Source organism: Papio anubis, chromosome X (genome assembly GCF_008728515.1).
Source record: "Papio anubis isolate 15944 chromosome X, Panubis1.0, whole genome shotgun sequence".
In the NCBI taxonomy this organism is placed as follows: domain Eukaryota; kingdom Metazoa; phylum Chordata; class Mammalia; order Primates; family Cercopithecidae; genus Papio; species Papio anubis.
In genome coordinates, this window is record NC_044996.1 from 89,144,865 (window position 1) to 89,285,084 (window position 140,220).

The following is a 140,220-nucleotide window of genomic DNA, read 5'->3' on the forward strand; positions in this document are numbered from 1 at the left end:
AATGGTAAATCTACTTTTAGGTCTTTAAGGAATCTCCACACTGTTTTCCATAGTGGTTGTACTAGTTTACATTCCCACCAGCAGTGTAGAAGTGTTTCTTTTTCAATGCATCCATGCCAACATCTATTTTTTTTAAAAAAATTTTGTATTATAGCCATTCTTGCAGGAGTAAGGTGGTATTGCATTGTGGCTTTGATTTGCATTTCCCTGATTATAAGTGATATTGAGCATTTTTTCATATATTTGTTGGCCATTTGTATATCTGCTTTTGATAATTATCTATTCATGTCCTTACCCCATTTGTTGATGGCATTGTTTTCTTCTTGCTAATTTGTTTGAGTTCTTTCTAGATTTGGGGTATTAGTCCTTTGGCAGATGTATAGATTGTGGAGCTTTTCTCCTGCCCTGTGGGTTGTCTGTTTACTCTGCTGACTGTTTCTTTTGCCATGCAAAAGCTCTTTAGTTTAATTAAGTCTCACCTCTTTATCTTTGTTTTTATTGCATTTGCTTTTGGGTTATTGGTTATGAAATCATTGCCTCAGCCAATGTCTAAAAGGGTCTTTCCGATATTATCTTCTAGAATTTTCATAGTATCAGGTCTTAGATTTAAATAGGTGATCCATCTTGAGTTGATATTTGTATAAGATGAGAGATGAGGATCCAGTTTCATTATCCTAGATGTGGCTAGCCAATTATTCCAGCACTATTTGTTGAATAGAGTGTCCTTTTCCCACTTTAGGTTTTCGTTTGCTTTGTTGAAGATCAGTTAGCTGTAAATATTTGGATTTATTTGTGGGTTCTCTATTCTGTTTCATTGGTATACGTGCCCATTTTTAAAGCAGTATCATGTTGTTTTGGTGACTATGGCCTTTTAGTATAGTTTGAAATTAAGTGATGTGTTGTCTCCAGGTTTATTATTTTTGCTTAGCTTTGCTTTGGCTATGCAGACAGTTTTTTGGTTCCACATAAATTTTACGATTTTTTTTTCTAGTTCTGTGAAGAATGATTGTGGTATTTTGATGGGGATTGCATTGTATTTGTAGATTGCTTTTGGCAGTATGGCCATTTTCACAATATTGATTCTATCCATCCATCAGGATGGGATGTGTTTCCATTTGTTTGTTTCATCTATGATTTCTTTCAGCAGTATTTTGTAGTTTTCCTTGTAGAAATCTTTCACATCCCTGGTTGAGTACATTCCTAAGTATTTTATTTATTTTGCAGCTATTTTAAAAGGGGTTGAGTTCTTGATTTGATTCTCAGCTTGGTAGCTATTGGTGTATAGCAGAGCTACTGATTTGTGTACATTAATTTTGTATCCTGAAACTTTTCTGAACTCATTTGTCAGTTCTAGGAGCTTTTTGCAGGAGTTTTTAGGGTTTTCCAGGTATACAATCATATCTTCAGCAAACAGTGACAATTTGACTTCCTCTTTACCGATTTGGATGCCCTTTATTTCCTCCTTTTGTCTGATTGCTGTGGCTAGGACTTCCAGTACTATGTTGAATAGAGCGGGTGAGAGTGGGCATCCTTGTCTTTTTCCAGTTTTCAGAGGTAATGCTTTCTACTTTTCCCCATTCAGTATTATGTTGGCTGTGGGTTTCCCATAGATGACGTTTATTACACTGAGGTATGTCCCTTGTATGCTGATTTTGCTGAGGGTTTTAATCATGAAAGGAGGCTGAATTTTGTCAAATGTTTTTCTGCGTCTATTGAGAAGATCATGTGATTTTTATTTTTAATTCTGTTTATGTGGTGTATTACATTAATGACACAAGTCATTAACCTGTTTCTATTAAATGATCCTTGCATCCCTGGTATGAAACCCACTTGTTTACGGTAGATTATGTTTTTGATATGCTGTTGGATTCAGTTATCTAGTATTTAGTTGTGGATTTTTGCATCCATATTCATCAAGGATATTGGTCTGTAGTTGTTTTTTTGTTGTTGTTATGTCCTTTCTGGTTTTGGTATTAGGTGACACTGGCTTCCTAAAATGATTTAGAGAGGATTCCTTCTTTCGCTATTTTGTGGAATAGCATCAATGGGATTGATATCAATTCTTTGAATTTCTGGTATAATTCAGCTGTGAATCCATCTGGTATTGCACTTTTTTTTTGGTAATTTTTTTTTATTACCATTTCAATCTCTTTCCTTGTTATTAGTCTGTTTAGGGTTTCTAATTCTTCCTCATTTAAGCTGGGGGAGTTGTATCTTTTCAGGAACTTTTCCATCTCCTCTATGTTTTCCAGTTTATGCTAATAAAGGTGTTCATACTAGCCTTGTGTGATCTTTTGTCTTTCTCTGGGGTTGGTTGTAATGTCTCTTGTTTCATTTCTAATTGAGCTCCTTTGGATCTTCTCTCTTCTTTTCTTGGGTAATCTTGCAACTTGTTGTAATAGCATAGAAAATGGTTTGGAAGAATTACTATCTTTTTATATATCTCTTGGCCATTTGGATTTCTGTTTGCAGAAAGCCTTGATAAAATATTTGGCCCTTTTTTATTGGGTAGTTTGTTTTATCATTCGTTAATGCTTTGTTTGTCCTATTTAAGAAACATTTGCCCATCCAAAGCCATAAAGATATTCTCTTATTTTTTTAAAGATGCTTTATTCATTTTCCTTTGGCACTTAGGTTTTCAATCTATTAGATACATGTTTTTGTGTATTGTATGAATTAAGATTGAAAGTTACTATTTTTCTATGTGTATATTGAGTTGTGTCAAAAGTTTATGTGGTAAAGGTTATACTTTTCCAACTGCATTGCAGTGTCATCTTTATTTTAATTCAGGTAACAGCAACAAGAGCAAGTGGGCTGGATATTATTCTGTTTCATTATCTTAATCCTTGTGTCTATATCTACTATAACTGTAGTATAACTACAGGCTGTACTATATCTGTACAATCTGTAATAGTATCCCTTTTTCATTCCTGATACTGATCATTTTTGTATTTTTCTCTTTTTGTCTTGATAAGTGTTGTTACGTGTTCATTGATATTATTAATCTTCTCCACAAATAATCGTTTAAATATGTGCAGAACATGCAGGTTTGTTACATAGGTATATACGTGCCATTTGTTGCACCCATCAACCAGTAACCTACATTAGATATTTCTCCTAATGCTATCCCTCCGCTAGCCCTTCACCCCCTGACAGGCCCCGGAGTGTGATGTTCCACTCCCTGTGCCAATATGTTCTCATTGTTCAACTCCCACTTATGAGTGAGAACATGTGGTGTTTGGTTTTCTGTTCTTGTGATAGCTCACTGAGAATTATGGTTTCCAGCTTCATCCATGTCCCTACAAAGGACATGGATGTCACATTTTCTTCATCATTGATAGAGAAAATCATCACATCTTTCTATATATCATTGATGGGCATTTCGGTTGGTTCCAAGTCTTTGCTATTGTGAATAGTGCTGCAATTAACATATGTGTGCATGTGTCTTTATAGTAGAATGATTTATAATCCTTTGGGTATATAACCAGTAATAAGATTGCTGGGTCAAATGGTATTTCTGGTTCTAGATCCTTGAGGAATCACCACACTGTCTTCTGCAATGGTTGAACTAATTTACACTCCAACCAACAATGTAAAAGCGTTTTTATTTCTGCACATCCTCTCCAGCATCTGTTGTTTCCTGACTTTTTAATGATTGCCATTCTAACTGGCGTGAGATGGTATCTCATTGTGGATTTGATTTGCATTTCTCTAATGACCAGTGATGATGAGCTTTTTTTTTTCATATGTTTGTTGGCTACATAAATGTCTTCTTGTAAGAAGTGTCTGTTCATATCCTTCGCCCACTTTTTGATGTTTTTGTTTTCTTGTAAATTTGTTTAAGTTTCTTGTGGATTCTGGATACCAGATTTTTGTCAGGTGAATAGATTGCAAAAATGTCCTCCTATTCTGTAGGTTGCCTGTTCAATCTGATGATAGTTTCTTTTGCTGTGCAGACACTCTTTTTTTTTTTTTTTTTTTTTTTTTTTGAGACGGAGTCTCGCTCTGTCACCCAGGCTGGAGTGTGGTGGCTGGATCTCTGCTCACTGCAAGCTCCGCCTCCCGGAGTAGCTGGGACTACAGGCGCTCGCCACCTCGCCCGGCTAGTTTTTTGTACTTTTTAGTAGAGACGGGGTTTCACTGTGTTAGCCAGGATGGTCTCGATCTCCTGACCTCGTGATCCGCCTGTCTCAGCCTCCGAAAGTGCTGGGATTACAGGCTTGAGCCACCGCGCCCGGCCGACACTCTTTAATTAGATCCCATTTGTCAATTTTGGCTTTTGTTGCCATTACTTTTGGTGTTTTAGTCATGAAGTCTTTGCACATGCCTATGTCCTGAATGGTATTGCCCAGGTTTTCTTCTAGGATTTTTATTGTTTTAGGTCTTACATTTAAGTCCTTAATCCATATTGATTTAATTTTTCTATAAAGTGTAGGAGGTGATCCACTTTCAGTTTTCCACATATGGCTAGCCAGTTTTCCCAGCACCATTTATTAAATAGGGAATCCTTTTTCCATTGCCTGTTTTTGTCGGGTTTGTCAAAGACTAGATTGTAGTAGATGTGTGGCATTATATCTGAGGCCTCTGTTCTGCTCCATTGGTCTATATATCTATTTTGGTACCAGTACCATGCTGTTTTGGTTACTGTAGCCTTGTAATATTGTTTGAAGTCAGGTAGCATGATGCCTCCAGCTTGTTCTTTTTGCTTAGGATTGTCTTGGCTAAATGGGCTCTTTTTCTTCCATATGAAATTTAAAGTAGTTTTTTCTAATTCTGTGAAGAAAGTCAATGGTACCTTGATAGGGATAGCATTGAATCTATAAATTACTTTGGGTAGTATGGCCATTTTTACAATTTGATTCTTGTTATCCATGAGCATGAAATGTTTTTCCATTTGTTTGTGTCCTCTCTTATTTCCTTGAGTAGTGGTTTGTACGTCAAGAGGTCCTTCACATCCCATGTAAGTTGTATTCCTGATATTTTATTTTCATTTTAGCAATTGTGAATGAGAGCTCATTCATGATTTGGATCTTTATTATTGGTATATAGGAATGCTTGTGATTTTTGCACAGTAGTTTTGTATCCTGAGACTTTGCTAAAGTTGCTTATCAGCTTAAGAAGATTTTGGGCTGAGAGATTGTAGGTGATCAAGAAAGGACTTATAGTTTCACTTAAGTCTTGAAATCTGGTTATCCATCTAGCATATTAAATTGTGAAATATATTATAGGCAGTGGAAATGGCATAAACAAAGTTATAAATGAGCATTAAAATAGCCTGTTCTTTGTGGAAAATTGCAAACAATTTGTTATGGCTTCTGTTTAGGTATCAGGTTGCAGAGAGCTTTGTATACAAGTTAAAGGAATGTTGACTTTATCCTCTAGGCCAGTAGATTTGTTAATCTGTATTCTAACTCATCCTCATCCATATAGGCTCTACAGGCTGTTAGAACCATCGCAGAAAGAGATAATAGTCTAATAAGTAGGGACCATTTCTCCATCAGAGTAGCTCTGGTTTGGCTGTTTTATAATGAAGTTCTTCATTGTACTCTATTTGGAAAAAAAAATTCACTGCTTTTAAGAAAGCTAATAAAATTGTAAAACTACCACAATGAGATATAAGAAGACCTGAAAAGTTTTAACCAGGAGAAAAAATATTTAAGATAAACACCATAATGAAATACAACATGCAGAGATCATGTCTTATTTTGGGCAGCTAACCTGAGTGTCTAACCTTTCAGGTGTGGTTCCCAACAAAGGTCAGTTTCCCATGGCTGTGGGAGGCCAGGAGTTGTTTCAGTGCACTGGTCCGATGTGCCGCTATGCTGAAGACCTGGCCCCCATGTTGAAGGTCATGGCAGGACCTGGGATCAAAAGGTATGTTCATTTATTTTTATTTCCTCAGACTCTTATCCTGACATTCATTCTCTCTTTATTTATTAATGTTATAGAGGTAGACTTTCAGTCCTCAAGCAAATAATTATTGCAGATATTTATGAGAGAGCCTTTATATACTTAATAAGTGGATACCATGATTCACAAATTGGGAAGATGCCGTGTAAAAGTATTTTACTGAGAAAATACAAAGAGAGGCCTTATTTTGGGATGGAAATGGTGAATCTTTTTGTTGTTCATTTGTGAATTTGAGTATAAGGACTATGTGCACTTCAAGTTCAGCCTTTCTGATTCTTCTGCCATCTGTCACCATATACATACTTTCCAATCTCACCTAGGCATCAATGCTGCTTGGAAATCGGTTTCCATAGACAGCATTTTTTTTTTTTTTTTTTTTTTTACATTTTCTATAGCAGTGATTTCAAATTATTTCCATTTCCAGCAAACCTGTGATCTTCTCCTTTCCTTTACCCTCAAGTAAATACTCCCACATTTTATCTCATCAAAAAAAAAAAAATGCAATCTATATGTAACTTACTTCAGTTTCTTACCATCACATTTTTCTAGGTCTCCAACGTTCATTCTTTTCTCCTTTTAGAGTGGAGAAAATATCTTTCCATTTTGCTTTAGCATATAAGTAGTTTCAGTTATGCTCTTGATCTTATGTTCTCTTATTCTCTCAAGTCTTTGTTCCACTACTTATCTCACCTTAGTATGACTTTAACCTCTCTCTGTCTCTCTCTGTCTCTCTCTCTCTCTGTCTCTCTCTCTCTCTCTCTCTCTCTCACACACACACACACACACTTATGCACCCTTGTCATTATAATTAAACATCCTAAGTATCTCTCATCTTAAAATGAGACAAAATTTTTTTAGCCACTTATTCCCCTTAAGCCACTACTCTATGCTGCTTTTTGCCCCATTGCCAGAGCCTTTGTGTGAATTATTTATACTCATTGACTCTAAATTCTCACATTGCCATCTCATAAATGAATTCACTACAAACTGGTTTTTACCACCAAAATTATTCTTGCCAAGGTCCCTGATTTTTTTTTTTTTTTTGCATTTTTGCTAAGAATAATGACTGCTTCTCAATACTTACCATTCATTACCTCATTATAACTGGTGGCAGTATTGATATTACTCCATCATTATTGAAACAAACTCTGCCCTTGGCTCCTGTGATACAATCTTTTTTAAAATTATTGCTAATTTTTGTGGGTACATAGCAGGTATATATATTTATGGGCTACATGAGATATTTTGAAGCAGTCATGTAATGCATAATAATTGCTTCATGGAAAATGGGGTAGGTATTCATCCCCTTAAGCATTTATGCTTTGTGTTATGGACAGTCCACCCTTTTGATATTGCTCCTTTTCCTTTCATCTGCCTTACTGGCTTTTCCTTCCTTTGTTCATCTCTTATATATTGGTATTCTAGAAGGACCTGGTTTACTTCTCTGTCTTCTTTCTACTTACCCTCTCAGAATGACTCCATCTATCCTTGCCACTTCAACCATTTTCCATACACAGATGATGCTGAAATCTACCTCTTCAGCTCACTCTTTTCACTTAAGCTAGAGGACTGTCTATTTACTACTACAGGAAGACTGTCCATTTCAGATAACTGAAACTCAATATATCTAAAACTGATATTATTTTTCTTCCAACCTCCAGAAACCTGATCCACTACTTCAATTCTTGCCCAATCCCAGTGATTGGATGACCAAAATCAACCCAGTTGCTAAAGCCTCATATCCAATTTTTCTCAGTCATTACATCTAAGCAATGCTGAGTCATATTGAAACTACCTACTAATGATTTCTTACATCTTTATATATCTCTCCATCATCATGGTTACAGTTCTAGTTCAGGCTACAATCATTTCTACCATTAACTGCTACCAAAGCATTTTGATTTGTCACTATGTCTACAATTTTGATGCATTTCAAACCATTCTCTCCCCTGCAGCTCAAGTACATTTCTTAAATGCAAATCTAAATTCTAAAGGTATAACACTGTTTCTGGCACACAGTGCTCAGGGAAAAATACTTCATTAGAGCTGAAGCTCAGATGTCAGGATTGAACTAGTAAGGATATCTAAATAATTTGTTGACGTCAGTTTCCTTTTAATGCTCCACAGGTTAAAACTAGACACAAAGGTACATTTAAAAGACTTAAAATTTTACTGGATGGAACATGATGGAGGCTCATTTTTAATGTCCAAAGTGGAACAAGATCTCATTTTGGCTCAAAAAAAGGTAATTTTAAATAAAATTTGTTTAAGAATTATTTTTAGTCAAGGAGATGCTATTCTGAACCCTTTACTTCACTTTCTGCCAAATATTTCTGTGTTAGCATACGGAATTAAGGTTTTCAGAACTTATACTAAGCAATTTTGGGTGTAATTTTTCATGGTTATTTTAGATATTTTATTTTTTAGTAATGAAATGAGTACTTTGAAAATAAAGTATGATAAATCAAATAAATAAATTGCTCAGAGGTAACCGTTATTAATAATTTGGTATGTATCTATCCAGTGATTCTTCTATGCTCATGTGTAGATGTACATTTTAGGTAATTGAGACAACATTATATATGCAATCATTTTAGCCTGAGCTTTATTTTAAAATGCTTTTATAATCAGATGAAATAATAAAACAAATTTGTCTTTTTTTTTAAATTTATTTATTATTAGTATACTACTTTAAGTTGTAGGGTACATGTGCATAACATGCAGGTTTATTACATATATGTATACTTGTACCATGTTGGTCTGCTGCCCATCCAGCTCGTCATTTTACACATCAGGTATAACTCCCAATGCAATCCCTCCCCCTCCCCTCCCATGATAGGCCCGATTGTGCTTGATGTTCCCCTTCCTGAGTCAAGTGATCTCATTGTTCAGTTCCCACCTATGGTGAGAACATGCAGTGTTTGGTTTCTGTTCTTGTGATAGTTTGCTAAGAATGATGGTTTCCAGCTGCATCCATGTCCTACAAAGGGCCTTAAACTCATCCTTTTTATGGCTGCATAGTATTCCATGGTGTATATGTGCCACATTTTTCTTTTTTTTTTTTTTTTAATATATTTTTTTATTCATTTATTTATTTTATTTTTTATTTATTTTTTATTTTTTTGGGGGCAGTCTTTGCTCTGTTGCCAGGCTGGGTGCACTGGCACAATCTCGACTCATGCAACCCTCTACTTCCACCCGGGTTCAGCCGATTCTCCTGCCTCAGCCTCCTGAGTGGCTGAGTTCTAACAGTCTGAAAAGCCATGCCCAGCCCAATTTTGTGTTTTTTAGTGGGATGGGGTTTCTTTTCCATGATGGTGGGATGGATCTGGAATCTCTTGACCATGTGGAATCTGCCTCGGTATCTAGGCTACTTTGGGATTATAGGCATGAGGGATTGTATTTTATTTTATTTTATTTTATTTTTTTTTTTTTTTTTATTTTTTATTTTTTTTAAGTTGTTTGTTATTCATCACTTCAGTTCTTGATTACGTATTGCATAGCATTGCAGTTTTCCGATTCCACATCCATGTATGCGCCCGAAATTGCCATGTTGGTCTTGCTTTCCGCGCCCATCAGCTCGTCGTTTACATCGGGTATAACTCCCATTGCAATCCCTCCCCTCCCCCTCCCCATGATGGGCCCGATTGTGTGATCTTCCCCTTCCTGGAGTCAAGTGATCTCATTGTTCAGTTCCCACCTGTAATTTGAGAACATGCGATTGTTTGGTTTTCTGTTCTTGGGATGGTTTGCTAAGAATGATGGTTTCCAGCTGCATCCATGTCCCTACAAGGACGCAAACTCATCCTTTTATGGCTGCATAAAGTGATGCATGGTGTATATGTGCCACATTTTTCTTAATCCAATCTGTCACTGATGGACATTTGGGTTGATTCAAGTCTTTGCTATTGTGAATAGTGCTGCAATAAACGTCACGTGTGCATGTGTCTTTATAGCAGCATAATTTATAATCCTTTGGGTATATCCCCAGTAATGGGATGGCTAGGTCATATGTTTTTACATCTAGTTCTAGATCCTTGAGGAATCCACCATACTGTTTTTCCATAATGGTTGAACTAGTTTACAATCCCACCAACAGTGTAAAAGTGTTCCTATTTCTCCACATCCTCTCAGCACCTGTTGTTTTCCTGACTTTTGAATGATGTATTCTAACTGAATTTATTGAGATGGTATCTCATTGTGGTTTTGATTTGCATTTCTCTGATGGTGGTAGGTAATTGAGCATTTCCTTATGTCTGTTGTGTGAATGTCTTCTTTTGAGAAATGTCATTCATATCCTTTGCCCACTTTTGGATGGGGTTGTTTGTTTTTTTTTCTTATAAATTTGTTTGAGGTTCTTTGGCAGTTGCGGATATTAGCCCTTTGTCAGATGGTAGATTGCAAAAATTGTCTCTCCCCATTCTGCGGGTTGCTTATATTCACTCTGATGGTAGTTTCTTGCTTTTGCTGTGCAGAAGCTCTTTAGTTTAATTAGATCCCATTTCTCAATTTGCTTTGCTGCCGTTGCTTTTGGTGTTTTAGACATGAAGTCCTTGCCCATGCCTATGTCCTGAATGGTACTACCTAGGTTTCCCCTAGGATTTTTATGGTATTAGGTCTAACATTTAAGTCTCTAATCCATCTTGAATTAATTCATTATAAAGAGTAGCGAAAGGATCAGTTTCAGCTTTCTACTTATGGCTGTGAATTTTCCCAGCACCATTTTATTAAATGGGAATCCTTTTCCCCATTTCTTGTTTTCTCAGGTTTATCCAAGATCAGATGGCTTAGTGTGTGGTATTATTTCTGAGGACTCTCTTCTATTCCATTGGTCTATATCTCTGTTTGCATTTTCCAATTACCATGTTTTGGTTACTGTAGCCTTGTAGTATAGTTTGAAGTCAGGTGGCGTGATGCCTCAGCTTTGTTCTTTTGACTTAGGGTTTGTCTTGGAGATGCGGGCTCTTTTTGGTTCCATATGAACTTAAACGGTTTCCAATTCTGAAGAAACTCATTGGTAGCTTGATGGGGATGGCATTGAATCTATAAAATTACCTTGGGCAGTATGGCCATTTCGATATTGATTCTTCCTATCCATAGGCATGGTATGTTCTTCCATTTGTTTGTGTCCTCTTTTTATTTCACTGAGCAGTGGTTTGTAAGTTCTGTGAAGGTTCCTTTACATCCCTTGTAGAAGTTGGATTCTAGGTATTTTCCTCTTTGAAGCAATTGTGAATGGAAGTTCATTCATGATTTGGCTCTGTGTTTGTCTGTTATTGGTGTATAGAATGCTTTGTGATTTTGTGTACATTAATTTTGTATCCTGAGACTTTGCTGAAGTTGTAGCACATCAGCTAAGGAGATTTGGGGCTGAGACAATGCATGGGGTTTCTAAATATACAATCATGTCATCTACAAGAGAGGGACAGTTGACTTCTTCTTTCCTAACTGAATACCCCTGATTTCTTTCTCTTGCCTAATTACGCCTAGCCAGAACTTCCAACACTGGTGAATAGCAGTGGTGAGAGAGGGGCATCCCTGTCTTGTTGGGGTTTCAAAGGGAATTTTCCAGTTTTGCCCATTCAGTATGATGGCTGTGGGTTTGTCATAAATGGCTCTTATTATTTTGAGGTACGTTCCATCAATGCCATTTTATTGAGCGTTTTTAGCATGAAGGGCTGTTGAATTTTATCAAAAGCCTTTTTCTGCATCTATTGAGATAATCATGGTTCTTGTCTTTGGTTCTGTTTTATATGCTGGATTATGTTTTTTTTTGAGGCCAGAGGTCTCTCTCTGTCGCCCAGGCTGGGGGTGCGGTGGCGGATCTCAGCCGCTGCAAGCTCCGCCTCCTGGGTTGCGCCATTCTCCGGCCTCAGCCTCCCGGTAGCTGGGACTACAGAGCCCGCCACCTCGCCCGGCTACTTTTTGTATTTCTTAAGTAGAGGCGGGGTTTCGCGTGTTAGCCAGGATAGTCTCGATCTCTCCTGACCTCGTGATCCGCCCGTCTCGGCCTCCCAAGTGCTGGGATTACGGGCGAGCCGCAGCGCCCGAGCCTGGATTATGTTTATTGATTTCGCGAATGTTAGACCAGCCTTGCATCCCAGGGATGAAGCCCCACTTGATCATGGTGGATAAGCTTTTTGATGTGTTGTTGAATCCGGTTTGCCAGTATTTTATTGAGGATTTTTGCATCGATGTTCATCAGGGATATTGGTCTAAAATTCTCTTTTTGTTATGTCTCTGCCAGGCTTTGGTATCAGGATGATGTTGGCCTCATAAGGCGGAGTTAGGGAGGATTCCTCTTCTATTGATTGGAATAGTTTCAGAAGGAATGGTACCAACTCCTCCTTATACCTCTGAGGTAGAATTCAGCTGTGAATCCATCTGGTCTGGACTTTTTTTTTGGTTGTTAGGCTATTAGTGTGCCTCAATTTCCAGAGCCTACTATTGGTCTATTCAGGATTTCGCTTCTTCCTGGTTTAGTCTTGGAAGAGTGTAAGTGTCAGGAAATTATCCATTTCTTCCTGGTTTTCCAGTTTATTTCGCGTAGAGGTGTTTATAGTATTCTCTGATGGTGGTTGTATTTCTGTGGGGTCGGTGGTGATATTCCTTTATCATTTTTAATTCGTCGATTTGATTCTTCTCTCTTTTCTTCTTTATTAGTCTTGCTAGTGGTCTGTAATTTTGTTGATCTTTTTCAAAAATAGCTCCTGGATTCATTGATTTTTGGAGGGTTTTGTGTCTCTATCTCCTTCAGTTCTGCTCTGATCTTAGTTATCTCTTGCCTTCACACTGGGTTTTGGATAATGTTTGCTCTTGCTTCTCTAGTTCTTTTTAATTCTTGATGTTAGAGTGTCAATTTTTGATCTTTCCTGCTTTCTCTTGTGGGCATTTAGTGCTATAAATTTCCCTCTACACACTGCTTTAAACTGTCCCAGAGATTCTGGTATGTTGTATCTTTGTTCTCATTGGTTTCAAGAACATCTTTATTTCTGCCTTCATTTTGTTATGTACCCAGTAGTCATTCAGGGCAGGTTCAGTTTCCATGTAGTTGAGCGGTTTTGATTGGAGTTCCTTAGTCCTGAGTTCTAGTTTGAGTTGCACTGTGGTCTGAGGAGACAGTTTGTTATAATTTCTGTTCTTGTACATTTTGCTGAGGGTGCTTTACTTCCAATTATATGGTCAATTTTGGAGTAGAGGTACGATGTGGTGCTTTAAAGGAAAAGAATGTATATTCCTGTTGATTTGGGGTGGAGAGTTCTATATAGATGTCTAGTAGTCTGCTTGCTGCAGAGATGGAGTTCAATTCCTGGATATCCTTGTTAACTTTCTGTCTTGTTGATCTGTCTAATGTTGACAGTGGGTGTTGAGTCTCCCATTATTATTGTATGGGAGTCTAAGTCTCTTTGTAAGTCTCTAAGGACTTGCTTTATGAATCTAGGTTGCTCACTGTAGGTGCATATATATTATTTAGGATAGTTAAGCTCTTCCCTGTTGAATTGATCCCTTTACCATTATGTAATATGGCCTTCTTTGTCTCTTTTGATCTTTTGATGGTTTTAAAGTCTGTTTATCAGAGGACTAGTGAAATTTACCCAGCCCCTGCTTTTTTGATTCTCCATTTGGCGGTAAAGTCGCTCTCCATCCCTTTATTTTGAGGCCTATGTATGTCTCTGCGTGTGAGATGGGTCTCCCTGAATACAGCAGACAGTGGAGTCTTGACTCTTTATCAGTTTGCCAGTCTGTGTCTTTTTAATTGGAGCATTTGATCCATTTACCCAAGGTTAAGATTGTTATGTGTGAACTTGATCCTGCCATTATGAAGTATTAACTGGTTATTTTTGCTCGTTAGTTGATGCAGTTTCTTCCTAGCCTCGATGGTCTTTACATTTTTGGCATGTTTTGCGTGGCTGGTACCGGTTGTTCCTTTCCATGTTGAGTGCTTCCTTCAGGGTCTCTTGTAAGGCAGGCCTAGTGGTGACAAAATCTCTAAGCATTTGCTTATCTGTAAAGGATTTTATTTCTCCTTCACTTATGAAACTTAGTTTGGCTGGATATGAAATTCTGGGTTTTAAAATTCTTTTCTTTAAGAATGTTGAATATTGGCCCCCCACTCTCTTCTGGCTTGGAGGTTTCTGCCGAGATCTGCTGTGAGTCTGATGGGCTTCCCTTTGTGGGTAACCCGACCTTTCTCTCTGGCTGCCTTAAGATTTTTCCTTCATTTTCAACTTTTGGTGAATCTGGCAGTTATGTGTCTTGGAGTTGCTCTTCTCGAGGAGTATCTTTGTAGCGTTCTCTATATTTCCTGGATTTGAATGTTGGCCTGCCCTACTAGGTTGGGGAAGTTCTCCTGGATGATATCCTGAAGAGTGTTTTCCAACTTGGTTCCATTTTCCCCTCACTTTCAGGCACCCCAATCAGACGTAGATTTGGTCTTTTTACATAATCCATACTTCTTGCAGGCTTTGTTCATTTCTTTTTCTTCTTTTTTTCTTTGGGTTTCTCTTCTGCGGCTTCATTTCATTCATTTTGATCCTCAATGCAGCTGATACTCTTTCTTCCAGTTGATCGAGTCGGTTACTGAAGCGTGCATTTGTCCGTATTTCCACCGTGTCGCCGGAACTTTCATCTCTTTCATTTCGTTTATGACCTTCTCTGCATTATTTACTCCTAGCCGTCAGATTCTTCCACTTTTTTCCAAGATTTTTAGTTTCTTTGCGCTGGGTACGTAATTCCTCCTTTAGCTCTGAAATTTGATGGACTGAAGCCTTCTTCTCTCATCTAGAGTCAAAGTCATTCTCCGTCCAGCTTTGATCCGTTGCTGGCGATAGGCTGCGCTCCTTTGCCGGTGTGCTCTTATTTTTTGTGAATTTCCAGCTTTTGCCCTGCTTTTTCCCCACATCTTTGTGGTTTTATCTGCCTCTGTGGTCTTTGATGATGAGTGATGTACTGATGGGGTTTTTGGTGTAGAGTGTCCTTCCTGTTTGATAGTTTTCCTTCTAACAGTCCAGGACCCTCAGCTGTAGGTCTGTTGGAGATTGCTTGAGGTCCACTCCTGACCCTGTTTGCCTGGGTATCCAGCAGCAGAGGCTGCAAGAGAGATAGAATATTTCTGAACAGTGAGTGTACCTGTCTGATTCTTGCTTTGGGAGCTTCCTCTCAGGGGTGTACTCCCACCCTGTGAGGGTGTGGGGTGTCAGGCCTGCCCTAGTGGGGGATGTGTCTCTCCCAGTTAGGCTACTCGGTCAGGGACCCGCCAGGCGAGCAGTCTGTCCCTTCTCCAGATCTCAACCTCCCGTGTTGGGAGATCCACTGCTCCTCTTCAAAGCTGTCAGACAGGAGTCGTTTGTCTGCAGAGGTTTCTACTGCTTTGTTGTTGGTGTTATTTGTTGTTGTTGTTGGCTGTGCCCTGTCCCCAGAGGTGGAGCCTACAGAGACAGGCAGGTTTCCAGCAGGCTGCTGTGAGCTCCACCCAGTTGGAGCTTCCAGCAGCTTTGTTTACCTACTTAAGCCTCAGCAATGGTGGAAGCCCCTCCCCAGCCTGCGCTGCTGCCTTGCGGTAGATCACAGACTGCTGTGCTAGCAATGAGGGAGGCTCCGTGGGCGTGGGACCCTCCCGGCCAGGTGTGGGATATGATCTCCTGGTGTGCCTGTTTGCTTAAAGAAAGCGCAATATTGGGGTGGGAGTTACCCGATTTTCCGGGTGTTGTGTGTGTCTCAGTTCCCCTGTGGCTGGGAAAGGGTTTACGCTTCCCCTTAGGCTCCCGGGTGGTGATGCCTCTCCTGCTTCAGCTCTCGCTGGTCGGGCTGCAGCAGCTGACCAGCACCGATCGTCCCGCACTCCCCAGTGAGATGAACCCAGTACCTCAGTTGAAAATGCAGAAATCACCGGTCTTCTGTGTCGCTGGCGCTGGGAGTTGGAGACTGGAGCTGCTCCTATTCGGCCATCTTGCTCCGCCCTCCCAAATTTGTCTTTTTGAAAACAAAGGTTCATTTGGGAAAGAAGAATAATAAGGGGAACAGCTCTATCAAATTTTAAAAGTAATTTTTAAACTACCACTTAATAATAATACAGATTATTACTTGGAAGCAATGGAATTGTATATCTCAATCCTCAAGGGAATCAGTATAACAACTCACAGTAAGAATTAGGAAAGTGTTCTAGTGAAAGTCGAATAATCTCTAAATTAGAATCATCTAAATAGACCAAAAACCACTAGTCAATATTGTTTTGCAATACTTATGAATTATGAAACATATGTGTAAAAACTAGAAGAAACTTAAGTGTGGTGGAAGATGGCTTTTATATTCTGTCTTTGTTTTGTGCCACCATGAAAAAATGTCTGTGACTCGATAACTTACAAAGAACGAAAATTTATTTCTCACACATCTGAAGACAGGAAAGTCCAAGATCAAGGTGCTGGCAGGTTCAGTGTCTGGTGAGGGCCATCTTGCTGCATTCTCCAGAAGGGAGAAACATGGCAGAAGGGTGGAAGAGACAGCTGCTAAGGCTGCATGAAGCCTTTTAAGAAATGGCTGTAATTGCATTAACTAGGGGCAGCCCTCATGGCCTAATCACCTCTTAAGGGCCCCACCTCTTAATACTAACGCATTGGCAACACCTGAATTTTGGAGGCGATGCATTCAAACCATAGGTCAGGAGATCGAAGCCATCCTGACTAACACGGTGAAACCCCGTCTTTACTAAACAAAATACAAAATACCCTGGTGGCGGGTGCCTGTAGTCCCAGCTACTTGGGAGGCTGAGGCAGGAGAATGGTGTGAACCCAGGAGGCGGAGGTTGCAATGAGCTGAGATCGTGCCACTGTACTCCAGCCTGGGAGACAGAGCGAGACTCTGCAAAAAAAAAAAAAAAAAAGAAAAGAAACAAACAAACAAAAACAACAACAAAAAAAAAACAAAATGTAAACACAGCATATGTGAATACATTACTGTGTTACTAGATTTGAAAATCATGTTATAAAATTATGCATTTTTAAAAATCTATAGGTACAATGTAATTCATATAAAAACTCAGTGGATTTTTAAATTTCTTTTTGTAATGCTATAGTTTTTGATATTTTCATCATATATCTTATTTTAAGTTGAACTCATTTATTCTGTGAGTTTTTAAATAGCACTCTTTGCATTAGTATTAAAAGAGGAAAAGAGAAAAGTGAGATCTTCATAGGTTATAAACCCAGAAACAGAATTTCTTCCTATATTAACTTTTTACATGTATTAAGATAGCTTCACATATGGGAAATAATAATATCTAAAAGAGAGAAATCATAGAAAATACTGTCAATAAAAATGATAGAGGATTATTAACCTTATACAGGCTATAACCCATTATAAGAGAAATACCACCAGGGACACAGGAAAAGGAGAAAGGTAAATTATAAAAGAAGATATGTAAGTGAATAGTAAAAACACAAGAAATGTTAAGACTTACAAGTAATTAAAGGAGGAACTATAGAAAAATTAAGATACTATTCCTCGGTTGCTTGGGTTGATAAACCATAGAATGCTAGTGGCAAAGCAAATTGGTACTTTTCTGGGGAGCTGGAGGATAAATGCAAAATTATGAAGCCAGGTGCAGAAGGACAAAAGTAAGTGAATGGAAGTAAATTACTCGCATTGAACTTTTAGTCCATATAAGTTGCTCTCACAGTAGAATTACCTCACTTCCTGTTCTGTAACTTAAGCAAAAATGTTAATAACTTAATGTACAGACTCTTCATTACCAAATTCTCTAGCCAATTTAATATTCTGACCCCAAACCCTTCCCTTTACAATATTAAAATGATATTTTTGCTGGCCTGAAATTCATGTGTATGAAAAGCCAATTTTCCTAAATGGGGTTTTCACTTGTGATACTAACCAAGAGTGTCACTGTTACTGAAACTTTCTCTGCAGTCTCAGAAGTGACAATGTTGCAGACCTCATCACCTGTTGGCATCAAGTAGCAGGGAGAGCTATCATAGAATAGTTTAGTTTGAAATAATACTTTAAAATAGTCGCCTGCTAAAAAAAAGAGACAGATTGAAATACATGTGAATTCATTTAAGAGTTTCATTTCATATTGGATAATTTTAGAACAGGCTCTAGTGAAGGTTGGTGTATGGAATACAAGGATCTATAATACTGTTGTATGCTTTACCAGTTGATTCAATAAGATAAATTTTATAACCTCAATATTTTTCCAGAAACCATTTTATAAAATTCAGATGTCTATTTCTGATTAAAAATTAATTTTTGCCATACTATGTTCTTTTTTATATTATCTACATGAAATCCAGGGCAATCTCTTTAAAATATAAAATAAAGTAAGCATGCTAACCATCACCATTATTATTTATAGAAAGTATGCCAAAGAGAAATTAGAAATAAGAGGTGTGACTATGAAAAAAAGACAAATCAATAATTATTTATAGAATAAGATGTGAGTATATTCTTGTTAAATGCAAAGAGTGCTATTTAAAAACTCATAGAATAAATGAGTTCAACCTAAATTAGGATGTACAATGAAAATATCAAAAACCATAGCTAACATATCTATCAGCAATAACCAGATAAAAAGTAGAATGAGGAAAACAGAGAAGGCAAATAGAAAATCCTACAAAATGCCTACAGACTCTAAAAATAAGGATGTACAACCTACCAGAGAAAAATTACAGAACTTTACTAGGAGTCCTTAAATGAGTTTTGAATAAAAAGAGAAACTTAGTTTTATAGCTTGAGTTGTTGGTGGATAGATCCCATAGCCTATATAATCCGTGTCACTGGGATTACAATTATCATTCCTTTTTATAATGTTCCTAGTCACACTACAAAATTCCATCACAGCGATAAAGGCATTTCTGAAACACCAACAGGCCTGCTGTTCTGTAATCTGTCATTGAATAAATTAGTTTATGTCTCTTTGTTTCTGTATATTTTCTGAAAAGGAGGAAGTGGAGGAACATGAGAATGAGTGATGTGTGTATCTGAGGAGGGAGGAGATAAATAGAGAAAGACATTGTTACATCATTGGAGGTGGGGTAAGTATGTGTGCCACCTCCACCATTCCCAAGCTATTGTCAGAAAAACACCATGTTTTAGGACAGGATGGCTATATTTTATAGCAACTAAAATCAAATTAGCAATATTTATTATGGAAGTTGAGAAAATGATGTTAAGCTTCTTCCATCAGAATAAATAGCCAAGAAGAAACGAAAATTTTGATTCAGGAGAATAAAAATATTAAGGATTTAGTATTCCAGAATTTTAATATGGCATAATATATTTAAATATTTCTCTAAAGTTAGTAACTTTATATAGCAATTTGAACTTTGTCCAGTTTCAGGTTCAATATAAAGAGCGAGCTTTTTTGATTTTGTAGCAGAAACTCAATAGTTGTTAACTGATGTTGGTCTGTAATTATTTCTAAATCAGACTAAAAGGAAAGGAGTTATGGCATCACACTTTGTTGAGGATATTTTATAATCCAGGTCTTTTTATCATTTCTATATTTCCTAGCAACACCTTACTTTTACCTATTTTGTAGAAAAAGATACCAAGGCCTTGTGTGCTGTTGAATTTTTTTATTAGCAGATTTTATTTTTAGAACAGTTATATATTTACCAAAAGATTGAGCAGATAGTACAGAGAGTCCATGGGTAGCCCCTCTTTCTTTCACTAGTAGTGTACATATTTCATGACTGATGAAACAGTATTGATATATTATTGACTAAAGTCCACAGTTTACATTAGTGTTTCTATAGTACAGTTTTACAGCATTTGACAAATGCATAATGGCATGTAACTATCATTACAATATCATACAGATTTTTTTTTACCACTCAAAAAACTTCTGTGCATCACTTATTTATTCATACATTCTCCCCACTCCTACTGGAAACCACAGATTTTTTACTATATTTATGCTTTTGCCTTTCACCTAATATCATATATTTAGAATCTAAATTATGTAACCTTTTTATACTTGCTTCTTTCACATTGAAATATGCATTTAAGTTTCCTCCATGTCTTTTTGTGGCTTGCTAACTAATTTCTTTTTATCTCTGAATAATATTTCATTGTAAGGATGTACCACCATTTTTTACCCATTTACCTACTAAAGGACATCTTGGTTGTTTCAAAATATTGTAATCTTTGAACAAAAACTGTTATAATCATTTATGTGCACCTTTTCCATAGACATAAGTTTTCTATTCAATTAGGTAGTACCAAGGAACACAATATACTTTGCTTTGTGTTAGAAACCTTGAGATTGTCTTCCAAAGTGGCTTTATTATGGTACTTCAGAAAAGGAGAAGGAATTTCTTCTGCTTCTCTGGAGTACCCTAATATTAGTACCCTTACACACACACACACACACACACACACACACATATATATACACACACACACACATAATATATAATGACAAATATAAAGGAAAGTTTGTACCCTCTGACCAACATAGCTTTATTTCATCCCCTCACACCACCCCAATTCCTGGCAACTATCGTCCTACTCTCTACTTCTAAGAATTTGACTTTTTTAGATTACATAAATAAATGATATTATAAAACATTTGTTTTTCTGTATCTGGTTTATTTTGTTAACATAATGCCCTTCAGGTCCATCTATATTGTTGAAAATTGCAAAATTTTCTACATTTTTAAGGCTGAATAATATTTCTTTCTTTTTTGATATTTTATGGATTATTATTATTATTATTATTATACTTTAAGTTCTAGGGTACATGTGCATATCGTGCAGGTTCGTTACATATGTATACTTGTGCCATATTGGTGTGCTGCAACCATCAACTCGTCAGCACCCATCAACTCATCATTTACATCAGGTATAACTCCCAATGCAACCTCCCCCCTCCCCATGATAGACCCCGGTGTATGATGTTCCCCTTCCCGAGTCCAAGTGATCTCATTGTTCAGTTCCCACCTATGAGTGAGAACATGCAGTGTTTGGTTTTCTGTTCTTGCGATAGTTTGCTGAGAATCATGATTTCCAGCTGCATCCATGTCCCTACAAAGGACACAAACTCATCCTTTTTTATGGCTGCATAGTATTCCATGGTGTATATGTGCCACATTTTCTTAATCCAGTCTGTCACTGATGGACATTTGGGTTGATTCCAAGTCTTTGCTATTGTGAATAGTGCCGCAATAAACATACATGTGCATGTGTCTTTATAGCAGCAGGTCATGTATATAAAACATTTTCTTTATCTATCCATCAATGCACACTTAGGATGTTTTCATATCTTAGCAATTATAAATAATGATGCCGCAGAGAACATGGGATTGCAGATACTTCTTAGAGATACTGATTTGAATTACTTATATATTACTAGAAGTAGCACTGCTGGGTCATATGGTACTTCTATTTTTAATGTTTTGAATGGCTGTACAAATTTACATTTCTACCACAGTGTACAAAGGTTCCCTTTTCTCCCTGTCCTCACCAACACTTACCTTTAAAAAAAATAATAGCTATGCTATTGGGTGGGAGGTGACATCTCATCTTGGCTTTGATATGCATTCACCTGATGATTAGCATTGTTGATTTTTTTTTCATATACCTAGAGGCCAGTTGTATGTCTCTTTTGAAGAAATGTCTATTCAGGTTGTTTGCCAAGTTTTCAATTGAGTTATTTGTTTCTGATGAGTTCTATGAATTCCTTGTATATTTTAAACATCAATCCTATGTCAAATATATGTTTTATAAATATTTTATCCCATTCAGTAGGTTGCTTTTTTATTTTATATTCTTTTCTTTGTGTGAAAATGCTTTTTAGTTTGCTATAAACCAATTTGTTTATTTTTGCTTTGTTAGCCTGTGCTTTCAGACATATATGCAAAAACTCATTGCCAAGACTAATGTTACAGAGCTTTTTCTCTCTATTTTCCTCTAGGAATTTCACAGTCAAGTCTTACATTTATTGTACTTTATTTTTTATTATTTTAGATTGAAAGGGTACTTGTGCATGTTGTTAAATGGATATATTGTGTAATGGTGAAGTTTGGGCTTCTAGTGTACCCATTATGCAAACAGTGAACATTTTATCCCATAGGTAATTTTTCAGCCCTCATCTACCTCCCACCCTTCTATAGTTTTGAGTTGCCAGTGTCAATTATTTCTGCCTACTTGTCCATGTGTTTCCATTGTTTAGTTTCCACTTATAAGTGAGAAACAGACTTTCTGTTTCTGAGTTATTTAACTTAGGATAATGACCTCAAGCTAAATTCACGTGGCTGCAAATGTCATGCTTTCATTTTTTATGACTGTATAGTATTCTGTGGTGTTTATATATCACATTTCTTTATCCAGTCAACCATTGATAAAAATTTAGGTTTATTTGATGACTGCTATTGTAAATAGTGTTGCAATAAACACAACACACAAGTTTAGTTGTCTTTTTGATATAATGATTTCTTTTCTTTTGATTAGTCAGGGGTGGAAATACTATGCTGAATGATAGTTTTATTTTGGTTCTTTGCGAAACCTCCATACTGTTTTCCATAGAAATTTTACTACTTTACAATATGCCAACAGTGTGTAAGCATTCTTTTTTCTCTGCATTCTCACCAACAACTGTTATTTTTTACCTTAAAAAATAGCCATTCCAACTGGTGTAAGATGGTATCTCATTGTGGTTTTAATTTAAATTTCTCTGATGACTAGTGATGTTGAGCACCTTTTCATAAGTTTTTTTGTAGCCAATTGCATGTCTTTTAAGAAATGTCTGTTCATGTTTTTTGCTCACTTTTTAATTTTTTTTTCTTGTTGATTTGTTTTTTTTTTTTTCTTGTAGACTGTGGATATTAGACCATTTTCAGAGGCATAATTTGCAAATATTTCCTTCTCATCTGTAGTTTGTCTTTTTGCTCTGTTGATTATTTCCTTTGCTGTACAGAAGCTTTTTTGTTTATGTTCCATTTGTGTACTTTTGTTTTTGTTGCATTTGCTTTTGAAGTCTTAGTCATAAATTCTTTCCCTCAATGTCAGAAGAGTTTTTTGTATAGTTTTTGTTAGGATTTTTCTTGTTTGACGTCTTACATTTAAGTCATAAATAAAACTTGAGATCATTTTTGTATATGGTGAGAGAGAGGGGTCCAGTTTCATTATTCTGAATATGGCTAGCCAATTTTGCCAGAACTCTTTATTGCTACTCAATAAAGCAATATTTCATGTCCTTTCTTCACTGTTTATTTTTGTCAACTTTGTCAAAGTTCAGTTTTTTACAGGTATGTGGCTTTATTTCTTGGTTCTCTGTTTGGTTCCATTCCATGTCTCCATTTTTTTTTTAACCATTACCATACTGTTTTCATTACTATAGCTTTTTAGTATATTTTGAAGTCAGATAATGTGGGTCTCTTACTTTTTGCTTTTTATGCAAAATTTATTTGGCTCTTCAGGCTCTTTTTTTGTTATATATGTATTCTGGAATTTTTTTCTAACCCTGTGAAAAATTATGTTTGTAATGATAGGAATTATGTTTAGTCTTTAGATTGCTCTTGGTAATATGGTCATTTTAACTAGTGATACTTCCAGTCCATGAGCATAAGATCTTTTTCTGTTTCTGTCATCTATGATTTATTCTATCAATGTTTTGTATTTCTCCTTATAGTTATCTTTAACCTCCTTGGTTAAACATATTCCTAGTATTTTATTTTTGTAAATGGCTAGTGTAAATGGGATGGAATATTTATTTGTTTCTTAGCTTTAATGTTATTGGTGTATCGAAATGCTATTGACTTTATTTACATTGATTCGATATCCTGAAACTTTACTAAAATTGTTTATCAAGTATATGAATTTTATGTAACGTCTAGGTTTTCTAGATATGTCATCAGCAAGCAGAGATAACATGACTCCTTCTTTTTAAATTTGGATCCCTTTCCTCTGGGTAAAACTGCCAGTAATATGTTGAATAGGACTGGTCAGAGTGGAGATCTTTGTCTTTGTTCAGTCCTTTATTTATTTATTTTTTTGGCAAAACTATTTCCTTTTATTCTGTGGAACATCACTAAAGTAAATAGACATGTGCATGATTTATGTTATTTGTACATGATGAGAATTAAGGCTGAAAATGACATCTGGGGAACCTCCTACTATTAGTTTCTTATCTTCTGGGCAGGGACTGACTCTTGGCTCCCTTATACTTCCTAATTCCCAGTGGGCCTGAATAGACACTGGCCAAACTTTCAAAGTAGCTTCTTGAAGATGGATGATGATCGGTTTAGAATAATCCATTCACCTGTTCTGTTTCAGGGTCCAAATCAGTACAATAAAAACAGGGCCGAGTGGGGAGTCCATTGTGCTCACTGCTTCTACTAAAGGGTACAGAAAACCAGCCCCGATGCTGGCATTGATGTCGCAAATGGGCAGAACAAATCCTGTAGGAATACCTTTTTGCTCTGGGTTGTGAGACAAGGACGAATGTGTTTTGGCTATGCAGATGGTGAGATTCCCAAACCCCTGCTTTGTGTAGACTTCAGCTTTGTGTTGAGCTTTGGGGAGTAATTCAATGTCGTCTACTCCATCGATCTTCTGTGCAGTGATTCTGATTTTATCCTCAACTGGGAGTTTGAGGTCATAAAGGAGTTGGAAACTGCTGGGTGCTTGTGCTGCTCTCTAGATGGCCTGAGCCAGGGCTAAGGCACCTTTGCCCCCTTCTGCCCAGTGAGTGCACTTCACGGCATCAAAAGCCCCATGTTCTCTGGAAAGGTGGCTGAGGAGGTCTAGCTCAGTCTCTGTATCCATCTTGAATGCATTCACGGCCACTACTACTGGAATTCCAAACATTCTGCCATTTTCAATTTGTTTCTTCAAGTTACTGAAGCCTTTTTCAACCAGCTCTAGGTTCTCCTCTATGTAAGCCTTGGGAAGAGGCATTTCAGCAGTGACCACAGGGCCGCCCCCTGCATCTTGAGAGCACTGACAGTGTCAACAAGCACCACCACGTGAGGGTGGAGGCCGGAATACTGGGATTTGATGTTAAAAAATTTTTCCATTCCAATGTCTGCTCCAAATCCCACTTCCGTCACTGCAAACCCTTCTGGGCCAACAAGCTTGAGTGCGATCGGTCTGCAATGATCGGGGAATTGCCATGTGCGATGTTGGCAAATGGGCCGGCATGGACAAACGGCACTGGAGTGCCCTCCAATGTCTGCATGAGATTGGGCTTGATTGCGTCCTTCATAAGCACTATCAATGCACCACCCACCCCCAGATCTTCAGCGCGGATGGGCTCTCCTTTCTTACTGGATGCCACCACCATTTTGCCCAGTCTCTCTCTCATATCTTCTAGAGAAGTGGTGAGAGCCAGGACAGCCATAATTTCACTGGCCACAGAGATATCAAACTGGGCCGTCCTTATGTGACCTTTCTTTGTTGGAGCCTGTCCAATCATGATCTTCCTCAGGAATCTATCATTGGTATCCAACACTCTTTGCCAAGTTTTGATTTCTGGATCAATGTCCAATCTTACAAATCTGTTTATCTCTTCATCTGTCAGTGTGGTAGGGTCAGTCTTTTCAATGCCTAGTCTATTTAACCTTCGGATGTGGATATCAGAGAACTTTCTCACTCCATTTACTGATAGCACCAAACGATTAAAGAGAGCCTTGTCTGTCTGGGGCAGTTCATGAAATATCTGAGCATCAATGGCCGCAGCAATGAGGTTATTAGCTACAGTGATGGCATGGATGTCACCTGTGAGGTGGAGATTAAACTCTTCCATAGGAATGATCTGGGAGTAGCCACCTCCTGCGGCACCACCTTTTAATCCAAAGATGGGGCCCTGAGAAGGCTGTCGCACACACAAAAATGTTCTGGTAGATATGGGCAAAAAGGGCTTGCAGCAGCCCGATTGTAGTCGTGCTTTTCCCTTCTCCCGGAGTGTTGGGGTTATTCCAGTCACCACCCGGTATTTCCCATCAGGCTGGTGCTTCAGGTGTTCTAGTGCTGACAGCAGAACTTTGGCCTTTGTTTCACCATATAATTCTACCTCTTCAGACAGCAGACCAATTTCTTGAGCCAGCTTACCAATGGGCTGCAGTTTACAAGATCGTGATATATCAATATCACTTGGAACAGGTGTCTTGAAGTTAAGGTTGTTATACTGATTCATCCACTTTCCTGGCTTAAATTTCTCCAGGAAACACTTGGTACTCTCTACTGTGCTCTGTATGAGCATTGCAACCATCATGGGCCTTAAGCTACCAGGAACAGGCTCCGTCGTATGCCACATCAACCACAACTTTTCTCCCATTTGTTTTTTTTTTTTTTTTATCATGTGGGACATAGTTGATTCTACAGTGGATGACTATTGCCCCAGGTTTGATCCATTCTCCTTTAACCATTTCAGGCCAACCAGTTGCAACCACCAGTATGTCACCTTTATTTACTTCCTCATCCAGATTGGCAGTCTTGGGGCGGCAGGTGGTCACTGTGGCATTGTTCCACAGAAGCAAGTCATTCATCGGGGCCCCGACTATTTTACTGTGCCCAATCACCACAGCATGCCTTCTGGCAATCTGCACCCCTGCCTCTTTGATGAGTTCCAAGCATCCTTTAGGCATACAAGGCAAACAGTCATTTAGGTCACCTCTAGCAAGTTTCCCAGCACTGATGCTAGTCAATCCATCCACATCCATTTCAGGTGCAATAGCATTGATCAGTCTTTTCAGTGTTAATGGAATTCTCTGAATCTAGAGGTAGCTGCACTATGAACCCGTGTATAGTAGTCTTCATTCAAAGATATAATATACTTGATCACCTCAGATTCTGTGGTTGTTCTTGGTAACTTAATGTCGGTGGCTTTCATCCCAATCTCTTCAGCAGCCTTCAGCTTCACATTATGTAAAGATTGGAATCATCTCTGTTGCCAACCTGTAATATTGCCAGGTCTGGTGTGAAACCAGGTACTTGCTCCTTCAACTGAATGACTTGATTCTTCAGTCTTGCCCTTATTTGCGCGGAGACCTCCTTCCCGTTCAGGATTTCTGCTGGCGCCATGGCCTTTCTTAGCTTGCCCATGATGGACACCACCAATATCCTGTTCAGTTCTTAGGAGGAATGCTTTAACCTTATCCTCATTCAGTATGATGTTGGCTATGGATTTGTCATAGATGGCTTTTATTAATTTGAGGTATGTATTTTCAATGCCCAGTTGGTTGTGAAGAAATGTTGGATTTTATCAAGTCGTTTTTCTTCATCAATTGAGATGATCATATAGTGTTTGTTTTTAATTCTGTTTATGTGGTTAATTACATTATTGATTTGCATATGTTGAGCCATCCTTGAATCTCTTGGATCAAACCCACATGGCTTGATGTACTGTTTGTTTTAATTTGCTAGTATTTTATTGTGGATTTATGCAGCAATATGCACCAGGTATATTAGCTTGTAGGGTTTTTTAAAAAAATTATTTCCTTGTGTAATATTTGTATCAGGTGATACTGCTTTCATAGAATGAGTTAGAGAAGAATAGTTCTTCCTTGATTTTTTTGGCATAGTTTAAGCAAGATTGGAACAAGTTCTTCTTTGTATGTCTGGTAAAATCCAGCTGTGAATCAATTTGGTCCTGGGCCATTTTTGTTGGATATTTTATATTACGGATTCAAATTCATTACTTGTTATTGGTCTGTTTAGGCTTTCCATTTCTTTCTGGTTCAGTCTTGGGAGGCTGTATGTTTCCAGGAAGTATCCATGTTTTCTAGGTTGTGTTCATTATAGTCTCTGATGATTTTTTGTGTTTGTGATATTGATTGTAACGTCAACTCTATCATTTCTGATTGTGTTTATTTGAGTCAGCTGTCTTCTCAGTTAATCTAGCTGGTAGTCTATCAATTTTGTCTATCCTTTCAAAGAACAAACTTTTAATTTTAGTGATAGTATAATTATTTTAATCTTAATTTCATTTAGTGCTGCTCTGGTGTTTATTTCTTTTATTCTGCTAGCTTTAGGTTTAGTTTTGTTTTTTTTTTTTCTTGTTATTCTAGTTCCTTGAAGTGAAACATTAGGTTGTAGGTTTGAGATTTTTCTCTCTTTTTGATGAAGGCATTTAATGCCATGATTTTTCCTCTTAATACTGCTATTGTTGCATCCCAGGAGTTTTGGTATGTTATGTCTCTATTTTTATTTGTTTCAAAAATATTATTTTATTTCTGCCTTAATTTCATTGTTTACCCAAAAGTCATTCAGGAGCAAGTTGTTTCGTTCCCATGTATTTGTGTTGTTTTGAGAGTTCCTCTTCATATCGATTTCTACATTTATCCCACTATGGTCCAATTAGGTACTTGATATAATTATTATTTTTTCAAGTGTATTGAGCCTTGCTATATGGCCAAGCATGTGGTTAATTTGGGAGAATGTTCTATATGGAGATAAGAAAAATGTATATTCTGTCATTTATATAACATTGTCAAATGTTATGTAAATATCTATGTGGTTCATTTGATCTGGGTTCAAGTTAAGTCCAGAGTTTATTGATTTCCTGCCTTCGTGATCTGTCTAGTATTGTCAGTGAGTTATTTGTGTTTCCCACTATTTTCATATTGCTTTCTATTTTCTTAGGTGTAGTCGTATTTTTTTTTGTATGAATTTGGTCTTCCAGTGTAGCATGCATATATATTTAGGATAGTTACATTTCTCATTATATAATGCCCTTCTTTGTTTTTTGTTTACTTCTGTTCGTTTAAAGAATAGCTCAATTTTCTGTTCCGTGTGTGATACATCTTCTTCCCCCTTTTGCTTTTTGTCTGTAGCCAGTAGGTGGGTGTCTTAGGCAGCAGTTAGTTGGGTCTTGCTTTTCCATCGAATATGCCAGCCTGTATCTTTTAAGTGAAGTATTTAGGCCATTTACATTCAATGTTAGTACTGATATATGAGGTTCTGTTTCTGTCACATTGATGTTAACTATGTGCTTTGTAGTCTCAGTCATGTAATTGCCATATAAGATCTGTAAGTTTTGCTCATGTGCACATGTGACATGTGCTTTTATGATGTCAGTGTCAGTTTTTTGTTTCCATATTTAGTACTCCTTTGAGCATTTCTTGTAGGGCTAGTTCAGTGGTGATGAATTCCCTTACCATTTGCTTATATGGGAAATACTTTACTTCTTTTTCATTTATAAAGCTTAATTGGTGGGATATAAAATTCTTTACCGAGATTTTTTCTTTTTCTTTTTCTTCACAGAGGCTGAAAACAGGCTCTCAATCTCTACTGGCTTGTTAAGTTTCTGCTGAGAAGTCCACTGTTAGACCAGTGGGATTTCAATCATAGGTGATTTGATGATTCTCTGTAGCTGCTTTTTTTTTTTTCTTTGTTTTTATTATTATAGTTTAAGTTCTAGGGTACATGTGCACAGCATGCAAGTTTGTTACGTACATATACGTGTGCCATGTTGGGGTGTTGCACCCATTAACTCGTCATTTACATTATGTATATCTCCTAATGCTATCCCTCCCCTCTTCCCCCACCCCACGACAGTCCCCGGTGTGTGATGTTCCGCTTCCTGTGTCCAAGTGTTCTCATTGTTCAATTCCCACCTGTGAGTGAGAGCATACGGTGTTTGGTTTCCTGTCCTTGTGATAGATTGCTGAGAATGATGGTTTCCAACTTCATCCATGTCCCTACAAAGGACATGAGCTCATCTGTTTTTATGGCTGCATAGTATTCCATGGTGTATATGTGCCACATTTTCTTAATCCAGGCTATCAAAAGTATCTAGAACTAGAAATACCATTTGACCCAGCCATCCCATTACTGGGTATATACCCAAATAATTATAAATCATGCTGCTGTAAATACACATGCACACGTATGTTTATTGCGGCACTATTCACAATAGCAAAGACAGAACCAACCCAAATACCCATGAGTGTAGCTGCTTTTAAGATTTGTTTTTTCACATTGAACTTGGATAATCAGATAATTATATGCCTTGATGATATTAATCTTCTGTAGTATCTCACAGGTGTTCTCAGAATTTCTGGTATCTGGATATCTATAACTCTAACAAGATCAGGAAATGTTTCCTGAATTATTCCATCAAATATGTTTTCCAAACTTCTTACTTTTTCTTCTTCTCCCTCAGGAATGGCCATGCATTGTGGATCTGGTTGCTTTACATAATCTTATATTTCTTGAAGATGTTGTTCATTTTTAAATGTATTATTATTATTATTATTTTTTGCAGTTGCAAGATTTAAGAGAGTGAAAACAGAGCTCCCATAAAACGGGAGGGGACCCAAAGGTGGTTGCCATTGCTGGCTCGAATGTCTGGGTTTCATATCCCGATCATTGTCCCTCCCCTTGTACTTTCAGGCAATAAATAATTCGCTATTTCTTTACCTCCTGTTTTAGCCCAATTAGCATTTTAGTGAGCTCTCTTTACTACGTGACTGGTCAGGTGTGAACTAAGTTGCAAGCCCCGTGTTTAAAGGTGGATGTGGTCACCTTCCCAGCTAGGCTTAGGAATTCTTAATCGGCCTAGGAAATCCAGCTAGTCCTGTCTCTCAGTACTCCCCCCTCAACAGGAAAACCCAAGTGCTGTTGGGGAGGTTGGCTGACGATCGCTCTAACTGCCTCCTGCTGAATTGGGGTGTAGTAAGGGTTGTGCAGTTGAGATTTTCTTGGGGGGTGCCTTGGATGTTATCAACCTCGGAGCATGGGCTAGCAGACTGGTCCAGGAATCCACGGTAGATCTTAGTCATGGACTGCATCTGGGGCTCCATTTGAAGAATGATTTGTAGTTTTATAGCTTTGATTCTGGAAGAGACAACAAGGAGGTTAAAGATAAAGGGATTGAAATGTATGGCCTGCAGTGCAGGGGATTTGTATGGCCTGCAGTGCAGAGGATTATTTCTTTGACACACTTCACAGGCCCCGACTATCTGCTTGATAATTTTGAAAAGGCCTGGTCCAGTAAATAATAATTTGGCCATCTGATGGGTGCTATCAATGCTTAAGTGAAAGGTTTGGTGAAGCGTTTTAAGTAATTTCCATGGGTTAGCTGCAGGCAAAAATATTTTCCCTACTTCGGTGGCTAGTCATCCTGAGGGGAAGAAACTATGTCCTTGTGAGGTTCCCCATTCTATTTCTCCTGCTAAGTACTGGGGCTTAGTTTCCCAGAGGGGATTACCACATACTAGGGGTCCTTCTATAAGCATTTCTTATGGAGGGTCCTGCCTTGCGGCTCTTTTGGCTTCAATATCCGCTTGGCGTTTCCCTTCTATTTCCCTTTCCTTTCCTTTCTGATGACCCCCAGCAGTGTAAGACTACCACCACTTTAGATTTCTGTGCAGCCAATAATAATCTCCTAATGGCTTCCTGATGTTTGATAGGTGTTCTCTCCGAAGTTAGGAATTCCCTTTCCCTCCATATTGCTGCGCGGACATGGAGGACTAGGTAAGCATACTTAGAGTCTGTATATATATTTACCCTTTTTCCTTCTCCTAATTTTAGTGCCTGAGTGAGGGCTATTAGTTCTGCCAGCTGAGCGCTAGTTCCTGGAGTTAGGGGATTATTTTCAAGTATTCCATTATCACTGGCCACTGCATAATCTGACTTTTGAAGTCCTTTTTCTACAAAGAAACTTCCATCAGTGTACAAGTTGAGGTTGGGATCAGTCAAGGGAACCTCTAGAAGGTCCCCTCGAGCAGCGTAGGTTTGAGCAATTACTTGTTGATAGTTATGTTCTGTTTTTTCTTCATTGTCTGGAAGAAATGTGACTCGATTAAGAGTTGCACAAGTGCACAGTCACAGCACTGGTCCTTCTATCAATGAGTATGCCATTCACATCACAAGATGTCCATACAGTAAGATCTCTTCCCTGTGTCATTTTAACTGCTTCAGATACTAAGACTGCTACTACTGCCACTACCCATAAATAATGAGGCCAATCCTTTGCCACTACATCAATTTTCTTGCTCAGGTATGCCACGGGTTACAAACTAGTCCCTCGGACCTGTGTAAGGACTCCTAGAGCTATTCTTGTTTTTTCTGTTACATATAAAGAAAAATCTTGCCCTGTTGGCAAGCGTAACACTGGGGCTTGGGTTAGGGCCTTCTTTAGGGCCTGGAAAACTGCTTCTGCTTCAGTTGTCCATCTTACTAAATGGTATTGGCTTTCAGAGTTTTCTTGATTCGTGTATATAATGGCCTGGCTATTTTCTGTACTGGGAATCCATATTTGGCAGACGCCGGTTATACCAAGGAACCCTCTTAGTTGCTTTAGGGTTTTGGGATGAGGATAAGCCAGTACAGGCTGGATACATTTGTCACTGAGGGCCCTGGTGCCTATGGATAATTTTAGCCCTAAGTATTTAACCTGCTGTGAGAAGAGCTGAGCCTTTGGTTTGGAAACCTTGTAGCCACAGGTGGTGAGGGAATTTAAGAGCACTTGGGTGGGACTGGGTGCAGTGGCTCACGCCTGCAATCCCAGCAACCTGGGAGGAACAAGGCAGGCAGATCACAAGGTCAGGAGATTAAGACCATCCTGGTCAACACGGCAAAACCTTGTCTCTACCAAAAATACAAAAAAATTAGCCGGGTGTGCTGGCGGGTGCCTGCAGTCCCAGCCACTTGGGAGACTGAGGCAGGAGAATGGTGTGAACCCAGGAGGCGGAGCCTGCAGTGAGCTGAGATCACACCCCTGCACTCCAGCCTGGGCGACAGAGTGAGATTCTGTCTCAAAAAAAGATAATAATAAATAAATTGTGTGTGTGTGTGTGTGTGTGTGTGTGTGTGTGTGTGTGTGTATAGAGCGCTTGGGTGGCTTGATGGCACAAGGTTTCTGAATGGGTGGCTAAAAGTAAATCATCCACATACCAAATGACAAGAATTTCCAGGTATGAGAACTGGCTCAAGTCTTGAGTTAATGCCTAGCCACATAGATGGGGTCTATCTCTGAACCCTTGGGGTAAAACAGTCCAGGTGAGTTGAGACGTTGGGTTTGAAGGATCTTCAAAGGCAAACAAGAATTGAGAGTCAGGATATACAGGGATGCAGAAAGAGGCATCCTTAAGGTCCAGGACTGTAAACCACTCTGCTTCCTCTGGTATTTGGGAAAGCAGAGCATAAGGGTTAGGTACAGCTGGATATAGAGCGACAACGGCCTCATTGATAATCCTGAGATCTTGCCCTAACCTCCACTGTCTGTTGGGTTTCTGTACTCCTAAAATTGGAGTATTGCAGGTACTACTGCATGGTTTTACTAGACCTTGGGCTTTTAGGTCCTTAACAATCTTTTGGAGTCCTTGTTGGGCCTCGGGTCTAAGGGGGTACTGCCTTTGGTAGGAAAAGGAGGTGGAATCCTTTAGTCTAACTTGAACAGGACGGGCATTCTTTGCTCGTTCATAGTGTCCTTCTGTTGCCCAGACTTCAGGATTAATTTCTTCCTCAAGCAGGGGACAACAAACGGGTGTTCCTTCTCCTATGTTCAGGTGTATAATGACCCCTGCTTTTGCTAGAATGTCTCTCCCTAACAAGGGAGTGGGGCTTTCAGGCATAATTAGAAAAGTGTGTGAAAAGGGTAAAGTTCCCCAATCACAACTTAGTGGCTGGGAGAAGTATCTAGTGACTGGCTGTCCTAGGACCCCTCGGATAGTGACAGATCTGGAGGACAGTTGTCCAGGACAGGAGAGTAAGACTGAGAAGGCTGTGCCAATGTCCAGGAGACAGTTAACCTCCTGGTCCTCAATGGTCAAGCATACCCGGGGCTGTGTGAGGGTGATGGCATGGGCTGGTGCTTGCCCTGGGTACCTTCAGTCCTGCTGCTGGATCATCTGCTTAGTGGTTTCTGACTCAGAGGACCTTCGTCCCCTGGGGCAGTGGGCCTTCCAGTGATTCCCTTGACATAAGGGGCATGGACAAGGGGGTGGCTTATTTCTACTTGGACAATCTTTTTTAAAGTGTCCTTGTAGACCACACTGGAAACAAGCTCTATTAGGCATTCAATTTGCCCAGACTTTCCGTGTTCCAAAGCCTCCAAATTCCACTTGCCTGAGGGCCACGACTAAAGCGGTGGCCTTTTTCTTATTTCATTTGTCCCATTCCGCCTGCTTCTCCTGATTTCTGTTATAAAAAGCTGAGGTTGCCAAGTTCAATCGAGTTTCTAAGTTTTTCTCCAGGCCTAAGGCAGACTTTTTAAGGTTTTTTTCTAATGTCTGCAGCTGACTTAGTGATAAACTTATCCTTTAATATTAGTTGGACTTCAATGGAGTCAGGTGACAGAGAAGTATGCTTCCTCAGTGCCTCCCAATTATTGAATACCCATTGTGTTTTTTTCTCAACCACCTCGGAGGAACCATCTATTGTCCTGTCCTGAAGGGAGTTCCTGCTAGGTCTGGTCAGACCTTTGTATGGTAATTAAGATTTAAATCACCCGTTAGGAAACCTGCTGGGTTAAGGGAATTTTCAGTGGTTAATGTTAAATTATCTTTCTCTAACAGAATAGCCCCATACTTTAAGATTTTTTTAGTTAGTAAGCTACCTTTTTGCTTTTTTGACATAGGATAGTTCTGAACTAGTGAGGTGTGCTCACAATGAGGTTTCCTCTAAAGGCTAACTTTCTACTTTCTTCTGTTAGCAAAACAGTTGCTGCTACAGATTGAATGCATTTGGGCCATCAGCAGGTTCCTGGGTTAAAGATTTTTTTATAGGAAGGTTACTGGTTGTCAGTGGCCTCAGTGCTTTTGGGCTATGCCCTTGTTTACACTGACAACAAAGTTATAGGGTCATGGAGAAAACCTTCAGTTATCAATTATAGGTTTTAAATTCACCCTGGCTTTTAAAGAAATAGGGTACACTGTTTTGTTCTTTACTACTTCTGTCTTTCTCTTTCTTTCTCCTTTCTGTCTTTGTAGATGGATTTTGGAAACACAGTGAAAGGACGTTCACTTCTTGCCCCCATTTGCCACTATAGGAATATGTGCCTCCCTTTTATTTACTCAATTTGCTTTCATCCTGATCTATTATGTTGTTGTAGACCCAGTTCCAGTTGTTAAAGTACTGGGTTATCAGTTCTAAGGCCCTGTCAAGGGTGGTGGAGAACAGGTCCCACACAACTGCTCATGTCAAGAGCTAAATTGTATGCCTAAATTGGGAGGGACACCAGGGACAAGACTCCCTGGGTTCATAGCCTAGGGGCCTAAGGATGCAGCGTAGAGCTTCCTTAGATCCCTTTGGAGATACAACCTGCTCTAATACTTGGGAGAGGAAGTGAAAGTCTGAAGCATTAGTATCTAGGAGGCAGGGATTGGAGGAAGTAGATTCAGAGGTAAGGAGAATTTGGGGCTTCTCTTTCAAGAAAGTCATGGTCAGGACCCAGGAGGTTTGGGTCAGAAGGAAAGGTAGGGGCGCACTCATGGGCGACTGTTGAGTAGAGACTTCTGACTGTGCCATGATCTCAACTGGCTAATGCTGGGAGTTCGGGATGATTGGCTTTCTGCCTCTAGTCAGCCCTCAGCTTTCCCAGGAAAATTGAAAGCAGAAGCTGGTTCCAGGCAGACCAACACTCCCAACCCAGAAGGGTTGGGGGTTGTTAGAAAGCCCTCTCCCAGACAGCCCCACACTTGAGCCTTAAGCCCAGCAGCCACGCTAATCATTTTTAACTGGCTGACAGGTGCCTGGCATTTTCCTCCAGTTATAAGGAAGGATAGGACAGAATAGCAAGTGAAAGTGGTCCAATATTACTCACCACTTTGGAGGTCCCTTCATGGTCGCCAAATGTTACTGGGGGGCTCCTTGCTCCTAGAACTCCCAAGATGGTGGTGGGCCGCTTCCAAGATTGTGGAAAGCCTCATGTTCTCTCACCTGGGATTCTTGGCCTCATGGATTCCAAGGAATGGAATCTTGCACCATGCAGTGAGTGTTATACCTCTAATAGAAGCTGTGGGTCATAGAAGAGAACCGTGGAACCCTGCAACTAGTGTTCAGCTTGATTAGGACAAACCCAGGCACTTAGCCATGCAGGAACAATGGTGAGCCTTTAGCCCAATCGGGAGTGGCAATGGGCACCTCTCTGGATCAGGAGCACAGCAGACACCCTGCCAGCTCCAGAGGGGTGGAAATCAGTGGCGGGTCTGTGATGGTGGCAAACAGCAGGGGTGAATGGTGAGCGAAAGCTAAACTCCAGCCATAACAAACACGGACCAGAAGAGTGTGCAGTTGCAAGATTTAATAGAGTGAAAACAGAGCTCCCATAAAATGGGAGGGGACCCAAAGGGGGTTGCAAGATTTAATAGGGTGAAAACAGAGCTCCCATAAAATGGGAGGGGACCCAAAGGGGGTTGCCCCATTTTTAAATTTTTTTAAATTTTTTCTCTGTGTTAATTTAAAAGAACAGTCTTCAAGTTCTGAAATTCTTTCTTCTACCTCATCTACTATGTTGTTAAAGTTTTCAACTGTATTTTGTAATTCATTTAGTGACTTTTTAATATTCAGAAGATCTGTTTTTTCAATACATTTGTCTCATCTTTCCTATCCTGAATTTTTAAAATGTATTTATGTTGGTTTTCAACATTCTTTTGAATCTAATTGAACTACCTTACAATCTATATTTTCAATTCTTTATCTGTAATTTCAAAATGTTCATTTTGGTTAGGATCCATTACTATGGAGATATTGATGTCCTTCAGGGATGTCAAAACTCCCTTATTGCACTGCCAGAGTTCTTGCACTGGTTCCTTCTCATTTGAAGAAGCTGTCACTTCTTAGTTTTGAAATTGGGATTGTATAGATAAAAATTCCTCAGTGGTATGATTGTAATGGATGTCCTGTATAATCTTTTGGCTCCATCTCTGGGTGCTTTCAAGGTGCCCACAGGGCTCTGTATGAGTTATTTGGCTATATATAATTTTTGTGTTGTGGCTTTCTCAAATGCTGCTTATTGTAGTGATGCATTGGCCATATGATCTGGCACACTATCTTCTGTGAGCTGGGAGTGCAGAGCTCTCAGAAAGTTTATCTTGCACCTTCGCACTATGATGTGTCAGCAGGTTTTTATTTGGTGGCAAGTTTGGTCTACAGTAGAGTAGGGGATGCCTAAGACACAGCTTACCCTGGGGTACTCTAATGAAGTATGGAAACATCCACCCTGATGGGAGTGGTGGAGGGAGTGTTTGGTTTGATATGCTGAGAACTTACGGGAGGGGTCTGCACCAGCAACTTGTCCTGGACAGGGAGGAACATAGTCTGCTTCCCTATAATGCCCCTGACACAGGGATCATAACCTTCAGTTCAGATAGATGCTGTCCTTTATCTCTAGTCCACAATGTGACTGAGGCCTGCAGGAAACGCCCATCTGCCAGCTTCTGCCAAAATTGCCTTTGGGCAGACATCTTCCTGCAGCCCAAAACATACAGCTCTGTGGCTGCTCTGCACTCTGTGGCAGGGATGCTACCACTCTGTGTAGAGAGAGGAAGATGAACCCCAGTCATTGTTTGAGCTCAGGAGGTAGGCACACATTCAGTGTGGATGGAGCCGCTATTAAAAGTGCTAGAAAAGCTACCACAAAGTGCACTTGCACCAGCCCCCAGTGGGAAAATCCTTGGCTGCGTCTGCGGCAATAGATGGGGTAGCAGGAGGCAATCTCCTCTCTACATTTGTTGCCAGTCACTAGTGCATCCACTGAGACAGAACCATACTCTCTCCTGCATTGGAGATCAGCATTGTACCTGTGTTTCCTTTGTTGCAAGGGGTGCTTTGGAGGACTCTGCTTACCATTCCCATAATGGTGGCTCATGCCAAAGGCTAGATCTCTAGGGATCCTGCAGTTCCCTAGAGATCTAATCATCCTCTTATTTGTTGAAGTCAAAGCAGATTCTGGGATATGTTTGCAGGATATCTGTTGATGCAGTGAAATAAGAGCTGAGATTCCATGGGCAGGATGGTGGCTTATACTGGGTGCAAAACCTTTATGACACCTTCCACCTGAATTTGGGTTGAAGAATCATGTGAGTACAACTGCAGGAGCTCACCAACCAGTGTTCTGCCCCCAGGAAGTTCCCAAATAACCATTGAGAGTGTTACTCAGGCTCATGAGGGCAGAGGAACTTTCCAACAATTTGTTGGTCAGCAGTCTTTTGCAGGGCTGAGGGAAGCAAAGAAATACCCTACCTAACCTGTCCATGGAACTCCAAGCTTTTTGGGGGCCAATCTCTGCCAGATTTTTGCTGCCTTTCTTTTCTGTACCCCAACTTATTATATACCTCTCTGAGAGTTTTTGGCACTCTTCCCTCAGCTTTCCACTCGGGGTGACTGCTCACCCATAACTTTGATCTCTTTTGTAAGGAGAACTGGCATTTGACATCTCTAGTCAGTCATCTAATGGGAAGCCTGGAAGGGGTTCACATTGGAGAAGCTGCTCCCAACTCGAATCAGAAAGATGCTAATTTCCTGGTCTGAGAACTGGCGAGTCTTATGTTTAAATATTCAATCCATTTTGAGATGATTTTTGTGTATGGTTTAAGATAAGGGATTAATTTCATTCTTTTGCAAATGGATATCCAGGTTTCATAAAATAACTTATTGAAGAGATTGTTCTTTCTTCACTCTGTATTCTTGTTACTTTTGTCAAAAGTTTTTTGACTTTATATGCATGGGTTTAGTTTTATTTGCTTTCTATTCTATTCAATCAGGCAATGTGTCTGTTTTTATGCCAGTACCATACTGTTTTGATTACGATAGCTTTGTAATGTAACTTTAAATTAGGAAGTGTGATGCTTCCATATTATTATTATTATTATTATTATTTTGATAAAGATTGCTTAGGCTATTCATGGCTTTTTTTTAGCTCCATACAAATTTTAGGATTATCTTTTCTATTTATGTAAGAAAATGTCATTTGAATTTTGATAGGAATTGCATTGAGTGTAGGTCTGGTTGGTTCATATGAAGATATTAACAATATTAACTTTTCCAATCTGTGAACATGGAATGTCTCTCCATTCTTTTCTGCTTATTTTATTTTTTTATCAATGTTTTATAATTATTAGTGTACAGACTTTCTCCTCTTGGTTGAACTTACACCTGAGTATTTTAATCGTTTTAATGCTGTTGTAAATTAGATTATTTTCTGATTTATTTCTAACATTTTATGTGAAATATTAGGATTTTTATGTATGAGAGCATGTCATTTGCAAACAGACAATTTCATGTTTTCCTTTCCAATTTGCATGCTATTTATTTATTTATTTATTGCCTCATTGCTCTAGGACTTCCAGTAACATGTTCAATAGAAATAGCCATAGTGAACACCTTTGTCTTATTCCTTATGAGGAAAAACTCTCAGCTTTTCACCATTAAGTTTGATGATAGCTGTGGGCTTGTGATATATGACCTTGATTGTGTTGAGGTACATTTCTTCTGTACTTAATTTGTTGAGAGCTTTTATCATAAAAAATAATGTTGAATTTTGTCAAGTGTATTTTTCTTTACATCTAATGAAATGATACTGTGATTTTTATCCTTCATTCTGGTAATGTGGTGTATCATGTTTATTGATTTTCATATGCAGACTTGTGTCCCTTAACCATTGTGATACATTTGTAGAAATGCATTGTTAGACAATTTTGTTATTGTGTGAACAATATGGAGTGTAATTATAGAAGCATAGATGGTATAGCCTACTACAAACCTTGGTTATATAGTATAATCTATAGTTCCTAGAATACTAACATGGACAGCATGTTACTGTACTGAAAATTGTAGGCAATTTTAACACAATGGTAAGTATGTGCTTATCCAAACATATATAAACATAGAAATATTACTGGTATTATAATATTATGTGATCAACATTGTAAATATGGTTATTATTGACCAAAACATCATATGCAGCACATTGTTGTATTAAAACATCTATTCATCCCAGGGAAAATTCTCAATTAATTGTTTTGTATTATCCTTTTAACATGCTGTTGAATGAGGTTTTCTGGTGTTATATTGAAGATTTTTATATTTATGTTAATCTCAGATATTTACCTATAATTTTCTTTTTTTATCTGGCTTTGATATCGGCGTAATTCTGGAATTGTAGAATGGGTCTGTAATTTTTTCCTCCTCTTTGACTTTTCTGAAGAGTTTGAAGATTGCCATTGATTTTTCTTTAAATCATTGGTAAAATTCATTAGTGAAGCCATCAGGTCCTGGGCTTCTTTTTTTTGGGAGAATTGATTACTTATTTACTCTTTTTATTCATGATTGGCGTGTTCAGACTTTCAGTTTATTAATGATGCAGCCTTTGTAGTTTTTATGGTGTAGGTTCTATGTTTCTAGGAAATTGTTTATTTCTTATAGGTTATCCAATCTGTTGGCATATAATTGTTTATATTAGTCTCTTACAATTTTTATACTTCTGCGTTACCACTTGCTATGTCCACTTATTTTTTATTTTATTTATTTGAGTCTTTTCTCTATTTTCTTAGGTAGTCCAGCTAATGTTTTGTCAATGTTCTTCATTTTTAAAAAAAATATTAGTTTTTCTATTTTATTTGCGTAGATGTGTTTATAGTATTCTCTGATGGTAGATTGTATTTCTGTGGGGTCGGTGGTGATATCCCCTTTATCATTTTTTATTGCGTCTATTTGATTCTTCTCTCTTTTCTTCTTTATTAGTCTTGCTAGCGGTCTGTCAATTTTGTTGATCTTTTCAAAAAACCAACTCCTGGATTCATTGATTCTTTGGAGGGTTTTTTGTGTCTCTATCTCCTTCAGTTCTGCTCTGATCTTAGTTATTTCTTGCCTTCTGCTAGGTTTTGAATGTGTTTGCTCTTGCTTCTCTAGTTCTTTTAATTGTGATGTGAGAGTGTCAATTTTAGATCTTTCCTGCTTTCTCTTGTGGGCATTTAGTGCTATAAATTTCCCTCTACACACTGCTTTAAATGTGTCCCAGAGATTCTGGTATGTTGTATCTTTGTTCTCATTGGTTTCAAAGAACATCCTTATTTCTGCCTTCATTTCGTTATGTACCCAGTAGTCATTCAGGAGCAGATTGTTCAGTTTCCATGTAGTTGAGCGGTTTTGATTGAGTTTCTTAGTCCTGACTTCTAGTTTGATGGCACTGTGGTCTGAGAGACAGTTTGTTATAATTTCTGTTCTTGTACATTTGCTGAGGAGTGCTTTAATTCCAATTACGTGGTCGATTTTGGAATAAGTGCGATGTGGTGCTGTGAAGAATGTATATTCTGTTGATTTGGGGTGGAGAGTTCTATAGATGTCTATTAGGTCTGCTTGCTGCAGAGCTGAGTTCAATTCCTGGATATCCTTGTTAACTTTCTGTCTCGTTGGTCTGTCTAATGTTGACAATGGAGTGTTGAAGTCTCCCATTATTATTGTATTGGAGTCTAAGTCTCTTTGTAAGTCTCTAAGGACTTGTTTTATGAATCTGGTGCCTCCTGTATTGGTGCATATCTATTTAGGATAGCAGCCTTCTGCTGAATTGACTTTTACCATTGGCGTAATGGCCTTCTTGTCTCTCTTTTGATCTTGATGGTTTAAAGTCTGTTTTATCAGAGACTAGGATTGCAACCCCTGATTTTTTGTTCTCCATTTTGCTTGGTAAATCTTCCTCCATCCCTATTTTGAGCCTATGTATGTCCCTGCATGTGAGATGGGTCTCTGAATACAGCAGCCTGATGGGTCTTGACTCTTATCCAGTTTGCCAGTCTGTGTCTTTTTATCTGGCATTTAGTCCACTTACATTTAAGGTTATTGTTTATGTGTGGAACTTGATCCTGCCATTATGATATTAACTGGTTATTTTGCTCGTTAGTTGATGCAGTTTCTCTTCCTGTTTCCCGATGGTCTTTACATTTTGGCATGTTTTTGCAATGGCTGGTACCGGTTGTTCCTTTCCATGTTGAGTGCTTCCTTCCAGGGTCTCTTGTAAGGCAGTACTAATGGTGGTGACAAAATCTCTAAGCATTTGCTTATCTGTAAAGGATTTTATTTCTCCTTCACTTATGAAACTTAGTTTGACTGGATATGAAATTCTGGGTTTAAAATCTTTCTTCCTGAGAGATGAATAGGATGTTTTAATACAACAATGCTGCATATGATGTTTCTGTCAATAATAAACCATATTTATGATGTTGATCAAGGCACATTATAATACTGTAATATTTCTATGTTTATATATGTTTCTGATGAACACAAGACTAAACCATACATGCTGAACTCGACAGACCAATAGCAGGCTCTTGAAATTCGAGGCAAATAATTAATAGCCTACCAACCAAAAAAGTCCAGGACCAGATGGATTCACAGCTGAATTCTACCAATAGCGGTACAAGTGAGGAGCTGGTACCGTTCCTTCTGTTCATTCCAATCAATAGAAAAGAGAGAATACTCCCTAACTCATTTTATGAGGCCAACATCATCCTGGATACCAAGCCTGGCAGAGACACAACAAAAAAGAGAATTTTAGAATTGGGGCCATCCCTGATGAACATCGATGCAAAAAATCCTCAATAAAATACTGGAAACCGGATTCAGCAGCATATCAACAGTTTATCCACCATGATCATGGGCTTCATCCCTCGGATGCAAGTATTGGTTCAACATTCGAAAATCAATAAACAATCCAGCATATAAACAGAACCAAAGACAAAACCACATGATTATCTCATTAGATGCAGAAAAGGCTTTGACAAAATTCAACAGCCCTTCCATGCTAAAAAACGTACCACAATCTGGTATTACGAACGCACTCAAAATAATAAGAGCTATTTATGACAAAGCCACAGCCAATATCATACTGAATGGGCAAAACTGGAAAAATTCCTTGAAAATCGGCATTAACAGGATGCCCTCTCACCACTCCTATTCAACACAGTGTTGGAAGTTCTGGCTAGGTAACTTCAGGCAAGAGAAAGAAATCAAGAGTATTCAGTTAGGAAAAGAAGAAGTCAAATTGTCCCTCTTTGCAGCTCTTTGCAGATGTATATGATTGTATATTTAGAAATCCCATTGTCTCAGCCCAAAATCTCCTTTTAAGCTGATAAGCAACTTCAGCAAAGTCTCAGGATACAAAATGAATGTGCAAAAATCACAAGCATTCTGATACATCAGTAACAGACAAACAGAGAGCCAAATCATGAATGAACTTCCATTCACAATTGCTTCAAAGAGAATAAAAATACCTAAGAATCCAACTTACAAGGGATATAAAGGACCTCTCTTCAAGGAGAACTACAAACCACTGCTCAGTGAAATAAAAGAGAATACTTCGTAAAACAAAATGGAAGAACATACCATGCCTATGGATAGGAAGAATCAATATCGAAATGGCCATACTGCCTGCTGTAATTTAGAGATTCAATGCCATCCCCATCAAGCTACCAACGAGTTTCACAGAATTGGAAAAACTGCTTTAAAGTTCATATGGATCAAAAGAGCCCAAGATCTCCAAGACAACTTCAAGCCAAAAGAACAAAGCTGAGGCATCACACTACCTGACTTCAAACTATACTACAAGGCTACAAGGCACCAAAACAGCATGGTACTGGTACCAAACAGAGATATAGACCATTGAACAGAACAGAGTCCTCAGGAAATAATATCACACATCTACAGTCATCTGATCGTTGACAAACCTGGAGAGAACAAGAAATGGGGGAAAGGATTCTATGTAATAAATGGTGCTGGGAAAAATTGACTAGCCATAAGTAGAAAGCTGAAACTGGATCCTTTCCTTACTCCTTATACGAAAATTAATTCAAGATGGATTAAAGATCTTAAATGTTAGACCTAATACTCATAAAAGCCCTAGAGGAAAACCTAGGTAGCAAATTCATTCAGGACATAGGCATGGGCAAAGACTTCATATCTAAAACACCAAAAGCAACGGCAGCAAAAAGCCTAAATTGACAAATGGGATCTCATTAAACTAAAGAGCTTCTGCACAGCAAAAGAAACTACCATCAGAGTGAACAGGCAACCTACAGAATGGGAGACAATTTTGCCGCCATCTACTCATCTGACAAAGGGCTAATATCCAGAACCTACAAAGGACTCGCTAAACAAATTTACAAGAAAAAAAAACAAACAACCCCATCGAAAAGTGGGCAAAGGATATGAACAGACATTTCTCAAAAGAAGACATATCCATACAGCCAACAGGACACATGAAAAATGCTCATCATCACTGGCCATCAGAGAAATGCAAATCAAAACCACAATGAGATACCTTCATCTCACACCAGTTAGGAATGGCGCATCATAAAAAGTGAGAAACAACAGGTGCTGGAGAGGATGTGGAGAAATAGAATCACTTTTTACAATTGCTGGTGGATTGAAACCAGTTCAAACTACTATGGAAAATAGTATGATACATTCTCAAAGATCTAGAACTAGATGTACCATATGACCCAGCCATCCCATTACTGGGTATATACCAAAGGATTATAAATCATGCTGCTACAATGACACATGCACAATGCATGTTTATTAAGTGCATCTATTCACAATTAGCAAAGAGACTTGAATCAACCCAAATGTCCATCAGTGACAGACTGATTAAGAAAAATGCATTACAGGACACCATGGAATACTACAAGCCATAAAATGGATGAGTTTGTGTCAGTTTTAGGGACATGGATGCAGCTGGAAACCATCATTCTCAGCAAACTATCACAAGAACAGAAAACCAAACACCGCGATGTTCTCACTCATAGGTGGGAACTGAACAATGAGAGATCACTTGACTTCCTGTAAGGAACATCACACACCAGGTCCTATCATGAGTAAGTATGGGGAAGGATTGCATTGTATTATACCTGATGTAAATGACGAGTTGATGGGTGCTGATGGAGCTGATGGTGCAGCACAGCAACATGTCACAAGTATACATATGTAACAAACCTGCATCGCTATGCACATGTACCCTAGAACTTAAAGTATAATAATAAAAATAATAAAATAATAAAATAAAATACAAAAGCTAAAAAATATATGTATTAGTTTTGTTCCGTATTTCATTATTTCTACTCTGATATTTATTTTCTTCCTTATGTTTACTTTGGGCTTATTTTGTCTTCTTTTGTAGTTTCCTGAATTGTGATGTTAGGTTTTTTATGTGTATTCTTTCCTTTATCCTAATGTAGATATTTATTGCCATAAGTGCTTCCTTAGAACAGTTTTTGCTGCAACTCCTAATATTTGGTATATTGTGTTTTCATTTTCATTTGTCCAAGGTTTTTAAAAATTTCCTTTTGATTTATTAATTGACCTTTTTTCAGAAGGACATTTATTTCTAAATAATCGAGAGTTTTCTAATTTTCTGAATTGATTTTTAGTTTCATAACATTGTGGCTGAAATTATGCTTCATGTGATTTTGATGTTGTTAAATTTGGTAAGACTTGCATTGAGGCCTAACAAATTGTCTGTCTTGGAAAATATTCCATGAGCACTTGAGAAGAATGTATATTCTGCTACTGTTAGATGGAATATTCTTTATATTCCATTTGAGTCGATTTGTTCTCAAGTGTAGTTTAAGTCCAGTATTTCCTTCTTGATATTCTGTCCAGATGATCTATACATTGTTGAAAGTAGAGTGTTCAAGTATCATACAATTATTTTGTTACTGTCTTCACATCTATTATAATTTGCTTTATATAGCTATATATATCTCATCAACATTGGATCATATAACTATATAAAGCAAATTGCAATATCATCTTGAATAATAGACTGTTTTATCATTATATAGTAAATTTCTTTGTCTCTTGTGGCAATTTTTGACTTAAACTGTATTTTGTCTAAGTGTAGCCACCTCTCTTCCTTCTTGTTACTACAATTTGCATGGAATATATTTTTCTATCTCTTTATTTTCATCCTATTTTGCTGTAAAGCTTAAGTGAATCTCTTGTAGGCAGCATGTTATAGTTGGATCTTGTTTATGAGTTTGTTTTTGTTCCTGTGCAGCCACTATACATTTTTGTTGACTAATTTTTTCTTCTTAATTATTGATGGGTATGGGCTTACTATTCCCATTTTATTCATTGTTTTCTAATGTTTTAGTTTCTTCTTCCTTTTTTTTTATTCCTTTGTGATTTGATGTGTTTTTGTATTGGAATGCTTTGATTCTTTTATCTTTTTGTATGTGTGTGACCACTAAAGGTTTTTTTCTTTGTTATTATATTGAGGCTTATATAAAACATCTTATAACAGTCTGTTTTAAGTTTATAACATGTTAATCTTAATGACATGCAGAAACTATATACTTTTATTTTTACTACCCTTCCATTTTATGCTACTGATGTCACAATTTATATCTTTGTATATATACTCTATGTCCATTAAGAAATTATTACAGATAAACTTTGGTATTTTAATTTTTATATTAGAGTTCAAATGATTTATCTATGAAAATTACAGCATTTGAACATTATAAAATTTGACCATATATTTATTGATACCAATGCATTTTATACTACATTTTTTATGTTACTAATTAGTGCCCTTTTATTTCAATTTGAAGAACTTCCTTTAGCATTTCTTGTAAAAAAGTTATAGTGGTTTTAAACTCCCTCAGCCTTTGTATTTTTGGAAAAGTATTTATCCTCATTTCTGAATAGCAGTTTTGCTTGGTGTAGATTTCTTGGCTGGCTGTTTTTTGTTTGTTTGTTTGTTTTCCAGTATTTGAATATATGATATCCTTCTCTTCTTGTCTACAATGTTTCTGTTGACAATTTCACTAAATTAGTTAAACCATTGTGAAGACAGTGTAGCGATTCCTCAAAGACCTAAACACAGAAATGCCATTGGATCCAGCAATCTCATTACCAGGTATATACCCAAAGGATATATATCATTCTATTATAAAGACACATGCTTGCATATGTTCATTGCAGCACTATTCACAATAGCAAAGACATGTTATCAGTCTAAGTGCCCATTAATGATAGACTGGATAAAGAAAATGTGGTACATATACACCATGGACTACTATGCAGTGATAAAAAAGAACATGATCATATCCTTTGCAGGAAAATGGATGGAGCTGGAAGTCATTTTCCTTTGAAAACTAATGCAGGAACGGAAAACCAAATATTACATGTTCTCACTTATAAGTGGGAGCTAAATGATGAGACCACATGGACACATAGAGGGGAACAACACACATTGGGGCCTATCAGAGGGTGGAGCTTGGGAGTATGGACAGGATCAGGAAAAATAACTAATGGGTACTAAGCTTAATACCTGGGTGATGGAATTATTTATATAACAAAGCCCCATGACACAAATTTACTTATATAACAAATCTGCACATGTACTCCTGAACTTAAAAGTTAAAAATAAATAAAATAAAATAAAATAAAACCTCAGTTATTCATTATTTTAAAAATCTCACGGAAGTTCCCTTGTATGTGTCAAGTTGCTTTTCTCTTGCTCTTTTCCAATTACTGTCTGTCTTCGACTTTTGGTAATTCAATTATAATGTGTCTCAGTGAGAGCACCTTTTTAGGCTCAAACCATTTGGGGTTGTTAGGGCTTTCCTCATCTGGAAGTTTGTTTCCCCTTGCATATTTGAGACGGTTTCTGTCATTATTTCTTTAAATAAGCTTTCTACATTTTTCTTTTTCCATGTTACTTTTATTACTTACATAATGTGTATACTGGTTTGCTTGATGATTTTCAATATATCCCATGTGCTTTCTTTACTCTTTTTAATAATTCCTTTTTGTTTTTTTCCCTCTGACTAGATAACTTCAAATGACCTGTGTTCGTGTTTGATGATTATTCTGTTTGACTGAGTCTGAGATTGCGTTTTTCACTTCAGACTTTGTATTCTGCATCTCTAGAATTTCTTTTCCTTTCTTTTTTATTTAATGGTTTGTATCTCTTCGTTGTACTTCCAATTTTGTTTGTGTATCACTTTCCTGAATTCACTTAGTTGTCTCTATGTGTTTTCTTGTAGCTCGCTGTGATTCTTTGAAGTGATTATTTTGAATTCTTTGTCAGGCAATTTGTAGTTCTTTATTTCTTTGGGGTCAGTCACTGGAGCTTTATTTTGTACCTTCAATGATTTCATATTTCCTTAATCTTTTATGTTCCCTGGAGTCTTGTGGTGTTGTCTTCACAGTTGAAAAAGCAGTTATCTTCTCTACTGTTTATAACAGGCTTTGGGGAAGAAAGATCTTCACCAGTGAGCCCAGCCAGATATTCTGGGAGGCTTTCAGACCTTTTCCAAGGATGTGCCTTTTCCACTCTTCTTAATTATTCTTAGGGGGAAAAACTTAGTATTGTTTGCATTCTCTCAATGCTGCAAAGTGAGACCTGGTGCTCTGACCTTCCCATTTATTTTCCCTAGAGCAGTGTGTCCTGAGTTGTTCAAGTTTGTATGTCTTCTCTCAATCCAGAAGATTCAAGCGGACTGTTAAGATTCTGACCCAATTATGAGATCCATATGCTATTTATTGTTCTCATGTGAGTCATGCACAGAGATGTGTGGGGTTCTTTCCATCAGGGAAGAAGGGAGCTTGGGGCACATGTTGGCTGTGTGTGGGGTCCTCAGGTAAGTCATCCTGCAGGGCTTATGGACAATTCTCTTGGTGGAGTCCATGAATTGGTAATTAGTATTCATGAGTGATTATTGTGTATTGCATGCTGGTTATTATGTGTTTCCTGTCCTTTTCACTGCTCCTAGTTAACTGCAGAGAATTCAGCTTTGCTCATGCACTCAGTGTTTTGGGTAGAGCAAGAGAGGAGTTCATCTCCTGGGCAGTATTCTGCACGGCTGGGGAAGCTGTGTGTTCAACTTTAATTTGTAGGAGAAATTTCCTTTTCCTTGGGCCTCTTTTGGCCCCAAGTTCTGTTACCTTAGGGTAGAGGTGATACAGTTAATGGGAAATTACTTCTCTTACCCTCTTCAACGTATTTACTCTTGGAGTTTTTTGTTCCACCAGGGTGCTACACCTAGAATCAAAAGCCTCCACAACATTATTCTTTTGTAATGAATAAATTAAATTATTTTTCATCTGCAGCTATTCTTTTTTTATTATTATACTTTAAGTTCTACGGTACATGTGCATAACGTGCAGGTTTGTTACATATGTATACTTGTGCCATGTTGGTGTGCTGCAACCATCAACTCGTCAGCACCCATCAACTCATCATTTACATCAGGTATAACACCCAATACAATCCCTCCCCCCTCACCTCTCCCCATAATAGGCCCCGGTGTGTGATGTTCTCCTTCCCGAGTCCAAGTGATCTCATTGTTCAATTCCAACCTATGAGTGAGAACATGCGGTGTTTGGTTTTCTGTTCTTGTGATAGTTTGCTGAGAATGATGGTTTCCAGCTACATCCATGTCCCTACAAAGGACATAAACTCATCCATTTTTATGGCTGCATAGTATTCCATGGTGTATATGTGCCACATTTTCTTAATCCAGTCTGTCACTGATGGACATTTGGGTTGATTCCAAGTCTTTGCTATTGTGAATAGTGCCACAATAAACATACCTGTGCATGTGTCTTTATAGCAGCATGATTTATAATGCTTTGGGTATATACCCAGAAATGGGATGGCTGGGTCATATGGTACATCTAGTTCTGGATCCTTGAGGAACCGCCATACTGTTTTCCATAATGGTTGAACTAGTTTACATTCCCACCAACAGTGTAAAAGTGTTTCTATTTCTCCACATCCTCTCTAGCACCTGTTGTTTCCTGACTTTTTAATGATTGCCATTCTAACTGGTGTGAGATGGTATCTCATTGTGGTTTTGATTTGCATTTCTCTGATGGCCAGTGATGATGAGCATTTTTTCATGTGTCTGTTGGCTGTATGAATGTCTTCTTTTGAGGACTATCTGTTCATATCCTTTGCCCACTTTTGGATGGGGTTGTTTGTTTTTTTCTTGTAAATTTGTTTGAGTTCTTTGTAGGTTCTGGATATTAGCCCTTTGTCAGATGAGTAGATTGCAAAAATTTTCTCCCATTCTGTAGGTTGCCTGTTCACTCTGATGGTAGTTTCTTTTGCTGTGCAGAAGCTCTTTAGTTTAATTAGATCTCATTTGTCAATTTTGGCTTTTGTTGCCATTGCTTTTGGTATTTTAGACATGAAGTCCTTGCCCATGCCTATGTCCTGAATGGTATTACCTAGGTTTTCTTCTAGGGTTTTTATGGTATTAGGTCTAACATTTAAGTCTCTAATCCATCTTGAATTAATTTTCGTATAAGGAGTAAGGAAAGGATCCAGGTTCAGCTTTCTTTTTATGGCTAGCCAATTTTCCCAGCACCATTTATTAAATAGGGAATCCTTTCCCCATTTCTTGTTTTTTTTCTGAGTTTTGTCAAAGATCAGATGGCTATAGATGTGTGGTATTATTTCTGAGGACTCTGTTCTGTCCCATTGGTCTATATCTCTGTTTTGGTACCAGTACCATGCTGTTTTGGTTACTGTAGCCTTGTAGTATAGTTTGAAGTCAGGTAGTGTGATGCCTCCAGCTTTGTTCTTTTGACTTAGGATTGTCTTGGAGATGCGGGCTCTTTTTTCGTTCCATATGAACTTTAAAGCAGTTTTTTCCAATTCTGTGAAGAAACTCATTGGTAGCTTGATGGGGATGGCATTGAATCTATAAATTACCTTGGGCAGTATGGCCATTTTCATGATATTGATTCTTCCTATCCATGAGCATGGTATGTTCTTCCATTTGTTTGTGTCCTCTTTTAATTCACTGAGCAGTGGTTTGTAATTCTCCTTGAAGAGGTCCTTTATATCCCTTGTAAGTTGGATTCCTAGGTATTTTATTCTCTTTGAAGCAATTGTGAATGGAAGTTCATTCATGATTTGGCTCTCTGTTTGTCTGTTACTGATGTATCAGAATGCTTGTGATTTTTGCACATTAATTTTGTATCCTGAGACTTTGCTGAAGTTGCTTATCAGCTTAAGGAGATTTTGGTCTTAGACAATGGGGTTTTCTAAATATACAATCATATCATCTGCAAAGAGAGACAATTTGACTTCTTCTTTTCGTAACTGAATACCCTTGATTTCTTTCTCCTGCCTGATTGCCCTAGCCAGAACTTCCAACACTATGTTGAATAGAAGTGGTTAGAGAGGGCATCCCTGTCTTGTGCCAGTTTTCAAAGGGAACTATTCTTATGGGAGTATTACTCTTTTAAAATTTTCTTTGTTTTAACAGGTACATGCTAGTTGTACCTATTTATGGGGTACATGTAATATTTTGATACAAGAATACAATGTGTAATTATCAAATCTAGTAATTGGGATATCCATTACCTAAAATATTTATCATTACTTTGTGTTAGTAATATTCCAAGTCGACTCTTCTAGTTATTTTGAAATATAGAATACATCGTTTATAACTATAGTCAACCTATTGTTATACCAAACACTAGATTTTATTCTTTCTTTTTTTAAAATTATATTTTAAGTTCTGAGATACATGTGCAGAACATGTAGGTTTGTTACATAGGTATACACGTACCATGGAGGTTTGCTGCACTCATCAACCCGTCATCTAAATTAGGTGTTTCTTCTAATGCTATCCCTCCCCTAGCACCCCACCTCGTGACAGGCCCCAGCATGTGATGTTCCCCTCCCTGTGTTCATGTGTTCTCATTGTTCAACTCCCAGATATGAGTGAGAACATGCGGTGTTTGGTTCTCTGTTCTTGTGTTAGTTTTCTGAGAATGATGGTTTCCAGCTATATCCATCTCCCTGCAAAGGACGTGAACTCATCCTTCTTTTCTGGCTGCATAGTATTCCATGGTGTATATGTGCCACATTTTCTTTATCCAGTTTATTATTGATGGGTATTTGTCTTGGATCCAAGTCTTTGCTATTGTGAACAGTGCTGCAATAAACATATGTGTGCATGTGTCTTTATAGTATAATAATTTATAATCCTTTGGTTATGTACCCAGTAATGAGATTGCTGGGTCAAATGGTATTTCTGGTTCTAGATCCTCGAGGAATCACCACACTGACTTCCACAATGGTTGAACTAATTGACACTCCAGTCAACAGTGTAGAAGCATTCCTATTTCTCTACATCCTTTCCAGCATCTTTTGTTTCCTGACTTGTTAATGATCGCCATTCTAACTAACGTGAGATGGTATCTCATTGTGGTTTTGATTTGCATTTCTGTAATGACCAGTAATGACGAACTTTTTATTTCATATGTTTATTGGCTGCATATATGTCTTCTTTTGAGAAGTGTCTGTTTATATCCTTTGCCCACTTTTTGATTTTTTTTTTTTTTTTCTTGTAAAGCTGTTTAGGTTCCTTGTAGATTCTGGACATTAGCCCTTTGTCAGATGGATAGATTGCAAAAATTTTATCCTATTCTATAGGTTGCCTGTTCACTCTGATGATAGTTTCTTTTGCTGTGCTGAAGCTTTTTAGTTTAATTAGATTCCATTTGTCAATTTTGGCTTTTGTTGCCATTGCTTTTGTTGTTTTAGTCATAAAGTCTTTGCCCATACCTATGTCCTGATTGGTATTACCTAGCTTTTCTTCCAGAATTTTTATAGTTTTAGGTCTTACATTTAAGTGTTTAATCCATTGTGAGTTAATTTTTGTATAAGGTGTAAGTAAGGGGTCCAGTTTTAGTTTTCTACATATGGCTAGCCAGTTTTCCCAACACCATTTATTAAATAAAGCATCCTTCCCCCGTTGTTTCTGTCAGGTTTGTCAAAGATCAGATGGTTGTAGATGTGTGGTGTTATTTCTGAGACCTGTGTTCTGTTCCATTGGTCTATATATCTGTTTTGGTACCATGCTCTTTTGGTTACTGTAGCCTTGCAGTATAGTTTGAAGTCAGGTAGCATGATGCCTCCAGCTATGCTCATTTTGCTTAGGATTGTCTTGGCTCTACAGGCTCTTTTTTGTTTCCATATAAAATGTAAAATATTTTCCAACTCTGTGAATAAAGTCAATGGTAGCTTGATGGGGATAGAATTGAATTTATAAGTTACTTTGGGCAGTATGACCATTTTCGTGATATTGATTCTTTCTATCCATGAGCATGGGATGTTTTTCGATTTGTTTCTGTCCTCTCTTACTTCCTTGAGCAGTGATTTGTAGTTCTCCTTGAAGAGATATTTCACATCCCTTGTAAGTTGTATTTCTAGGTATTTTATTCTCTTTGTACAAATTGTGAATGGGAGTTCACTCCTGACTTGGCTCTCTGTCTATTATTGGTGTATAGGAATGTTTGTAATTTTTGCACACTGATTTTGTATCCTGAGACTTTGCTGAAGCTGCTTATAAGCTTAAGGAGATTTTGGGCTGAGATGATGGTTTTTCTAAATATACAATCCTGTCATCCACAAACCTAGACAATTTGACTTCCTCTCTTCCTATTTGAATACCCTGCATTTCTTTCTCTTGCCCGATTGCCCTGTCCAGAAGTTTTGATACTATTTTACATAAGAGTGGTGAGGGAGGGCATCTTTGTCTTGTGCCAGTTTTCAAAAGAAATGCTTCCAGCTTTTGCCCCTTCAGTATGATATTGGCTGTGGCTTTGTCATAAATAGCTCTTATTATTTTGAGATGTGTTCAATCAATACGTAGTTTATTGAGAGCTTTCTGCATGAAACGGTGTTGAATTTTATCGAAGGCTTTTTCTGCATTGATTCAGGTAATCATGTGGTTTTTATCATTGGTTCTGTTTATGTGATGGATTACATGTATAGATTTGTGTATGTTGGACAAGCCTTGCATCCCAGGTATGAAGCTGACTTGATTGTGGTAGATAAGCTTTTTGATTTGCTACTAGATTCAGTTTGCCAGTATTTTATTGAGGATTTTTGCATTGATATTCATCAGGGATTTTTGCCTGAAATTTTCTTCTTTTGTTGTCCCTCTGCCAGGTTTGGTATCAGGATGATGCTGGCCTCATAAAATCAGTTAGGGAGGATTCCCTCTGTTTCTATTGTTTGGAATAGTTACAGAAGAAATGGTACCAACTCCTCTTTGTACCTCTGATAGAATTTGACTGTAAATTCATCTTGTCCTGGGCTTTTTTTTTTTTTTTTTTTTTTTGGTTGGTAGGCTATTAATTACTGCCTCAATTTCAGAACTTTTTATTGGTCTATTCAGGGATGTGACTTCTTTTTGGTTTAGCCTTGGGAGGATGTATGTGTCCAGGAATTTATCTATTTTTTCTAGATTTTCTAGTTTATTTGCATAGAGGTGTTTATAGTATTCTCTGATGGTAGCTTGTATTTTTATGGGATCAGTGGTGATATTCCCTTCATCATTTTTTATTGCATCTACTTGATTCTTCTCTCTTTTCTTCTCTATTAATAGTCTGGCTAGCAGTCTATGTATTTTGTAGATCTTTACAAAAAAAAATAAAATAAAATAAAACACCTCCTGGATTCGTTGATTTTTTGAAGAGTTTTTCATGTTTCTCTCTCCTTCAGTTCTGCTTTGGTCTTAGTTATTTCTTGTCTTCTGCTAGCTTTTGAATTTGTTTGCTCTTGCTTTTCTAGTTCTTTTAATTGTGATGTTAGGGTGTCAAATTTAGATCTTTCCTGCTTTCTCCTTTGAGCATTTAGTGCTATAAATTCTCCTCTAAACACTGCTTTAGCTCTGTCCCAGAGATTCTGGTACATTGTGTCTTTGTTCTCATTGCTTTCAAATAACTTATTTATTTGTGCTTTAATTTTGTTATGTATCCATAGTCATTCAGGAGTAGGTTGTTCAGTTTCCATGTACTTTTGCGGTTTTGAGTGAGCTTCTTAATCCTGACTTCTAATTTGATTGCACTGTGGTCTGAGAGACTGTTATGATTTTCATTCTTTTTCATTTGCTGAGGAGTGTTTTACTTTCAATTATGTGGTCATTTTTAGAATAAGTGTGATGTAGTGTTGAGAAGAATGTATATTCTGTTTATCTGAGGTGGAGAGTTCTGTAGATGTCTGTTAGGTTCGCTTGGTCTAGAGCTGAGTTCAAGTCTTCAATATCCTTGTTAATTTTCTGTCTTGTTGATCTGTCTAATATTGACAGTGGGGTGTAAAGTCTCCCACTATTATTTTGTGGGAGTCTAAGTCTCTTTGTAGCTCTCTGTGAACTTGCTTTATGAATCTGGGTGCTCCTGTATTGGGTGCATGTATATTTAGGATAGTTAGCTTTTCTTGTTGCATTTATCACTTTACCATTATGTAATGCCCTTCTTTGTCTTTTTAAAATCTTTGTTGGTTTAAAGTCTGTTTTATTAGAGACTAGGATTGCAACCCCTGCTTGTTTTTGCTTTCCATTTGCTAGGTAAATAGTTCTTCATCCCTTTATTTTTAGCCTATGTGTGTCTTTGCAAGTGAGGTGGGTCTCCTGAATACAGCACACTGATGGGTCTTGACTCTTTATCCAATTTGCCAGTCTGTGTCTTTTAATTGGGACTTTTAGCCCATTTACATTTAAGGTTAATGTTGTTATGTGTGAATTTGATGTTGTCATTATGATGCTAGCTGGTTATTTTGCTCCTTAGTTGATGCAGTTTCTTCATAGTGTTGATGGTCTTTACAATTTTGCATTTTTTTTAACATTGGCTGGTCTAGTTTTTTCCTTTCCATGTTTACCGCCTTCTTCAGGAGCTTTTGTAAGGCAAGCCTGGTGGTGCCAAAATCTCTCAGTATTTGCTTCTCTATAAAGAATTTTATTTCTCCTTTGCTCACAAAGCTTTGTGTAGCTGGATGTGAAATTCTGGGTTGAAAATTCTTTTCTTTAAGAATGTTGAATATTGGCCACCACTCTCTTCTGGCTTGCTGGGTTTCTGTGGAGTTCTGCAGTTTGTGTGATGGGCTTCTTTTTGTGGATAACCCGACCTTTCTCTCTGGCTGCTCTTAATATTTTTTTCCTTCATTTCAACCTTGGTGAATTTGAAGATTTTGTGTCTTGTGGTGGCTCTTTTTGAGGAGTATCTTTGTGTGTTCTCTGTATTTCCTGAATTTAAATGTTGGCCTGGCTTGCTACATTGGGGAAGTCCTTCTTGTAATATTCTGAAGAGTGTTTTTCAACTTGGTTCCATTCTCTCTGCCACTTTCTGGTACACCAATCAAACGTAGATTTGATCTTTTCACATAGTTTCACATATTTCTTGGAGACTTTGTTCACTTTTTTTCATTTTATTTTCCTAATATTGTCTTCACACTTTATTTTATTAAGTTGATCTTCAATCTCTGATATCCTTTTTCTGCTTAATTGATTTGGTTATTGATACTTGTGTATGCTTCACATAGTTCTCATGCTGTGTTTTTCAGCTCCATCAGGTCATTTAAGTTATTCTCTAACCTGGTTATTCTAGTTAGCAATTCCTCTTACTTAACATGCTCCTTTAGCTTGGAGGAGTTTGTTATTACCCACCTTCTGAAGCCTTCTTCCATCAATTCATCAAAATCTTTCTCTGTCCAGTTTTGTTCCCCTGCTGGCAAGGAGTTGTAACCTTTTGGAGAAGAGATGTTCTGGTTTTTGGAATTTTCAGCCTTTTTGTGCTGTTTTTTCCTCATTGTCCTGCATTTATCTACCTTTGGTCTTTGATGCTGGTGATCTTTGGATGGGATTTCTGTGTGGATGTTCTTTTTGTTGATGTTGATGCTATCCCTTTCGGTTTGTTAGTGTTTTTTCTAACAGGCTGCTCTGCTGTAGGTCTGCTGGCATTTGCTGGAAATCCACTCCAGACCCTGTTTGCCTGGTTATCATCAGTGGAGGCTGCACAACAGCAAAAATTGCTGCCTGTTTCTTTCTCTGGAAGCTTTTTCCCAGAGAGGCAACCTCCAGATGCCAGCCCGAGGTGTCCTGTATGAGATGTCTGTCCACCCCTGCTGGGAGCTGTCTCCCAGTCAGTCACAGCAGTCAGGGATCAACTTGAGAAGACAGTCTGTCTCTTAGCAGAGCTCTAGCACTGTGCTGGGAGTTCTGCTGCTCTCTTCAGAGTCAGCAGGCAGAAACTTTTAAGTCTACTGAAAGTGGGCCCACAGCTACCCCTTCCCCTAGGTTCTCTGTCTCAGGGAGATGGGAATTTTATCTGTAAGCCCCTGACTGGGGCTGCTGTCTTTCTTTCAGAGATGCTCTTCTAAGAGAGGAGGAATCTAGAGAGGCAGTCTGGCTACAGTGGTTTTGCTGAGCTGCGGTGGGCTCCACCCAGTTGAACTTCCTGAGGGCTTTGTTTACACTGTGAGGGGAAAACTGCACAGTAATGGTGGACTCCCCTTCCCCGACCATGCCAGAGCATCCCTGGTTGACTTCAGACTGCTGTACTCACAGGGAGAATTTCAACCCAGTGGATCTTCGCTTGCTGGGTTCCATAGGGGTGGAATCTGGTGAGCTAGACCAGTTGTCTCCCTGGCTTCAGCCCTTTTTCCAGCGGAGTGAGCAGTTCTATTTTGCCGGTGTTCCAGGTGCCACTGGGCTTTGAGAAAAAACTTCTGCTGCTAGCTCAGTGTCTGCCCAAGCTGCCGCCCAGTCTTTTTGCTTGAACCCCAGGACCCTGGTGGTGTAGGCACCTGAGGGAATCTCCTGGTCTGTGGGTTTTGAAGACCGTGGGAAAAGCATGTTATCTGGGGCTGTATTGCACCATCCCTCATGGCACAGTCCCTTGTTTCCTCCCTTGGCTAAGTGAGGGAGTTCCTTGACCCCTTGTGCTTCCCAGGTGAGGCGATACTCCACCCTTCTTTGGCTCATCCTCCATGGACTTCACCCACTGTCTAACCAGTCCCAATGAGATTGAGCCGGGTACCTCAGTTGGAAATGCAGAAATCACCCACCTTCTGCATTGATCTCGCTGGAAGCTGCAGACCGGAGATGTTCCTATTCGGCCATCTTGCCTGCCACCCTTTATTCTTTCAAACTGTATTTTTGTATACAGTAATCAACCTGCCTTATTTCCCCTTCCCAGTACTCTTCCCAGCCTCTGGTAATAATCATTCTATTAATAACCTTCATAAGATTAACATTTTAGCTACAACACATGAGTGAGAACTATTAACAAGAAGCCACAAAGGTGTTTTTGGCCAGGCGCAGTGGTTCACGCCTTTAATCCCAGCACTTTGGGAGGCTGAGGCAGGTGGATCACAAGGTCAGGAGTCTGAGACCAGCCTAACCAACATGGTGATACCCCGTCTCTACTAAAAATACAAAAATTAGCCAGATGTGGTGGTGCATGCCTGTAATCCCAGTTACTCAGGTGGGTGAGACAGGAGAATTGCTTGAACCCAGGAGATGCAGGTTGCAGTGACCCATAACTTAATACCATAGACTGGGTTATGTAAACAACAGAAATTTATTTTTTCACAGTTCTAGAGGCTAGGAATCTGATATCATGGTGCCAGTATGGTCAGGTTTTGGTGAAGGCTCTCTTCCTGGCTTACAGATGGCCACCTTCTTACAAGGCTCAAGGAGACAGAATATAAGGCCACAGTCCTATCATATTAAAGTCTCACTCTTATGATCTCATTAAATCTTAAAGGCTATCTCTAGATACAGTCACCTTAGGGGTTAGGGCTTCAACATATAAATTTGGTGAAAGAAGGGACACAATTCAGTCCATAGGAATGAAAATATAGTAATAGTGAATTTGTTGAGCATGGGTCCATTTACGCACTTCATTGGCTGTGAAATGAGTTCCTTGATTAGAGGAGACATTATGATGGGGAAATAAAGCAATGTTTTCCCAATAAGACTAGAGTAGTTACTACTTCTTGCCTACTAAATTTAATGAGAATTATGTTGCTGATTTAATGGACCAGTGCAATGCCTTGTGTAAAGAAAAGGCAACGTCCAACAAACTAAATTACTGCAAGGAGCTGAAGAATCCTGCTCCTGAGGTACAATATTGTATTACTTGCTTTGTTGGCTGAAACAAACTGCTTCTGGCTGTCTTTACTAACAGACATAGAGAAGAAACATTCTTTTAGTCAATAGCTCTATACCAGATAACAGGGGATGTGTTAATTTGCTCAAGCAGTGAACCCACATCTGGCATAACAGCTGTTTGGAGTTATTATCTGGTCAAGCTCACAATAATCCATTGTCATTCTCCAGGATCTATCTGTTTTCTGCACAGGTCAAATAGGAGATAGGTGAGTTAGATGGGGATGATGGGAATTACCACCCCTGCATCTTTTAAGTTATTGATGGAACTAGTCTTTGCAATCCCTCCAGGAATGCAGTACTGATTTTGGTTTACTATTTTCCTAGATAGGAGCAGTTTTAGTTCCTTCTATTTATCCTGTACCATGACAACAGCACTCACTCCATAGGTCAGGGAAGTGATGTGGGAATTCTGACAGTTACCAAGTATATCTATTGAAATTATGCATTGCATAGCTGAGGAAATAATTGCAAGATGGTTTCGTGGACTCACTGTACACACTGTGAAATAAATGTCAGCTAAACCTATGATCTGATTATCTGACAGAGATTTTGTCTCTTCTGCCTGTCCACTGAGCTCAGGTTCACTCCAATGTTCCTTCTATTCTGTTTGAGGAGGCCCAGGTGTCTGTGCCATGGCCTCTGTCCCTCTGTGGCCTATAGGTGATGAAAGATTTGTAGGGAGGACACAAGGACACTCTGGAAGCCTGGAAATGATTATGGATTAGAGGCTTTGTTATCACACCACACCCATCTGAAAATAGCAAAATAGCACTCAGAGAGTCACATTGTAAAATTTTATCCAAGAAGGAACATGGACATAAAAGTGAAATAAACTTCAGAAACTTTAAAAATTTTAGCCAGCAGCAGCCCATGCTATGAGTCCATGGAAATTTGTGAGTGAGTCACTAGTGTGTAAGAGGGGGAGAGAGTTTCTCTCCGACACATATTTTCATTGGGGAACTGGGAAATCTAGGCCACAAGGGAGCTCCTTGATCCTACCAAGCACAGGATCTGACTTGGTGAGCAGTGGGGAGACTATGAGAAGGAGTGGCATTGGGAAGTGCTTTGTGTGCACTTCTATACACTACCACCAATAGAAGGAGGACATTTCTAATCCTAACTCATAGAGAACTGCACGGAAATCTACTATCCAGAATGGGTGAAAGTCTCTGGTTTGGCAAGTCTCTGGACTGAGATTTTCAATCTAGTCTCATGTAGGGAAGGAGATTTCATGGCCAGAACTGAGAGGTGAGTGTGGAATAGGCATGAGCTGCAGGTGCAGAAATTGGGAGCTCTCCCTTTGGCAGGACTGGGCCAGCATGGATGTGACCTAGGAGACTCAATTTTCTTTCAACCAGGGAGTTTGGCAGCCTGGGACAGTTTAATGATCTAAAGGCAAACTGCTTGTGTCTTGTCTGGCTGTTTTAGCTTGCTGCCAATGGTAGGTTGCAGGAGAGAGCTCCACCAGGTTGAGAGTGTGGAAGCAAAGTGGATCCCACTGCCACATGCTAGGTTTTGAATTCAAAGCTACCCCTTTCTTCATGCATGCTCTTTGGCACAGCAGAGGTTCCTTCGCTCCTTCCTGGAGTATTGCCCCAATGATGTTAGTATTGCTATCTGTCTCCTGTCCAGGCTGGTGCTTGTGCCTTCCACTGGGGAGCCTAAACATGGACTTGCCTAGCCCAGTCCAACTCAGCTTTGCCCCTTTCATCTGCTTTGGATATAGACAACAGGATCAGGCACCCAGGAAGCTCTATAGCCTAGCCCATTTTCTAAGATATCTGAGTATTTATCCTGGTGAACAAAGCTCAAGCTTGAACCCCACAGCCATGACCACAGCTGACTCTCACCTGAAAGTACCATCTAATGAACAGGAGGTCAAACTGCATAGTCCATTACAACATCTGCCGACACAATAGCATAGCACTCAGAAAGGAGATACGATTTGTGTGACATCTGCTGCCTTCATTACCCACACAACCCCAGCTACTCATTAGGTCTTGAACCCACTTATGCACCGGGTACATTATGACTACAACTGGCATTTGAGAAAGCCACCACACTGAGGCTATTTTATAACTAAGGAAATTATACGAATTCTACACTACTCCCCTGCTACTCCAGTCAGTCCTTTTTATGGTGTCCACCATTGGGGGACCTGAGGACAGGCTTGCTTCTTCAAATTCTGTACAGTATTATCCCATCGCTGGGGCTGAACATAGAGCCCAGGCCACTGAGCATTTCACAGACTAGTCCATTGCTTGAGGCACAGGAGATCTTCTCCATGTAAACAAAGACCCCTACTACTACTGCCACACCTCGCTGGCTCTTACCTGTAAGCAACACCTACAGCCCTGAAGTTTGAACTAAGCAATCCAATATAAAATCCGCTGACACAAGCTTGAGGTATACAGAAAAATATCTGGGAACCAGTCCCAGATAAGCTTTCCAAGACCTCTGTCACCCCAGAGACACAGAGGAACATAAGCCTATTCACATTTTCAGTATACTGCTACTATAACCAGTATTTGAGAAACACATATTAAAGCTGTCTATAACCAAGGAATTATTATAGAGTGCTTGCCACTAAAAACACTTAGAAGCAAAGCCAAACAACCTTACTCAACAAACATTATAGTCATATATCCAAAGGGAAAAAAATGGACTCTATAAGCAAAAGTAAATTTAAAAATAACAAGTGAAAATGTTATTTCACTCCTCCTCTCCAGATGAGGAGAAGACAGTGTAACAATGCTGGAAATATGAAAACGTGTGGGTGTTATGACATTCCCAAACAATCATACTAACTTGGTAGCAATGGATCCTAATCGAAATGAAATTTTTGAAATATCACATAAAGAATTCAAAACATTAATTTTAAAGACACTCAATGAAATCAAAGAGAAAGCTGAAAAGCAATAAGAAGAAATGAAAAAAAATCAATTCAGGATATGAGTGAGAAATTTACCATAGAGATAGATATTAAAAAACAAAAAAATATGAAAATAAAAAATTATGAAACGAATTACAACATATAATTAAAAGCTTCAACAGTAGACTAGGCCAAGTAGAATACAGAATCCCAGAACTTGAAGGTAGGTCTTTCAAATTAATCCGGTCTGACAAAAAAAGAAAGAAATAAAAAAAACCAAAACCTTCAAAACGTTTGGAACTATGTAAGATGTCCAAACCTATGAATCACAGGTATTCTCAAGAGAGAATAAAAAGAAAAAACAAGATTGAAAAATCTATTGAGAAAATAGTTGAGAAAATCTTACCTAGTCTAGTAAAAGATCTAGATATCCAGATACAAGAGACTCAAATAATTCTGGAAAAATTATTTCAAGAAAGTACTCACCATAACATATAATAACAAGACTACAATCGAAGTGAAGGACAAAATCCTAAAATTAGCAAGAGAAACGCTTTGAGTCACTTATAAAGGAAAGCCCATCACATAAACAGCAGACTTCTCAGCAGAAACCTTACAAGCCTGAAGAGAATGAGGTTCTGTTTCCAGAGTTATTCATGAAAAAAAAGAACAGTTTCAACTCTGAATTTTGAATCCTGCTATAATGTTTATCAACGAAGAAATAAAGTATTTTCTAGATGAACAAATGCTGAACGAATTTATCATGACTATATTCGTTCTACAAGAAATGCTAACGGAAGTTCTAAATATGGATAAAAAGGTCAATACTCTCCATCATAAGCACACACAATAGTATAAAACTCACAGGCCAAAGAATTTACAAAAAAAACTAGATAACAATTAAAATTATGACAGGAACAAAACATGACACATCAGTATTAGCCTCGAATATAAATGAATTAAATACTGCACTTAAAGATACAATTGGCAGAATAGATGTTAAAGACATGATCTATTATTTTATTCTTGAAAAAGACTCACCTTACTCATAAATACAATTATAGACTGAAGGTAAAGGGGTGAAGACAGATGTTCTGTGCAAACAGAAACCAAAAATAAGCAAGAGTAGTTATACCTATGACAGTTAAAACTCACTTTAAATAAAGAACAGTAAAAAAAAGTTCAGTATATAATGATAAATGGCTCAATTCAACAAGAAGATATAATAATCCTAAATATATATGCACCCAGAATCACAAAACAAATATTACTAGAACTAAGGGAAGATATAGCGATATAATAATAGCTGGAGACTTCAACATTCCAATGACAGCAATACACAGATTATCAAGCCAGAAAAAGGAAAAACAAATGCAAGACTTTAAACTGGACTTTCGACCAAGTAGACCTAATAGACATTTAAAGAACATTCTCAACCAATTCAGAATTTCTCCAATTGGCCCATGGAAAATTCTCCAGGATAGACCATATTTTAGGCCGCAAAGCAAGCCTCAATAAGTTTTAAGAAATTAAACTTATATCAAATATCTTCTCAGACCACAGTGGAATAAAACTAGAAATCAATTCCAAAAGGAACTCTTCAACTGTAAAAATATGTTCCGGGGGGGCACCCAAGATGGCCAAATAGGAACAGCTCCAGCCTCCAGCTCCCAGCGTGAATGACACAGAAGATGGGTGATTTCTGCATTTTCAACAGAGGTATCAGCATCATCTCACTGGGGCATGTCGGACAGTCAGTGCTGGTCAGTGGGTGCAGCCCAACCAGCTAGATCTGAAGCAGGGTGAGGCATGGCCACACCTGGGAAGGGCAAGGGGGAAGGGAATTCCTTTTCCTAGCCAAGGGAAACTGAGACACACAACACCTGGAAAATCAGGTAACTCCCACCCTAATACTGTGCTTTACCAAGTGTCTTAGCAAACAGCACACCAGGAGGTGATATCCCACACCTGGCCCACAGGGTCCCATGCCCACGGAGCCTACCTCATTGCTAGCACAGCAGTCTGAGATCTAAATGCAAGGCGGCAGTGAGGCTGGGGGAGGGGTGCCCACCATTCCTGAGGCTTAAGTAGGTAAACAAAGTCACTGGGAAGCTTGAACTGGGTGGAGCCCTCAGCAGCTCAAGGAGGACTGCCTGCCTCTGTAGACTCCATCTCTGGGGACAGGGCATAGCTAAACAAAAAGCAGCAGAAACCTCTGCAGGTGTCATTGTCCCTGTCTGACAGCTTTGAAGAGAGCAGTGGTTCTCCCAGAATGAAGGCTGAGATCTGAGAACAGACAGACTGCCTGCTCAAGTGAGTCCCTGACCCCTGAGTAGCCTAACTGGGAAACATCTCCCACTAGGTGCAGACTGACACCTCACACCTCACACGGCTGAGTACACCCCTGAGACGAAGTTTCCAGAGCAAGAATCAGATAGCAACACTTGCTGTTCAGCAATATTCTATCTTCTGCAGCCTCTGCTGCTAATACCCAGGCAAACAGGGTCTGGAGTGGACCTCAAGAAAACACCAAAAGACCCACAACTGAGGGTCCTGACTGTTAGAAGGAAAACTAACAAACAGAAAGGACACCCACAGCAAAACCACATGAGTTCGTCACCATCATCAACGACCAAAGGCAGTTAAAACCACAAAGATGGGGAAAAAGCAGGGCAGAACAGCTGGAAATTCAAAAAATCAGAGTATATCTCCCCCTCCAAAGGAACGTAGCACATCACCAGCAAAGGAACAAAGCTGGACAGAGAATGACTTTGACGAGTTGAGAGAAGAAGGCTTCAGTCAATCAAACTTCTCAGAGCTAAAGGAGGAACCACGTGACCAGCACGAAGAAACTAAAAACATTAAAAAAAGAATGGTAGAATGGATAACTGGAATAACCAATGCAGAGAAGTTCATAAACGAACTGATAGAGATGAAAACCATGACATGAGAGCTACATGGCAAATGTACAAACTTCAGTAACCGACTCGATCAACTGGAACAAATAGTATCAGTGATTGAAGAACAAATGAATGAAATGAAGCGAGAAGACAAGTTTAGAGAAAAAAGAGTAAAAAGAAATGAACAAAGCCTCCAAGAAATATGGGATTACATGAAAACACCAAATCTACGTCTGATTGGTGTGCCTGAAAGTGACGGGGAGAATGGAATCCAATTGGAACACACTCTGCAGGGTATCATCCAGGAGAAATTCCTCAACCTAGCAAGGCAGGCCAACATTCAAATTCAGGAAATACAGAGAATGCCACAAAGATGCTCCTCGAGAAGAGCAACTCCAAGACACATAATTTTCAGATTCACCAAAGTCAAAATGAAGGAAAAAATGTTAAGGGCAGCCAGAGAGAAAGGTCGGGTTACCCACAAAGGGAAGCCCATCACTCTAACAGCAGATCTCTCGGCAGAAACTCTGCAAGACAGAAAGGAGTTGGGGCCAATATTCAACATTCTTTTTTTTTTTTTTAAATTGTTTTTCTTTTCATTTATTATTATTTTTTATTATTGTTATTATATCTTTAAGTTCTAGGGTACATGTGCATAACGTGCAGGTTTGTTTCATATATGTATATTTGTGTGCCATGTTGTTGTGCTGCACGATCAACTCGGCCAGCACCATCAACTCGTCATTTACATCAGGTATAACTCCCAATGCAATCACTCCTCCCCCTCCCCCGTGATAGGCCCCCTTCCCGTGTGTGATGTTCCCTTCCAGTCCAAGTGATCTTCATTGTTCAGTTCCCACCTATGAGTGAGAAATACGCGGTGTTTGGTTTTCTGTTCTTGTGATAGTTTGCTAAGAATGATGGTTTCCAGCTGCATCCCTGTCCCTACAAAGGACAAACTCATCCATTTTAATGGCTGTGACATAGTATTCTTCCATGGTGTATATGTACACATTTTCTTAATCCATCTCTGTCCTGATGGATATTTGCTGATTCCCAAGTCTCTTTGCTATTGTGAATAGTGCCGCAAAAAACATTCTTAAACAAAAGAATTTTCAACCCAGAATTTCATATCCAGCCAAACTACGTTTCATAAGTAAAGGAGAAATAAAATCCTTTACAGACAAACAAATGATTAGAGATTTTGTCACCACCAGGCCTGCCCTACAAGAGATCCTGAAGGAAGCACTAAACATGGAAAGGATCAACCAGTACCCGGCCATTGCAAAGACATGCGAAAATGTAAAGTCCATCAATGCTAGGAAGAAACTGCATCCACTAATGAGCAAAATAACCAGCTAATATCATAATGACAGGATCAAGTTCACACCTAACAATATTAACCTTAAATGTAAATGGACTAAATGGTCCAATTAAAAGACAGAGACTGGCAAACTGGATAAAGAGTCAACACTCATCACTTTGCTGTATTCTGGAGAACCATCTAACATGCAGAGGCACACATTGGCTCAAAATAAAGGATTGGAGGGAAATCTACATAGCAAATGGAAAACAAAAAAAGGAAGGGGTTGCAATCCTAGTCTCTGATAAAACAGACTTTAAACCATCAAAGATCAAAAGAGACAAAGAAGGCCATTACATAATGGTGAAGGGATCAATTCAACAAGAAGAGCTAACTATCCTAAGTATACATGCACCCAATACAGGAGCACCCAGATTCATAAAGCAAGTCCTTAGAGACTTACAAAGAGACTTAGACTCCCATACAATAATAATGGGAGACTTTACACCCCACTGTCAACATTAGACAGATCAACGAGACAGAAAGTTAACAAGGATATCCAGGACTTGAACTCAGCTCTGCACCAAGCAGACCCAATAGACATCTACAGAACTCTCCAGTCCAAATCAAGGGAATATACATTCTTCTCAGCACCACATCGCACTTATTCCAAAATTGACCACATAGTGGAAAGTAAAGCACTCCTCAGCAAGTGTAAAAGAACAAATATTATAACAAAGTGTCTCTTAGATCACAGTTCAATCACACTAGAACTCAGGACTAAAAAACTCAATCAAAAATGCTCAACTACATGGAAACTGAACAACCTGCTCCTGAATGACTACTGGGTACATAATGAAATGAAGGCAGAAATAAAGGTGTTCTTTGCAACCAATGAGAACAAAGATACAACATACCAGTGTCTCTGGGACACATGTAAAGCAGTGTGTAGAGGGAAATTTATAGCATTAAATGCCCACAATAGAAAGCTGGAAAGATCTAAAATTGACACTCTAACATCACAATTAAAAGAACTAGAGAAGCAAGAGCAAACACATTCAAAAGCTAGCAGAAGGCAAGAAATAACTAAGATCAGAGCAGAACTGAAGGAGATACAGACACAAAACACCCTCCAAAAAATCAATGAATCCAGGAGCTGATTTTTTGAAAAGATCAACAAAATTGATAGACTGCTAGCAAGAATAATAAAGAAGAAAAGAGAGAAGAATCAAATAGACTCAATAAAAAAATGATAAAGGGGATATCACCACCGACCCCACAGAAATACAAGCTACCATCAGAGAATACTATAAATACCTCTCTGCAAATAAACTAGAAAGCCTACAAGAAATGGATAATTTCCTGGACACATACACTCTCCCAAGACTAAACCAGTAAGAAGTTGAATCCCTGAAGAGTCCAGTAGAAGGCTCTGAAATTGAGGCAATAATTAATAGCCTACCAACCAAAAAAAGTCCAGGACCAGACAGATTCACAGCCGAATTCAACCAGTGGTACGAGGAGGAGCTGGTACCATACCTTCTAAATCTATTCCAATCAACAGAAAAAGAAGGAATCCTCCCTAACTCATTTTTTGAGGCCAACATCATCCTGATACCAAAGCCTGGCAGAGACACACCAAAAATGAGAATTTTAGACCAATATCCCTGATGATCATCAGTGCAAAAATCCTCAATAAAATACTGGCAAACCGAATCCAGTAGTACATAAAAAGTTTATCCACCATGATCAAGTGGGCTTCATCCCTCGGAGACAAGACTGGTTCAACATACGCAAATCAATAAACATAATCCAGCATATAAACAGAACCAAAGACAAAAACCACATGATTATCTCAATAGATGCAGAAAAGGCCTTTGACAAAATTCAACAGTCCTTAGTGCTAAAAATTCTAAATAAATTCGGTATTGATGGAACATATCTGAAAATAATAAGAACAATTTATGAAAAACTCACAGCCAATATCATACTGAATGGGCAAAAGCTGGAAGCATTCCCTTTGAAAACTGGCACAAGACAGGGATGCCCTCTCTCACCACTCCTATTCAACATAGTGTTGGAAGTTCTGGCTATGGCAATCAGGCAAGAGAAAGAAATCAATGGTATTCAGTTAGGAAAAGAAGAAGTCAAATTGTTCCTGTTTGCAGATGACATGATTGTATATTTAGAAAACCCCATTGTCTCAGCCCAAAATCTCCTTAAGCTGATAAGCAACTTCAGCAAAGTCTCAGGATACAAAATTAATGTGCAAAAATCACAAGCCTTCTAATACACCAGTAACAGACAAACAGAGAGCCAAATCAGGAATGAACTTCCATTCACAATTACTTCAAAGAGAATAAAATACCTAAGAATCCAACTTACAAAGGATGTAAAGGACCTCTTCAAGGAGAACTACAAACCACTGCTCAGTGAAATAAAAGAGGACACAAACAAATGGAAGAACATACCATGCTCATGGATAAGAAGAATCAATATTGTGAAAATGGCCATACTGCCCAAGGTAATTTATAGATTCAATGCCATCCCCATCAAGCTACCAATGAGTTTCTTCACAGAATTGGAAAAAACTGCTTTAAAGTTCATGTGGAATCAAAAAAGACTGCACATTGCCAAGACATTCCTAAACCAAAAGAACAAAGCTGGAGGCATCATGCTACCTGACTTCAAGCTATCCTACAAGGCTACAGTAACCAAAACAGCATGGTACTGGTACCAAAACAGAGATATAGACCAATGGAACAGAACAGAGTCCTCAGAAATAATACCACACATCTACAGCCATCTGATCTTTGACAAACCTGAGAGAAACAAGAAATGGGGAAAGGATTCCCTATTTAATAAATGGTGCTGGGAATGTTGACTAGCCATAAGTAGAAAGTTGAAACTGGATCCTTTCCTTACTCCTTATATGAAAATTAATTGAAGATGGATTAGAGACTTAAATATTAGAGCTAATGCCATAAAAACCCTAGAAGAAATCGTAGGTAGTACTATTCAGGACATAGGCATGGGCAAGGACTTCATGTCTAAAACACCAAAAGCAGCGGCAACAAAAGCCAAAATTGACAAGTGGGATCTAATTAAACTAAAGAGCTTCTGTGCAGCAAAAGAAACTACCATCAGAGTGAACAGGCAACCTACAGAATAGGAGAAAATTTTTGCAATCTACTCATCTGACAAAGGGCTAATATCCAGAACCTATAAAGAACTCAAACAAATTTACAAGAAAAAAACAACCCCAACAAAAAGTGGGCAAAGGATATGAACAGACACTTCTCAAAACAAGACATTTATACAGGCAACAAACACATGAAAACATGCTCATCGTCACTTGCCATCAGAGAAATACAAATCCAAACCACAATGAGATACCATCTTACACCAGTTAGAATGGCAATCATTAAAAAGTCAGGAAACAATAGATGCTGGAGAGGATGTGGAGAAATAATACCACTTTTACACTGTTGGTGGGACTGTGAACTAGTTCAACCATTGTGGAAAACAGTGTGGCAATTCCTCAAGGATCTGGAACTAGAAATATCATTTGACCCAGCCATCCCATTTCTGGGTATATATCCAAAGCATTATAAATCATGCTGCTATAAAGACACATGCACACATACGTTTATTATGGCACTATTCACAATAACAAAGACTTGGAATCAACCGAAATGTCCATCAATGACAGACTGGATGAAGAAAATGTGGTACATATACACCATGTAATACTATGCAGCCATAAAAAAGGATGAGATTGTGTTCTTTGTAGGGACATAGATGCAACTGGAAACCATCATTCTCAGCAAACTATCGCAAGAACAGAAAACCAAACACCGCATGTTCTCACTCATAGGTGGGAATTGAACAATAAGATCACTTGGACCCAGGAAGGGGAACATCACACACTGGGGCCTATTGTGGGGAGCAGGGAGGGGGAAGGGATACACCTAATGTAAATGATGGATATAATGTAGGAGATACATGTAATGTAAATGATGAGTTAATGTGTGCAGCACACCAACATGGCACATATATACATATGTGGCAAACCTGCACGTTGTGCGCATGTACCCTAGAAGTTAAAATATAATAAAATTATTAATAAAAAAAATTTCCTGTATTATCTTTGAGTCAATGATAAAATGTAGACATAAATTAAATAATATTTGAAACAAATCAAAATGGAAATAAAACATACCTAAACCTTTGTAATACAGCAGAAGTGGTATTAACATGGAAGTTTATAATGTTAAATGCCTACATCAAAGTAATAAAAAGTCTACAAATTAACAACCTACCATCACTACTCAATGAACTAGAAAATGTGAACAAACCAAACCCAAATCTAGTAGAAGAAAATTAACAAACATGAGAGCAAAAGCACATGAAATTTAGAGCAAATAAACAATATTAAAAAGCAATGAAATAAAGTTTGTTATTTAAAAAAATAATGAAGATTGACAGAACTCTCTCTAGAATAACCATGAGAAGAAGAGAGATGATTCAGATAAACACACTGGAAATGAAACATGAGTCATTATAACTGATATCACAGAAATAAGATAACTGGAGAGTACCATGAACAACTCTATGCTAATAAACTAGAAAAATTAGAGGAAATGGATAAATTTCTGGAAACATACAACCTCCTAAGATTGAAACAGAAAAAAATAGAAATCATGAACAGATCAAATATGACTAGTGAGATTGAGTAATAATAATATTTTTAAAATCCCAACAAAGAAAGGCCCAGAACCAGATGGATTTATAGCTCAGTTCTAACCGACGTACACAGCAGAACTTATTCCAGGCCTACTGAAACAATTTTTTTAAAAAAATCAATACGGAAAGGATTATTTCTATCTCATTCTATGATGCCAATATCAACTAATTACGAACGCCAGTTATAAACATATGAAAATAAAAGAGAAAAAAAATCTACAAACCAGTATCCCAGATAAACATAGATGTGAAAATCCTCAACAAAATTTTAACTAACTGAATCCAACACCACATCAGAAAGATTATATATCATGATCAAGTTAGTTTTATCCCAGAGATGAAAGGATGGTTCAACATACACAAATCAATAAAAGTAATTCACCACGTAAACAGAATTAAAAGCAAACGCCATACGAGCATCTCTATAGAAGCAGAAAAAATTAATAGAATTCAGCATAACTTTATTATAAAAAGTCTTTTAAAACTAAGCATAGAAGAAACATACCTCAAAGTGATAAAAACCATATATAACAAGCCCATAGTCAACCTTATACTGAATGGGGAAAAGTTGAAATCATTCTTTCTAAGAACTGAAACAAGACAAAAATGCCCATTTTCAATACTCCTTTTCAACGTAATACTGGCAGTTGTAGCCAGGGACGTCAGGCAAGAGAAAGAAGTAAAATGCATCTAAATTGAACCATGCTTTTTCTAACAGAAATGAGAAATACTGAAGAGTTTTATACAAGGGAGTGATTAGAGCAGATTTCTGTTTTTCATGGGTTTTTAAATTTAGAGATAGGGTCTTGCTCTGTTGCCCAGGCAGGAGTGCAGTAGTGTGATCATAGCTCACTGCAGTCTCAAACTTCCGGCCTCAAGTGATCTTTCTGCCTCAGCCTCTCAAGTAGCTGGGACTACAGTCACATGCCACCACACCCTGCTAATTTTTAATTTTTTTCTAGGAATAGGGTCTTGCCATGTTGCCCAGGCTGGTCTTAAACTCCTGAGCTCAAGTGACTCTCCCATTTTAACCTCCCAAAGTGCTGGATTACAGGCATAAGCCACTGCACTGGCCCAGATTTCCATTTTTAAAAGAGCATGTAATCGGCTGGGCGCCGTGGCTCACGCCTGTGGTCTCATCCCTTTGAGAGGCTGAGGCAGGTGGAGATCGTGCCATTGCACTTCAGCCTGGGCAACAAGAGCCAAAGTCCGTCTCAAACAAACAAACAAAAAATCATGTGATGATGCCATTTATGTTATTTTTAACAATATGTATATATATGCTCTCAGGAAACTAGGAATAGAGGAGAATTTCCTCAACTTGGTGAAGAACATTTACAAAGAAACTAACATCATACTTAATGATGAGTGTTATAGATTGAACTGAGTCCCCTCTAAATTCACATGCCAAGTCCTAATCCCTAGCACTTCTGAATGGGACTGTATTTGGGGATAGAGTTGTTAAAGAAATAATTATGTTAAATTGAGGTCATTAAGATGGGCCCCAGTCTAATACAATTAGTGTCATAAAAAGAGGAAATTAGGACACAGAGAAGTACCGAGAGAAGGTCATGAGAAGACATAGGGAGAAGCCAGCCATCTACAAGCCAAGGAGAGAGACCTCAGAAGAAACCAACCCTTCTGACACCTTGATTTCAAATTTCTAGCCTTCAGTATTGGGAGAAAACAAATTTCTGTTGTTTAAGTCAAAAAAAAAAAAAAAAGAAAAAGAAAAAGAAGTCAAATTATTTCTGTTTGCTGATGATATGACCTTATACACAGAAAATTTTAAAGATTCTACCCAAAAGTCTCCTAGATTTGATAAGTGAATTCAGTAAAGTTTCAGGATACAAAATCAATGTACAAAAATTAGTAGCATTTCTATTTACCAGTAATAATCAAGCTTAGAGTCAAATCAAGTAGTCAGTTTGTTAGCATTTACAGTAGCTATAAAAATGAAATACCTGGAATGCATTTAACCAAGGAAGTAAAAAATACCTACAAGGAAAACTATCAAACACTGATTAAAGGAATTTGAGATGACACAAATAAATTGAAAAACATGTTATGCTCTTGAGACAGAGGAATGAACATCATTAAAATGGCTGTATTATCTAAAGCAATCTACAGATTCATTTCAATTCTCATCAAAATACCAATGTAATTTTTCACAGAATTAGAAAAAATCATAAAATTCATATGGAACCACCAAAGAGCTTGCATAGCCAAAGCAATCCTGTGCAAAAGGAACTAAGTTGGGTGCATCACATTATCTAATTTCAAATTATACTACAAAGCTATAGAAACTACAACAGCATGGTATTAGCATAAAAATAGACACATAGATCAAAAGAACAGAAGAGAGAACACAGAAATTAAGCCACATACCTGCAGCGAACTGGTCTTTGATAAAGTCAACAAAAGATAGACTCTGAAAAGGACATCATAATCAAAAAGGGTTCTTGGAAAATTGAGAGGCCGTACACAGAAGAATAAATCTGGACCTGTATCTCTCACCATATACAAAAATTTTCACAAATGTATTAAAGGCTTAAATGTAAGACCAAAACTACAAAAATACAGGAATAAAACAAGAAACAGTATTCTGAACATCAGTTTTGGCTAAGATGTCATGATAAAGGCCTTAAAAACAAATGCACAATACCAAAAATAGACAAATGGGACTTAATTAAACTAAAGTGCTTCTTTACAACAAGAGAAATTATCAACAAAATAAACAGACAACGTACAGAATGGGATAAAATATTTACAAACAATACATCCAATAAAATATTAATAACTAGGTTCCACAAAGAACTTAGACATCTCAACAACAAAAAAATAATTCTGCTAAAATGTAGGCAAATGGCATAAACAGGCTTTTTCAAAAGAAGACATACAAATGGCCAACAAACATATAAAAAACTGCTTAACATTGCTAATCAATGAAATGCAAATTAAAATTTTGATTAGCTATTATATTACACCACAGTAGCTATTATTCAAAAGTCAAAAAATAACAGATATGGGAGAGTGTGGAGAAAAAAGGAAGCACTCATAAGCTTTAGTAGGAATATTAACGAGTATAACTTGTAATGAATACAGTAGGTAGAGTTCTCAAAGAATTAAAAATAGAATTACCATTCTATGCAACAATTCCACTACTGGTTATCTACCCAAAAGGAAATAAATTTTATACAAAAGGGTACCTACACTCATGTGTTTATAGCAGCATTGTTCACAACAGAAAATATATAGAATCAACTAAAGTGTCAATCAATGGATTATTGGATAAAGAAAATGTGGTGTATATATACAATGGATTGCACTCAGCCGTTAAAAAAGAGAATAAAGTCATTTTTCTTTTCCAGTAACATCAATGAAACTAGAGGCCATTGTCTTGAGTGAATGGTTCGGAAACAGAAAGGCAAATACCACATGTTTTCACTTATAAGTGAAAGCTAAATAATGTATAGAACTGGACATAAGGAGTAAAATAATAGACATTGGAGATTCAAAAGATCGCGAGGGATCAGAGGGGATGAAGGATGAACAATTACTTAGTGGATACAACGTACATTATTAGGTTGATGGCTACACTGAAACCCTAGACTTCACCATTATGCAATATATCCATGTAACAAAAATACTTCCTCCTAAATTATAAATATTAAAACAAAAACACAAACACCTCTTTTGTTCACCTGACCTCCATAAGCCACTATTCTAACTATAGACTATAGTGTCATTTTAGGTCTCCTGGCATTAGTATCAGTTCAGAACCTATGTACAATATTCTCCAAAACTTCTGATTATTTTTCCCTAATTCTTCCATGCCAAAGATTGACATTATATGTTGTTGGGCATGTGGTGAGACCCATTCTTCCCTTCATTCAAGGGGTGTGAGTCTGTAAACTGGCTCAAGTGTGGGAATTGATTGAAGGGCCATGACTCTGTTTTATGTTACAAGCTAGAATTTTGATCAATTGACCTAGGACTCCTCTGCTTATACAGATTTAGTAAGAATATAATGGACTTATTATCTGTCTCACTACTAGAAACGTGCTTAACTAACCAATGTCATAGGTCTGTATCAGTCAGATTTTTCTGATTGCTGCTTTGACTCTTCTGCTTACCTAGTTTTTGTCAGTTAAGTGCTGTCACTTGGCCCCTGCCACTTGGGAATCCAATTATTTCTATTAAATTTATTTTATTAGTTCAATGCTATCAATCCTTCTTGCAATTTCTGACCTACAGAGAAAAGTGATCTTCAAAGATGATAGGGTTCCCACAAAAATTTATTTCTCATAATTGTGGCTAAGAATTGTTCCCAGTACCCTATCAAGGTGGGGGAGAAGGTCTTAAATGATAAATATCCCTAAGAATTTGGATTCTTTCCTCTACAGTAGGTCAAGGCAGGACTGGAATTTCAACTTCATTTAGTGTAGGACACCTTTTCGTCTATGTTTTTCTAAACTTTTTTAGAGTTTTTCTGACACGCTGAGCTACAACACTAAATCCAGACTCTCTCCTTTGTGGGCCTATATCAATATATTTGGCCTGTTTCAGGTTTGTGTTTCTTCCACGATTATCCATACTTTTAATATCCATTGTCATGCATATTCCCTGGATTTATGTCTATATAAATTAGAAAAAAAAACACATGACCTGATGAGACTTGAGTCTAGTTATAGGTCTAGAAGCAAAGAAGGGTGGTCTGGTGGGTCCTAACAATGATCAACAGTGTCTTACTTCTGCTTCTTCTCAGAGCTTAAGTGGTAGTTTATTTCCATGCATATAATCTCTTGCTCACAGGTACCCAGATATCTGCAGTAACCTGGCAATTCATTTGTGCAATAGCTTTCACCACTGCTTTAAGCATTTTCCAACCTACAGTTTACACTATACTGAATTCTAGTCAGTATTCCAAGTCAGAAAAGACAAACCAGTTCCTCAGACTGTCCCCAGAGAGGCTAGAACTTTACAAGCAAGTTCCATTAATATTCTTTCATTCCAATGGAGGAACAAATAATATGATGGATTCTTTCAGACACTCAGTGCTGTGTCAGAGAGGCAGTGGGACAAGGACAAGCAGAAATGACATGAAATTTTCTAGCATTTTGAGTGTAGCTTTTTGTGTTTTTTTGTTTTGTTTGTTTGTTTTTGGCATTTCCGTGGTTGCTTCTTAGCTTGTTTCTAGAGTTCTCACAAAACTACTTTGCTCTATATCTGGTGGGGTATTTTTGTTTGTTTGTTTTTGTTTTGTTTTGTTTTGTTTTTTTGGTGTTTCCATGGGACAATGAGGGCCTAGAGCTTTCTGGTCTGCTATCTTGCTGATGTCACTCTTCAGTAGTATCTCCTCTTCTCATCATGCTTGTCTATTTTTATATCTTTCTTTTATAAGGTTGTGGTTCACCTTGAAACTATTCTAGGAGCCTCAGTTCAACATGTTAAACTGAAGAAAATGAAGTACTCTTTTCAGTTGTGGATCGCAATGATGTCAGCAAAGGGACATGATGGGAAGGTATGTTTGCCTCTTCCTTTCCTTACTTTATTCTTTGTGTAAACATTTATTGAGCTTCTATTGTGGGCCATATGTTAGAGGTGTAGGGAAAAGAAACTCCTGAAAAAATAAGTAAAATAGTAAAATATTTAAAGAAAGCACAGTTTGGTGAATGCTTTGCTAGCATAAGCATATATGGTTGTGTGATCACACAGAGTGTGCCCATTCCTATATGGAAGTCAATGAAGGCTTCTTGATGGAGGAGTTGCAGTCTCCCAAATCTTGAATGATTTGGAAACCTTAGCCAGGTAGAGAAGAGATAAAGATTATGCCAGGCAGAGGGGAAACCAGAGCATGAACAAGGATATAGGGGAATGAGGTATGTTGTGTTCTGGGTACGGAGAACATGTAAGTTTCAATAAAGCATAAAGTGTTTAGGTAACTTCAGTTGTCAAGTTCTTTAAAAATGAACAATTTGAGAAATATAAGATAAATTCAACATTCTGGAGAATTTAACTTTTGTGAATATAGGAATGTTTTCTGCCAATGGGAATATTTGTGTTAGAGCATGACACATCCAAATTTGAAGTGCAGGCTACCTCCTAGTTTTGTTATCTTGGGCAAGTTACTTAGCTATTCTGCAGTTTACTCATACATAAAGTTAAGCTATTGATACCTATGTTACAGATTTATTTTGTGGATTAACAATATTTTTTATAAGGTATCTCACATAGAGTAGCCCTTCCATAAGGCAGAACTCACACGAGCCCCTCTACCTTAAAAAAAATAGTTACTTTTTAAATTTTTAAAAATAGACAGTTTTCTTTGTAGAAACACTTTGGAAATCTCTCAGAACAAAACGTTTATAAAAATTCACAAGGTGAGGATGTTTGGCGCTGAGATGAAAGTTTATAATCAGAACTTTAGATCAAAACTAAAGCTGAAATCAAAAGCAAAAAGTTTATTTTGAGTTCACTTCCAGAAGACACTGTCTTATAATTTGGATAAACTGTTAACATACATGCTGACTGTCAAAACTGGTCCTGTAATTACAAATCTGGAAAAAAAAGAGAAGGGAAAAATCTGTTCTCCTCTTACTTTGAATCATGATGCCAGATTTAGAGGTGGTGGTCATAACCACTTTACCATGTTGCTCATTAATAATCACTTAAAATAGGTAGAAAAGAGATGTGGCCATTTTCTAAACCATACTGTTTAATGTTAATGTAGCTCTTTTTTATTACAGACCTAATTTAAAATTTTTAAATTTTGTGACTATATAATAGTTGTATGTATTTATGGGGTATAGATGTTTTGACACATACATACAATGTGTGATTATGAAATCAGTGTAACTGGAGTATCTGTCAGTTTAAACATTTATTATTTCTTTGTGTTGTAACATTCCAATTCCACTCTCTTAGTTGTTTTATAATATACAACAAAGTACTTTAAACTGTAGTCACCCAATTGTGCTATCAAATACTGGACTTTATTCCTTCTCTTTTTATACTCAATAATCATCCCAACTTCTCTTGCAGTTTCTTTTGCATTTGCACTATAACATTTATTTCTTTCTATACTATTTCTTAAAAATGATTGTAGTTATTATCATAGTCATATATTCAAAAACAAAATTCAACACTCAATAAAAGTAAATTCAAAAATAAGAAGAATCCGCTATTCCCCTGGTTGCTCAGAAATCAGTGTATCGATGCAGAAAGCCTGAAAAAGAAATGTACTGTAACACCCTCATATTAACACAATAGACTCTGAGCAAAAGAAATCTTCACAATGCCAGATAAGGAAATCAAAATATTGACTTTAAAGAGGCTTAATGAAATTAAAGTGATTGTTTTTTTGTGTGTGTGTGTGTGTGACAGAGTCTCGCTCTGTTGCCTAGCCTAGACTGCAGTGGTGCAATCTTGGCTAACTGCAACTTCTGCTTCCCTTGTTTAAGTGATTCTCCTGCCTCAAACTCCTGAGTAGCTGGGGCTACAAGCACACACCACTACGCTTGACTAATTTTTGTATTTTTAGTGGAGATGGGGTTTCACCATTTTGGCCAGGCTAATCTCAAACTCCTGACCTCAGGTGATCCAATCATGCTGGCTCCCTAAAGTGCTGGGATTACAGGCATGAGCCACCACATCTGGCCCTTAAATGGAAATTTGTAAAGCAATACAAAGAAATTAGAATATCAATTTAGGCTGTTAATATGAAATTACTAAGAGGATAGATTTTCTTTAAAAAAAAGTAATAATAACAGACATTTTGGAACTTATAAACTCATTGAAGGGATTACAAAAACATTCCAAAGACCAAGCAGAAGGAAGACTCTCAAAATGTGAAGACACATCTTTTGAAGTAATCTAGTCAAACAAAAATAAAGACAAATGAACAAAGCCCTTAAGATGAGTGTGCAAAAATAACAATACTTACAATTTGTTGGTATTACTGGCGTAGAAAGAAAGATTTAAAAAAAGTTTAGAAATCCTATTTAAGAAAATTATGTATAGAAGCATCTCAAGTGCAGCAAGAGATTTAGATATCCAGGTATAGTAGTCCCAACAATCCCAAGACAAATACATTGCAAAAAGGCATACTAAATCAGAATACCTAAAGTCATTATAAAAGAAATACTTTTATGATCAGCAAGAAAAATGGATCTAGTTACCTATGAAAGAAACCCCATCAGACTAAGAATGAACTTCTTAGCAGAAATTTCACAGGTCAGAAGAAAATGGAATGGGATTTACAAATTGCTGAAAGAAAAAATATAATTAAAAATTTTATATCCAGCATGATTAACCTTCATAAATGAAGGAGAAATAAAGTCTTTTCCAGACAAGCAATTGTTGAGGGAATTTATCACCACTAGACCAGACCTAAAACAAATGCTCAAAAATGTCCTTGACATGGAAATAAAAGGTATATGTTCATGATTATGATAACTCATTAACATATAAAACTCAATGGTCTTATAAAACAATCACACAAAGGAGGAAGAAAAGTCAAATTGTGAATACAACAAAATTTCACCAAACCATAAAGACAAACAGAGAAAAAGAAACAAACAATGTATAAAACAATTAGAAAAGATTTAATGACCTTACAGAAAATAAACCTCATATATAAATATTAACCTTGACCTCAAATGGATTAAATACTCTACTAAAGAGAGATAGATTGGCAGAAAATATAAGAAACATGATCCATCTAAACGCTGCTTCCAAGAAACTCACCTTCTCTGTAAATACATACATAGACTGAGAGGAAAGGATTGAAAAAAGATATTTTATGGAAGTAGAAACCAAAAAGGAGTAGGAGTAGCTAAATCTATACTAGATATAAGAGATATTAAATTAAAACGTTAAAAAAACAAATTAGGTCAATGCATAATGATAAAAGGATTAATTCAACAGGAGGATATAACATTACTCAGTATATATGCACTCAATACTGGAGCACCCAGATTCATAAAACAAATATTACTATATCTAATAAGAGAGGTGGAAAATAATACAATAATAGTGTGGGGCTTCAACAGCCCACTCACAGCATTAGACATCATTTAGATGGGAAATCAACAAAGAAATATTAAACTTATTTGGACTTTAGGTGCAACAGACCTAACACACCTTGACAGAAAAATCTACTCAACAACTGTGAAATGTACATATTTTTTCACATAAGCACATGGAACATTCTCCAACATAGACCATGTATCACCTTGTATAGACCTTGTATTTTAGGCCACAAAACGAGTCTCAGTGAATTTTTTAACATTAAAAACTTATCAAGAATCTTCTCAGGCCACACTTGAATAAAACTGAATATCACTACCTTTAGAAACTTTGGAAACTATACAAATACGTGGAAATCAAACATGTTTCTTAATGATTATTGTGTCAATGAAGAAATTAAGGTGGACATTATAACAATTTTTGAAACAAATGAAAAGGAAAACACAACCCATCAAATTCTGTGGGATACAGAAAAAGGAGTTCCAAGATTCCAAGAGTCCAAGAGGGATGTTCATAGCATTAAATGCCTATGCTTAAAAAAGTAGGAACATTACAAATTAACAACCTAACGATGGACTGCCAACAACTAGAAACACAGAACAAACTAAACCAAAAAACCAAAAATTGACAGAAGAAAATGAGTTAAAAAAAAAAAAAATCCTAGTAGAACTAAATAAAATAGAGACCAAAAAGGAAAGGTAAAAATACAAAAGGTCACTGAAACAAGAAGTCTTGGTTCTTAAGAAAGATAAACAAAATAATCCACTCTCCAGATTAATCATGAAAAAAAAAGAGAGAGATTACAACAAAATCAGAAATGAAAAAAGAGAGATTACAACAAAACCAGAAATGCAAAAGAAGACATTATAAATGACATCACAAAAATACAAAGATTCTTTTTTTTTCATATTTTTATTTTCCATTTACCTTTTTAACTTGAAGTGTATGCTTTTTTTTAATCTGTAGGATCCATTTATTAGGAAATTTAATCATAATTGAATCTTTTAATTTAATTAAAATGTTTTTTCTTTTTCTTTTTTTAATTTTTTAATTTTAATTTTTTATTTTTTAAATTATTATTATACTTTAAGTTCTAGGGTACATGTGCATAACGTGCAGGTTTGTTACATATGTATACTTGTGCCATGTTGTTGTGCTGCACCCATCAACTCGTCAGCACCCATCAACTTGTCATTTACATCAGGTATAACTCCCAATGCAATCCCTCCCCCCTCCCCCCTCCCTGTGATAGGCCTCGGTATGTGATGTTCCTTAAAAATTATTATTAAAAGCTCTGCTTCCACAAACAAGAAAACCTAGAGGAAATAAATTAATTAATTTCTGGAAATATGCAACCTCCCAAGTTTGAATCAGGAAGGAATAGAAAACCTGAGCAGACCCATAATGAATAGCAACATTGAATCAGTAATAAATAATTTTTAACAAAGTAATCTCAGAACTAAATGGACTTGCAGATGAATTATTCCATACACACAAAGAAGAATAAACAATTCTTTTGAAATTGTTCCAGAAGTTAAAAGAGCAGAGAATTCTTCATAACTCATTCCATGACACCACTATCACCCTGATACCAAAACCAGACAAAAACACAACCACCACAGAAAATCTATAGATCAGTATTCCTGAAGGGCATAGATGCAAAAATCCTCAGCAAAATACTAGAAAGCCAAATTCAACAGCATATCAAAAAGATAATATGCCATAAACAAGTAGGTTTTATATGAGGAATATAAGGATGGTTTAACATATACAAATCAATAAAGGTGATATATTACATAAACAGAAATAAAAAGCATATAATTATCTCAATAGATGCAGGAAAAGCATTTAATAAAATTTAGAAACTTTTTATTATAAACAGTGTCAACAATCTAGGCATAAAATGAACATATCTCAATGTAATAAAGGCCACATACAACAAACCCAAATCTAATATGACACTGAATGGAGAAAAGTTGAAGGCATTTCCTCTAAGAACTAGAACAAGACAAGGATGCCCACTTTCACCACTTCTATTCAAATAGTACTGAAAGTCCCAGCCAGAGTGATCTGGCAAAAGAAAGAAATAAAAGATATCCAAATTGGAAAAAAGGAAGTCAAAATTTTTCCTGTTATCTGATTATATAATCTTATATCTAGAAAAACCTAAAGACTCCAAAACAAAATTCAGTAAAGTTTCAGGATACAAAATCCGTGTATAAAAATAAGTAGCATTTTTATATGTGAAAATTTGATTGTTGTATGTAGAACAATGAAAGTGGACGCCTGTCTTTCACCATATACAAAAATCGACTCGAGATGTATTAAAATCTTTCATCGTATACAAAAATCAACTCAAGATCTCAGCTACCAATAACAGTGTAGCTGAGAATAAAATCGAGAATACAATTCCATTTGCAATAGCTATGAAAAATAAATTAAGTAGAACTCCTTGTTAATTAACAAGAAGATGAAATATATATAATGTATGTATAGTATTTATTTATATATATTAATTATATTTATATTGTTTCTAGTATATGATATATAAATATAATATATTATGTGATATATAAATGTAATGTATATTATATATTATAAATAATAATAAATATATATTATATATTATAAATATATAAATATATTATATATTATAAATATATAATATATTATATATTATACATATATAAATATACATAACTTTTAGTTTTACTGATATATATATATCAGTAAATACATTAACTCTGTAATTGCTGTAATACTGTAATATATATATGAGTAAAACTAGACAATACTGATGAAAGAAAAAATAGATGACACAAATAAATGGAGAAACATCCCATGCTGGTGGATTGGAAGAATTACTGTAAAGAAAATTACCATATGGATCTAAGCAATCTACAGATTCAATACTATTCCTAACATGGTGTCATTTTTTCAAAGAATTAGAAAACACTCATAATTTATGTGGAACCAAAATACACCCTGAATCGCCAGAGCCCCAATAGTTTTAAGCAAAAAGAAAAAAGCTGGATGCATCACATTACCTGCCTTCAAACTACACTACAAGGTATAGTAACTAAGATATCATGGTGCCGCTATTAAAAAATAGGCCAGGTGCAGTGACTCACACCTGTAATCCCAGAACTTTGGGAGTCCAAGGTGGGTGGATCATCTGAGGTCAGGAGCTCGAGACCACCCTGGGAAACATGGTGAAACCCGTTTCCACTAAAATACAAAAAATTAGCCAGGCACTACTACAGGTGTGTTGGTGCACACCTGTAGTACCAGCTACTCAGGAGGCTGAGGCAGGAGAATCGCTTGAACCTGGGAAGTGGGTTGCTATGGGCTGAGATCGTTCCATTGCACTTAGGCACATAAACCAAAGGAATAGAATAGAGAACCCAGAAACAGAGCCACATATTGACAGCCAATGTGACATTAACAAAGTCGAGAACACACAGTGGGGAGAGGATACACCGTTCAATAATTGGTGCTGTGAAAATTCGATTGTAGTATATAGAATAATGAAAGTGGACCCCTGTTTTTCACCATATACAAAAATCAACTCAAGATGTATTAAATTCTTAAATATATGACCTGACAATATAAAAATAGTAGATAAAATCTAGGGGAAGCTCCTGTGAACATCGGTCTAGCAAAGAATTTAGAACTGAAACCTCAAAAACACAGGTAACAGAAACAAAAATTGACAAATAGGGCTTAAACCAAAAATCTCCAGTATAGTGAAATAAATAATCCACAGAGTAAACAGACAACCTGTAGAATGGGAGAAAATATTTCCAAACTATGAATTTGACAGTGAATAATATCCAAAATTTACAAGGAGCTCAGAAAAACTCAGTAACAACAGAAACCCCAAACAATCCCATTGAAAAGTGGGTAATAGACGTTGTCTGTAGAGAGCGTATTCACTGGGAGGAGGAATGAGGGAAGCTTTTCAAGTGATGAAAATGTTCTAATCTAGATCGAAGTGGTGGTTACTTGGGTGTTTATATATATGTTAGAATGTATTGAACTGTTTTCTTAATATTCATATACTTTACAGTATATAAGTAATACCTCAGTTAAAAGGTTAAAAGAAGATTATCAAATATTAAAAAAAAAAAAAAAGAAAAGTGGGTAAAGAACATGAATAGACATTTTTCAAAAGAAGGCATACAAATGGCTAACAAGCAACTGAAAAACTGCTCAACAATCACTAATCATCAGAGAAATGCAAAATTAAAACCACAATGAGATTGTTTTCTTACACCAGAGTGGCTACTATTAAAGTGACAATGTCAGTTGTTGGCAGTGATGTGGAGAAAATGAAATTCTTACACACTTTTGGCAAAAATGTAAATTAGACCAACCCTTGCTGAAAACGGTATAGAGATTTCTCAAAGAACTAAAATAGAACTACTGTTCAATCCAGCAGTTTCACTACTGGGTATCTTTTTGAAGGAAAGTAAATCATTATATCAAAAAGGCACTGAACTTTATGTTTACTAGAGGACTACTCACAGTAGCAAAATTATAAAATCCACTGAAGTGTTAATCAACAGATGATTGCATAAAGAAAATGTGGTAGGGGGGCGGAGCAAGATGGCCGAATACGAACAGCTCTAGTCTCCAACTCCCAGCGTGAGCAACACAGAAGACCGGTGATTTCTGCATTTTCAACTGAGGTACTGGGTTCATCTCACTAGGGAGTGCAGGACAATTGGTGCTGGTCACCTGATGCAGCCCGACCAGCGAGAGCTGAAGCAGGGCAAGGCATCGCCTCACCTGGGAAGTGCAAGGGGGAAGGGAATCCCTTTTCCTAGCCAGGGGAACTGACACACACAACACCTGGAAAATCGGGTAACTCTCACCTCAATACTGTGCTTTAAGCAAACAGGCAACCTGGAGATTATATCCCACACCTGGCCGGGAGGGTCCCACGCCCACGGAGCCTCCCTCATTGCTAGCACAGCAGTCTGCATTCTAACAACAAGACACCAGCAAGGCTGGGGGAGGGGCGCCCGCCATTGCTGAGGCTTAAGTAGGTAAACAAAGCCGCTGGGAAGCTCTAACTGGGTGGAGCTCACAGCAACTCAAGGAAACCTGCCTGTCTCTGTAGACTCCACCTCTGGGGATACGGCACAGTAAACAACAGCAAAAGCCAAAAGCAGCAGAAACCTCTGCAGATGCAAACGACTCTGTCTGACAGCTTTGAAGAGAGCAGTGGATCTCCCAACATGGAGGTTGAGATCTGAGAAGGGACAGACTGCCTGTTCAAGTGGGTCCCTGACTCCTGAGTAGCCTAACTGGGAGACATCCCCCACTAGGGGCAGTCTGACACCCCACACATCACAGGGTGGAGTATTACACCTGAGAGGAAGCTTCTAAAGCAAGAATCAGACAGGTTGCACTCCATTCCTTAATGTTACTATCATCTACGCCTCTGCAACTGAATGACAGGATCTAGGTACGTTAAGCAATCTCAACAGACCTACAGCGAGTTACAGGCTGTTAGAAGGAAAACTATCTACTGGGAAGGGCACCTACAAAACCCGTAGTCGTCACCATCAAAAGACCAGAGGCAGATGAAAACCACAAATATAGGGGAAAAGCAGGGCCAGAGAAAGAAACATTCAAAAATGAGGCACATCTCTGACAAAGGAGGGCGTAGCTCATACGCCAACAACGGATCAAAGCTGAGATGAATGACTTTGAAGCCCAGCGAGGCAGAGAGAAACCAGTCCATGAGCCGCCAGAGCTAAAGGAGGTCACGTGCAAGCGCAAAAACCAAAAATCTTGAAAAAATTCTGAAGAATTGATACTTCGATAATTAATAATGCAGAAGAAGGTCACCAGGAAATGAAAGAGATAGAAAACCATGGCAAGAGAAATCATTGACAAGTGCACAAACTTCAGTAATGACTCGATCAGCTGGAAGAAAGAATTATCTAGCTGATTGAGGATCAAATGAATGAAATGAAACTGGCAGAAAGAAACTAAAAGAAAAAAGAAAAAGAAATGAACAAAGCCTGCAAAGTATGGATTATAGCAAAAAGACCAAATCTACGTCTGATTAGGGTGTGCCTACAGAAAGTGAGGAAGTGGAACTAGAACAGGAAAACACTCTTCAGGATATCATCAGAACTTCCCCAACCTGGTAGGGCAGGCCAGCATTCAAATCCAGGAAATACAGAGAGCGCCACAAAGAATGCTCTCAGGAAAACCAGGCACATAGTGCAGAGATTCATCAAAGTTGAAATGAGGAAAAATCTTAGGGCAGCCAGAGAAAAGGTCAGGTTATATACACAAGGGAAGCTGGCGGGACTAACAGCAGATCTCTCAGCAGAAACTCTACAAACCAGAAGAGAGTGGGGCCAATATTCAACATTCTTAAGAAAGAATTTTAAGCAGAATTTCATATCAGCCAAACTAAGTTTCATCAGTGAAGGAGAAATAAAATCCTTTACAGATAAGCAAATGCTGAGATTTTGTCACCACCAGGCCTGCCTTACAAGAGACCCTGGAAGGAAACACTAAACATGGAAAGGAGCGACCGGTACCAGCCATTGCAAAACATGCCAAAATGTAAGAGACCATCAGGCTAGGGAAAGCTGCGTAATATGAGCAAAATAGCAAGTTAATATATCACTGTATGTAGGATCAAGTTCACACATAGCAATGTGGCCACTTAAATGTAGAGAAAGTAAATTCATCGTAATTAAAGACACAGACTGGCAAACTGGATAAAGAAGTCAAGACCATCCAGTCTGCTGCTTCAGGAGACCCATCTCACATACAGAGACATACATAGGCTCAAAATAAGGGGATGGAGGAAGATTTACCAAGCAAATGGAGAACCAGCGGGGTTTGCAATCCTAGTCTCTGATAAAACTGAACTTTCAAACCATCAAAGATCAAAAGGAATAGAAGGCCATTACATAATGGTAAGGGATCAATTCCAGCAGGAAAGGCTAGCTATCCTATGATATATATGCACCCAATACAGGAGCACCCAGATTCATAAAGCAGAGTCAGACACTTACAAAGGGAACTGGAGCTCCTTACATTAATAATGGGAGACTTCAACCTCCATATGCATTTAGATCAGCAGGACAGAAAGTTAACAAGGATATCAGGGGTGGAACATCTCTGCAGCAAGCAGACCTAATAGACATCTATGAACTCTGCACACAGTAAACTAGAGATATACATTTCTTCTCAGCACCACATCGAACTTACTCCAAAATTGACCACATAATTGGAGTAAGCCTCCTCAGCAAATGTACAAGAACAGAAATTATAACAAACTCTCTCAGACCACAGTGCTTATCAAACTAGAGCTCAGGACTAAGAAACTCAATCAAAACCACTCCATATGACGAACAACCTGCTCCTGGGCACAGGGCATAGCAAATGAAGGCAGAAATAAAGATGTTCTTTGGAGTAATGAGAACAAAGATACAACATAGCAAATCTAGGACATTTAAAGCAGACAGTGTGTAGATGGAAATTTGTGCACCAAATGCCCACAAGAGAAACCAGGAATGATCCAGAATTGGCCTCTCACATCACTTTTAAAAAGTACTAGAGTAGCAAAAGAGTGAAGCACATTCGAGAAAGCTAGCGAGAGAATAGAAATAACAGAAGATCAGAGTAGAGACTAGAAGGGAGATAGAGACCTAAAAGCCCTCCAAAATCCAATGAATCCCAGGAGGTTGGTTTTGGAAAGATCAACTCAAAAATTGACAGACCACTAGCAAGACTAATAAAGAAGAGAAAAGGAATCAAATCAGCCTTAAAAAATGATAAAGGGGATATCACCACCGACCCCCACAGAAATACAAACTGCCATCAGAGAATGCTATATAGTACTTCTCATAAAATAAACTAGAAATCTAGAAGAACTGGATGGTACCTGGACCTTACACTCTTCCAAGACTAAACCAGGAAGAAGTTGGATCCCTGAATAGACCAATAGCAGGCTCTGGAAATTAGAGCCCAATAATTAATAGCCTACCAGCAAAAAAGTCCAGGAACAGATGTATTCTGGCTGAATTCTACAAGTACAAAGGAGGAGTTGGTACCATTCCTTCTGAAACTAATTCAATCAATAGCAAAGAGTCCTCCTAACTCATTTTATGAGACAGCATCATCCCTGATGCAACCTGGCAGAAACACAACAAAAAATTTTAGACCAATATCCTGATGAACATCTGATGCAAATATCCTCAATAAAATACTGGCAGAAGCCGGATTCAGCAGCATATCAAAAGCTTATCCACCGCAGTCAAAGCTACATCCCTGGGATGTAAGGCTGGTTCAACGATACATAAAATCAATAAACATAATCCAGCATATAAACAGAGACCGAATAAAGAACCATATGATTATCTCAATAGATGCAGAAAAGGCTTTTGACAAAATTCAACAGCCCTTCATATAAAGGCATCAAACAAATTAGATTATTGATGGGCGTGCCTCATAATAAGAGCTATTTGCGTAATAAACCCACAGCCAATATCATACTGAATGGGCCAAAAACTGGAAAATTCCACTGAAAACTGGCACAAGACAGGGTTCACCCTCTCTCACCCTCCTATTCAACACAGTGTTGGAGTTCTGGCTAGAACGAGAATCAAGCAGAGAAAGAAAGAAATCAAGGGTAAATTCAGTTAGGAAGGAGAATCAAATTGTCCCTGTTTGCAGATGACGCAGTTATTATATTTAGAAAGCCCATTGTCTCAGCCCAAAATCTCCTTAAGCTATTAAGCCGTTTCAAGCAAAGTCTCAGGATACAAAATTAATGTACAGAAATTCACAAGCATTCTTATATACACCACACTAACAGACAAACAGAGAGCCAAATCAGGAATGAACTTCCATTCACAATTGGCACAATGATAATAAAATACCTAGGACTCCCGGAGGGCATCACACAGGGCCTGTAGGGGAGGGGAAGGGGGAGGGATTGCACCCAGGGTATACCTGATGTAAGTAACCCAGGTTAGTAGATTACCTTTGTAACTTATGACACAAGTAGCATATGTAACAAACCTGCACATTATGCACATGTACCCTAGAACTTAAAGTATAATAATAATAAAAAATAATGCCTAGGAATCAATTTACAGAGAGAATTACAAGGACCTGCTTCAAAGGACTTCTTCTAAACAACTGCTCAGTGAAATAAAGAGGACACAAACAGGGTGGAAGAACATAACATGCTCCTTGGATGGAAGAATCAATATCGTGAAATGGCCCATACTGCCCAAGGTTATTTATATGATTCAATGCCATCCCATCAAGCTGCAATGAGTTTCTTCACAGAATTGGGAAAAACAACAAGTTAGACCAAGGCCCGCATTGCAAGACAATCCACCGTCCAAAGAACAAAGCTGGAGGCATCCTCATGCTGCACTGAAGCTTCCAAACTTTGTAGTACCAAACTGCAGTAAAGCAAAACAGCATAATTTGCTGGGTACCAAAACAGAGATATAGACAGATAGAAAAGCAGAACTAGAGTCCTCCAGAAATAATGCCACACATCTACAGCCATCTGATTTTGTGACAAGCCTGGAGAAACAAAGAAGCCGGAAGGGATTCCTATTTAATAAATGGTGCTGGGAAAATTGGCTCTATCCATAAATGAAATGGAACCTTTCCTTGCTTAACCTTACTCCTTATCTGAAAATTAATTCAAGATGGATTAGAGACTTAAATGTTTACTCGACCTAATACCATAAAACCCTAGAGGAAGAAGCCTAGGTAAGGTACCATTTCAGGACATAGGCATGGGCAAAAAGACTTCGATGTAGAAAACCTGTAAGAAACGGCAAGCCCAAAGGTGACAAATGGGATCAAGTGAGCTAAGCTTGTGCACAGCAAAAGAAACTACCATCAGAGTGTTTTTTCACTGAATCCATAACAGCACTAGGTGGCGTCTTAAGCTCAGGAATGCTGTGACTCTTGCCAACTCCTAGAGGCACTGCTCTGGCGGTGTTGAGTAATATAAGGGAAAGTTTCCTGGGTCACTAGGTAAAGTACGTCACTCTCTTCTCTCTCTTTCCCCCAATATGAAGGAGTCTGTTTTTATGCTGAGTTTTCTAGAGTTGGGAAAGGGGTGACATGTGTACTCCTGTGGACACTACAGCTGGGAAAGTGCTAGATTAAACATTAAGCTAGCACAGTACTGGGTCTCATCCAAGGCTCATGGCAACTACTGCCTGACTTATGTTTATAGGAGACTCAAGTGCTCTTCAGTCTGAAGGTGGGGAATCCTCCTGGTACTGGGTTCTTCCCTTCAGTACAGTCAATTCCCTTCTGACTAGAGTGGGTCTAGAAAGACCATACAGGAGCTAAGGCCTGTTATTGGGGGCTTCAGGGATCTCCTTGTTGCTTCATTTTACTATAGCTAAGCTGGTACCCAAGTTGCAAGACAAAATCCTCTGTACTCTTCCCACTCCTTTCCCAAAGCCACAGAAGTCTCTTCACCAGCTACATTGCCTGGAGTTAAAGGAAGGGTGATGTATGCACTCTTTTGGCCACCACAGCTGGTGTTGCACTAGGTTGGGTGCATCCAAAATCAATTGCCTCTGAGAGAACAGTGTAGCTCCAGGGTTTTTCCAAGGACTATTAGTCCTTGTGGCCTGATGGTCACTCAAATTTGCTTCAGGCCTAGGGCCATGTTAGTCAGCTAGTGGTAGAGCCAGCCAGGACTCCTTCCACTGGAGCTTAGAATTTTCCTCATTCAGAACCACTATAAATGTTCCCTGCTTTGATGCTAGCATAATTTTTCACTATGTTGCATACCAGTGGGACAGGGCAAGACTGGGTTCCAATGCAAAGTAGCCCATTCACTTAACTCACAGTCCTGTAAGCAAACAAATTGTCTTACAATGAGGTGCTGATGGACAATGGGGGAGGGTTGGTGTAGGCAATACAAGACCATCTTTCCTACACTCTTCAATGACTCTTTTATTGATATTTTGTTAAAACCAGTGATTGTGATTGCTGACTTTATTGGTTATTATGAATGTGCTTTATTGCATGCATAGTTGTTTAATTTGGTGTTCTTTCAAGGAGACTGATTGCTGAAGCATTCTATTCAGCCATCCTGCTCTGCCTCCACTTCCCTATAACAGGTTTATTGAGTTATAATTCATATACTATGCAATGTGCCTATTTAATGCATACAATGTAATGGATTTTAGTACATTCAGAATTGTGCAACAATCATCACAATTTTAGAATATTTTCATCATTCCTAAAAGAGACCTCATACTCATTATCAGTCACTCTACAGTCCACTTGCCCCTCCATAGCCTTAAGTAACCAGTAATCTACTTTCTGTCTCTATAGATTTGATTATTCTGGATATTTCATGCAAATAGTCTCATAAGTGTGTGGTGTCTTGTTACTGACTTCTTTCACTGGGCACAATGTTTCAAGTTTTATCTATATTGTATCATATATCAGCACTTACATTGTGTGACTAATATTTTATTAATAAATTTTATTTATGTATTCATCAATTGACTGGTATTTGGCTGTTATGCATAATCCTACTATAAAACTTTTATAGATATTTTTGTCTTTACTATTTTGAGAAAATATTCTTGTATTTTATTTCTCGTTTTCAATCTCAGGAACCTGTGAAATTTGTGGATTTGCTTGGTGACCATGGGAAACATGTCAATCCTCTGTGGGAGTTGATCAAATGGTGCCTGGGTCTGTCAGTGTACACCATCCCTTCCATTGGTATGTAAATCATCTTCTACCTAGACCAGTTTGATGTCCTGTAATATTTCTTAATATCTAAATATAAATTTTTGACTAAAAGCCCCATGCAAGTACAAAATCCAGGGGGGCAGTGAAATCTTAAATCTCCAAAATGATCTCCTTTGACTCCATGTCTCTAATCCAGGTCATGCTGATGCAAGAGGTGGGTTCCCGTGGTCATGGGCAGCTCCACTCCTATGGCTTTCCAGGGTATAGCCTCCCTCCAAGTTGCTTTCATGTGTTGGCATTGAGTGTCTGTGGCTTTTCTGGGTGTACTGTGTAAGCTATCAGTGGATCTACCATTCTGGGGTCTGGAGGACAGTGGCCCTCTTCTCACAGCTCCACTAGGCAGTGCTCCAGTGGGAACTCTGTGTGGGTGCTACAACCCCACATTTCCCTTCCACACTGCCCTAGCAGAGGTTCTCTATGAGGGCCTTGTCCCTGCATCACACCTCTGTCTGGGCAGTCAGGCATTTCCATACAAACTGTAAAATCTGGGCAGAGGTTCTCAAACATCAATTCTTGATTTTTGTTCACCCACAGGCCCGACACCACATGGAAGCCACCAAGGCTTGGGGCTTCCATCCTTTGAAGCAATTACCTGAGCTAAACCTTACCCCTTTTAGCCATGATTCCAGCCATAGCTGGAGGGGCTGGAATGCTGGGCACCAAGTCCCTGGGCTGCACACAGCAAGAGGGCCCTGGGCCTGGTCCACGAAACCATTTTTCCTCTTAGGTCTCTGAACCTGTGATGGAAGGGGCTGCCACAAAGGACTCTGAAATGCCCTGGAGACATTTTCTCCATTGTCTTGGAGATTAACATTTGGATCCTCCTTACTTATGTAAATTTCTGCAGCCGGCTTGAATTTCTCCTTAGAAAATGGGTTTTTTCTTTTCTATCCATCGTAAGGCTGCAAATTTTCCAAACTTTTATTCTCTGTTTCCCTTTTCTGAGGGACTTGCTCTCATGTCCAGGCTGGAGTGCAGTGGTGCAATTATGACTCACTACAGCGTTGACCTCCTGGGCTTAAGCAATCCTCCTGCCTCAACTCCTAAGTAGCTGGGACTACAGGGGCTCACCACCACACCTGGCTAATTTTTGTATTTTTAGTAGATATGGGGTTTCATCATATTGCCCAAGCTGGTCTTGAACCCCTGGGTTCAAGTGATCTGCCAGCCTTGGCCTTGAGAAGTGCTGGGATTACAGGCATGAGCCACCGTGCTCAGCTATAATGGGTTTTCAATTATGTGAACAATCCTTATGATGTACTATGCAGTAGCAGAGGCTAGAAATGTTATATGTAGCATTACTAAAACAAACTAGAAGGAGTTAAAAGTAAATGATTGACAATGGATGGTAAGATTATAAAGTTTTCTTTTTCATCACTTACTTTCTCAGTGTTCTATAATGAACATGTATTACTTGAATAAGGAAAGATAAAAAACACTATGAATTAAAATGAAGTTTATTACCTTAATTTGATATATGTTATCATTCTGTAGGGCTGGCTTTGTTGGAAGAAAAGCTCAAATATAACAATGAGAAATACCAAAAGTTTAAGGCAGTGGAAGAAAGCCTGCGTAAAGAGCTGGTGGAGATGTTAGGTGATGATGGTGTATTCTTATATCCCTCACATCCCACAGTGGCACCTAAGCATCATGTCCCTCTAACACGGCCTTTCAACTTTGCTTACACAGGTACCTAATTGTATTCCTTGCATTCTGTAATCTTAAAGAAATAGAGATGTATGTTTCCAAGGAAAACATAATTTTCTTTTGCAATTGGACAAGTTTTAAACATGCAGGTATAAAAATGTTGTGTGATTGAAAACTCCAGAAAACAGTTGCTAATGTCATATGTGGAATATACTTTGCCAATATCTGGTTTCTCCCCAAAACCCTACAAGTGCATATGAGTATCCACATTTTACAGAACTGTGCCTCAGGGAGGTTCAGCCACTTGTCTTCTATCACACAGTGTGATCACACTAGATGCAAAGTCTCCCCTGGCTGCTCTGAATTAAACCAAGTTAAGCTTTTCTCAGGATTTCTGGCTTCCCAGAAGATTCTCGTACAAAAGACAATTCTCCAAGGGATCGTTTACTTGCCTTAGCTATCATCCCCTTTGAATTCAATTCATTCTATTGTTCACCAAACTAGTTTTCTTCACCTAGTTTTTAAGCTATGGATGGATCATGATTATGTGAGGTCTAAAGGCCCATGAATCCGTACTAGGTCAGTTTCTATGGTTTCTCCAGGGTCTTGTCCCAGGGAACCACACTATTCTTTGTGATGAAGATAGAAAAGTCTTCATCAAATACGCATTCTCACCCAAAAAGCCTGTGGTCCACTTAAAGTTGGAATTTGGACTCCTTTGCTCTGCAATTTTCTACTTCTGCATCTTAGAGGAAAACATTGAATGTTTCTCAACTTATTTCCTATCTAGGAAGTCAGGGTAATCTATGCCTTGCAGTGTTGCTGTTAAGATTAAATGAAATAATACATGTAAATTAATTAACATAAGGGTTGTGGAGGATGAGAGAGAGGATATTAAATAGTCTCTATCCTTAATTTCCTCACCCTTACTCTCTCCCTGGCTTTGGTCACTCACTCTTAATTTCTTCTTTCCTGTCTTCCTGTCTCTCTCTCCCTTTCTTTCTTTCTTTCTTTCTTTCTTTCTTTCTTTCTTTCTTTCTTTCTTTCTTTCTTTCTTTCTTTCTTTCTTTCTTCCTTCCTTCCTTCCTTCCTTCCTTCCTTCCTTCCTTTCCTTCCTTCCTTCCTTCCTTCCTTCCTTCCTTCCTTCCTTCCTTCCTTCCTTCCTTCCTTCCTTCCTTCCTTCCTTCCTTCCTCCCTCCCTCCCTCCCTTCCTTCCTTCCTTCTTTCATGGAGTTTCGCTTCTGTTACCCAGGCTGGAGTGCAATGGCACAAGCTCGGCTCACTGCAACCTCCACCTTCCAGGCTCAAGCGATTCTCCTGCCTTAGCCTGCCAAGTAGCTGGGATTACAGGAGTCTGCCACCACACCAGGCTAATTTTTGTATTTTCAGTTGAGACAGGGTTTTGCCATGTTGGCCAGGCTGGTCTCGAACTCCTGACCTCAGATGATCTGTCTGCCTTGGCCTCCCAGAGTGCTGGGATTACACACATGAGCCACCATGCCCGGCCTTAATTTCTTAAGTCTTTGAAAAAAGTTGCTGCCTAAATTGCTCTGTTTAAGTTTCTAGCACCTAGCTCCTCGGTTTCTGAAGACAGGTAAAATACTTTAGTCAGTAGGCTAGAATCCAAGGAGAAATATACTGTTTATACCTTTTGGGGAGGATTTTCCTCAGCTTGAGGCTTCCTATGGTTTGCAACTTTTCCCTCTAGTTTAGTCTTGAACACATTTAAAGAGTGTTCCTTGTAAGCCAGATGATATTCTAGGTAATATTGATACAAGACTCACGATAGATGATAACTGCAATTTAGCAAGTTTCTAATATATATGAAGTACTAGGAGCCAGAAATTCTATACATTATCTCATTTATGTTTCCCCCAAATCCCTCACAGCAACTGAAGTTATCTTTGTGTAAAACCTGAGAAGGGAAACTGAATGACTTATAAAGTGATTTAAGGGTCAGGGTCAGGACTGAAATTCAGTTGTATTCTATCTGACTTTAAATGCAATGTCATTTTCACTACATGTATGGGTTGATAATACTCAGTTATGTTTTGTTTTTATTGTCTTTACTAAAGCTGAAAATATATGAGGTTTGGGAGATCTTTTGTCAAAGATGTAGAATTGTTGGATGCCAAATAGGTTAATGTTTTATTGCTGATTCTATTTTTTTTTTCCTACTGAGACATTCTCCTCCTACTTACAAGATGGGTAAATTAAATCAGATATTTAATTTTTGGGCCTTGGCTTTCTTACTGCTAAGGTGAGGATGCTACGTTGACTTTGAAGGATGGTTGGAAGGATTTAATGTAATAATGTGTAGAGTACTTTAAAATTATTGATAATAGTGATGATAATACCATTTATTGAAGACATGTATATGTTTATATTGATATTAATGTAGGTAATATCAATATCCCTGTTTTACTTCATAGTATTAGTTATATGTGTTTTCCTTGTTTTATCTATTCCTAGAATTGTTCTGAGTTTTACATCTCTCATCTCATTTTATCTTACAGCAGCCCTATAAAAAGGAGAAACTATTAGTGTCCTCATTTTACAGATGAAGGAATTTAGACACAAAATTCTTTAGGAGACATTTGCAAAGTCACATAGCTAAGATAGTATTGGAACTGGGACTTTATCCCAGGCCCTATGATTTCAGAGGAAGTGACCTTATTTATTACACAGAAGAGGAAACAGGAGGCTGAATAGGGTCTCTCAGCTATGAAGTGAAGTGATAAGGATTCAAACCCAGGTCTGTCTGACTCTAAATCCTACTGCTCTTAATTAACTCTCTTCTCTTGTTCTTCTGCCTCACTTGGTGCTCAGTGAACCAAAGTACCTTCTCTTACTTTGCTTCATTGACATTCTACAACGAGAATAAATTTATTAAGCGTGTATTGTGGACTATACTGTATGCACTGGTGTTAGATGAATCAGATACATTCCATGCCCTCAGGGAGCTCCTAGCTTAGTACAAGAGAGAAGAAAAATGTTAACAGAGAATTTCAATAGAAGAAAACAAAGGAAGGCTTTCTGGAATAGGTGACCCCTGACCTGGATCCTGAAGGAGAACTAGAAATTAGTCAGAGGAAGGATGTTGGGTAAGTATTACAGTGGTCCAGGCAGTAGGAACCCCATGAGCAATGGAATAGAAAAACACATCAGGAACACTGTGGACAGAAGGTATAAACACTATACTAACTGGAGAGAGTAAATTTTTAATAGAGAAGTGAGAGGAGGAGCATGAGTTTGAAAAGGTAAGCATGTCATGGAGAACATTCACAGCCATGCTAAAAACTGCAAAAAAAAAAAACTTATGTTATTTGTCTTGGCAACCTGCCCCATCCTCCTTTCTTTGCATAATGTCACTGGAATAACACAGCCATGAAAGAGAATAATCTAGTCTACAGATTCTTTGAACATTTGATTAGCCTATGCTATTTCCTGGTAACATGCAATCAACAATGTTTCATATCATTGTATCTCAAATAAGTTATTTACAGCTTTCTTCCACTTTAGTCATACAATGATTATCAACATAACACCTATATGTCATAATAATTGGGGGAGGTGATTACCAGGACAGATGGAAGGAAACAGCTAACAAAAGTGGCCTTCCACTGGCTTTCTCCCCTCTCCCCACTTCAGTTTAGATGTCTGTACTCAAAGATCTCTTGGACTATTTATATCCTGAGATGAACAGCATTGGCCATACAACATTTTAAAGATCTCATCTGAGAAACCCACTGATATTGGTTCCAGGAATGTTAAGCAGATCTTTTGTGACTTCTTCAGCATCCAACATTAGCATGAAACTCAAGATTTATATGTTAGGTTTGGCAAAATCATAACATGCCACCCTCAAGAGTCCCTCTTGTACCCATGCCAATCATTAACAATTGATCACAGCATTCTTTTTCTCTGAGAACAAACTTGGCTTTGTGATGTTTCAACAGAGTGGGCTTGGTCACCTCCCCAATTGATAAGCTAGACACAAAAAATAAAATGTTCACATAGTCTAAGCAAAGATTCTCCATAACAAAATAGTCTGCAATATTGTTAGCTCCTCAAAGGCTGTGGTCTGTATCTATCTTGTTCACCTATGTAATCCCCGTTGACTAGGACATTGCATTGTTGCACAAAATGCATAATTCTTTTTGTTAAACTAACAAATGTATAATTTAAAATATGAATAAGAATAAGCATCCCAGAATAGCAGTAATAAGCTCAGCAAATTCTCTCTCAAACAAACCAACAATAAAACTGGAGAAATTACTGGAAACAACCATTTCAGGTGTGAAAATGATCAAATGGCATAAAGCAAATTCAGGAGCATTTATTCAAGAAAAATTAGTGATTCCTAACAAGAAAAGTTGTAGTCTATGATATTTAAGCTGGGACCTGTTTTCCCCCTCCACTTCTCAGATACAACTTTGAGGTACAAAAGTTTCACACTGAGTAGAGTAAGGCAGACCTTAAAGACTGACAACTCCCATTCTTTTCAGACCCATGTTACACAGCATCTGTTGTGGGCAAGTAGAGAATACTGCTACATCCAACAGCTTCCATTACCTGTGGCACCTTATTATAGAAGTTCCAAACAAGGTCATGGCTGGTCATAAGTACTTGCAGCTCTTCAACCCTGCCCAAGAGAGGCTGATTTTACATGAAGCAGAATATGGAAGATCTTAGATGCAAAAAATTCCATGAAAGCTAAAATTTCAGTGATACTAACAAAATTCTTAGCAACATACTCCAGAGGTAGAGAAAAATCAGAATCAAGAGTTGATAAGACATATAAGACATATTATACACCCAATATAGAAGTATCTGGATTCATAAAGTAAGTTCTTCCTAACCAATGAAAAGATTTCGACAGCCACAAATAATGATGGGGGATTTTAATACCCCACTCACAGAGTTAGACAGATCACTGAGGCAGAAAGCTAACAAAGAAATTCTGGACTTAAATATGACACTTGACCAATTGGACCCAATCAACCTCTACAGAGTACTCCACACAACAACCACAGAATATATATTTTTCTCATCCATACACAGAATATATTCTAAGGTCCACCACATCCTTGGACATAAAGCAAATCACAATAAATTCAAAGAAATCAAAACCATACCAACCAGATTCTCAGACCATAGTGTAATAAAAGCAGAAATCAATACCAAGATCTCTCAAAACTACCAAAAAAGTGGAAATTAAACAACTTTCTACTGAATAACTCTTAGGCAAAAAACAAAATTAAGACAGTAATTAAAAATTACTTTGAAATTAATGAAATAGTAGACACAGCTTACTCTCTCTGATGCAGTTAAGATGCAATTTGAGATGCAGTTAAAGCCGTGATAAGAGACAAATTTGTAGTGTTAAACACCTTCATCAAGAGGTTAGAAAGATTTCATATTAGCAACCTAAAGACACAGTCAGAAAAACAAGAAAAAAAAAAAAAAACATCCAACTCCAAATATAGTAGAAGAAAATAAACAACTAAATCAGAGAACTGAGCTAAATTTGAGACCCAAAATTCCATACAAAAAGTCAATGAAAACAAGTGTTGATCCTTCAAAAGAATAAACAAGATTGATATACCATTAGATAAACTAACAAGGAATAAAAAAATAAAATCCAAACGAGCACAATAAGAAACAACAAAGATGACATTACAATTGATTCCACAGAAATAGAAAAGTTCCTTAGAGACTATACAGAACACCTTTGTGCACACAAGTTAGAAAATATAGATACAATGGATAAACTCCTAGAAACACACAACCTCCCAAGATATAATTAGGGATAAAAGTGAAGACATGAACATATAAATAACAAGTTCATAAATTGAATCACTAATAAAAAAACTTACCAACGAAAAAGAGCCCAGGACCATGGATTCACGGCCAAATTCTACCAGACATATAAGGAAAAACTGATACTGATACCAATCCTACTCACACTTTTCCAATAAAATCAAAGAGGAGTCTTCTCCCTAATGCATTCTGTGAATCTAGCACCATTCTGGTACCAAAATCTGGCAGAGACAAAATGTATAGTAAATTAAAAAAAAAAAAAATCAAGTCAATGTCCCCAATAAACACGGATGCAAAACTTCTCAACAAAATAATAGCAAACTAAATCCAGTAGCACATCAAAAAGTTAATCCACCACAGTCATGTAAGTTTTATTTCTGGTATGCAAGGTTGATTCAATGTACACAAATCAATAAATGTGATTCATCAAATAAACAGAATCAAAAGCAAAAGCTATGTGATCATCTCAATAGATACACAAAAAGCCTATAATATAATCCAACATCCCTTAATGACAAAAGCCCTCAACAGATTAAGCATTAAAGTAACATACTTAAAAATAGTAAAAGCCATCTATGACAAACCCACAGCCAACATAATACCGAATGAGCAAAAACTGGAAGAGTTCCCCTTGGGAACTGGAACAAGACAAGTATGCCCACTTTCACCACTCCTATTCAATATAGTACTGGAAGTACTAGCCAGGGCAATGAAGAAAGGGAATAAATAAAAGGCACCCAAATAAAAAGAGAGAAAATCACATTCTCTCTCTTTACTGATATGATTCAATACCTAGAAAACCCTGAAGACTCTGCTAAGTCTCCCGGAACTGATTAATGAATTCAGTAAAATTTTAATATACTAAATCAATGTATAAAAATTATTAACATTATTATACACCAATATTTTTCTAGGTGAGAATCAAATGAAGAACAGAATTCCATTTACAATAGTCACAAAAAACGGAATACCTAGGAACCCATCTAACCAATGAGGTAAAGATTTTTACAAGGAGAACTGCAAAACACAGCTAAAAGACATCAGAGATAACACAAATAAATGGAAAAATATTTCATGCTCATATATTGGAAGGATTCACATAGTTAAAATGGCCATACTGCCCAAAGCAATTTACAGATTCAACAGTATTCCTATCAAAATACCAATGCCTTTGACAAAATTTGACAAAATTATTCTTAAATTCATTTGGAACAAACAAGAGCCTCAATGGCTAAAGCAATATTAATCAAAAAGAACAAATACAGAAGCATCACATTGCCCAACTTCGAAATGTTCTATAAGGCTACAATAATCAAAACAGCATGGTACTGCTACAAAAAAAGAGATGCACAGATCAAGGAAACAAAATTGAGAACCCAGAAATAAACCTGCCACCTACAACCATCTGATCTTCAACAAAATGAGCAAAAGTAAGCAATGGAGGAAGGACTCTCTATTCAATAAATGATACTATAATAGTTTGCCTGCCATATGCAGAGGAATGAAACTGGATCTCTACCTGTCACCATATATGAAAAATTAACTTCAGGTAGATTAAATATTTAAATGTAAGACCTCAAACTATAAAAATATTGACAGATAGCTGGGCAGGTGTCATGTAATCCCAGCTACTCAGGAGGCTGAGGCAGTAGAATTGCTTGAACTCAGGAGGCAGACGTTGCAGTGAATCAAGATGGCACGACTGCACTCCAACCTGGGTGACAGAGCAAGACTCCATAAAAAGAAAAAAAAGAGAAGAAGAAAAAAAGAAAAAATCCTAGAGGAAAACCTAGGAAGATGGATGACAAGATGGCTGAATAGGAACAGCAGCTTCAGTCTGCAAGTCCCAGAGAGACCAACGCAGAATGGGGGTGATTTCTGCATTTGCCATTGAGGTAACCTAATCATCTCACTGGGACTGGTTAGGCAGTGGGTGCAGACCATGGAGGGCAAGCAGCAGCAGTTTTGGGCATCGCCTCACCTGGGAAGTACAAGGAGCAGGGGGCCTCCCTTCCTCAGCCAAGGGAAGCCATGAGGAACTGGGCTATCCAGCCCAGATATTACCCTTTTCCCACAGGTTTGCAATCCACAGAACAAGAGATTCCCTCTTGTGCCTACACCACCAGGGACCTGGGTTTGAAACACAAAACTGGGAGGCTGTTTGGGCAGTCACTGAGCTAGCCCCAAGAGTTGTTTTCTTGTTGTTCCCCAGTGGCACATGGAACTCCACTGAGACAGAACTGTTCACTCCACTGGAAAGAGGGAAAGGGGGCTGAAGCCAGGGAGCCAAATGGTCTTGCTCAGTGGTTCCCACTCCCATGGAGACAAGCAAGCTAAAAACCACTAGCTTGAAATTCTCACTGCCAGCACAGGAGTCTGAAGTCAACCTGGGATGATCTAGCTTGGTGAGCGGAGGGACATCCACCATTACTGAGGCTTGACTAGGTCGTTTTCCCCTGAGAGTGCTAAAGAGGCCTGGAAGTACAGACTGAACGGAATTCAACACAGCATGGCAAAAGCAGCTGTGGCCGGACTGCCTCTCTAGATTCCTCCTCACTGGGCAGGTTATCTCTGAAAGAAAGGCAGCAGCCCCAGGCAGGGGCTTATAGATAAGTCTTTCATCTCCCTGGGGCAGAGCACATGGGGGTGACTGTGGGCACAGCTTCAGTGAACTTAAATATTTCTGCCTGCTGGCTCTGAGGAGAACAGCAGATCTTGACAAGGGAGTTTATCCCAGAACAGTGCTCAAGCTCTGCTAAGGGAGAGACTGCCTCTTCAAGTGGGTCCCTAAACCTTGTGCCTCGTGACTGGGAGAGACCTCCCAACAGGATTTGACACACACCTCATACAGAAGAGCTCTGGCTGGCATCAAGCCAGTGCCGCTCTGGGATTGAGCTTCCAGAGGAAGAAGCAGGCAGCAATCTTTACTGTTCTGCAGCCTCCGCTGGTGATACCCAGACAAATAGGTTCTGGAGTGGACCTCCAAGAAACTTCAGCAGACATGCAGAAGAGGGGCCTGGCTGCTACAAAAAAACTAACAAGGGTGGAGCAAGATGGCCGAATAGGAACAGCTCCAGTCTCCAACTCCCAGCACGAGCAACACAGAAGACAGGTGATTTCTGCATTTTCAACTGAGGTACTGGGTTCATCTCACTAGGGAGTGTGGGACAGTCGGTGCTGGTCAGCTGCTGCAGCCCGACCAGTGAGAGCTGAAGCAGGGTGAGGCATCACCTCACCTGGGAAGCCCAAGGGGGAAGGGAATCCCTTTTCCTAGCCAGGGGAACTGAGACACAAAACACCTGGAAAATCGGGTAACTCCCAACCCAATACTGCGCTCTACCAAGGATCTTAGTAAATGGGCACACCAGGAGATTATATCCCACACCTGGCCAGGAGGGTCCCATGCCCACGGAGCCTCCCTCATTGCTAGCACAGCAGTCTGCGATCTCGAGGCAAGGTAGCAGCGAGGCTGGGGAGGGGCGCTCGCCATTGCTGAGGCTTAAGTAGATAAACAAAGCTGCTGGGAAGCTCGAACTAGGTGGAGCTCACAGCAGCTCAAGGAGTCCTGCCTGTCTCTGTAGACTCCACCTCTCGGGACAGGGCACAGCTAAACAATAAACAACAACAACAACAACAACAACAAAAAGCAACTGAAACCTCTACAGACGCAAATGATTCTGTCTGACAGCTTTGAAGAGAGCAGTGGATCTCCCAACACGGAGGCTGAGATCTGAGAATGGACAGTCTGCTCAAGTGAGTCCCTGACCTCTGAGTAGCCTAACTGGGAGACATCCCCAACTAGGGGCAGACCGACACCCCACACCTCACAGGGTGGAGTACACCCCTGAGAGGAAGTTTCCAAAGCAAGAGTCAAACAGATACACTCACTGTTCAGCAATATTCTATCTTCTGCAGCCTCCGCTGCTGATACCCAGGCAAACAGGGTCTGGAGTGGACCTCAAGCAATCTCCAACAGACCTACAGCTGAGGGTCCTGACTGTTAGAAGGAAAACTAACAGGAAGGACACCCACACCAAAACCCCATCAGTACATCACCATCATCAAAGACCAGAGGCAGATAAAAAAAAACTAACAAAAAGAAAGCAACAACATCAACATCAGCATAAAGAAACCCATACAAAACCCCATCCAAAGGTCATCAACCTCAAAGATCAAAGGTAGATAAATCCATTAAAATGAAGAAAAAACAGCACGAAAATGCTGAAAATTCCCAAAACGACAATGCCTCTTCTCCTCCAAGTGATCACAAATCCTCTTCATCAAGGGCACAAAAATGCATGGAGAATGAGTTTGATGAATTGACAGAAGTAGGCTTCAAAAAGTGGGAAATAAAAACTCATTTGAGCTAAAGAAGCACTTTCTAAACCAATGCAAGGAAGGCATGAAGACAAGATTAGAGAAAAAAGAATGAAAAGGAATGGAAAAAAGCCTTCAAGAAATATGGAACTATGGGAAAAGAATGAACCTATGCTGGATTGGGGTCCCTGAAAGTGATGGGGAGAATGGAACCAAGTTGGACAACACACTTCAGGATATTATCCAGGAAAACTTCCACAACCTAGCAAGACAGACCAACATTCAAATTCAGGAAATACTGACAATACCATTAAGATACTCCTCAAGAAGAGCAACCCCAAGACACGTAATCATCAGATTCTCCAAGGTTGAAAGGCTGGAATAAATGTTAAGGGAAGCCAGAGAGAAGGATCAGGTTACCTACAAAGGGAAACCCACCAGATTAACAACAGATTTCTCCGCAGAAACCCTACAAGCCAGAAGAGAGTGGGAGCCAATATTCTCCAAGAAAATAATTTTTAACTCAGAATTTCACTAAATATGTAAAGGAAAATCTGATACTAACCACTGCAAAAACACACTAAAATATAAAGACCAATGACACTATGAAGAAACAGCATCAACTTACATGCAAAATAAGTAGCTAGCATCATGATGACAGAATCAGTTTCACACACAACAATATTAACCTTAAATGTAAATGAGCTAAATGCCCCAATTAAAAGACACAGACTGGTAAATTGGATAAAGAGTCAAGACCCTGATGGTAGTTTATTTTGCTGTGCAGAAGCTTTTTAGTTTAATTAGATCCCATTTTGTCAATTTTGGCTTTGCTGTTGCTTTTGGTGTTTTTAGATATGAAGTCTTGCCCACATGCTCTATGTCCTGAATGGTACTAATGGTAGGTTTTCCCTCTCTAGGTTTTATGGTATTAGGTCGCAATCATTTAAGTCTCTAAATCCATCTTTGAATTTTCATATGAGGAGTAAGGAAAGGATCCAGTTTCAGCTTTCTTAATTTCTACATAGTAGCCAATTTTCCCAAAGCACTATCTATTAAATAGGGAATCCCTTTCCCCCACTTCGTTTCTCTCAGGTTTGTCAAAGATCAGATGGCTGTAGATGTGTATTATTCTGAGTAATCCTTGTTCTGTTCCATTGGTCTGAGATCTCTGTTTTGGTACCTGTGTACTGTTGTTTTGGTTACTGTAGCCTTTGTATAGTTTTTGAAGTCAGGTAGCTTGATGCCTCCAGCTTTGTTCTTTGACTTGGGATTGTCTTGAGATGCGTGGGCTCTTTCTTGGTTCCATCCTTGAAAGCAGTTTTTTCCAATTCTGTAAAGAAAACTCATTGGTAGCTTCTATTGGGATGGTGAATCTTATAAATAACCTTTATGGCCATTTCCTTTTCACGATATTGATTCTTTCCTATCCATGAGAGCATGGTAATAGTTCTTCCTCATTTGTTTGTGTGTCCTCTTTTATTTCAGTGATAGGTGGTTTGTGAAGTTCTCCTTGAAGAGTCCTTTTACATCCCTTTGTAAGTTGATTCCTGTAGGTATTTAATTCCTTTGCAGCAATTGTGAATGGAAGTTCATTCATGACGGCTCTCTGTTTGTCTGTTACTGGTGTAGTGGGGAATGCTTTGTGATTTTGCACATTCATTTTGTATCCTGAGACTTTTGCCAGTTGCTTACTGAGCTTAAGGAGATTTTGGGCTGAGACAATGGGGTTTTCTAAATATACAATCATGTCATCTTGCAAACAGGGTTGTACCCCTTTGACTTCTTCTTTTCCTAACTGAATACCCTTTGATTTCTCTTCTTGCCTGATTGCCCTAGCCAGAACTTCCAACACTGTGCGTTGAATAGGAGTGGTGAGAGAGGGCATCCCTGTCTTGTGCCAGTTTTCAGCGGGAATTTTTCCAGTTTTGCCTATCTAGTATGATATTGGCTGTGGGTTTGTCATAAATAGCTCTTATTATTTTGAGGCACGTCCATCAATACCTCTAATTTATTGAGCTGCTTAGCATGAAGGGGCTGTTGAATTTTGTCAAAGCCTTTCTGCATCTATTGAGATAATCATGGTTCTTGGTCTTTGGTTCTGTTTATATGCTGGATTATGTTTGTATATTGATTTAATGTTGAACCAGCCTTTTGCATCCCAGGGATGAAGTCCATTTGATCATGGTGGATAAGCTTTGATGTGCTGCTGAACTGGCTTGCCAGTATTTTATTGACGATGCAACATGTTCATCAGGATATTGGCTCGTAAATTCTTTTGTTGTCTCTGCCAGGCTTTGTATCAGGATGATGCTGGCCTCATAAAATGAGTTAGGAGGATTCTTTCATTGATTGGAATAGTTTTAGAAGGAATATACCAACTCCTCCTGTACCTGGTAGAATTCAGCTGTGAACCATCTGGTCCCTGGAAATTTTTGGTTAGTAGGCTATTAATTATTGCCCCAATTTCAGAGCCTGCTATTGGTCTATTCAGGGATTCAACTTCTTTCCGGCCAGCTTGGAAGAGTGTAAGTGTCCAGGGAAATTATCCATTTCTAGATTTTCTTAGCTATTTTAAGGTAAGAGGTGCTTATAGTATTATCTGATGGTAGTTTGTATTCTGTGGGTCAAGTGGTGATATCCCCTTTTTATCATTTTTTATTAAGGCTTCCATTTGATTCTTCTCTCATTTTTATTAGTCTTCTAGCAGTCTGTCAATTTGAACTTTCAAAACCAACTTGATTCATTGACTTTTGAGTGGTTTTTGTGTCTCTATCTCCCTTCAGTTCCGTCTGATCTTAGTTATTTCTGCCCCTGCTAGCTGCCTCATCGTGTTTGCTCTTTTTGCTCTAGTTCTTTAATTGTATATGTCAATTTTAGATCTTTCCAGCTTTCTCTTGTGGGCATTTAGTGCTATAAATCTCCCCACACAATGTTTCTGAAATGTGTCCCAGAGATTCTGGTGTATGTTGTATTTTTGTTCTCATTGATTTCAAAGAACATCTTTATTTCTGCATTCATTTTGTTATGCACCCAGTCATTCAGGAGCAGGTTGTTCAGTTTTGCTGTAGTTGAGCGGTTTTGATTGAGTTCTTAGTCCTGAGTTCTAGTTTGATTTCGTACCTGTGGTCTGAGAGACAGTTTGTTATAATTTCTGTTCTTGTACATTTTGTTGAGGAGTGCTTTTACTCGCACTATGTGGTCAGTTTTGGAGTAAGTGCTATGTGGTGCTGGTGAAGTTGCTCTACAGTCTGATTTGGGTGCATTTCCTATAGATGTTGAACGCTTGCCGTGAGATGAGTTCAATTCTGAATGTCCCTCGTTAACTTTCTGTCTCATGGATCTGGTCTAATGTTGACAGTGGGAGGGCAAAGCCCCATTATATTGTATGGGAGTCTAAGCCCTTTGTAAGTCTCTGACTCGTTTTATGAATCTGGTACCCTATATTGGGTGCATATATATTTAGATAGTTAGCTCTCCTGTTGAATTGATCCCTACTCATTATGTAATGTATTTTGTCTCTTTGATTCTTTGATGGGTTTAAAGTCTAATTTATCGAGACTGGGTATTGCAACCCTGCTTTTTGTTCCCTCTCCTTTTGCCGAGGGAATCTTCCTCCATCCCTGATTTTATCGGTTCTGCAGGTGATGGCCCCGAATTGGCGCGCGCCACCATACCCATCGCCTATATTGGGCACAAATGGACTTTATCTGGAATGGAATGGAATGGAACATGGAATGGACTGGCCTGATGGAATGGAATCAACCTTAATGGAATGAATGGCCCAGAATCTTTAAGATTTTGGTATTGCTTTTTGAGATGGCTTATACCCGGTCGTTCCTTTCCATGTTTATAGTGCTTCCTTCAGGGTTCCAGGCAGGCCTCAGGGTGACAAAATCTCTAAGCATTTGCTTATTCAGAAGTTGATTGGTTTTATCCCTTCACTGGTGAAACTTAGTTTTATTGATATGAAATTCCTGAATTTAAAACTCTTTTCTTTAAGAATGTTGAATATTGGCCCCACTCTCTTCTCTGGCTTTAGAGTTTCTGCCAAGAGATTCTGCCGTTAGTCTGATGGGCTTCCCTTTGTGGGTAAACTCTAATCTTCTCTCTGGCTGCCCTTAAGAATTCTTTTCCCTTTATTTCCCCAACTTGTTGAATCTTAAGCAATTATGTGTCTTGAGTTGCCTTCCCGAGGATTATCTTTGCATGCTCTCTGTATTTCCTGGATTTGAATGTTGGCCTGCCCTACCAGGCTGGGGCTCCTCCTGCTGGATATCCTGAATAGTGTTTTCAACTTGGTACGACATTTCTCACTTTCTGCAGGTAGGAGCACCCTAATCAGACGGAGATTTTGGTATTTTTACATAATCCCATACCTCTTGGTATTTTGTTCATTTCCTTGTTTCTTCTTTTTCTTTGCTCTCTTTCTCTCGCCATTTCATTCATTTGATCCCTCAATCGCTGATACTCTTTCTTCCAGTTGTTGATCTAGTCGTTACTGAAGCTTGTGTGCATTTGTCACATATTTCGTGGTCATGATTTTCATCTCTCATTGCTATGACCTCTCTGCATTAACATTTTAGCTATCACCTTTCCACTTTTATCATCAAGATTTTTAGTTTCGGCGCTTTATATGTAATTCCTCCTTTAGCTCTGAGAAGTTTGCATGGACTGGTTTCCTTCTCTGTCATCCCTTCACAAAGTCATTCTCTGTCCAGCTTTTGATCCGGACGGCATGGCGTGAGCTGGCGCCCTTTGCCGGGGAGATGCCTTATTTTTGAATTTCCAGCTTCTGCCCTGCTTTTCCCCATCTTTAGGTTTTATCTGCCTCTGGTCTTGATGATGGTGGGACGATTGATGGGTTTTGGGTAGGTAAATCTCTTCCTACTTGATAGTTTTCCTTCAACAGTCAGACCCTCAGCTGTAGGTCTGTTGGAGATTGCTTGAGTCCACCCAAACCCTGTTTGCTTCCAAAATCAGCAGCAGAGGCTGCAGAAGATAGAATATTGCTGAATAGCGAAAGTGTACCTGTCTGATTCTTGCTTTTGGAAGCTCTCCTCAGGGGTGTACTCCACCCTGTGAGGTGTGGGTGTCAGACTGCCCCTAGTGGGGATGTCTCCCAAAGTTAGGCTTCCTTGTAGGTCAGGGACCCACTTGAGCAGGCGTGCCCAACCTTTCTCAGATCTCAACCTCCATGCTGGGAGATCCACTGCCTTTCAAAGCTGTCAGACAGATGCTTATGGCCTGCAGAGGTGTCTGCTTTTCTGCTGTTGTTTAGCTGTGCCCTGTCCCCCAGAGAGGTGGAGTCTACAGAGACAGGCAGGCTTCCTTTTGAGCTGCTGTGAGCTCCACCCAGCTGGGAGCAGCCTTTGTTTTTCTACCTACTTAAGCCTGCATGGTTTCCTCCCTCAGCTCCTCGCTGGGCCAGGTTTGCCTTGTAAAGCATCACAGACTGCTAAAGAGTAAATGAGGGAGGCTCCATGGGCGTGGGACCCCTCCCGGCCAGGTGTGTGATATAATCCTCCCAGGTGCCCTGTTTAAAGCACAGCATTGGGGTGGAGTTACCCACCTTTCCAGGTACAGGTGTCCTCAGTTCCCTGGCTAGGAAAAGGGATTCCCTTCCCCCTTGTGCTTCCCAGGTGAGGGGATGTCTCGCCCTGCTTCAGCTCTCACTGGTGGGGCTGCAGCAGCTGACCAGCACCGATTGTCCTGCACTCCCTAGTGAGATGAACCCAGTACCTCAGTTGAAAATGCAGAAATCTCTGGTCTTCTGTGTCGCTCGCTCTGGGAGTTGGAGACTGGAGCTGTTGCTATTTGGCCATCTTGCTGCGCCCTCCCCTCTCTACCTATCTTTAATGTTTTCTTTTTTATTATTGACTGTAGATAGTGTGATCACTATATACCTTCATAATGTTTATTTTAAATAATATCTCACAGGTGTTCTCTGAGTTTCTTCTATGTGGATATCTTTCTAGCAAGATTAGCAAAATGTTCCTGAATTATTTCCTCACATATGTTTTCAAGGTTGTTTATGTTTTCTTCCTCTCTCTTAGAAATGCCAATATGTTATAGATTTTTTTGCTTTACATAATCCCATATTTCACAAAGGCTTTGTTCCATTTTTTAAAATTATTTTTTCTTTATTTTTGTGTGACCAGTTTAGTTTGAGAGACTGTTCTTCAGTTTCTGAAATTCTTTCTTCTACCTGGTCTTGTCTATTATTAAAGTGTTCAACTGTATTTTGAAATTCTTTAAGTGAATTTTTCATTTCCAGAAATCCTGTTTGATTTTTTAAAAATATATTTATCTCTTCCTTCATATTCTGAATTGCCCTCATAGTTTCTTTTTGGTTGGTTTTCAATCTTGTCTTGGATCTTGTGGAGCATCTTGACAATCCACAGTTTGAATTCTTTATCTGTCATTTCTGAGTTTCCATTTTGGTTAGGGTCCATTGCTAGAAAGCTAGTTTGATTCTTGTTGGTATCCCAACATTCAGCTTTTTCATGGTGCCAGATTTCTTATGCTGAGTTCTTCTCATCTTGAGGTATTGTCACTTACTTTTGAAATTTATTTTTGTTCAGATGGTATTTGTTTTTGTGACAGAGTTTTGCTCTTGTTGCCCAGGCCAAAGTGCAATGGCATGCAATCAATCTCAGCTCACCACAAACTCCACCTCCCCAGTTCAAGTGATTCTCCTGCCTCAGCCTCCCAAGTAGCTAGGATTACAGACATGGGCATGTGCCACCACACCCATCAAATTTTGTATTTTTAGTAGAGATGGGGTTTCTCCATGTTGGTCAGGCTAGTCTCGAACTCCTGACTTCAGGTGATCCACCCGACTCCGCCTCCCAAAGTGCTGGGATTACAGGCTTGAGCCACTGTGCCCGGCCACTGGAAACATTTTTATTGGGCTATGCAGTTTGACCTGCTGGCCAGGGGGTAGCACTTAAGGGTAAGATGCAGATGTGGCACAAGCAGATGGGTATTTGATCTTTGTTTACTCTGAGGGGATCTCTGTTGTTTCAGGTAATGAGCTAGATAGTGGGGTTCCCAATGCCCTGAGCTTCCTTCTTGACTGTGGCTTGTGGTGACACACCTGATCTGATTTGGACCCTTTGGCTTGCCCACAAATACTCTAATGATGAGCACAGGCACCAGTCTTGATAAGGGTGACTGGGGGAACTCCTGGTACATACACTTAGGCCTCTGCTGGAAGTGAGGGGGTTGCACTGCCTCCATGTCCTAAATAGGCAGGAATACAATCTGTTCCCTTTTCACACCCTTGTCATAGGGCTCATCATGTACACTTCAGACGCGTGTTGTTATCTGTCCAGGCCACAGTGTGTCTGAGAGCCAAGGAAGATGCCTCTCTTGCAACTTTCCATGGGGGTGTTTTTGAGGCAGAATATCTTTACTCACTCAACCCAAATACAGACAGCTTTATGGCTCACCTGTTCTTTGACATATTAATGTTGCTGCTTCATGTAAGGGAGAGGTCTGCTTTTCAGCCCATGTAGTGGGTGTCATTTGTGGTGGTGTGAGCTGGTTAGGTTAGTCTGACCTCAGGTGCCAGGAGGACTGGGTAAGTACTAGCTGTGTTAGACTGGGCTAGGTAGCTCTCCAGTCCCCAGGCCCTTAGATGGTCCACTGGATGACATTTACGAGTCCTGAAGGAGCTGGACCTGGGTTGAGCCAGCCCAGAGTTCAGTGCTGTCTGTGTAATGGGGAGAGTTGGGTTGGTCCCTGGGTCACTGGTTGAACTCTCAGGCAGGTCAGGTAGACCAGTCAAGTGGTGGGAACCTGAGGGTGGAAACTGGCCTGTGGTTATTGGGCTCTCCAAGGGGCTCTGGGCTGCAGCTGAAATATTCAGTTGGGGGCAGGCCAGCCACGCTGTGGACCTTTCACTGCATAGGGCAGGTCTCCGAAGTTGGAAAAATGGAAACTGGAAACTGTGAGGCACGTGGTACACTCACACTTTCCTTCTACAGATGTAGTGTTGGATTTTGTTGTGGGAGGCATGCACAGGTAGGTGCCAGGCCTCCCTACTCTCTCCCTGGCCCAGAGGTGGCAGGGGCAAAGTTAGTGGCAGTTGTGGCTGCAAAATGGTTAGTAGCAACCTCTGGGATTTGGGCTGTCAAAGAAATGCCAAGCCATGGCCACAGTGTTCAAGCAGTAGCAGGGAAAGGTGCACTGGTGACCTGGAGCCTACAAGCCCCATTTGGTGGAAAGCAGTAAAAGTGGGGAGTTGTGTGGCATGCAGTATACCTGTTGCTCCTTTGTACTTCAGCTGTGGTATCTGTGCTAAAGGCTGCAGAATTGCTTAGCTTTCCCATTTCCTCCCTAGCCCAGGGGAAGGAGGGATGGCATAACTTCTGTTACTTAAACATTGGTTATTTTGATAGTGTCCCATAATTCTCAGACTTTCTTCATTATTTTTTCTTATACTTTCTTTAACTACCTTACCTTTCCTTAAACACTTTTACTTATAACGTTCCTTAACTACTTCTGAATTCATTATCAGTCATTTCATAGATCTCTGTTCATTCAGGGTCCATAGAGGTTTATTAGTTTATTTTTGTGATTTTTAGAAATTATTTGTAATTTTTGTGTTCTTGTTTTGGTGCCTGTGCATTTGGGTACCTGACCACCTCTTTCAGCCTTTGTAGGTGTTCTTTGGCAATGATAATCTTTCAGTATTTATTCTAACCTGGGATTTTGGGTAGACCAACTGATAGCAACCCTGGACAGCTGACCTTGCTCTTGGGTTCTCTAGTTGAGGTGAGCTGCTGCCTGTAGTTTGAGGTTGAGTGGAATGGTGAGCTGTGCTTTGTAGTCTGATGAGACAAGTAGCTGGGTTTTAATTTGGCAGTGCTGATGGCTGTCCTTTGCAATCACCTCTGATCAGATTGCATTGCATGCTGCCTTCCCCAGTAAAACAGTACTGCTGTTTGGAATCTGTAGTCAGTCAGGGCCATGTGCTCATGCTCTTAGACTCAAGGAGGTCTCTGGGATTACTGTTCAGCCACCTGGGACAAGCCAGGTTAGGTACTTCCTTTACAGGTATTCATGGATCAGCACTTGCCTTCTGGCCTGAGGAAGCCTTAAAGAGAACAGTAAGCCTTAGTGGGATTGTCATACAGTCAGTGGGGTTGGGTGGGGCCAGATGCTCTATTCCATGGATAATTACTGACCTACAGTTGCCTCCAAGCCTGGAAGAGGCTCAAGAAGAGAAGTGACATTACATAAGGAAGCTGGCTAGGGACTTCAGCTATGCAAACCCATGGACTATGGTTCCTGCAGAGCCATAGTTGGCTGCTTTCTATCATTTAGCACCTTCATTGACAAAAGTGAAGAGCTACTGCCAAAATCCATGTGCTCATCATTGTGAGCCCCACCCCTTTTCTTCATTTCTAACTAACCTCAGGTGCCCTAGACCTGCTGGTATTCCCAATGTTTGTCATGGAGAGACAGGAGTGAGCTTCCTGTAAAGCACCTCACAACAATGAGGAAGCTGGATATATGTTTACAACTCTCTTTTCCCCTGAAGAAACATAAGCCCAGGGGAATCTTCTGTGGCACCCTTACAGTTTGAGAGAGGGTGATGATACGAAGTGAAACCATTCCTCTTACCCTTTGAATGCAGCCGTTATCTGTTCTGTGGCTGGAGGGGCTATCTCCCAAATTCAGGGATATTCATGAAAGTATTCTTATCTGCGAATAGTTGGTAGTTGGATTTCTGTGAGGGGGACTGGAACTGGAGAACTCCTAGTTTGTTATCTTGCTGACATCACTCTCTTTACTTTCCTCTCAATTTACTTTTAATAAAGTAAAAAGTATTGAAACCTTTATTAAAAGGTTTCAGTACAGTTCAGTGAAGAATTAATAGTCTTTTCATCAAATGGTTCTAGGACAACTGGGTATCTACATGCAAAAGAATAAAGTTGGAGCCTTGCCGCACACACAATGTATACAAAAACTAATGTAAAATAAATAGGAGACCTAAATGTAAAAGCTAAAACTCTAATATTGTTATAAGAAAACATGAGTACATCTTCATGACCTTGAGATAAAAGGCTTCCTAGAAACAGCTTCAAAAGCACAGGCAACAAAAGAAAACACGATAAATTAGAATTTGCCAAAATTTTTTTAAAAAGCTATTTCAATAGCTTCAATAATAAAAGAAAAGACACTGACCAGGGGGAAATATTTGCAAATTATATAACGACTGGGGATTTATATTCTAAACATAGAAAAAACTCTTACAACTCAATAATAAGACAACAACCCAACTTAAAATGCACAATGGATTTCAATAGACATTTTCCTAAAGAAAACATACTCATTGCCCATAAGTGCATGAGAGAATGTTCAATGTAATTGCTCATTAGGGAAATGCATATTAAAACCACAAGGAGTTATCAATGCACATTCACTAAAATAGTCATAAACAAAAAGGATAAGGGTTAATGAGCATGTGGAGTAACTGGAACCCTCATATATTTCTGGTAAGGCTATTGTTAAATTCGTGCAGACTCTTTGGAAAACAGTTTGGCATTTTCTTAAAATGTTAAATGTAAATTTGTCATAAGACTCCACTATTTCATTCACCTATATATGTATATATATGCTCAAGAAACGAAAACAAATATTCATACAAAGACTTATAAACAAATGTGTAATTATATTGCTGATTTTTGCAGCATAATTAGTAATAGCCAAAAGTGTTAGTCCAACTGTCCAGTAACTGGTGAATAGATAATCAAAATTTGGTATATTTATTCAATGGAATAGTCTTTGTCCATAAAAGAATCATTTATATAAGCCTTGAAAACATTGTGCAGAATGGAAGAAATCAGACACAAAATGTTAGATATTATACAACGCAATTTCTAGAAAGTGTTCAGAATAGGAAATCTATATAGATAAAAGTTAAATTACAGGATAATAGCGATTGGGGGAATAGAGAAATGGAGAGTTATTGCTGATTGGTATGGAGTTTTTGGAGTGAATGATAAAAATGTTCTCTAAGGGGGGCGGAGCAAGATGGCTTGACAGGAAACAGCTCCAGCTCCCCAACTCCCCAGCCAGCCACACAGAAGAGACCGGTGATTTTGCATTTTCAACTGAGGTACTGGCTTCATCTCACTGGGAGTGCCGATATCGGTGCTTGGCCTTCAGCTGCCAAGCCCGGACCAGCTAGAGAAGCAGGGCGAGGCATTGCCTCACCTGGAAGCTCAAGGGAAGGGAATCCCTTTCCTAGCCAGGGGAAACCACATCACACCTGGAAAATCGGGTAACCCCACCCCAGTATCATGCTTTGAAAACAGGCACACCAGGATCATATCCCACACCTACCGTGGGAGGGTCCCACCACGTGAGCCTCCCCTCATTGCTACAGCAGTCTGTGATCTACCAGCAAGGCAGCAGCAAGCCAGAGGGCTCACCACTGTTGAGGCTAAGTAGGGGTAAACAAGCTGCTGGAGCTCGAACTGCGGAGCTCACAGCAGCTCAAGGGGAAATCCTCGACTCAATTTGGGGACAGGGCACAGTAAAATAAACGCAGCAGAAGCTCTGCAGATTGAAACGAATTCGTCTGACAGCTTTGAGCAGTGGATCTCCCAACACGGAGGTTGAGATCTGAGAAGGGACAGACTCTTGCCTGGCGGGTCTCTGACCCTGAGAAGCTCTAATCCAGACATCCCCACTAGGGGCAGTCTGATTGACCCACACTTCACAGGGTGGAGTATTAACCCCGAGAGGAAGCCTCAGCAAGAATCAGGACAGGTACACCTCGCTGTTCAGGAAGAATATTCTATTCTGCAGCCCCTCTGCTGCTGATACCTGTGGCAAACAGGGTTTGAGTGGACCTCGCTAACATCCAACAGACCCATAACTGACGGGCTGTCCTGACTGTTAGAAGGAAAACTATCAAACAGGAAGACTCTGCATACAAAAACCCCCATCAGTACATCACCATCATCAAAGACCACAGAGGCAGATAAAACCACAAAAGATGGGAAAAGCAGGGCAGAAAAGCTGAAATTCAAAATAAGAGCGCATCTCCGCAAAGGAGGCAGCCTACAACGGATATTACTGAAGATCAAAGCTGGACGGAGTACCACTGACAGAGATGAGAGAAGAAGGCTTCAGTCCATCAAATTTCTCAGAGCTAAAGGAAAGAAATTACGTACCCAGCGCAAAGAAATCCAAAAATCTTAAAAGCAAAGAATTGATGACAAGAGTAATTAATGCAGAGAAGGTCATGTAAACGAAATGAAAAGAGTTGAAACCATGACACGAAATGACAAAATGCACAATCTTCAGTAACCGACTCCGGACAACTGGAAGAAAGAGTATCAATGCATTGAGGATCAATGAATGAAATGAAGTGAGAAACCATAAAAAGAAAAGAACAAAAAGAAATGAACAAAGCCTGCAAGCAGAAGTATGGGATTATGTAAAAGACCAAATCTACGTCTGATTGGGGTGCCTGAAAGTGAGGGGGTAAAAATGGAACTGCTGGAAAACACTCTTCAGGATATCATCCAGGAGAACTTCCCCAACCCAGTAGGGCAGGCCAACATTCAAATCCAGGAAATACAGAGAACGCCACAAAGATACCTCGAGAAGAGCAACCCAAGACATAATTGCCAGATTCACCAAAGTTGAAATGAAGGAAAAAATTTTAAGGCAGCCAGAGAGAAAGGTCGGGTTACCCACAAAGGGAAGCCTCCATCAGATCATGGTGATTCCCAGCAGAAACTCCAAGCCAGGGTGAGTGGGGGGCCACATTCAACATTCTTAAAGAAAAGAATTTTAAAACCCAGAACCATATCCAGCCAAACTAAGTTTCATAAGGAAGGAGAAATAAAAATCCTTTACAGATAAGCAAATGCTTGAGATTTTGTCACCACCAGGCCTCACGGCATAAGAGACCCTGAAGGAAGCACTCAACATGAGGCGGAAACAACTGGTACCAGCCATCTCAAAAATACGCCAAAATGTAAAGACCATCGAGGCTAGAAGAAACTGCAAAACAAATCTCAACGAGCAAGGCAAAATAACCAGTTAATATCAATATAATGGCAGACTGGCTCACACATAACAATCTTAACCTTAAATGTAAAATGGACTAAATGTTCCAATTAAAAAGACACGTAGACTGGCAAATGGAGAAGATCCATCAGTCTGCTGCTGTATTCAGAGACCCAGATCTCACACGCAGAGACATTACAAGCATAGGCTCAAAATAAAGGGATGGAGGAAGATTTACCAAGCAAATGGAGAAAAAAGCAGGGGTTGCAATACTAGTCTCTGATAAAACAGACTTTAAACCATCAAAGATCAAAAGAGACAAAGGAAGGCCATTACATAATGGTAAAGGAGCAATTCAAATATGGAAGATCTAACTATCCTAAATATAGATGCACCCAATGCAGGAGCACCCAGATTCATAAAAGTCCTTAGAGACTTACAAAGAGAGACTAGACTCCCATACAATAATAATGGGAGACTTCAACACTCCACTGTCAACATTAGACAGATCAACGAGACAGAAAGTTGCTAACAAGGATATCCAGGAATTGAACTCTGGCCCCTGCAGCAAGCAGACCCAGACAGACATCTATATATAGAACTCTCACCCCAAATCAACAGGACATACATTCTTTCAGCACCACCTCGTATTCTCATCTATAAAATTGACCACATAATTGGAAGTAAAGCACTCCCTCAGCAAATGTAAAACAACAGAAATTATAACAAACTGTCTCTCAGACCACAGTGCAATCAAACTAGAACTCGTGGACTAAGAAACCTAATCAAACCGGCCAACAAGCATGGAAACTGAACAACCTGCTCCTGGAATGACTATTAAAAGTATAACGAAATGAAGGTAGAAATAATAAAGATGTCCTTTTGAAACCAATGAGAACAAAGATACAACATACCAGGAATCTCTGGGACATATTTAAAAGCAGTGTGTGAGGGAAATTTATAGCACTAAATGCCCACAGCAGCTAAAGATCTTAAATTGACACTCTAACATCGCGAATTAAAGACAACCAGAGAAGCAAAGGAGCAAACACATCTCGGAAAGCTAGCAGAAGGCAAGACAATAAGACTCAGAGCAGAACTGGGAAGGAGATAGAGACAAAAACCCTCCAAAAATCAACAATGAATCCAGGAGTTGGTTTTTGAAAAGATCAACAAAATTGACAGACCACTAGCAAGACTAATAAAGAAGAAAAGAGAAAGAATCAAACTGTTAAGTAAAATGATAAAGTGGGATATCACCACCGACCCCCACAGAAATACACACCACCATCAGAGAGAATACTATAAACACCTCTACGCAAATAAACTGAAAAATCAGCAAATGGATAATTTCCTGACACTTCTACACTCTTCCAAGACTAAACCAGGGAAGAGTTGGAATCCCCTGAATAGACCAATAGCAGGGCTCTGAAATCGAGGCAATAATTAATAGGCTACCAAAAAAGTGGTAACTATTGATCTACAGCTGAATTTTTCTACCGAGGTGCCACAAGGAGGATACAGTACCATTCCTTCTGAAACTATTCCAATCAATAGAAAAAAGAGGGAATCCTCCCTAACTCATTTTATGAGGCCAACACATCATCCTGATACCAAAGCTCCTGGCAGAGACACAATAAAAAGAGAATTTGGACCAATATCCCTGATGAACAACATGCAAAAATCCTCAATAAAATAATAATTTGGCAAAACCGGATCTGTGCAACACATCAAAAGCTTATCCAATTTAGAACAAGTAATTTTATCCCTGGGATGCAAGGCTGGTTCAACATTCGCAAAATCAATAAACATAATCCATATAAACAGAACCAAAGACAAGAACCACATGACTATCTCAATAGATGCAGAAAAGGCTTTTGATAAAATTCAACAGCCCTTCATGCTGAAACGTCAATAAATTCGCATGATGGAACGTAATTCTCAAAATAATAAGAGCTATTTATGATGCCAAACCCCACAGCCAATATCATACTGAATGGGTAAAACCTTCGGAAAATTCCTTTGAAACTGGCATTAAGATAGGGATGCCCCTCTCTCACCAATTTATTCATCATAGTGTTGGAAGTTCTGGCTAGGGCAACTCAGGCAAGAGAAAGAAATCATGGGTATTCAGTTAGAGAAGAAGAAGTCAAATTGTCCCTTGGTTTCAGATGACATGTGATTGTGTTATTGAAAACCCCAATGTCTCAGCCTAAAATCTCCTTAAGCTGATACAATTTCAGCAAAGTCTCAGGATACAAAATGAATGTGCAAAATCACGTAAAGCAGCATTCTATACACCTCAGTAACAGACAAACAGAGAGCCAAATCAGGAATGAACTTCTCCATTCACAATTGCTTCCAGTAGGAAATAAAATACCCAGGAATCCAACTTACAAGGCATAATCCTCAAGGAGAACTTACAAACCACTCTGCTCAGTGAAACCCAAAGAGGACACAAAACAAATGGAAGAAATGTCATGCTCATGGATAGGAAGAATCATTAGAAACAGCCATACTACCCAAGGTAATTTAGATTCCAATGCCATCCCCATCAAGCTACCAATGGAAGCTTCACAGAATTGGAAAAACTGCTCTAAAAGCCCGGTGTCCAAAAAGAGCCCGTGATCTCCAGGACAATCCCCGGTCAAAAGAACAAAGCTGGAGGCACCACGCTACCTGACTTCAAGAGTCATGCCAAGCGTCATGCAAACAGCATAAAATAGTACCAGTAGAGATATAGACCAATGGAAGGTAGCAACAGAGTCCCAGGAAGTCAATACCACACATCTGCAGCCATCTGATCTTTTGATAAACCTGAGAAAGCCTGTCGGGGGTGCGACTTCTGCTTCACAAATGGTGCCGGGAAAATTAAGAACCATCCTCTCTAATTCTTATACCGTAAAATTAATCTGCTAAGATGATTTCAGATTAAAACAATGTTCGGACCTATCACATAAAAACCCTAGAGGTTCCCTAGGTGCCTGATTCAGGACATAGGTATGGGTATGACTTCATGGCTAAAACACCAAAAGCAACGGGCAGCAAAGCAAATTGACAAATGGACCCGGCCAGAATCAGTGAGCTTCTGCACAGCAAAAGAAATCCAACATCAGAGTGAATGGAATCCTACAGAATGGGAGAAAATTCTTTTAATCTTACTCATCTGACAAAGGGCTAATATCCTGTCCCACAGCAACCCAAACAAATTTACAAGAAAACAAACAACTTACCGAAAAGTGGGGTAGCGATGGTGAAATCAGACAGTTCTCAAAAGAAGATATTATCTTACAGCCAACAGACACATGAAAATGCTCACCACTTCATCGGGCCATCATGAGGAAATGTACCAAACCAATGAGATACCATCTCACAACTGCCAGGAATTGGCAATCAAGAAAAGTCAGGAACAACAGGTGCTGGAGGATGGAGAAACAAAATCTACCGGTGGATTGTAAACCAGTTCAACCATTATGGAAAAACAGTATGGCGATTCCTGGAAGATCTAGAATTGATGTACCCATGTTGACCCAGCCATCCCCACATTGGGTATATACCCAAAGGATATAAATCATGCCGCTGCAAAGACACACATGCACATCGTGATGTTTATTGCAGCACTATTCAGCTAGCCAGCAAAGACTTGGAATCAACCTTAAAATGTCCATACTGCTTTTACAGATTGACTTAAGGAAAACAGCACATGGCACCATGGAATGTTTGCAAGCCACAAAAAGGATTATTTAAGGCCCTTCAGGACATGTGATGCAGCTGGAAACCATCATTCCAGCAAACTATCACAAGAACTGAACATCGTGATACCTCACCTATGGTGGGAACTGAACAATGGTGATCACTTGGACTCAGGAAGGGGAACATCACACACCCAAATACCAAGGGGTGGGGGAGGACTGTAATTGGGAGTACCTGATGGGGCTCTCCACGAGTTGATGTGGGTGCAGCACAGCACATGGCGCCGGCATACATATGTAAATGTTCGCATCGTTGGTGCAATATGTACCCTACAACTTAAAGTATAATAATAATAAATAAATTAAAAAAAAATGTTCTCTAACTAGATTGTGGTGATGCTTGCACAATTCTGTAAATTTATTAGCAATCATTAAACTACATTTGAAATGCGGAATCTTATTTTATATAAATTATGCCACAATAAAGTTTTATAACAGCATGAATGAGGTAAATAATGACAAATCACAACTCTAGATTAGTGTGAAGTGATATTACAAAATGTTTATAACTTAAAAGAAAATCCATATATTTAAGAATATATTATTCTACTTTATAATTTACTCGATTTTTCTGATAGTGCTATGGAAAACAAGTTAGAATAACATCATGGGAAATAACTTTAGGCTATTATTGACATTTTCTGCATTCAGATCTCAATTACAGCTTTTGCTAGCCAAGTCATCATGGATGTGTTATCTAACTTCTCTATTCTTCAGTTATTTCATCAGAAAAATAGTGATAATTAATAGCTTCTATATCATTAGCTTGTTGTGATGTCAAATATTTAACACAGGTAAAGTTTCTAAATATTATTAAGTCCTAAGTAGATAGTAAATTGTAATTATATGTTTTCACCTATTGTCTTCATTGTTGACAAAATAAATGAAGAAATATGTTTTCAGGAACAGGTCTTGATTTCTCACTTCTATTGTTTGTTTTCTTTAGGTGTCTTCAATGCCCTGGGTTTACCTGTGACCCAGTGCCCACTGGGGCTGAATGTCAAAGGACTTCCTCTAGGTATCCAGGTTGTGGCTGGACCCTTTCATGATCATCTGACCCTGGCTGTGGCCCAGTACTTGGAGAAAACTTTTGGGGGCTGGGTCTGCCCAGGAAAGTTTTAGGAGGACCTTCTGCAAGGTTAATGTCTGTGTGTGTGTGTGTGTGTGTGTGTGTGTGTGTGTGGTGGTGGTGGTGGTGGTGGTGTTTCTGTTAATTGGGTGAAATCAAGCACCAGCAGGCAAAGCAGAAAAACAACTGGGGAATTTATTGACTCATTTAGGTATTCTTTCTACTTTTATTTCCTTCTCTAACTGTTGATCTTACTAAAATGGTAATATTTGCTTCTTGCCTTTATGTTACTGGAAAATTAGGACATGTAAATGGACAAGTGCAATAAAGTTTCCTAAATGCTGGAATCATGTCTGCTTTGGGTACAGCAGGGAAATTAAAGAAGGGAATGTCCAGTGCTAAGGAGGGGATCTTAAGAAACTTTAGAGAAGAGATGATGCTGAAACCAACAAATGGAGAGTTACGTGTTTTCCAGGCAAGCCATTAAGTAAGGGAATTCCAGTTAGAAGAAGCTACAGTGAAGAAGGCAAGGACATGCTGCTGTGAGTTAGTATGGCTGGCAGGGAACTGGAGGGAGGTACATAAGTAATGAGACTATGGTAAGGAAAGCTCTTCCAATATCCCCCAAAAATGTTTTATAATTTTGTTCGCTAAACAATCCTAGAAGCAACAGGTCCTTGAACAACATTATACACACACACACACACACACACATATATAAAATGATATCATTATATATATAATTATATATATAATGGATTTAGAAAGTCATTGTTTTGCAACCATTAAAATAATACTTAATTCATACATAACTCATCAATGGATCCTAAAACCACTGGACAAAAGTTTGACAAACAGAATATTTGTAGTCTCAAAATATCTTTTCACCTACCACTTATTAATTTCAAGAGTGGGGAATATTAATTTCAAGAGTAGAGTGCAGATATATGGTAGACACCATCATAATCAAATAGCCAACATTAATCTGAACAACAAATCTGTGATGTCCCTGACAAAAATGAATCACCTGAATCTAACTATAATAAATTATCAGACAAAACAAAATTTATAAACATCTTACACAATTAAGGGCCTGTATTATTCAGAAATGTCAAAGAATTAATGCCAGTGACAGGCTAAGGAACTGCTCCAGATTAAAGGTGAATAAAGACCCATGATAACTAAATTCAATGTGTGATCTCAAATTGGAAAAGTAAGATTTTTAAAAAAGATAATGTTAAAACAATTGGACAAATATAAATGTAAGATGTTTTGTAAATAATGTACTGTGGCAATTTCAAATTTCATTTTCTATTTATTTATTTATTTATTTTTATACTTTTCATGTGCAGAACGTACAGGTTTGTCACATAGGTATACATGTGCCATGGTGGTTTGCTGCACCTATCAACCCATCATCTACATTAGGTATTTCTCTAATGATATCCCTCCCTCCACTCCCTGACAGGTCCCAGTGTGTGACGTTCCTCTCCCTGTGTCCATGTGTTCTCATTGTTCAACTCCCACTTGTGAGTGAGAACATGCAGTATTGGCTTTTCTGTTCTTGTGTTAATTTGCTGAGAATGATGGTTTCCAGCTTCATCTATGTCCCTGCAAAGGACATGAACTCATCCTTTTTTATGGCTGCATAGTATTCCATAGTGTATATGTGCCACATTTTCTTTATACAGTCTATCACTGATGGGCATTTGGGTTGGTTCCAGGTCTTTGCTATTGTGAACAGTGCTACAATAAACATACATGTGCATGTGTCTTTATAGTAGAATGATTTATAATCCTTTGGGTATATACCCAGTAGTGGGATTGCTGGGTCAAATGGTATTTCTGGTTCTAGATCCTTGAGGAATCACCACACTGTCTTCCACAATGGTTCAACTAATTTCCACTCCCACCAACAGTATAAAGACATTCCTAGTTCTCCATATCTTCTCCAGCATCTGTTGTTTCCTGACTTTTTAATGATCGCCATTCTAACTGGCATGAGATGGTATCTCATTGTGGTTTTGACTTGCATTTCTCTAATGACCAGTGGTGATGAGATTTTTTTCATATGTTTGTTGGCTGCATAAATGTCTTCTTTTGAGAAGTGTCTGTTCATAGCCTTAGCCCACTTTTTGATGGGAATTTTTTTTCTTGTAAATTTGTTTAAGTTTTTTGTAAATTCGGCTATTAGCCCTTTATCATATGGATAGATCACAAAAATTTTCTCCCATTCTGTAGGTTGCTGGTTCACTCTGATGATAGTTTCTTTTGCTGTGCAGAAACAGAGCACCTGGGGGAAGGGGTGACTGTGCTTGCAGCTTCAGCAGACTTAAACATTCCTGCCTGCTGGCTCTGAAGAAAGCTGCAGATCTCCCAGCACAGTGCTTGAGCTCCACTAAGGGACAGACTGCCTGCTCAAGTGGGTTTCTGAACCCCATGCCTCCTGACTGGGAGACACCTCCCAGCAGGGGTCAAGAGATACCTCATACAGGAGAGCTTTGGCTGGCATCTGGCAGGTGCCCCTTGGGGATGAACCTTGCAGAGGAAGGAACAGACTGCAATCTTTGCTGTTCTGCAGCCTCCGCTGGTGATACAAAGGCAAACAGGGTCTGGAGTGGACCTCCAGCAAACTCCAGCATACCTGCAGTAGTGGAGCCTGACTGTTTTTGCATCTTTGTTTGTTAGAAAGGTGACCTGTAGTTTCCTTTTTTTTGCTTCTTTGTCTGGTTTCGGTATTGTAGTATCATAGAATGAGTTAGGAAGAATCCATCCTCCTCAATTTTTTGGAAAAGTGTGGTGTTAGTTCTTTAAAAGTTTGGAAGAACTTGGCAGTGAAGCCAACTATTCCTAGAGTTTTCTATGTGGGGAGGCATCTTATTACTGATGTAATCTCATTACTCATTATTAGTCTATTCAGATTTTATAAACATATATAAACCAAACACTGGAACACCCAGATGTATAAAGCACATATTATATGTAAGTCAAGGAAAATATTTCAATACTCTACTAGTTGAAGACTTTAACATACTGCTCTAAGAATTAAACACATAATCTAGGCAGAAAATTAAAAAAAGAATAATTGGATTTAAACTTCTCTTTCACCCAAATGAGCCTCATAGACATTTATGGAACATTATATCTAAGAACTACTGAGTATACATTTTTTATCAGCACGTGGAACATTCTCCAGAATTTTACACTGTAGGTTAAGCCACGAAAAGGTCTCAACATATTAAAAAAATTAAAATCATATAAAGTATATTCTAAGACCACATGGAATAAAACTAGAAATAGATAGCATGAGAAACATTGGAAGCCATATAAATATACGTAAATTAAACAACAGAGTTCTGAATAACCATGGGATCAACAGAGTAATTAAGATAGAAATAAAAAAATTTGTTGAAACAAATCAAAATGGAAACACAATGTACCAAAACTTCTGAGATACAGCAAAAGCAGTGCTCAGACTAAAATTTATAGCAATAAATGCCTATATTTGAAAAAGTATAAAAGATTACGAATTAGAAATCTAACAATGCACTGCAATGAACTAGAAAAACGAGAACACACCAAGCCCAACATTATGAGAAGAAAATAAATAACATAGATCAAAGCAGGACTAAATTAAGCAGACAATAAAAAAAAAACCAGAAGATTCATAAAACAGAAAAGATGGTTGTTCAAAAAGATAAACAAGATGGATAAGGTGCTAACTAGAATAACCAAGAAAAGAAAAAGAGAAGGTTCAAATAAAGAAAATGATAAATAAGTGGGTGTGCTACGCAATTCTTGCACTTCTAAAAAGAAATACATGAGATGGTAATTTTTAAAGAAAAGAGGTTTAATTGCCTCATTATTCTGTAGGATTTACATGAAGCATGGTGCCAGCCTCTGCCCAGGTTCCAACAATTCTACTATTGGGTATCTACCCAAAGGAAAAAAATATATACCAATGGGATACCTGCATTCTCATGTTTATTGCAGCAGTACTAAAAAAAATAAAAATAAAAAAAATAAGATATGGAATCAACCTAAGTGTGCATCAACAGGTGAATGAATAAAAAAGTGTACAATATATACACAATGAAATACTTTTTGGCCATTAAAAACAAACAACGAGATCATGTTATTTTCAGCAACAAGGTTGGGACTGAAGAACATATGAAATATGCCAGACACAAAAACATAAATATTGCATGTTCTCACTTATATATGGGAGCTGGCAAATTTGATCACATAGAGGTATAGAGTGGAAAGATAGATAACAGAGACTGGGAAGGGTGATTGGGGCCGAGGGTGGAGGATAAAAAATAGTGGATTAAGGTGTACAAATCATAGAGTTAGAAGGAATAAATTTAATGTTTGATAGCAGAGAAGTGTAACTGTAGTTTTAAAAAAACCGTACTTGAGTTACACCCTAAATATCCTGACTCAATCACTACACATTATATACATGTAACAAAATTTCACATGTAATTTATAAATTTGTACAAATAAAATAATTTTAAAAGGAAATTTTATCAAGTATATCCTCGGCCCACAATTGAATAAAACTAGGAATCAATAACAAGAGGAAATTTAGAAACTGTACAGAAATATGGAAATTAAACAAAATGCTCACTGGGCACAGTGGTCTGTAATCCCAGCACTTTGGGAGGCCAAGGTGGGTGGATCCTTTGAGGTCAGGAGTTCAAGACCAGCCTGGTCAACATGGTGAAACCCTTTCTCTACTAAAAACACAAAAAATGTTAGCCCGGCATGGTGGTGGCACCTGTAAAAAAAGGTGGTGGGCACCTGTAATCCCAGCTGCTTGGGAGGCTGAAGCAGGAGACTCATTTGAACTCGGGAGGCAGAAGTTGCAGTGAGCCGACAGCATGGCCGCTGCACTCCAGCCTGGGTGAAAGCAAGACACTGTCTCAAAATAAATAAGTAAATAAATAAACAAACAAAATGTTCATGAATGACCATTGGGTCAAGGAAGAAATAAAGGAGAAAATGCATTTCTGGAAACAAATGAAAATCAAAATACAATGACCAAAACTTATGGGATACAGCAAAAACAGTGCTAAGAAGGAAGTTTGTAGCAATAAACACCTACATCAAAAAAGTAGAAAAAGGCTGGGCACAGTGGCTCACGCTGGTAATCTCAGCACTTTGGAAAGCTGAAGTGGGAGGATTTCTTTATCTTTTTTTGTTAACTATATTTATTTATTTATGTATTTATTTTTATTATTATACTTTAAGTTCTAGGGTACATGTTCACAATGTACAGGTTTGTTACATATGTATACTTGTGCCATGTTGGTGTGCTGCATCCATGAACTCGTCAGCACCAATCAACTCATCATTTACACCAGGTATAACTCCTAATGCAATCCCTCCCCCCTCCCCACTCCCCATAATAGGCCCCGGTGTCTGATGTTCTCCTTCCCGAGTCCAAGTGATCTCATTGTTCAATTCCCAAATATGAGTGAGAACATGCAGTGTTTGGTTTTCTGTTCTTGTGATACTTTGCTGAGAATGATGGTGTCCAGCTGCATCCATGTCCCTACAAAGGACACAAACTCATCCATTTTTACGGCTGCATAGTATTCCATGGTGTATATATGCCACATTTTCTTAATCTAGTCTGCCACTGATGGATATTTGGGTTGATTCCAAATCTTTGCTATTGTGAATAGTGCCGCAATGAACATACATGTGCATGTGTCTTTATAGCAGCATGATTTATAATCCTTTGGGTATATCCCCTTGTGTACGGGATGGTGGCTGGGTCATAGGTATTTCTAATTCTAGAACCTTGAGGAATCGCTTGGTATACTGTTTTCCATAATGGTTGAACTAGTTTACAATCCCAACAGTGTGTAAAAGTGTTCCTATTTCTCCACATCCCTTCCAGCACCTGTTGTTTCCTGACTTTTAATGATTGCCATTCTAACTGGTGTGAGATGGTATTCCCATTGTGGTTTTGATTTGCATTTCTCTGATGGCCAAAGCATTATGAGCATTTTTCATGCCTGTTGGATACCTGCCTCTTTGAAATGTCTGTTCATATCCTTTGCCCACTTTTTGATGGGGTTGTTTCTATTTTTTCTTTTGTAAATTGTTTGAGTTCTTGTAGGTTCTGATAGCCCTTTGTCGAGATGAGTAGAGATTACAAAAAATTCTTTCTCCCATTCTGTAGGTTGCCTGTTCACTCTGATGGTATTTTCTTTGCGTGCAGAGGCTCTTTAGTTTAATGAGAGATCCCATTTTGTCAATTTTGGCTTTTGCTGTCGCCGCTGGTGTTTTAGACATGAAGTCCTTGCCCATGCTCTATGTCCTGAATGGTATTACCTAGGTTTTCTCTCCAGGGTTTTGCGGTATTAGGTCTAACATTTTAAGTCTCTAATCCATCTTGAACTACTCGATAAGGAGTAAGGAAAGGATCCAGTTTCAGCTTTCACTTATGGCTAGTCAATTTTCCCAGCACCACTTATTAAATAGGAATCCTTTTTACTCCATTTCTTGTTTTTTCTAGGTTTGTCAAAGATCTACGGCCGTAGATGTGGTATTATTTCTATAATTTGATCTTTTGTCTGTATCTCTGTTTTGGTACCAGTACCATGCTGTTTTTGTTACCTTTGTAGTATAGTTTGAAGTCAGGTAGCGTGATGCCTCCAGCTTTGTTCTTTTGACTTAGGATTGTCTTGGCAATGTGGTCTTTTTTTTTGGTTCCATATGAAACTTAAAGCATTTTTTTCCAATTCTGTGAAGAAAGTCATTGGTAGCTTGATGGGGATGGCATTGAATCTCTAAATTACCTTGGGCAGTATGGCCATTTTCATGATATTGATTCTTCCTATCCATGAGCATGGTATGTTCTTCCATTTGTTTGTATCCTCTTTTATTTCACTGAGCAGTGGTTTGTAGTTCTCCTTGAAGAGGTCCATTACATCAGTGGGAGGATTTCTTAAACCCAGGAGTTTGAGGCCAGGTTGGGAAAAAAAGCGAAACCCTTTCTTTACAAAAATAAAAATAAGAAAATTATCTGGGAGTAGTGATACACACCTAAAGTCCCAGCTGCTTGGCAGGAAGATGTGGGAGGGTCACTTGAGGCTGGGAAGTCAAAGCTGCAGTAAGCCGTGATTGCACCGCTGCACTCCAGCCTGGGCAACAGAGAAAGATCTTATCTGAAAAAAATAATTTTTTTTAAAATAAACAATCTAACAATACACCTCAAAGAAATAGAAAAGCAAGAACAAACCAAACCCCAAATGAGTACACAAAACAAAATAATAAATATCAAAGCAGAACTAAATGAAATAGAGATCAAAAAATCAATAGAGTGTCAGTAAAACAAAAAGTTGATTCTCTTTGTTTATCTTTGTGATAAACAAAATTGATAAACCACTAGCTCGAATATTCAAGAAAATACCCAAGGAGACATCACAACAAATGCCACAGAAACACAAAAGATTATCAGAGACTATTATAAATAATTATAAACTAACAAAGTGGAATACCTAGAAGAAATGGACAAATCTCTGGACACATACATCTTCTGAGGTCCTATTCAGAGTATTACAGCACTTCACATGAATCCTATCCTACTATAGGTTACCTGGATATTTCAGGTGATAGGAGGATGTCTGCGACATCAAGAATGGCAGTCTCATCTAAAATTATGTAACATAAGTAACGTATAGTCAGAACGGAATTATCATCTAACTTATATAGCATAAGTAATGTATAGTCAAAGTGAATAAAAAGAGAAATGGTTTTGGAGTCAGGTTTGGAGTCAGACCTAGGTATGATTCTTGCCTTGCTACTTATTAGCTTAGTTGCCTAACAAATCTCAGCCTGTTTTGTCATTTACAGAAGGGAGGATTTGACACTCATGCCTCATGGTTATTTATAGAAGGAAGGAAGGGAGAAAATGACACATGAAAAAAGTCTTATTCATTATTGATCATCAAAAAAGGTTATGATTGAGATTGTCAGTTTTTCTCCCCTACTAGACTGTAATCTTTTAAGCACTCTGAAACATCTTTATTTAACCCAAACTCACAATACGATGTTTCATAACTGTCAGTTTACCTCAACAGTTCTTGTTGACTAGTACTAAATTAGGCCTCATTCTGTTATATTTTCCTCAAATATAATGAGGTTAAATTTGGTGATTTTGTTATCTTTAATTTTCCATATCCCCATGAAAGTACCCATGTGCCAATATAGTTATTAATGTTTTTATACATAATATTATAATTTTCTGTGTGTGAATTTTGTTATAATCATTTTTGAGTATTTGAGATAAATATGGTTTTGGCTGGGTCAGATATATTTTCCTACTGTACTACCAGATTGGCTGATGTACATATAACAGTAAGTGTACATATATAAGATTTAATATTTCAATGATGCCATTGTCTTAATAGTGCCTTTGAGTAATTTCTGAAGGTCCAAATTTTGTAAAAATTAATGCCTATCTTTTGTTAAAGTTTTATATTGTCTTTGCTGAGTTATATTATGAGGCTTTTAAAAGAAAGCTCCATAAATTCACCAAGTATCTTTGTGTAGCACAGAACTGAACTGTTATATATAATTTATATTTCATATGCTACAATGACTTAGTACAGTCAAGAATATTAATTGCTTGCTTTCCTATCTTGCCCATCCTCAGCATGATATATCTTAGACTAAAAACGAGTTGATGGGTGCAGCACACCAACATGGCACAAGTATACATATGTAACAAACCTGCACGTTATGCACATGTACCCTAGAACATAAAGTATAATAATAATAATAATAAAAAATAAAAATATTAATAATATGAAACAGATTCTACTTCTAATTGCCTCTTTTTAATTCTATGTAAAACTGCCTTCATTTATGTTATTGAAAACCAGTCTTCATCATGTTTTATCAGCAAAATGTCAAGTATTTCTTGCACTTTCTCATTGATGTTTAACCTACGGTTGGTGAACAGGAAATTAATTACTTATATTTCTTTTGTTACAGGAAATGCATAGTGTTCTAGCATATCATAGTAGAAAAACCTGACCCCATTGCAGAGGGGAGGTAGGGCAATAATCGTAAAAAAAACTAATGTGTAAATTGAGACCTTAAGAATGAATAGGAGTTAAGAATGTAAAGAGTTGAGAAAAATACCCATAGAGAGGAAATAGTTGTTTACATGCTATTCAGTCATTCAACAGAGGCTGTGCAAAACCAGTGTATATCAATATGATGAGTCAAAAGGTAGAAAATCAAATATGTTTATTGAAATATAATAAAATTCTGCTTCACATATTTCTTTAAAAGGTTTTGAGAAGATTAGTAGCTATTGAGTTATTTAAATATTCAATACTTTTAAAGTTGTAATTGAGGATTTGCATAGATGTTTGGACTGGCAGATGAATCTCCCTGCAGATTAGACAAAGATGGAGCTAAAGCAAGCATGGACTTTTATGCATGGAACAACTATAACAAAGCCTAGCAAAGCATAGTCCCTGGGACTCCCCATCCCTCTCTGAGACACTCTGGCCTTAGCTGACCACTGGACCAGGACTAGCAAAGACCCTGGACAGAACCTTAGCCCTCTGAAACTTTCAGAAATGAAGCTAACTAACTACTCAATTTACACCACAGTTAAAGGAACACCAACCCTCACAGAATCAGCAAAACTCTGGTGATTCAAAAAACCAGAGGGTCCCCTTACCTTTAAATGAGCTCAGCAATAGCGATTATCCAGTCTGAATTGTCTGAAATGCCATATATAGAATTCAGAATCTGGATAGCAAGGAAGCTCATTGAGAGTGAGGAGGAATTGAAACTCAATCTAAGGAAGCCAAGCAATCCAGTAAAACAATTTAAGAGCTGAAAGATGAAATAACCATTTTTAAGAAAGACAGAAATGGAACTTCTTCAGCTGAAAAATTCACTACAATAATTTTATAATACAATCAGAAGTATTAACATCAGTATACACGAAGCTGAGGAAAGAATATTAGGGATCGAAAATCAGTTTTTTGAATAAACCTAGTTAGACAAAAATAAAGAAAATGGATTGACAAAATTGAACAAAACCTCCAAGAAATATAGGATGATGCAGAGACCAAACCTATAACTTGTTTGCATTCCTGGGAGAGAAAGAGAGAGAATAAGCAACTTAGAAAATATATTTGAAGATATAGCCCATGAAAATTTCCCTAATATTGCTAGAGAGGTTGAAATGAAAATGCAATAAATACAGAGAACCTCAGTTACGTACCATTCAAGAGAGCCATCTCCAAGGCACATAGTGTTCAGATTCACCAAAATCATTGCAAAAGAAAAAAACATATTAAAAGCACTTAGGAAAAAAGGGCAGATCATTTACAGAGGGAACATCATTAGGCTAGCAGCAGACCTCTCAGTAGAAACCTTACAAGCCAGGGGAGATTGGAAGCTTTTCTTAAGCATCCTTAATGGAGAGAAATTCCAACCAAGCATTCCACAGCCCATCAAACAAACTTCATATGTGAAGAAGTAATAAAATCCTTCCCAGACAAGTAAAAGAATAACTTTCATTTACTGTGCAGAAGCTCTTTAGTTTAATTAGATCCCATTTGTCAATTTTGGCTTTTGCTGCCGTTGCTTTTGGTGTTTTAGACATGAAGTCTTTGCCCATGCCTATGTCCTGAATGGTATTACCTAGGTTTTCTTCTAGGGTTTTTATGGTATTAGGTCTAACATTTAAGTCTCTAATCCATCTTGAATTAATTTTTGTATAAGGAGTAAGGAAAGGATCCAGTTTCAGCTTTCTACTTTAGGCTAGTCAATTTTCCCAGCACCATTTATTAAACAGGGAATCCTTTACCCATTTCTTGTTTTTCTGAGGTTTGTCAAAGATCAGATGGCTGTAGATGAGTGATATTATTTCTGAGGACTCTGTTCTGTTCCATTGGTCTATATCTCTGTTTTGGTACGAGTACCATGCTGTTTTGGTTACTGTAGCCTTGTAGTATAGTTTGAAGTCAAGTAGCGTGATGCCTCCAGCTTTGTTCTTTTGACTTAGGATTGTCTTGGCAATGCAGGCTCTTTTTTGGTTCCATATGAACCTTAAAGCAGATTTTTCCAATTCTGTGAAGAAAGTCATTGGTAGCTTGATGGGGATGGCATTGAATCTCTAAATTACCTTGGGCAGTATGGCCATTTTCACGATATTGATTCTTCCTATCCATGAGCATGGTATGTTCTTCCATTTGTTTGTGTCCTCTTTTATTTCACTGAGCAATGGTTTGTAGTTTTCCTTGAAGAGGTCCTTTACATCCCTTGTAAGTTGGATCCCTAGGTATTTCATCAGAGTGAACAGGCAACCTACAGAATGGGAGAAAATTTTTGTAATCTGCTCATCTGACAAAGGGCTAATATCCAGAACCTATAAAGAACTCAAACAAATTTACAAGAAAAAAACAAACAACCCCATCAAAAAGTGGGTAAAGGATATGAACAGACAGTTCTCAAAAGAAGACATTCATACAGCCAACAGGCACATGAAAAAATGCTCATCATCGCTGGCCATCAGAGAAATGCAAATCAAAACCACAATGAGATACCATCTCACACCAGTTAGAATGGCAATCATTCAAAAGTCAGGAAACAACAGGTGCTGGAGAGGATGTGGAGAAATAGGAACACTTTTACACTGTTGGTGGGATTGTAAACTAGTTCAACCATTATGGAAAACAGTATGGCGATTCCTCAAGGATCTAGAACTAGATGTACCATATGACCCAGCCATCCCATTACTGGGGATATATCCAAAGGATTATAAATCTTGCTGCTATAAAGACACATGCACACGTATGTTTATTGCAGCACTATTCACAGTAGCAAAGATTTGGAATCAACCCAAATGTCCATCAGTGACAGACTAGATTAAGAAAATGTGGCACATATACACCATGGAATACTATGCAGCCATAAAAAAGGATGACTTCGTGTCCTTTGTAGGGACATGGATGCAGCTGGAAACCATCATTCTCAGCAAACTATCACCAGAACAGGAAACCAAACACCGCATGTTCTCACTCATAGGTGGGAACTGAACGATGAGACCACCTGGACTCGGGAAGGGGAACATCACACACTGGGCCGTATCATGGGGAGGGGGTAGGGGGGAGGGATTGTGTTGGGAGTTATACCTGATGTAAATGATGAGTTCATGGGTGCTGACGAGTTGAGGGGTGCAGCACACCAACATGTCACAAGTATACATATGTAACAAACCTGCACGTTATGCACATGTACCCTAGAACTTAAAGTATATATATATTAAAAAAAAGGAATAAGTTTCAATTAGACCAGTCTTATAAGAGGTCTTTAAGGGAGTGCTAAATGTGGAATCAAAATATTGACATGTGCTACCTCAACAACACAATTAAGTGCATAGCCCACAGGCACTATAAAGCAACTATGCACTCAAGTCTGCATAGCAACCAGTTAACAGCAGGATGATAGGATCAAGATCACACATATTAATACTAACCTTGAATGTAAATGGGCTAAACAACCCACTTGAAAGACACAGCATGGCAGCCTGGACAAAAAGATAAGACCCAACCACATGTTGTCATGTTGTCTTCAAGAAATTCATCTAACATGTAATGACATACAAAGTAAAATGATGGATAAATGTCTAACATGCAACAATAAAGCACAGGAGTAGCTACTCTTAGATCAAACAGACTTTAAATCAGTAAAAATAAGTAGAATAATGAAGAATATTGCATAATAAAGGTACAACCTAACAAGAAGAGTTAAGTATCCTAAATATATATGCACCCTACATTGGCGCTCCCAGATACATAAAACCAGTTATTCTTGGCCTATCAAAAGATTTAGACAACCACATAATAATAGTGGGATATTTCAACTCCCCACTGACAATGTTAGACAGATGATCAAGGCAGAAAACTAACAATGAAACGGTGAACTTCAACTCAACACTTGACCCCTTGGACAAAATAGTCATCTACAGAACACTCCATCCAACAACCACAGAATATACATTCCTCTCATGTGCACACAGAATGTATTCTAAGATAGATCACATGCTCAATCATAAAGCAAGTCTCACTAATTTTTTAAGTTTTATTTTATTTATTTATTTTTAACTTTTGGAGCACCCATCTCTTGAGCAGCATACACTGAAGCCAATTTGTGGTCTTTTATCCCTCACCCCCTTTTCTTCCTTTCCTCCCAAGCTCCCAGTCCATTTTATCATTGTTATGCCTTTGCATCCTCACAGCTTAGCTCCCTTAGTTCTACTTGTAGTTCTTTAAAGGATCACTGCAGTTTTTCCATTGTGGTTGTACTAGTTTACATTCCCTCCAGCAGTGTAGAAGTGTTCCCTTTCCACTGCATTTTTAAAAATAAAATATCTAGCACAATCTCAAACCACAGTGAAATAAAAATAGAAGCCAATATTAAGATGATTTCTCATAAAGACACGAATACATGGAAATTAAAGAACTTTCTCCAGAATAACTCTTGAGTGAACATTGAAATTAAGGTCGAAATTTAAAAATATTTTAAATTAATGAAAAGATGGGCACAACTTACCAAAATCTCTGGGATACAGCCAAAGCTGTGTTAAGAGGAAGGTTTATAGCCCTAAGATTCCTCCATCAAGAAGATAGAAAAATGTCAGATTAGCAATCTAACTTTTCACCTAAAGGAACTAGAAAAAAGAGAACAAACCAACCCCAAAGCTAGCAGAAGAAAAGAAAAAATTAGAGAAGAGCTTAATGAATTTCAGATGCAAACGTTCATTCAATAGGTCAATGAAACCCAGATTTAGTTATTAAAAAAATATTTAAGATTGATAGATTCCCAGCTAGGTTAACAAAGAAAAAGAGGGGATCCAAATAACCACAATAAAAATGAACAAATACTGTATTACAACTGATCTCACAGAAATACAAAAGATCCTTAGAGACTACTATGAACAACTCCATACACACCAATTAGAAAATTTAGGAGAAATGGATAAATTTCTGAAAGCACACAATCTCCACGGTTAAAGCAGGAGGACATTAAAACCCTCAATGGACCAATATCAACTTCTCTAAGTGAATTAGTAATAAAAAAAAAAAAAAAAAACCACTACCAACAACAAAAAATGCCCTGCACCAGATGGATTCACAGTCAAATTCTATCAGACATATAAAAAACTGATACCAGTTTTTTTCTGAAACTATTCCAAAAAATTAAGGAGTTTCTCTAATTCTAGGAAACTTCTTTTCATTCCTTCCAATGTCAACTAATTTTCTTCTGTTCATTCCAGGAGTCTGATTTATCTTGTTTTAAAAGTACATATAAAAGTTGAGGTTGTAGGAAGAATTTTTGAATCCAGTATCTATGGTATCCTTCCGATCTTCCAAATCCTCTCAGTTGTTTGTTAGTTTTTGGCATAGAGAAGTCCAATGTTCCCTTTAGTCTATCCAGATTGATGAAGAGGCCTTCCTCTGATATTAGGTTACCTAAATATCTTGTTTTTGACAGAACCTAAGGTTTTCTTTTGAGACTTTGCATCCCTTTGAAGCTAATTATTGTAATATGTAAATTCCATTATCTACGGAGGCTTGCTTATCCACTGAGCTGAGAAGTAAGTAATGTATGTACTTTATACCATGTTGAATTTTCTAGGAAATTCTACATCTGAAATGTCTTCCTTTAATATTCATGAAAAATAATTTTGGCTCTCAGTATATGACTGTCCGTGTGTACTGTCTGTCTTTCAAAGTAGAGGAAAGGAGACATCGCTGTCTTTATCTACAGGAATCCTAAAGAATATACTACATAGATTTCTTACAGTAAAGAACTAACTTTCATTTGGGATTGCAGTCAACAACATATGGGGGTTTGATAGTACTGTGTATCAAGGGATGACTATGTTATTAATCCCTCTCAAATCCTGTATAAATCTCTATCTTCTACTGTTTTGTTTTCTTACAGGGAGAAGTGGAATGTTATGTAGGCTTGGATAAGGAATAATCAAGCTTCTTTTTATATAATCGAAAATTGTATGTCTTATCCAAAGCTTCTCATATTTGAAGGTTTTTTTTTTATGGTTTAGAAGAGGTTTTGATGCATCTATCCGAATTTTAACTTTGGCAGCCAAGAAAAATTTCCCAATATCAGTAAAGGGTTTTGTCCACAATTTTTCAGGTACCATTTTTAACAGCCCTTGTTTATTAAACAATTTTGTTTTATCCTTGAAAATACAAATTGCAATTTTTGAATTAAAAGGATGAGACTTTTATTTTCCTTTAGTTTTGATTGTTGTAGGTACCTAGTGGGTTCATATACTTATGGGGTACCCGAGATGCTTTGATACAAGCATGCAATGTGTAATAATCACATCATGCAGAATGAGGTGTCTATCTCCTCAAGCATTTATCCTTTATATTACAAACAATCCAATTAAATTATTTTAGTTATTTTAAATGTACAATTAAATTATTATTGACTGTGGTCACCCTGTCGTACTATCACCTGTTAGGTCTCATTCGTTCTTTCTAAGTGTTTTTTTGTACCCATTAACCATACCTACTCCCCCTTCACCCAAATACCATTCCCAGCTTCTGGTAACCACTGTTATACTCTCTAGCTTAATGTCTTTTCATTGATTTACTAAAGTGTCTCCCTCATTTCAGCATACCTCTGACTTTGGAGACACAGGGCTTCTTACTTACACTTTTTCTCTTTCTTAAAAAGAATATTGCTTTTCTAGATCAATATTAAGAAATAGCAAACAAAAAATCAACATGCATAAAAACAACAAGGTATCCTAGAGTTTTAGTTATCTTTGTCATGGTTGCCAGCACCTTTTTTTTTTTTTTTTTTTTTTCAGGAAAGCAGAGATTTGCCAATGGTCACCTAAGTGATGCCTTTGGGGGTGAAATTAAATTGGGGGCTATCCTTTTCCTGATTTGTGGAGACTCTAGTGCAGAGTGAGAACTCCTGTCTCTGGGAATACAGTTTTTGGGGCACCCCTACATTCATTCCCCATCATTCAATTCTATTTTATCTTCTAATTCTAAATGCATTTCCCAATTTTCATAAAAAGAGATGTGGGTATGGTGTAATTCTAAAATGTCTCTTGTTTTCAGATGGATGGGAGCTGGAAAAAAAAAACAAGAAAAACATGTGTTTCCTATAAAGGACCTAACTAAAAGACTATAGAATGAAATTTATATACTGATATCAGAGTATTTTCTACACCCATCATTAGTGTTTGTCTCCTCTGCAAGATTTTACAAGCTCACAACTGCCTGCTGTAGATCTCTCTTGGACAGAATGGTAGAGACTGCCCCACACTCTGGTCTAGTAGTCAGGATTTGGTACCCTTATTTGGCAGTGTGGGTGCAATTCCCATTGGAGAAAATTAATTCTTTCAGGTTTATGATTTCTGTGACTTGAAATAGCTGTTTTTCCCAGCTAAAATCTGATAAGAGATTTGACAGAATTTCTTTTTAAGACCTGTAGAGTTAAAAATAGACTTAATTGAAATTGTGTGTGTGTGTGTGTGTAGTTTTAAAACCTCTGTCCTTGCTCAGGAACAACAAAAACTTCTTAGTCAACAAAATTGTCTGTTTCTCCAAAACTGTCTGTCCCTCCTTCTCAATGTGAAGATGAGAGAACCTAAAATAATTTCTGACAGACTGGGATCTATTGGGAAAAACAGAAAAGGCTCCATCCTGAAGTCAGTAATTTAAGAAACAAATTAAGTTAAAAAGCTACAGTACAACTTTCTGGAAGTTAGCTGGCAAATGAAAAATCTTGTAACTCCATAAGATCTGCTTTAGTCTGTGTACTTGTATGTGTCATTGTGTGTGATATTTCATTACCAAAATATATGGAAGCACTCTAATTAATTGGTTGAATAGAATAATTAATTGGCTTAATAGAAAGAAGCACTTAAATATTTTATCAGGAAAATATAAACTTTATCTTTCAATTTACATGACTTTAGTAATCTTTGGTAAATACAGTTTTGAAATCATTGGCAAAATAAAATATAAACATCTTCAGAATATAGACATTTAGTCTGACTTAGGCAGGTTGGATAATGTTTTTGCTAGACATTTTAAGGTTATAAACTACTTCTATAATATTTTTGATCATTGTTTTACAGCCATTATATTCTAGGTAAGACCTGGGGATGTGTGGAATTAGCTGTGTTCCTTGGCTATGCTGGGAAGAGTCAGACATTGTTTGCAGCTCTGTCCTTGTCCTGAGCAATGCAATCTAATATATGGCTAAAAATGCTTACTTACCAGGTTTTTCACTAAAAATAAAATTTGCTAAGAGCTAACATTGTAACTAACGTAATTGAGATGGTTGGGAAGCAGGAACCCAATAGAGCCAGAGTAATGTCATTTTAAGTTCAGCTCCATCTTGAGACTAACAAGGCACATTCCTTACCAGTCACGACCCATTGCTATAAGATGTTCACAGGTAAGGAAATAACTTAGTAATGCTTACAAAAATAAGCCCCTATAACAACAAAATGTCCGGATGCTGCAATATTTGAAACAATATATGCTTTCAAAACAATTATAAGTATGTTTTGATGTGCTTACACACTAGAATGTCAAGGAGAGTTTTCTTGAAATCAACAGAATAATAAATTTTGGCGTGCTATCAGTCTACCCCCATATAGTCACACTTAACACAGTCCTCACATAGGCAACACCCCTATATAAGAAAAACTTAAAATGAAGATGGTGGATTCCTCTACTTGTTTTCTGAGGGCACCCTACTCTGTAATAGACTAGCTTTCAATGAACTGCCTCTGCTCACTGAACTTGTGATTCACCTTAAATTTCTTCCTGTGCAAGATACAAGAGGCCTCTCTTGCAGTCTGGATCAGGACCTCTTCTTCTGGAAAAAGACTACTAAAGAGACAGTTGTAAGTGCAAAGTGTATAAGAAGAGTTGAAGGTGGTTTTGGTAAACGGTTATAAGAAGGCATGAAAATATGTATTCTTGTTAAAGGGAAAGAAATGACTAATTTAGAGATTTTAAAGAATGTTTTAAGTTTTTAAAGTGATAGGATTAAATTGAAGGATTAAGCAAGTCGTGAAAAGGACTTGTAGAGGATTGATCTTGTAGAGAAACTTCTGTATGTGAGCAAGTTGGCTAAAATTAGAAGATTACTTAGTTTTTCCATAAATAGAACATTAATATAAAAAGCACATTGATACAGACTCCGAATTTGGGCTACTGTGTTTGAAGAACAGTTTTCTTGGAGCATTGATGTGCTCTTTAAATACATAGATATGATTGGGCAAAGCGTATGGAAAGCTTACCTTATGTTCAAACTTGTTTAATGGGTTGGATTCGCTTTAACAAGTCTTTATTAAAATTGCCTTTGGCATTAATAATGCACTAATGCAAAAGTAAAATTGATTGAATAAGATCTTCATGTAATATTAAGAGAAAATGATTATTATTTGCCTTTTGAGTAAACAGCAGGAAAAAAATAAAAGAAAAGAGGGAAGAGAGATGAAATAGATTCAAATGGCCTCATGCTGTCTTATTGGGACTTGCTGTTTGAAAAGCTGAGTTTTCTCTCTGTCAAAGAGTAAAGGATTTTGCCTTTTTGAAATTTTTGAGATATTACTTCAGGTAAAAAAATGATCTGTGAACATATTTTGTGGTATCAAGTGTTTTAAACTTTTGATATTTGACAAAATTTCCAAAACTCAGTTCTTAATTTAGTCCTTTTGACCTCATTAACGTTTTAGGTACTAGGCCCCATGAAGTCCAAAAGAGACATATTTGCTTATTTAGTATTATAAAATCATACAGGAAGCACAATAAAACATGAAATGGTGTTTGACTTTCTTTGGGTTTTATTTGTATGAATGTGCTATTGACGAGCATTTCAGAATTGTACTAGACTCCTATAACTGTTATCAAATTCAATATATGTTATCAGTAATAATTATGATTGTTATCTTACATTTTATAACACAAAAATACCAAATTTCTTTGTCAACTGTGTCTTTAACCATGTCTGTTTTAAGACTTTAGTCATCCACAATTGTTTTACTTTACTCCTTTTCAAAATGACATTTTTTTTTATTTTATTTTATTTTTT

General features: G+C 38.3%; 1 protein-coding gene and 1 pseudogene across 2 annotated transcripts; one reads left to right on the forward strand and one right to left on the reverse strand.

The window, feature by feature from the left end:
- The first annotated feature begins 5,711 nt into the window (after positions 1-5,711).
- Positions 5,712-121,421, forward strand: FAAH2 (fatty acid amide hydrolase 2). 2 transcript variants are annotated; one of them, XM_031660766.1, is made up of 6 exons: positions 5,713-5,874; positions 8,038-8,155; positions 76,010-76,129; positions 91,287-91,398; positions 92,923-93,117; positions 120,952-121,421. In XM_031660766.1, the coding sequence occupies exons 1-6, from the start codon at positions 5,768-5,770 to the stop codon at positions 121,125-121,127; spliced, it is 828 nt and encodes a 275-aa protein (XP_031516626.1). In that variant the 5' UTR covers positions 5,713-5,767; the 3' UTR covers positions 121,128-121,421. The 2 variants fall into 2 exon arrangements, with proteins under 2 accessions (XP_031516627.1, XP_031516626.1); XM_031660767.1 differs by lacking the exon at positions 92,923-93,117 and having other exon boundaries at positions 5,712-5,874.
- Positions 23,963-26,976, reverse strand: LOC101003282 (annotated as a pseudogene).
- Positions 121,422-140,220: the final 18,799 nt, after the last annotated feature.

Coding starts and splice junctions, on each gene's coding strand:
- FAAH2 (XM_031660766.1), top strand. CDS start 5,768: ATGGCTGTGGGAGGCCAGGAGTTGTTTCAGTGCACTGGTCCGATGTGC. Junction 5,875..8,037: donor GCAGGACCTGGGATCAAAAG/GTATGTTCATTT, acceptor AATGCTCCACAG/GTTAAAACTAGACACAAAGG. Junction 93,118..120,951: donor TTTCAACTTTGCTTACACAG/GTACCTAATTGT, acceptor TGTTTTCTTTAG/GTGTCTTCAATGCCCTGGGT.